The sequence below is a fragment of the Falco rusticolus genome, chromosome 1 (assembly GCF_015220075.1).
Source record: "Falco rusticolus isolate bFalRus1 chromosome 1, bFalRus1.pri, whole genome shotgun sequence".
In the NCBI taxonomy this organism is placed as follows: domain Eukaryota; kingdom Metazoa; phylum Chordata; class Aves; order Falconiformes; family Falconidae; genus Falco; species Falco rusticolus.
This window is the reverse complement of record NC_051187.1, coordinates 34,843,658-34,986,697: the sequence shown is the minus strand read 5'-3', so window position 1 is coordinate 34,986,697 and position 143,040 is coordinate 34,843,658. Positions and strand designations below refer to the sequence as shown.

Sequence of the window (143,040 nt, the reverse complement as noted above, 5' to 3'; positions counted from 1 at the left end):
TTTTTTTTTTTTTACTTTTCTATAGGTAATCACCACTGTATGTACTATATCAATCTAGTATCACCAGACCAGAGTTGCAAAGGAAGGAGGCAGGGGGCAGAGGGAGAAATAAAAAAGCTGCCAGCATTGGGCTGCAGCTCAGCCAATGCTTGATTGCAGGTATAAACATTACATGCTGCATCAGCAAAGCTGTAGAGAGTGAGCCATAAACCTCCCAGGAGGGGCTTTACAGGGAAGGCTGACAATGCAAGTTCAGAGTCAGTGTGTTATTTGGAGACATCCTGAGCAACTAAAAATATACATAGTAGCCTTTAGGAAGGAAAAAAAAAAGGGAAATACCTTCCTCTTTCCAGTGCAAAGGGGTGGGGAGGAAGGAAGGAAAGAAAGCATTACCAAAAAACACATAGAATATCTAGCTTGGGGAAATCCTACGTGTGAGTATGTAAGCAGGTAAGTCGCCTGTGCTGCCAGTCATAAAAGTAAGATCCTGATTCTTGAAATGACCTTAAATGTGGGAAAGAGTGTAGCTGGGGCCTTGCTCTAATCATCATTGTACTATCACCTTTAATAGCTTATCTCTGCTTGAGGAGATCCAGCACTCACATAGCAGCTATTAAAACTAAATTGCTTTCATTAATAGAATTTCCACGTTCCTTCTGTGCATGTATCTCAGTGTCCTTTATAAACAAACACTAAGCTTTACCATAAGAACTGACAGCAGAAAACATATCCCCATTTTATAAGGTGACAGATGCCAGAGACTCACGATGTTGGGGCTAGAACACGTAATCAGGAGTGCTAGCTCCTGTTTCATCATACTAAGTTCATCCCATAAGCTGCCAGTATTTTGCTGAGACCCACAGCTGAATATGTTAATGGGCAAAAAAGAGCAAAGCAGTTATGAAGTCAAGAACTTCAAAATTACTCTTAAAACTATGGCCACATTTTCAAACAATTCTCCTCTTGGCAGGACCCATTTGGAAAAACTATTAGCAATGGGAAGTTCTGCAAGCAGCCTGTGCGTCTCCAAACCTGCCCTATGAGATGGGCTCTATTCCTGATTTGGCATGGGACTAGAAATATTCTGTAACAGAAGGAACAACTGGCAGAGTGTTTATTGCTGCTAGTGATGAAGCAGCCAGAGGAAACCCACCTTGTCTTTCAAGATTTCCTTTTAAATCTGCAGGGCTGCACCTAGGGATTTGTTTTTAACCTGTCAATGAAATGAAGCTGATCTGCAGTCACTGAAACAAACCTGGAATCTGTAAGTCTAACTGTCTATCTAACAAGATACAGATAATGAAAAACAAACTGTTAATTTTCAAAAGAGAAGTATCCATTATGATGAATGTTCTATCATTCATTAAAACAAGAACGGCAGAAGTGGGATCAGCTGGTATTAGTTATAAAGGGTTAAATTGCCTGCAGTGTCAGGTGCCCTTTAGAAAAGCATTTCTAGTTCCATCTGATTAAATAGGAGCTATGTTTTCTAACCTTCTTGCTCTAATGACAATACAGTATGAAGCTGCCCCAAGGAATCATCCTTGTAGAACTGCCCAGTGTTAAGACCTCAATCACTCTGGGAACTCAGGTCAGGGCTCAGAAAAGCTTTTTTTTTTCCTGTTACCTGAATGAGAGGTACTCTGATCAGTAAAGGCAGGGGAAGATGTCACAGGTGGCTTTTTATATTCATTGTGTGTGAATATCTCAGAATGATACTGTGAGAACAGACCTTGATTATACATAATGATCAAGTGAGACTATGTAAATTTAGACTAAATTATCTGCATTATTTTAAAAGGCCCTATGATGTAGGATGAAGGTACTGAATAACTAGGCTACAAACATAACCAGCAGAGTTAGTAATAACTGGAGTAAGTAATTCCACTGGGTGGATATTTTGCAATGCCATAACTATTACAGAAAGATGAAATGCAATCTTGATATAAAAGGTAATTTAGAATGTGGCTCGTGTTGTAACAATGCCCTGGAAATAAGTTTAGAGCAGTTCCTAGCGCCAGGAGAAGCTGCTGCCTCTGCTGTGCATGTTACAAGACGCTAAATAAATTACTCAGACTTCCAGTTTATCAGCCTTTACCATTAGGATGACATGCATCTCAAAGGCGTTTAAAGAATTAACTCCTTAATGTTTATAAAATTATTTGAGAACCCTCTCTAGATAGTGCTGTAGAAGAGCAGACGTAATACTGTAGTCATTATGGCTTTCAATAGATTTTAACTATGATAAGGAAAGCTCCTGCAGGAATGCACTGTAAGGAAACTTAATGCAGCTGTTAGTTCTGGAAGACTGATTTCCAGAACTAAGTCCAGAATGTGCAAAGAGTTGGGTTATGAATAAAAATTACCTTTTACACACATATTCAAGCTTTTACTACTGTAAAACTATGGAGCACCACATATATTTCAAGTGTAAAAGGAGTATTCATGCTCTCAAACAGCAGCGGGCCACTCCATCAATTTCCCAGGCTCAGAAATGAGGCAAAAGGAGTTCTAATAAAGCAAAAAGAAGACTAACTGGCAAGCAGGGCTGAGGAAGGACCCTGAATTTAGAGTGCAGAGGTCTTTGCAGAGCAAGACTAGGATGCCTTAGCAGAGGAAGCACATACAATAGCTAGCAAAAGGTGAGAGACCCTCAGTTTCAGAAGCAATAAATCTAATGAAGATCCAAACTGACAATCTGAATATGCATCTATTTTTGCCTTTCTCCTTCCCGCCTGTATAATTTCCTTTGGGAAGATTTCAGTTCTTGTTCACCTCTGTTGTGATTTCCTTGAAGTCTCAGCTGTTCCAGGGAAAGTAAATAGGGTTTAAAATTAATTATCAATTAAAATTAGGTTAATCAGCACCAGGCTTGTCATCTATTATCCTTGTAAGTGAGACAATCCTGTCCTCCTGCAAAACCCCTACAAGGAACAAGGCCAATAAGACCCAGCAACAAAGCTTGCTCCCTCGTGACCTTTGCTATGTTTAGGAAGAACAGCTAAAATAAACTGTAATCCTCAGCCAGGCCAAACACTGTTGAGAATAACTATATTTAACCCTTTTGATGCACTGTGTATGGAATGTGTCTGGACAGCAGAGCGGATTTATTATCCTATACTGCTTGTTGCCATGTTAGTTATAATATATTCACTGGATGTGGCCTTCCACCATTCTAGCATGGAAGGAGTTAACTTCTCCAAAGCCCTTAGCCACTACATCAGAACATGTCATATTCTGGATTTTTTGGTCCTAATGGGATATGCTGGTTTATACAATCATTTACACAGGGCCCTTGTTTCAAATGCCTTCCACATTTACTGTAGTGATCTACCTATTCACATGAACAGGACTACACCGGCAATCTGCTAGGAAGCCAGAGTCTGAATACACTTACCTGCAATTTTAAACAGTTAGAAAAGCAAGAAATCTCACCGGAGACACATGCAATCTATGAAATGTTACACTTTCCCAGACATACAGGAGATATATAGCATGCCTGAGCTCTGGCCTGTGTAAATGACTTATCTGCCTTTATATAAAAAAAAAATCTTTCAAGGAACCACTTAATTTTTACCTATCAGTTTCCATATCTATAAAGTGAGAAATTATGTAGCAAGGTTAAATATGTAAAATTAAAAAGAAAATACCTATGAATACGGGATATACCTGCATCTCAGGATTCAGATTTACACATATTCCTATTAACCAGGGGAGACGCACAGGCATGCAACAGGACGCCTTGTGTAGTGCCAGTGCTGCTTCAGAAGCATCCTTGTCTAATAATCCCTATGAGTCCCCAAAGCTTTTCTTAGAATTTTATTGCTTGCCACAGACATGGAGAAGGAGACTTCCAGAGGCACAAGTGAGAATTGAAATCCTACAGAGTTCAAAAGAGAACATGAACACTTTGTTCCCCTTTGCATGTTTAAAATCTCCCAGAATCAGTTTTGGACCTTGGACCTTTAGCACTAGATTAGAAAAGAATACTGATGTTTCTTAATCTGGGCACTGCCTGCTCTTCCTTGCATTCAAAACCATCAAACAGACAGAAGGATATGTCCCTCTTCTTTAGCATCTCTTTGACCTCTATTGGCATCTGTTTTTTTCTGTTCCTATTCTAAAACGATTCAGTAGTGAGTGTGTGCGTGCATGCACTAAACTTTACTCTCAAAATATGTATTTAAAAAAAGACAACACAAACCACAGGAACAATATGTTCCAATCTGCTTCTGCAAGTTGTTAAGGGGGAAGCTCAGCTGTTGCTGCCCTAATGGGCTTTATGCAAAGAGCTTCCTGCCAAGAACTGCCACAGAGCTCCAGCCTTTGCCTTTGCTCAGGCTTGCTGTGGGTCTTGAAATAAATGGAGTTGATCTACATGATCTGGAGAACAGCATACCAGAGGATGCAAAAGCAATAGATTCCAAGACTGGAAAACCTTGATGCTCAGCTACGCAAAAGCGGACTTGGCCCCTATTTGTGAATAGAAGATGCTACAGAGAAGCCCCGAGGATCAGAGTACCAATGGAAAGGGTACACAACAAATAGGATACACAACAGATATGGAGTCAATTAACAGGATGGGAAAGCAGCAGGTTGTCTAGATTCCTTTAATACAGTCCTTTGACCCTGATGCAAAGACAGAAAAGAAAGAAAGCAAATATTGTTATGGTGAGGCTTCATGTGAGAACCAAGCCTGTGTGAAACCTCACACAAAAACATGTTTGCCTGCTGCAATTTTTTTCTTTAATGGAAACCTGTGATGTGACATAGGAACCCATATATGACTATTGGAAAACAGCCTTGCCATTTGGCTAGATCTTGTTAAAAGAAAAATTGTATGTAAGAGAAGCCTTGGCATGATAACATAGTTATATGGTAGGAAAGAAAAGGATTAGATTTTGCAGGAATTTACAGCAAAGAAATTCTGGAGAGCCCAGAATATTAGCATCAATGGTTTCCCACAGGCAGGCTATTCAACTAACAGGTTTCAGTCTAAGACCAGTCCATGGATAAGTTTTGCCTGGGCCTCAGTGGGACACAAAGTATGTTGTTTCATGAATTTCTGCTGAAGATCCTCTATTTTTACAATTCTTCCACTGAGTAGCTGTTATCACTGCCAGTGGGCCCCACCTGGCTGTCTCACTGGAGCCAGAGCTGTACACTGCTTCTTTGTAGAGCAGGCCTGAGTAAAATTATGTGGTAACGGTTAATTTAGTATCCCTCTTCTAGGAGAACAGCAAGATATGGAAACAGGTCCATATTGGACAGTAGTCTGCTCGATATCAGCAAACAGACATTGCATTCATTATCTTTTGGGCTCCCAAAAGTGGACCTTAAAATCTTCCTTCAGAGGCAGATACATATAACCACCTTCTAAAGATCTCAGCTAACCACCACTGCTCTGGGAAACACAAGGGCTGGAAGGCAGATGTGCACTCTTGGAATCCCACTGTGACTTGGATTTCTGTATCCAGTTACTGTCTCAACAAAGACATTTGTAAAATGAAGCTGTCTTCACCCTCCCCCTTCTCTCTTGCTGCTTTACTGGTATCTATTTTTGGTTGCTTTTTTTTAAGTGCTACACTTAGAACATTTCACTGTGTTCTTTGCCACAGTGCTTGAGACCTGCACTCAGGACGCAGGCAGTGTGCACCTGACTTCTTTTACAGAAAGCTGGAATCAGAAAGGGTTCTCCTTAACTTACGAATTCCAGTCTTTTAAGTCTTAGTAAACTGAGTAAAAGCAGGGGAGAAAACCCCTGCTGATCTGGATGCTTTTATTTTGAGTGCTCTTTTGTAGATACCATATATTATATTGCTTTATTTACTCTAATCCACATAAAATGCCAACATTCCTACCCACCTATGCATGTGTACATGTACATAGAGCTACTTCCATTGGTATAATACTGAAGATTTAGACTAACAGCTGTTCCTGAACAGAAACAGTCTGTAATACTTCAGTTCCGGTACAATAGCATTTACAGTACAGACTGAATACATGTACTACTATTTTATAAGGCAAATCACACCCTTATTAAATCAGTTTTACCTACAGAAAACCTCCATGCAAACAAAGCCCAAGAAGCAGAATGGAGCTGAGGAACCCCCTGCTTGCCTGCCCCTCCGCCACCCTGGGATTTGCTGCTGGCTGTGATGAGGTGTGGGATGCCCTCTAGTGATGCAACGCTCCCATCTTTAGAAATACATTTTTGCTTCCCACGTGGCTTTTGAGGTCTCTGGACAAAACAACAGCTTGTGGCCTAAGAAAAGCAAAGCAGTTAAAAGCATTAGTGATAATACCACCACATCCTCAGCCTCGGGAAAAAGGCACTACCCACATGTCACTTCGCTGTTGCAAGTCCTGCTTTTCTGACAGGACTGTGTGGACCAGGGCTAGCAGGCTCCAGAAGCAGCCTTACATGGAGCGCCTCTGTCAGAAGCAATATTTCTGTGACTACTTAGCAGGAAAAAGGGAGACTGAGGGAAGGGTGGCCTGAGTTCTCTTAACCTTTGGTTATGGACTGTCTCCAGCAGAATGTCTTGTCTTTTTTTTTTTAAAGATTTAAAGATTTTAAAGAATTTAAGGATTTTAAAGAAGGGTCTCTATGGGCCAGAATGCAAGAACAGAAGAATTAGGTACAGTTAAGAAGGCTGAAGACAATACCACAAGAGAGAGGAAGCAGTGATCCAGTGCTTGAGTGGTCATTTGGGCACAGACTCTTAACTTCAAATCAGTCTTCAGGGAATGTATGTACACAATGCTGTAATTTCTATTTGTTTATCCATACCTCTAAATTCCATTAGACAGGTGATTGATATTTACACGCACTGAACGTAAAGGACTTGGCTCATGTTGAAACCTATTTTCCTGCTTCTCATGAACCCCATAATCAGACCCTCCACCTAAGCCTGGAAAAGCAGGAGCAATTAGGACAAGCCTCTCATCATTCTGCTAGCACAGAATGCAAGCAACATTGATATATAATGGAAAGCGAGTATGAAGCATACTCCAGAGACTTTTTGCAACATACTGACATCTGTGAGGATGCTGTTGTTTCCCAGTAGTTAAGCAGGTATTCTTCAACAGAAACCCCTAAGGATACTAAGGCACTTCCAAACTGAGCTGCTGTTGTCAGTACCAACTTTAGTAAATCCTAATTTCTTGTAATTGTTAAGGATCACAGGGTACTTGCCATACTGGAAGTGTGGCAAACCTGGCCAAATTAGAGGTAGTGTACCTGTCTTCATTTTCAGCTAAATATTTTCTTTTCAAGAGGTTTTAGAACAGCTTAGAAGTGCCAGGACCAAGGGGGGATGGAGTGTGCCCTTGTATGACTGGATCAGCTCCATCACAATTATTCGATTCCACAAGAGGTCACTAACAATCTGTGCCCTGCGCCTCTGCCAGGATGCAGCAGAGAGGGGCCGCTGTCTACTCTTTGGCACCAGAAGCATCATTATGCCAGACACAAAACAGAAGATCACTTCCTGAAAGGCGAGCTACAGCCAAGTGTCCAGCTGCACTGCCTTCAAAATGTATGAAAAACATGTAGCGTTAGAAAAGCACTGTGGAAGATGGCAATTAAAGCTCATTTTACACACTAACTAGGATTAAGTCAGTTTTAAGATACTACAGCCAAAGGAGGTATGTACGCACAGACTTTCATTGAAATAATTGTCAGAATAAATCAAAACAGGTTTTCGTTAATTTAATTCAAGGTGTAAGTAGAAAAGCCATTGCTTTTGACAGCACAGTAGAAGAAACAAATTGAACTTGCCTCCAAGTAAGATAAGTGGTAAATATTTTGATGTGCTCAAGATCCCACTGAACTAGGAGATCTGAAATCCATCAGGCAAACTCTTACATCATACAAATAATAGCAAAAAAACTTAGTGACATTCATCATTTTCTTTTAAAATGTCAAACGAGTGTGCAAGACTGATAGTCCAGCAATGCTGCTGCTGCTGTCAGCAATTCATTTAATCAATGGAGATGTTAATTCTAATAATGTCATGGACTCCACTTAATTTTGATTACATCATTGTTTTTCCTCAGTCAAAATGTGGATGGCTCAGGTTTACAAAGATGTGCTTTGTATTTGATATTATCTTTCTCCATCTTGAATCTTCTCTGCCACTTACACTTTTGCTTAGCTTATATATTATTTGGCTGGGATTTGAAAAGCTAAAGCCCCATCTGCTCTGATACTGAAGATCCAACAGGACATTTAATTTCGAATAGCTACTTGCTCAAAATTCTTGATTAAGATTCTGCCCATGGATAACATTCATAGCATGCTAGTTCCATCATCACCTTCTTTCCCCTAGACATAGGTGCATTTCAGTGACACTATCAAATATGATACACTGCTATTCTTGACACATCTTCTATGCCTGTTCTTTCAGGTCTTTCAGATCTCTACCGTTTACATAGCTTTCTTACTTTAACTCCAATAATCCAAACTAAACTACAGTGCAAGCCAATACGGAAAATAGCTCCAGACCTTGTATAATAAGAAAAAATAAATTATTTGGTATCTTAGCAGTTCAGCAGCTTATATGAAAGCAAATAAAACTGCTCCTCTTTATTTGAAGCATAGCAGGCAATTCCTTTCAGGAGACAAGTTGCAAGTTATAGCTAGTGAAATGATAACTCTTCTTTAAAGGGACAGCACCTCTTTTAGGGCCCTTCCCACCTCGCTCCACCCTCCATGAAATGGATTTTAAAACAGAAGATATAAAAATCCAATAATTTGTCTTGCTTGCATGAGCAAAATTATCCTCCAACATAAACACACAGATGTGTTAAATACAAGTTGAATGTACCAGAAGGGACGACAAAGAAACAATTTAGAATAAGAGCAAGTGGGAAAATGGGGAACTAGCAAATATAACTTAAAATAGCTCCTGTGGTGATTGCAGAGCTTGAAAACCACTTGAATACAGCCAGAATGTTTAGCACCTCTGAAGAAGCAATTTTGTGAAATCCAGGTCTGGCAGTTTTTTAATAGCAGATTGCTGAGTTTTTTAAGTATCAGACCAGTAGTAAAGAGTCTAGTTGTTTTATATAGGAGCAGATTAAGAGCATTTCCACACTTCCTGCTTTTCTTTTAAAGCCAGAAGAATGACAGCACTTTCAAAAACAGGTGCTAATGCAACAACCTTCCTAGATTTCACTTGGACTTTAAAATCTGTAACTGTTTATGTTAATATTATGTTAATAATTTCTCAGTTTTTCTGAAGACGCATAAAATTTATATGTGATTTCCCAACACACATGAATGTGTGGAAATGGTCCCAAGGCTGAAATTCTATATAATTGCCTTTGCGGCAGAGTTCATCCTTCTTAGTCAGGTACTATAACTAATATATTACATGTGTCTTATGTCTGAGTTTATCAGCACTTAATTATATCCTAGAGAACTGGATCATCTTTCCTGACAAACTACTGCTCTCTATGTTGCTGTTCTTATTAGGACATGGAACACTTGTAGCTTAACATTATATAAGCAGTAAATGCAACAGCAAATCAGCTCAGGATGGACTGCAGCCTCCTGGAAGCTAGAGCTGTGCCATCCAAATGGAGCATGAGGTCTGGTCTCTGCAGCCACCTTCAGCATTCCTTAATAACAGTGGCAGCTGGGACCTGAACCTTCAGTTCAGGTAAATGCTCAGCTAGCCAGGCAAAATTCTCCCCCCCAACTGTTAAGCTGGAAATTGTATTCACACCAATACATACACACATAGGCTCGCATGTTTAAAACACTCAGGCTTACAAAAATTAATGTAGTTTAAGGCCAGTATATATCTTTAAGTAGCTTTATCTAACCTTTTAAAATCAGACAGCTGTATCTCAGCCACTTGCCTTATACTTGATCCTAGTAACTTGCATTTGGCTAAAGCACATCTTTCCAGAAAGGCTGGTAGCTTATAGATTCATAACAAAGTGTCAGCTTTGGGATCTTGAGAATCAGTACAAGGCAACTTCATTCAAGTAACATTAATTTTTCAGCAGCTGCAACAATGCAGTTTAAAACATATGTGTTGTTTTGCACAATTATTCTGATTTGGTTTGTATAAGCTTTTCAACAGTAACTATTTCACTTCACTTTTGGCAGTTTTGTTCTATACATAGAGATAGGGTCAATCTGTTCATTACAAATGATTCAGTTTAAATTAGACACAGTAAAGCATGCAGTCCAGGGCATGACTACTTAAATTATTAATTCCTAAAAATATTTTCTCACATTCACCCTTTTTTTTAAACATTCAGTAGTTCAGTTTTTAACAATGTGATGCTACAGCTACTATGGACACCCCACTTTCCCACTTTCATAATAAACGGACCCACCTTTTCCTCAAAGAGCTGCTCCCTGTAATGCCACGTTTTCTGTGCCACTCTCTTCTGTGGAAGCAGTGGGGAGGATCTGTATGTTTGGGTTTGGATGTTGTGATTGACTGGGAAAAAAGGAAGTGGGCATTCCTCCCTTGTGTGAAATTCTCCAGGCAGGCCACATACATGCGGGAGCAGACACAGGAATATGCTTTGTCACATAAACTTCTACATAAACAGCAGCACTGAAACTTTGAATAGCTCACACAGCCTGAAAGTAGCCTAGAGAAAGCATTTCTGGGTAGTTTAATGTCTACACCAATAAAGCCATTGGCTGAGCTGGTGTTTTTAATGCTTTTGTGTGCCTTGGAACACACTTTTACTACATGCAGTAGTGTATCTTTGAAGGCAGTAAAGCTTTTGGATTGGCACAGTTATAGTGCTGGATGAATTGTAACATCCTGGAAAATCCCTTTTCAATGCCAGACTAGGACTTGGAACATATCCAAGCGTTTGCAGTAGGCACAGCAAAACAGCTTTTGGAATTTAGCCTTCGTACTATGCAGACACTTAAAACGGTATAGACATGTTCAGTAAAGCTAAGAGCACTTGAAGTCAAGCAGCATAAAATAACCCAGGACACTGGATTAACTGGTGTTAAGATTCTGTATGGGGAAATTATGTGCTTGCCTGCTGGGTGAATGAAGGAGGTGAAGATTGCTTAGAAAGCTAAGCCTTAGGTTCATAATAAACACACTTAGAGCAATATCAACTCTTCCGCAGTGCCTGGGTAGGGATTTCTGGAGGAAGACTTTTAACTAGGTGAAGTTCCAGCTGTTTGCAGGGACTAATGGTCTGAACATCACAAGTGCTAACTGATAATGAGAGCAGCTCTCATTCCACAATGTGCTACTACCTGCCTGCTAGGGAGAGAGACCTCCTTTCTGGCTGCAGGCAGCTGGCTGCTCAACAGAGAAGCTGTTTCAGCTTCAGGCTGCCAGCTGGTAGGAAACTTTCGGATGGTGCCCTGCCATCAGCTATGGCCTAGGCAGGAATCCCTATAGCAATGAACTCATTTGGGATCTTCCCCAAAATCAGTATGCCTGTAGCTAAACCTACAGATCTCCAGATCCCTAAACCACATCTGGCTAGCTATAAGTTGCTCATTTTCTTTTAGATGAAGTGCAGCTATAAAACTTCAAGCCAAGTCCCTCAATTAACTTTCCAAAGTCCACTTATTTAGAGAAATTAAAATTCATCCCATTTTATATTATATTTCTGGGTCCTGCAAATCAATGGTCAAGCTGCAGGCATTGCAAAGCAAGCTCAGTTTTTTAAGAATAGCTTATATACCTTTAAAGCAGTCTTTGCCCTAGGAATGCCTCACCCTTGCTGTCATGTATTGTGTTATATCATCATTAGCTAGCTCAATACTTTAAAAGGATATTGTCTGGCATGCTTGGGCAACACCTGCAGGTTTCATTAGTGTCTTGCATGCTATTTTTTATAAGTATTTCTGAATCTTAGTGTTTGAAGAATTGTCTTTCTAAGTGCAAAAGTATGGATTTATAACAGTGAGTCTAAATTTGTAGGACTACTACTGCCATGCTTATTGCAAGGTGAATTTAGCGATAAGAATGTGTGTTCCTGTTTAAGACTCCTTCCTGATCTTCTGATGTCACCTTTATTTGATGTTCATCTTTGCAAAATGAAACAATATTAAAGTGTATCCATGTCTTCTGCTTTTCTTTCCACCATCTACTCCTCGATAGCAATCTTTAGGCACATACCAATCACTTCTCATGGGCTCCTTTTTGTGATCTAAGGTAGTCATTACAGATCATTTTCCAAATGAACACAGAAAAATTTGCATTTCTTCTCTGATTAAACAAAGAAATGCTAGAGAGGCATGGAAATATTTCTGAGTCTGCCTCCCTAGATGGCATAGATCATAGCTGTTTGGTGATTTGAGCACTTCCCATGCTTGCAACTTTAGTATAGCTCAGTGCCTGTTACCCTGGAGCACTGGTATCACTGTTCATCTGAGATACCACCAAAAAAGAAACTGCTTTAAGCCAGGGTGGCACAAACTAAGGGAAATGAAGAAGGAACAAACTTTTACAGAGTTTTGAGAGCTCTGCTTAAATACTTATTCACAAGTAGATCACAAGTTATGAAGCCTTAGTGGTTTGTGATATTGGTACACAAATACATTTTCTGAAACATATTTCATCAGCCATAAAGTAACCTAAGAATAACACAACAGGGAAAAAAAAAAAAAAAAAAAAAAAAGGAAGTTGTTATAGAAATGGAAGGACAACTTCTGTGCTCACTAGAAATTTTATATAGTCTATGGAACATCCACTATGTTGTAAGTTTGTATTTAATGCAGAGTTAACTGGTACGCTTGCATCTTGTGCAATTCTCATGTCCCTAAAAGGCTAAAATGCCAGAGTTTCAGCAGCACGTAAGGGAAAAAGAGAAAACTAAGCATGGATGTGACAGTATGGATGAGCAACTGATAACAAATTGAGCAATGTAAACCATTTTTTTACTGTGTTCTAAGAAACTGAAAGTTCAGAGTCATCATCTCACCAGGAACAAATCTGTTTTTTGCCAGCTCCTGGGAAAGCTGCTTCTCCTATATAATTCTAGAACAGCTGTATACTACTGGGGCAGTGAGATTCTATGATCCTGTAAAGGTGATGCCCAGCAGCTGAAGCATAACATCAGCCATGTTGAATAGGAGGAAGAGACCTTGAGCTCTGCTAGTGAACCTGGGAAATCAACACAGCAAGGCAGTAAGATGCTGTCAGTAGATACATGGCTGCTTTTTATACACAAGGCAGGAACTGAAGGTCACAAATGCACACGGCAAACCTCCATTTGTTGTGATACATCCTTTTGCCCACTGGAAACTTAAATTTTTGTAGCATTTATAGCTACTTCGGTGCCAAAAGCATTAGTAATGTAAAAGATGAGATAGTAGGCAGAGCAATAATGCTCTGATACGCAGGTTGAGTAAGACAGAGGCAAACGCCAGACTTATGGGAAACTATAGGTCACAGAAGATAAAAATGAACACTTGATATGGCAATACACTATCCACCTGTTCTCTTTCACCCTGTCCCATGTACCACGCTCCTAGGCGTCCTAACTGTTTTGCTACAGTTTCTGCTCATTGGGTAGACATCTTTCTGAATTAAATATTTACACAGAATGCCCAATATTTCCTTAGAGGATATGGGAAGCTTGAAGTCCATCAGAATACTACACAGCATATGTCTAGATTATTTTGGCTTGCATGTAGTACTTGACATGTAGCCAAATGAAATTTCATCTACTGTAATAATGATTGTCCCAGTGATTTACTTATCTTAGCATGGACTTTACAAGCTCCACAGCTTTTATCCACAAATCTTGAAAGATTATGGTCTATTTTTTCCAGGTCATTAATAAAGTTGTCAATCTCAACAGCAAACCCTAGAATGCTTAATTATTGTTTTTGTTTCAGTGCAAGACAGAGTCATTCCTAACAACCATTTTCCTTATTACTACGTTTTGTGTGGAAAGCACAGATTTAACCTCCTGTTCTAAGTACTACCATATAGGTGTTATCTGCATCAAAACAGTGAAGATTCCAGACAATATGTAAATTAGTGTTAAAGAGTCATCCTCACTATTTGTTGTCATTCTGGCTCCAAGAGGTCATCTGAAGATGTGTTCACAAAAAATTACTGCTGGTCAAACTTGGAAATCATTTAATGAAAAGAAAACCATGATAAACTGGGGGTTTTATCTAGCAAGGGAGGGTTAGCATGAAATTTTCTATGGAAAGTAATACATTGAGTGGTCTGCTGTAGCATTCTTACACCAAAGTGTCTTCGTTGGCTGTGGTTAGAAATAGGATGTTTGCAATTGCTTATGTGACATAAAAAACTCTAAACAACTCTGAGTGGATGCTTAGTGTTCCCTCTGAAATTCGTAAGAGAGACCTGAACTGAATGTCTGCTGGGGTCAGTCCATGCTGCAAAGTCAGAATTATGAACCTAGTTGGCCATGGAAGAGACAACCTTCCAGACGGGCAGACTCTCCTGGCTTCATGTCACCATGCAGCCAGTTGAAAAAGTTACTTTATGGGGTTTGGGGCTTTAACTGAAAGCATTTACTTTTGAAGTAACATAAAAGAAAGCCTTCTTCAGAGTTTTTCCCCTTTCCCTCCAAGAGGATTTTGAGGTCTTGACTAGCATATACAAACAAAAGATGATTGATGAGAATATTCATCCTCTGCTGCTTGTTTCATTTACTAAGCGCTTGGGAAGCAGAGAAAAATATGTAAACCAAAACCAATTCCTACTATTTCATGTGCAAGAGAGGAAATTTTTTCTGTACAATGCTCTGATAGTCCTATAAAAATGTTGTATCTGGAAAATAACAGCAGCTCTTTGGGAAAGAGATTTGTTGTTGAGATGACGGACTTCCCAAATCCTTCCTCAGAGTTTACGATTCATATCTGTGAGCCCTTAGTCAGAAACCGAAGACATTCAGACAACTCATTACATTACTAGCAACACTACTAGCAGGATATTACCAAGATGTTTCACAGAGCACTCTTGGCCTGTTGATGGCAGAGGTTAGCACATGCTGACAGACAGTACTTCTCTTTCTTTGCTTCACTGAGAAAGTGATTCCCACTGGGAAATTCTTGATATCTGATGCCATGAAGACAACAGTAAATGGTCAATTTTTATAAGCAAAAAATTAATTTAATTCTCTTACACTCCATCATCTTAAGCTGCCCCATGCACAGGTATTCTACAACTTCTCATTCACACAGAACAACAGCACCTAAGGTACAGCTTTTGCTGATGGACAGGGTTAACTACCTCAGCAATGGGATAAAATTAAAACTTATTTATGCCAAATACTATGTCATTCTGAAAGATGCAATCCCATTTACTCTTACTGCACTGGCAGCCAAGCTCCCGCTGCCCCAGGTGGAGCAGATTAGTTTTGATGCATTCCTCCTCTCTGAATGTCATTCACTGACCATGGCTCTGCAGTCCAAAAGCTTCACTTGTAACTCCATCAAGTGTCAGAAACTATCTTATTTATTAAAACTCATTCTACATTTAAGATTGGTGATAGCTTAAAGAGTAGGGTTATATAGTTACAAGGTCAAAGAGAATCATAAAACAATACAATAGATGAGGCTGGCTGTGCTCATCTTGAATCCTGTGTCACTGGGGAGAAAGTGTCCCTCAGAAGAAAAGAGCAAAGCAAGTGCATGGAAGGCAGAATTGGAAAGACCACCACAAAACAAGCATATTCCATTTTCCCTTTAGAGGCCTCCCATCTGGAACAGTACAGGGAAGAGGAACAGTTCATATTGTTTGTGGCCCATCGCTAGCAGTAGTCTGCCATCTGCTGATCTACACAGCTGTGTTTATAGCCTTCAAGGTAAAGCAGTCATCCATCTTTTCTCACAGCCTGTTCTTATTTCAGCGTACACTAGTACATGAGAATATGAACAGCAGTGTCTACTCATCTATGCTACAGTCAAGCCAAAGCCAAAACCACAGGATATCAAAGTGCAGCTGACCATTACATTAAGATGCTTGGATCTCTGTCAAAAAGCTGTTCCATAGGCTTACAGCTTTGAATCATGACCAGAAAAAAAAAAAAAAACAAAAAAAACAGTTTATCTTAAAGTAGCTTCCTACAACCAACAGAAAGTGGTTCTTGATACAGGCCAAAAAACTGCCGCCTTTCTGAATACTGCTCAAGCTGCCAAGGAGTTCCATAATCTAGCACAGTTAACCATCTTCCTATGCAGGCAGTCCCTATATTTGTGATGCACAATTATTTACTTCCCTCTGCTCAGAGCTTGCATTCTTCCAGCAATTCTTCCTGTACATGAGTACTGACAGAGCATGTGGTAACTCCTTGCGCTGCATGTTACCAGCTGTACAATTCCATTATGCAAATGACATTGCTGATAATTAAAAGCGTTTATCAAGTAACCACAGAGGAACAGCGTTCTCCTCCATGACCAAGCTGCACTATGCATCATTGTGGGACTATATAATACATCTACCTGTTATCTCTGCTACAACTGTTTTAGTAGTTATCCAAGACACTGGTTTACAGTCAGATTTTTCTAAGATATGACTGAATTTTATAGAACGTTGACAAAATAAAGGGGTTTGGCATTTGCAATTTGGCATTTAATATTTGGAAATCAGCTTTCAAAATACAGCCTATTTCTCCCTCCTTTTCTAAAGAAATTCACTTCTGAAAGATGAAAGCTTCAGCTAGAAAAACAGAACAGCATGCCTGTCCAGGTCATATGCAGGAAAGAAGGTTCTATGGGCCCTATTGTAACATTGGTGTTTTCTCAGATCTCTTCCAAGAAAAAAAAAAATCCCACAGAAAATCATAAATCAAGATGGCTTTTGAGTATCCGCCAGCAATGTAAAGTTTAAAAGGAAGGGAGAATAGAATGAAGTACTAACACTCTGAAACTGACTTACACAAAGGAATATGATATCACAGATTTTTCACTCACAACCAGTTTCTACAAATTGCAATCAAAGGCAAAATGATGTGGAATTCATCTGAAAGGAAAAATTGGAGAGAAAACAAAAATGGGAGTGAGTTAAAAAATTTCAGAGCAAAGAAAAAGCATGTCAACAAGCACAGAAGTCCCAAGAGAGGGGAACCAGCTGAGGAGACTGAAAAACTTGTATCCCATTTGTCCATATTGCTTGTGCAGCTTGAGCAGCAACACCATTCTACCAAGTAACTTAATCTTAATACTTGAGTGTAAGAAATGTGGGAGAAAATGAGATTTACTTACATGTATAAAGACGCTTGACTAGTGCTGACAGTTGTTAATTGCCACCTCTGTCATTTTTTCCCTCCCATTAGAAAACATGGTCCTCAACAGAATTTAGTCAGAAATTATTTAATAATATTTTGAGGGAGGAGAGAGAGAGAGAAAAGGTGGCAGAAAACATTGCAGTCACTTGCAGCAGTTACAGTGTGTCTTGCTGGCAGCTTCATTTGGAGGCAAAATATAATCTCTAGTAAAAGTGATTTATCACAGTGACACATCTCAATGCACAGCTCAGCAAGAGCCACTTAATACACATGCAAAAATGACAATGAGAGGCAGAACACAGAAGAGAATACAAAAACTTGCATTCCTGATACTTTCAGAAACGACAGTCCTCCTCCATTCCCAACAAAAAAGGTAGCTTTCTCAGGAGGGTCCCAATCCAATCCTTTGTCAATTTCGCGTTACTCATTTAACTGAATCTTTTTCATTGAAAAGGGCTTATTCTCTTATGTTTGTTTTTTATTCAGGGTAAGTAAAAAAAAAAAGTATCATGTAAAACTTTGAAGAAAAAAATACCAAATATTCTAAAAGTTTAGGTTTCTAATTAAACCAAAATGGAAACATCTGGCTACCCTTTTTCCCCCTGAAATTAATACTCTTCAACTGAAACTGACTTTTTCTTTTACCATTTTCATTTCATCAAAAAGTAATTTTCTTTGGGGAAAGAAGGACAGAAAGCTTTTGATGATACATTTTTACATAAAACAAATGAATTAGTAAGTCCTTATGAACTTCCTGGCTAACACTGTATTTGTCATGATAGCACTAACAGAATTTTGGTCTGCCTGTTCTAGAAACACAAGCTCTGCTCTCCCATGTAGCAGCCAATTTTCACGAGGTGTTAGCAGAGGAGGACCAGACCCAGCTGAAGAGGTCTGACAGCATGCAGAAGGCTGAGGCACGCATACCCGCAGCTCTGCAATCCTTCACACACTATCCTCTGGTCACACAAGTCTAGTCACGCTGTTCCTGTCTAAAGACAGTAAGGGTAAGGATGTACAAGAATTACTAACTTTTCCTCTTCTCAGCACCTAGCACTTGGACAGAAAGTACAAACTTTCCTTATGACATTGTCCAGGCTCACAAAAGATGATATTCCCAGTTTAGAGGGTGGCATAGTATATATCTCCTGATTCTGTGACCTACTCAGTGCACACAGGACTGTTAAAAGAGTGCTAAAATGAACTAGAAGTGTGAGATGAAAACATACTCACAGCTCCTTTCCCCTCTGTGAAGGAGTTCATTAAAATATTTTTCAATGCAAGATGAAAACTGGCCAGATGACAACTCAGATTTAAGTCACCAGATACTGTCAAGGCTTCTTAAAGAGGAAAAAACCACAGGTGTAGCACTTAGAAGCTCAGCATCTTGCCAGCAACAAGATTCACTAGTATCCAGCTATCGGCTAAAGAATGGCTCCATTCACTCACCTGCAGCATAATCCTTACAAGGCCAGCTATTCAGCCTTGTGCCCCAAGCAAAATTCTACAAAGGAAGACAGTTTCACTTGGCATTGGTTGCTATGGGTATCAGTGCATCTTGCTTTTAAATTAGCTCAGGTGTGGTTTAAACAGTAAAAATAAAGGATGTTGTGGAATTTTAGAAAGCCTGAAGACACAGTTTTCTTCAGATATCAAATTTACAGATTTTATATTTGACAGCATTTCCTAAAAAAGAATCCCTCAGTAGGCACAAACTCTGTTACTAGTTGCATTGGGATAAAATTACAGTAATTTCACTATCTTAAAAGTTCTCCTCAATTTAAATCACCAAAAAGAGAGAGATTTATGTAGCTTGGTTCCAAATTTTCAGTTCTATCAAAAAAAGCTGCAGAAAGAATAAAAATAGCAGCAAAGCTATACAGTGAGCACTGTCTAATACTCTACAGAGTACCCTAGTATAAAACAACAGAACCAGTAATAAGCAATTGCAGAGTAGCAGAGTTTGTGGCACACAAAGCACACAGATTAAACAAGGAAACTGGTGAAGAGTCAGAAAAAGCTGTTTATCGAATACTGCACAGTAAACACCTTCAATATAGTAATACAAATTGATTTCCTCAAATAAATCGTAAGTGACCAACAGCAAAATAAAGATCAATGAAGACCTTAATGGTAAGCAACTGAAAACCACTGCAGTTGTATCTTTTGCTGCCTTGTATGCAAAAGAATTGCCCAACAGATGCAAAAGTAAACAAACCAGCAAATGATTAAACAGCTCCCTGGCTGGGCTTTGTCTGCCAAATCTCTGCCTGGAGAGGACTTTTATGTCCATGTAATGGACCCTCAAAATTATGGACTTACAAAGGAAACAGCTGCTTAACCGTAATGGCAATTACCGTGGTCAGACTGCAGAGCACCCAACCTTGAGGCTGTGGCTCAAGGCATCTGTCTCGTGCAAGACACAATGACACAGATATGGAACTGAATTAGTGTCATTGCACGGAGCTTGTAGCTGACTCAACCATATTGTCACAAGACAAGTTGAGGAACAGGATGAAGCAGTGTGTTCGGCTCACTGTGTGGCAGGCCCTCCCAGAAATGGTTAAAGGCTGGGAGTGTGCTTGATATAGGCCAGGTGGCACCATCATAAGGTGGTGTGGTGTGTCAGGAGTGACCCATTGTGGCCCAGCTCATACATCCTACAGCTTGTGGCAGATTTTAGCCCACACTGAGAGCTAGTGGGGGCCAAGTTCTTCTCCCGCCACCCTCTGAAGTTCACCCAAAAGCCACATTGAGACACCATCTTAGGCTCCAAAAGCAGAAAGGCACTCCCTAATACCTGCAGCGTTAAGGCTGAAATCATCATTATTGCACTTCTGTCATCCCAACAGCCTGTGGACCTTGAAGCAACTGTGGGTGCCCTGCTGTTCTCACTGATGAGTCCCACTGATCTCCACAGAAGGCAATGCAGGCCCATCTGCTTCAGTAGCACTGGGGTTATTTAGAGAGCAAGCAGAGTGTGTCCTGTCATAACTACAATTTGTCCTTCTTTAGCAAGCACTATAGTTGGGGCATACTTAGATAAAAACTAGTCAAGTGTCTTTCTCATGGTCATCTGGCAACTTGGGAGTGGTCAAGCCTGGAAAGCACAAAATCCTGACTCTCATTTTTCTGTTCTAGCTACCAGAAAAAACCTGCTTCGCACAGGTGCTATTTTCCATATTTATCTTGATTGCCTATATAACTATAAATAGTTAACAAATACAACACTCCCTACATTCTTCTTATGCTGAAGTTATCCAACAGATGGAGGTCGAGACCCCCATTAGCACAGATCCTGCCCTAAGTGGTAGAAGCCACCAAATGGCAATGGACAAGTGCTCTGGCTTGCACAGAAGTTATCATTCTGATACATACATAGCTGAGATAAAAATCACCAACTATTTATTCACCAGCTGACAAAAGGTACCACTTGCTAACAATATCTGCCCTATACTTCCATACTGGCACAACCAGTTTTGATTGTTAACTGCACAGCACCACCTATGAAGGGCACCCACAGTGTGCAGAAACGTTTATCTATAAACTGTTTGTTCCCGTTAAAAGAGTATTCAGGCTGTAAAAGTTGCTATAATACTCATGTGTACAATAGGCTGCTTTTAAACGTGTCATCTGCCAAATACATTTTCTGACAGAAAGTGATTCCTGATATGATACTAGATAATTTCTGCATGAATGAAGTTAAGCATGGCTTGTAAGAGACCAGGACAGCAGTATTTCAAGAAGCAAACAGATTAGAGACAAGTGACAAGGCTGATCTCTGCAGCTGCAGTTAACTGTCTTTTCTTCAGTCTCTCCTGAACAGGTCTAAGAAGGGCTACGTTTTCCTCCTGCTGATGAAGGCTGATTAGCAGTCAGGTGGGGAGAGGCTCTGGGGATGGCATGACACATTAATTAAATCACTTCTACCAGCTAAGTGATGACACTTTGATTTATAGCAGAGCTCATTCAACTAGACACTGGCATTTCCTGGGCACCTTGATGAGGAAAAAGCCAAGCTGGGAAGCAGGTGGGAAAAGAGGGGATGTGCACGTAAAGGAAAAAGAACAAACTGTGAAGTAAATACCTGTAGCTGATAGAGACTATTTTCAAAACAGTGCTTACAGGAGTGGTAGGAATAGGCATGAAACATGAGCTGAAAATCATTTCATTCACATTGCTTATATAAACAGTATTTCATTTTGTCTGCATCTATAAGAAAAGCTGCCTTAGGACAGAGGCTTGTAAAAATACCTTAAATTAAACATAATATGAATTACTTCATAAGGCACATTTCAACCTGACATACTGAGTTTGTGACAATAGACATGAGTCAGTGCTATCTTCAGGCGCAACTGCAGCAATCTCAGAAAGCAGAAATCTCCAGAAGGCAGAGCAGGACAGCAGTCCAGGGGGCAGTTTTAGATGCTATGCCCCAGCCTGCTCCTGCTGCATCATATGACAAGACTGGTATCTCCTAAACACTGCGTTTCAATTTCTCCCTCTGCCCAAGGGCAATAACGTTATTTCACCAACCTTTGTAAAGGGTTACCTTTATCCAACTTCATCTACTTTGTTTAGGATTTTGACATTTGAAAAGGCTAACTTAAACAGTCTTCCTATTAGAAAGCTTTTCTTTTGGTGACAAGTCTACATATTCTTCCTTGTGAACTCTGTGGTCGAAATCACAAAGCTGCACAAGGGAAAAAGAATTCTACACCCCAGAATCCAAAATAGATCAAAGCAACTATCATTACAGTAATATTTCACTCCCTCTTCTGAGTCAACCACACTTTGGTAATCCTTGGATCACTTTTTTCTTTGAAAGCCTAAAGCAAGCATTTTAGAATACTTAGGGTCTAAATCATTCCACTTACTGTACAGGACAGTGGCATTTTTTAGTAAGACATATCTTTATATTCTTGAACACAAAGGAGGTTAGTTTGCTCACAACATTGTGAGATGAACTTTTTTAATTTTTTTAACCTTTTTTTACAAAAGCTCTTTGAAATATATGCACAACTGTAGCAAGAATCATTTTGGACCTCTTAAACTACCCCTGGCTCACTCTAGTTTCATACATGAAGCGGTAACATTTAAGGAAAATATCAAACAATAAGGTTGACTCAGAGGATGTATTCCTTTTAGTCAGTATTACTATCCTTCTAGTTAACCTGTGTTGTTACAGCAGACAGTGGCCTCACACAGAACTGAGGCCACATCATGGTAACCGCTTGTAAGAAGATTTAATAAAAAGAGAATTCTTACTCTCTAACCTTTCACTAACAACCAAACCCCCGTCTCCCCACCCCACCTCCCGCCCCCAACCACCTCTCACTGATATGGCTTCCCTAGCAGTGACCGGCAACAAAATAACTGCTTTTACTGTAAATCCAAATTCTGAAGAGTAAAAGATCTCTTGAGTCTCTTTGCTTGGCACATGCACCATGTACATTTGTTTTATCTCATTAACTTTGCTTATCTGAATTATATTTCTTTTTTCAGCTCATAGCCTTTCTGTGTCTTCTGTAAACAATTTCCACCTCTCTCTCAACGTTTCCTCTCATTTATAGGTGTGATTACTGCTACACTTGATAATATCTTGCGCTTTCCTAGCATACCCCCTAGGACTTTCAAGTGCTTTATGGCTGATTTATTGTGAGAGTCAAACATGAGAAACCCTTTCCAGAAGCAGCAGCAACACAGAAATTTGGGTCATAAGGGAACACTGTAGCAGACTGGTACATAGATCAGTGTTTAACCAACATCATTTGTCCCTGTTAATATTGTATAATATATTTGGATTATTTTTTTTAATTTTTTTTTTTTTTGCATCATCAGCTCTTAATAACAAAAGACTTTATTTAGCAGTGAATTTGGTAGGTGGCTAGGTGGGGGCGGGGAAAAAAACTAGCTTGCTTTTACATAGATCCACATGCATCTCCTTTTGATCATTAGAATAAATTTCCAGAGGTGAGCAGAGGTTTAGCTGCACGACTCTCATTAATGTTAACTTTATTTCAGTAATGAGGTGAAAGTACAATCACTGGAGCTAATATAATCAGTGATGAGACAAAAGTCTGCTGCCATAAACACTGCTGAAGAAGATGACATTGACAATACTGATAGGTAAGGAAAAATAGGTATCAGTAGGAAAATGATGCAGTGAGGGTAAAGACCTTGCCTTTAGGTATAGTAGTAAAACTTAAAAACTGACAGAACTGTTGCACTGATGTGAATGTACTGACACTGACCAGAGGACTGTCTGGCAAGATACTGAGCATGCCAGTTCTCAGCTTTGCTAGTTCCTAGCAAAAACAGAAGAAGCAGGAGGCTAACAGTCCTGTGCCCCTAAAAGTCATTTACGAAAGATAATGAGGATTAATGTAGTAGCAAAAAAGGAATGTTGAGATAAAAGAAAACAGCAGGTGTCGAAAATCAACAGCTATTGGTGACAGCCCCAGAAGACAATCCCAGTAATATATTGCACAAGAAAGACCTTATATAATGAAAAGTGTGAGAGCCATCGTGCCACTGCACTCCATTACTTTAGCTAATAGAATGATCTGAACAGAACAAGGCTGGGAAGAATTTTATAGTAATTAGCAAACCTGTTAATGCCCATTTTTCTTCTGCACAACACATGAACAAAAGAAAAGCAGCCACAGCTATTAAGGGAAACTGACAGCAAGGAAAAATGGGAAGAGAGACAATGAGTTGGGTACCTCTGCAGAAATAAAAATAATAATTACATTTTTTATTACAAAAAAGTATATGAGGATTTTTAGCTTAGCACTAAAAAAATACACTGCAATACTCTACTAAATACATGGCATGTAATCATCCACATCCAAGTACTGCTAGTAGAGAAGGAACAGAGGAAACGTAATGTATACACCCACTCTATATAATTCTTGCAACATTCAGTACCTCCATAAGCAGCTCAGTATGACTTTATCCAGATACCACAAACAGAGGTGGTTTTTTAAATCATGTGGAACTAATCCACTGCAAGCTGTTTGTACTGAATCCATTATTTTAACCTTATAGCTATAAAAACCAGTGTATTTATAATGACATGAACAAGACGTGCCCTTTTCACTTGATTTCAATATCTTACTGACCCTTCGAAGACTGGAGCAGAATTGCTCAGTGAATCTAGGTGGTAAGCCCTCTTACTTTTTGGATTAAGACAAAGGATATTTGGTTTTGCCATCCTGGCTTGCTGCATTGTCCTAGTCATTGTTATTGCAGATATCCAACCATAACAAGAACAGCCCTGATCAATATGTCTTTGTTGTGTAGACCTGAATTAACTACATCTCACTTCCCTTTGACAGCGACACAGATCACATGCAGCTGCTGCTTCCACTATGAGAAACACGAATTCTGGAAAGCATATTCATTATCTGGCTGTTAAAAGCAACAGAGCATGCAAGCCTCACCCTGCCTGGGTTACCTGAGAAATCAACACCTCCGTTTGATTAAGTGACTGCCAGCTAGTCACCTTCTCACTCTAACCTTGATGTGGCAGGACTGTGACAAGTGCATATAGTGTAACATCACAAAATGTTTCACTGATGCTCACAAATAGATAGCTTAATTTGTTTTAATAGCCTCGTCCCTTGCAGCATTTCCACTGCAAACTGTGGTTTTGAGGACAGAATATATCAGCTCTTTATAGGGAACCTACCTGAAAGCCAGCTGGCAGGAAGCCAGGGAGAATCCCAATGAGGTTCAAAGCCCTCAGTCTTTACCCAACTTACAGCACTTAATAAATTCCAATGGCATTCCACCCCCATTACCAAATTTTTTTTTAGTTGTAGGACTTGGGATCAGAAGAGTTGACTTTATAGAAGTTACAGCTCCTTCACAGATCTTCTGTAGCTGAGTATTACTTGTGTACCAAAAAGACCCTAAATGAATTTCCATTTTATATAGAGGCAACTAAGTCCTTATAGGGTGAATTTGGATTTTTATTTCACTCATCTTGCAGAAATAACAGGGCTGTCTGTTGCCAACTCCCACAATGTTTTCATGGGTCTCATACTATTTGTTGCTTTTCTTCCAGTTGCAGCTGCTAGAGTAAGGTGGCCACATAGAAACCTCAGTTTTTACACAAGAAAGAAAAAAAAAATCTCTACAGCTGTAGAGAGGAACTCGGAACTTTGAAACTTCATTAGTCCATCTTCAGATGATAAACAAGCACAGTTCTGATTTTTAAATTTATTAAGGTGTTAGAAGTGGACCTGACTTGTGATTGCTGAACACTTAGAGTTAGAATTCTCAGCATTCAACACCGCTGCTAGGGTTCATGTAGCATCAATAAATCATCTCACTTCCAACTGGCAAAGCCTTTATAGATAGGAATATGTATGACAGAGGTAGAAACCAGCTTGAATTTACAAACTAGCAGGGCAGGAACACTGAGAACTAGTCTTCCCATGTGTCACTAAGCAAAGGAAGAGATCACTGTTCATATCTTTTTTTTAGTTACTTTTCAGCACAGGGCTGGGTTTCTATACAGCAAAATGAAGGTTCACGAGCACAACTCATGTGGGATCATTTTGACATAACAAACTTTCAAGTAACTACTAAAAAAAAGTTTAACTGATGCTGGTGCTATTTTGGTATTACAACAAATTCTAAATATAAACTTTTCACAAGGGAAGACTGAGAACAGATAGCACCCCTTTCTTTTTCATACGCCATCTTTCTCCTGCAAGCCTTCTCTGTGGTTGGCAGCAAGCTAGGATATTGTAATTAGGACAAATGCTTTCTTCGGCATCCCAGAGGTTTTCAGTAACTTTCAAAGAGATTTACTTTTTCAGCAACAAGAGTTCTAAATGTATGATTATCAAAGCAAAACTCATATATTTGAGATGCATCTGACTAGTGGTATCCAGGTCCAAGATCTGAGTTCTTCGTGACAAATGCAGTGTAAATGGGAAAATTCATACTCTGCTTCCTAACCCAACTGACAGCACAGGTGCCAAGAAACACTGGTTTTCTCTCCAGAAACTTTGGATTTGTATGCCTTTTAACACACACTGCAACCGTGATAGTACGAAATTTTGCATAAATACTCAAAGCAAAGGTGGACTGAGACACTGGAATGCTATAGCTAGCACCAGATTAAAGTGGGAGTGAAGAGAGATTAAAAAGGGGAGAAAGGAGCAGAGACATGCCCTCTTACCTCAAAAGCAAGGGGGAGCGTTACACTACCTCTCCCTACTTTAAAAAGCAACACTTCCTCTAGGAAGAAGAACTCCCACTATCCTATTTCAATCTTCATTAACTGCAGCTGAGAGATCCAAGGCAAAGCAGGGGAAGGGACAAAAGACATAAGGGCTTGAGAAAGGGGGTGGGTGGATGGGACCAGAGCAGTCAGGGAGCTGAGAAGAAAATTAAAAGCAGGTTTAGGGGTGGCAGGAGGTTAAAAAGCAGAACCACACGTTCTGTGGCGAGAGGCTGGAAAAAGGACAACATGGCTCCGAGGGGCTGAACTGCTCTGCTGTCCCACACCTCACACAGCAAGCAGCCACAGCCTCTAAGTACCAGGGAGTACCAGAGACACAATAGGGTAGCAGTGAGGTTAAGACTAAATTACACATTAAAATATGGCCTTGTGTGTAAAAAAAAAACAAAACGAAACAAAAAAAAAAAAACCAACCATACCACAGCAGGCTTATTTGGCTGTAGTCAGTCAGGAGAAGCTTCTAAGCAGGTATCAACAAAACTACTGCTGAAACAAAGCAGCACCTCACCGATGGGCCTCACCACAACACCTCACGGGCCAAGCCATTGCCTTACCTCGTTTTTCCCTGTCAGAGCCACCACAACTGGGGAGAGGACGCTCCAGCCGAAGGCCACGGACTGGACACCATTATGGAGCTCCACGAACAGCAGGAGAGCAATCTGAGAGTGACGAAACCCCGTCCTGTCCGAAAGCCTTGTCCCAGGGCCTGGTTCGTCACCACAGTGGTCGCCTCAGCTCTGGGCTTCCCTCGCCTCAGGCAGCTAATGGCGAAGGGCGGGAGGGGGAGAGGGGGTGCAGCGTGAGGGTAAAAAAGGCGGGAAATGGGGCAGAGCCGGCCGGCAGGCGGCGCAAGGGCTCACCCTGCCCCTGACCAGCCCCCTCAGCAAGCCCGGGCCCTGGAGAAACCCGGCCTTGACAGCAGAGCCGCCCCTTCCCCCCTCTGCAGCCCCGCGCTGATGACCCTTTGTCACACTGCGTTGCCACAGCACAGCCCCCCTGCGGCATAAGGAGAGTCACCATGATGGAGCAGCACACAGCAGCAGTTGGGCTAATCTCTCCCGTTTCTCCCCCTGCTGTGAGGCTCAGGGGTTTGTAATTATTATTTCAGTACAACAGTTGCCAATCAACTTGCCCCAGTCCCATGGCTATTTTCACACAGCACCCGTAACTGCTGAACAGGTTGAAAACCCAGGCAGCCCTCAGAGGTAAGTTTAGCTTGTGGGTTTGGGTGGCTAGGCCAAAGGTGCAGGAGTAATTCCAACCCGACACTCCGTGTATTTTCCCAGAGCAGCGTAAAGAATTGCCTTCTGTACTTGCAGGTTTGACTGCCTTTTGATGGCAAAATTCAGCTCCAAGGGCCATCTGCCAGCTTGGCGAGGCAGGGAGGAGAGCAGCTCTTATCCAAATGCTGTGGTAACCTCTGCTGGCTTCTCCTCGCTGTTACACCGCTCCGGACACGCTACTGGAAGCATGCTTGTGGGCTGACACGGGATGTTGAGCAGACAAAAAGACACCAGAAGAGGTATATCACATTTGCTTACTCATACTTCTGTATGCATTTGCTACTACAGAGGATTGTGGGGTTTTTTTATTTAATGTGTATTTTTACGGCATCAGCGATTTAGATAAATTAGGACACCCATTCAGCCACGTGTGAACACGTTTATTTCCTCAGACTGCAGAACTTTTATTACTAAGCAGGTCTGTAACTGTAGTTTGCAACTAATCTACATTTTTCAGTTTGTAGATTGGCTACAGCATACCCAGTGTCATCTTACACAGCTGATAGATGCATTTTTATGCATACCATAACATCAATAGCTTAAGCTGCTACTTTTTTTGTTGTTAAAATAAACGTTACACCTGTGACATACCCAACCTTATCCCGTTTCTTCAAATGGCAATATTTCATATCTGTGTAAAACAGGTATTATTCATACCAACAGGTCCATTAAAGGGTCCAGGTGAGGCAAGGTGAGAAGTCATAGGAATTACAACTATAGAACTTTTTTTGCTCTGAGAGTTTAAAATCTGAACAATTTTTGTGCAAGACAAGAACAGAATGCAGACAATTGACATATGTTTCCCATTCACCTTGATTCCTAGTATTGTGCCTTACTCTGTAGTTGCATGCAGAGACAGAAAACATACATGATAAATGAGAACTGGATTTTATTAGAAGCTTCCTTTAAATTGGTAAGAAATTATGTGCTAGCCCTCATTTCAACTATTAACAGCAGAAACAGATTAATTGTATTCTATGGAAAAAATACGATTTGCCTCCCAATCCATTTGCAACTATAGCTTGTGTTCTTCTATTCCCTTAATGGAAATACATACTAGAAAAGCTTCTATGAGGCAAGCTGTTAGCCAGAATTAATTTCTTAATTTTCTCTACTCTGCAACTTCCTGTTATTTCACCATAGGCGAAACAGCAGACCACAGCAACAAACATGCTTCAATGTTAAGGCATCCTGAGAATTCTTGCTTAAGACCTATACTTTTAGTCTACTAGGAATCATGATTTCTAATAAAAATTTGTGGCCCTATGACTGCCGCAAAAATGAAAAACATGTAGACAATATGCATGTTGCTACAAGTCAGACCTTATTTCACCAAAAATATTAGATAGACCTGCCTGTTTAATTAGACATGGATCAAAAAATGAAGGACTAAGTACTTTCCCATCATTCCCTGCAGGTTTTGAAGTTGGCATTTTTCCTCCCTCTGCATATAGTTTAGTTAGTTGTTTGCCTCGGGTTGTAAAGAAATGCAGAGGGCTGTTATTAAAGCACCAATAATTTGCTGAACTCCATCTTTTGTGGAACTTGCTGAGTTAGAAAATTCCTTTTCACCTCCTCCCCCACCTCTCCTTGACTATAATAACTGAAGAACAAATATCACATTATGGTGCTAGGTAAAAGGATCTGGTGTGTTTGCAGTTTAAGTGACTAGCACAAGACAGAACAAATCCTAAAGCTCAAGCCTGTCCAGCTAAATGACAAGGGAAGTAAAAAAAGCATTTGCTTTTTAAAGGCATTACCAGAACAAAGACTCATGTTTAGGATTTGCTGTGCTTAGTGCTTTTTATTCAGAAATTGAGTCCTAATATAGTTTGTTAGAAAGCTCTGCAAGTGATTAGAGCCTGAACACACACAGGGGAGAGTGAAGAATTGCCACTACAACGAGATTCTGAGAATGCGGAAAGCATGACCCCAACTCATCAACTGTTTAGTGTTGGCCTCAATCCCAAAATGTGCTTTTGCCTTTCCAAACTCCAGCCCATCACAATAAGAATTTTTATCCAGCTCTCCATGTACCATCCCAATGGAGCAGTACGTCAGGTTCTTTCAAGGCCAGTGGCTCAAGTTTAAATTCAAAGACAGCAGCTAATGTTTTGCCCTTCCACCATAGATTACTGTTTCCAAATCAGTACAACTAAATACTATACCTGTTCCTCATTGTCAACTGCTACCATTTTTCACTAGCATTAATATTCTTGTAAACTACAGGAATCAAGGAGCACAGACCTATTCAATTATCCCTATCATTGACCTCAGTGCAGATAAGCAGAGCTCCATCAAGTGCTCTCATTAAATCTGCTGCCAAACACAAGTCAACAACTCCAGTCTCTTAGCTGACAAATAGAAAGGAGGTATCAGGCAGCCACCAACAACCACAGAATCACCAGGATTTTTTTGCGAGAGGGACAGACGTCACTTAAACTACACAGAAGTATTACCAGGAAGCATAGACTTAACATTTCTTACTGTATCTCCACCACATGAAGCAATCATTTGCATTTCTATTCCCTGCTCATTTCACTTTTGCTAAGGGCCCAGATCTTTCTGCACACCATTGAGAAAAGCATAGTCTTTCCCTCAGCTGAAATGAAACAGATTTCCCGTTTGCCTCTACTTGCTTGCCTTTATTACACATATTCAAGTTAACGTCCCTCTCTGCTGCACTGCATTCTTCAAACTTATTTTGGTACAGTTGCCTTGTAGTTCAAGGAAAGACATGAGAACAGGCGGTGTTTTGGAACACAGATATATTTTTAATGATTTGACATATAGCATAGACACTAGTTGACCAGCTCAACAACCAGGGAGGAAGGATGCAGTTTCTGTCCCATTGAATGGACAATGGTCACAATGCACTTCTGATCACATCCTGTTTTTCTAGGAGAGAAAGAGGCCAGGAATTCCTGCTAATGTTGTCCAAATTAGGTTGGTTCTTTAGCTTTCTTAAGAGTTACTGCTCCAAGCAGTGGTATCACCTGCTACAGGAATTAATACCACGTTGGAAAAGTAAGCAAAAGCGAGCCACCGGTATCTTGATCTCACCAGTCATGCTGCAAAAACATGAAGTGCTGGAATACATCTCAGCAGGAATGATATAATAGACCGACCTGATGGCTTTCCCTGAAGAAAACAGTTATGAAGTGCTGGAACAGGGGTGAAGAACCTGTTTAACACCAAAAAGAGAAGTAACCTCTGCTACCCTCTGAAGACAGGATTTCACACTGCATCTTCACACTGTATCATGTGTGCTGCAGCAAGTTGCCATAGGATGGCAGCAAAGGGGTGACAGATTTTCAGCTGGATAAACTGCTAATGCTAAAGCTTTTAAGCTTTTGGAAAAACAAGATTTTCAAGAGAATCTGCTGACGGAACCATTATCTCACTTGATGACTTCTGGGAAAGAACAATGAAAACAACGCAAGTGGATTTTATCAGATGGCTGGTAACACTACTTCTTTATATCATATGTAATTGCAATAGCATTCTACAGACCTTTTGCACCAGGATACTCCAGCAATGTGCTGCTGCTTTTTTTTTTTTTAAAGCCTTGGTAGACTGTTTTATTTTAGTCAGAGAATAGGAAGTATCAGTGTAAACAAGCATACACACAGTCAAAATCACAGGGGAGATGGGATAGGGTAAAGACAAGAGAAACAGGCTCTGCATATAGAAAAGAACAGCCCAATTGTCTAGCACTTGGACTTTGCCCGGTGATATGCAGGGGGAGCACAAATTTAGTCAGCATTTAACAGGTTCTCTACCCATCTTTTCTGTGTTGTGTGGCCTTAAGAGGGAAACAATTTAAATTGCAGCTTCAGAGAGCTAGGAAAAATTGTAGAACCAACCCTGCTCCAGTGCCATTCTGATCAGACCAAAATTCCAGAGTAGCAAGTATTATCAAACAGCAAATCAAAAACATCATGACTGTTCAAGCGAACTCATGCAACACAGTTGTCCTCAGAGGAGGGCTTGTGCCATGTTCTGACATTCTAATTACTTTATGCACAAGGACATCATTAAACTGAAATCCTAGAACAACTCCACCCATTTGCCTCCTGCACAACCAGGAGTGAAGTACATTTGAATTACCAAGGCCTGAAGAAGTTCAAGCAAACAAATCTTCAGTGCTCCCTGTCAGAAAATGGACTAGCAGAGAGCTGTTTACAGAACTAAGACTCCTCTTCGAGGAAACTGTTGCAGAGTAACAAGGAAAGAGTTTACAGACAATAAACATCCCATCCTAGGCAGATCCCTGCTTTTCTCTAATGCTATGGGACTTTGACGAAATAACAACTCCATTGGAGTTCTGAATGCTTTAAACTCACTAAGAGGAACATAAGCACTATAGTGACAAATCTCAACACAATTCCTTTAGACTAAGGAGGAAGAAAACCAACCAATTTTAGTCAGGACCTAAAATATCCTTTCTACCTGACACAAAAAAACCTAGGGACTGAAAGACATCAACAACTAGCTATGCAAAGCATCAATACTTTCAGCTAGTAATCCATATAAAATGAATAAATAATTCATAATTACATATGTAGCGTACACCATGCATCTCAAGAAGTGCTCCAGAGATAAGCACAACAGGCACGCTTTACTCTCTAAATGCAAAAATTATTACTGTCACTCTGGAAAGCGTCTGGACTGCAGACACACAGCTGAACCTCCAAGTACAGCTGCAAAGCTACATTAGATATTTTTCTTATGATGTTTTTAGCCTGGATTGACTCCATACATCCTAAAGTTTGGAGGAAGCATTCAAAGAATGTACTAGTACTCTAAAGCAGGTGCATAATAAACTGAAGAAAGCAAGATTCAATCCCAGAGAACTTAAGTCCCTCGCTTACACTGTACACCTCTGGGTTTGTCCCCAGAAACAACATAAACGTTTACACTGAGGCTCTTGTAAAGCAACAGCTGTTGTCTTGCTCTTTTGGATTCTAGTCTCCAGTTCCTTCCCTTTGTTGCTTAGATCATGCAGCTTTCAAACAGGCAGAAGCTCTGGGGGATATTCGCCGTAGCAGTATTTTGCAATTGGATCTCTATAGGTGTTTTCATGCTGCACACTCTGTCAGGAAGAGGAGGAGAAGCTTTAACAATAAACACATATTGAAACAATACATCCCTTCACTTAGGGCCGAAACCCAGAGCATTTGTACATATGCAAAAGGTTTCTCAAATTCTTCTACGCATTAGAATATCATCTGGAGACAAACACCACCACACTCCCAACATATAAAAGACAGTTACTATATTAAAGCACTTTGATATTCAACTGTACTCAGAACCTCCTTTTCAGGGGACTACCCAAGTTGGTGGGAACAGATTCAATACAAAAAAATAATATTACATATGCTTAGGTAGTATCATCAAGTGTCCTAAGCAAGCAACGCATAATAAAATTGCCACTTGAGATTTGTGCATGTTTCTTGATAAGGCCAGGGCTCAGACACTATGAGTAAAAAAAACCAAACAAACCACCAACAACCAACTTTGAAGACATTGGGAAATATGTCCTTTGTCTGTAGTCCACCCCATTGCTATATTAAATACTCAAGCTGCATGACATCTCCAAGGACTTTCTAAGAGAGCCAATGTTTGCTTAGGTCAAAACTTCTAATAAAAATCACATGGGTAACACAAGTTCACCTCTGGTCTTAAAAATAAAAAAACTACAACATACTTTTTGAGTTACAATGCAGATGATTGTCAGTATATAGAAGTCTAAAACTGTACCATAAAGTAAACCATTCTGAAGCTACTGGGAACAACTCTCACTGTTCTCATCCTTATGAGACATTCCTCAGAACCCAACAGAGAACTTCACCAGTCACTGACCTTAGCTAGTCTCTTTTTAGTTCAGTACCCCTTTTCTAAAAAGCATCTACAACTCACCCTGCTCTAAATATGCACTTTGCCCTTCACTGACTGATGTTATTACTTCATCTTACAAATCAGAGGACTGCCTTCAAATTAGCTCTCAGCCACAGCTTGAGAATTTATGAAAATGCCCACATGCATGCAAGCACAACAGACAAGCCATTCATAGGACCAAGCCCCATTTTCCAAAGGCACTTTTTGGATATTTTTCCATTTTCAAGCCCTGGACATGCACTTGTGTCTTACCTGTGATGAAGTCCTACATTTTGCCAGACACAACTCAAAGTGATCTTCCACTGCCATGAAGAGGTTTTGGAAAGCAATAGCTGCCCGGTTCAAGAAACGTTCCAGAAGATGTTGCTAAAGTGTTTAGCAAAAGAGATGACAAAACAAACAAACAAAACAAAAAACCAAAAACCACACACACAGTAGTTCAACAAGAACTAGTCAAAGCCCACCTTAACATACACAGCTCAAGTATCAGAGGAATAGTAAGCAACTCCACTTAGAATTTCTAGCAAGCACTGAAAGGTTAACACATCACGAACCCCAGCAGTAAGAAGATAATCTAGAGAACTAATAGAACACAGGGAAGTGCTAATTGCAAAACTGATGCTGGCTGGAATAGCTTTTGGGCAATCATTTCCCTTCAGCAAATGGAATTCCACTGAAGCTGAAACATTCTGCAAGGTTCCCAATATTTCCTCTTAAAGTTGGGAAGGATGGATTTCTTTTTTAAAGCTTTATTTATAGCTTGTCACATAGTCCTTGCAGGCTTTCCTCATCCTTCCAAGAAAAGGAACTGTCCCCTTTAAGGAAAAAGCTCCTCACAACAAGTACTTTTAGCCACAGAGAAACCTGAGCAGCTGAGAACATCTGAAAAGCAGGAGAAAGTCTATGCACCTTGCTGGGCTGCAGGCAACAGGAGACACAGTACTCGTACACACTGCAGCAGCCATTGGGAAGGCAGCTGTCACAGCTGTACAGCTTTGTGCTGGCCACGTTGACATTACAACAGCCATTTACCAGTAGGTCCTTCCTCTCACAGATGTAGCCTGAAAAAACAAAACCAGTAGTAACAACTGGCAAGATGTACTCCTTTGTATGTTCTATAGAAATCTACAGTAACACATTACTTAACAACAGGTTTATCAGGTAGTAGATTATGACCCCACTCAAATTGACAAGTCCTAACTAGCAATTCTTTGAAATAACACTTGGACATAGAGCTGTTTCACAACAGCCTGGTGTTATCTGCACAATTATTAAGTACCTACTCTAATATGCCGCATACAGTATGAGTATTTAAATGCAGAATATTTAAGTTCTGATTTCCTTTTGGCATAATTCACTGTTGTGATTGGAAGGGGAAAGGTGATTGGCGATGACTGTACTGGAAAAAATACAACATATGTTCTTTCAACTGGTCTATCTCTGGATAACTTTCTTTACAGTTCAATACGAAGATATATAGATCTATCCATGCAGGATAGCTGTCATAGTTGAGTGGAATCCTTAATAGTATAGAACCACAGTATATGTCCTTATGGAAACTGTACTACTACAGTGTTAGACTGAAAGATATCTGATTTTAGAGACCTTAGTGAATCAGCAGTAAGCGTAATTCAGAAAGTGCTAAATACTGATGCAAATCACAGAAGATGTGGGGGGGTTTCTACGGCCTTGATCTCTAGTCAAGAGAGGTTCAGTACCTGAGCAACAAGCACACTGGGGGAGCATGTGTGCAGGGCAGAAAAGGTTCCATACACTTAAAACAATTGGTTAATATTCTTGGGTTTACAAGGGCCAGATGAGCTTGTTAACAGTGACTGAGCACTAATTATACCTGTCCTCAGCTGCCTCCATACAAGGTCAGTCAGGTTTCCCTGATTACATTCCCTAATATACCTGACAGTAGGAATATGCTGCAGGGAGATACAAACAGCTCTGCAAGCAACCACTCTAAATTGAGCAGAACTCAATGTCTGGGTTCTGCTCAAAGGTAAACCAGAGTTCTTTGAACCTACGGTGGCCCTGGAAACAGCACAGCTGCACTCATAAGGTACTGTGCCTGAGCTGTGCACACAGTCAAGTCAGCAGTGTCTGCAGCCACAGCAAAATTAATTGTCTGAGGATGAAATACCAACAGCTGAGGTTGTGCAGTAAGAATGCCTTAATAAGGAGCAGTTGTTACTTGGAAGTGCCATCAATGACCAGACAGGCAAAGCAGCATTCAGCACTGCAATATGCAGAATAAGTTCTTAGTATCAGGTATACCCAGTTCATCTGTAATGAGGAGCTTCCCCTGCACAGAATTCCTGCACTGGTTACTCAGCTGACTGCTGTTTCCCGAACTGAACTTCACCTTCCACATGATCGGCTGCTCGTGCTCTTGCACTTGGAGAAGATTCCGGTCTCTCACTGTCCTCTCTTCCTGCAAGGCAAGACAGTAATGCAACCAAATACAAATGCCTTCTGCCTTTCCAATCCATGTGCTTCTCCCACAATTAAAACACCTAGTAGTTGTAAATTCCACAGCACAGGAAACTCAAGTGTCAATGGAACAAGCAACATAATACTTGCAGTGGCTTACTTTTTGCTGGACACAGCATAAAAGCAACACAGTCCTGTAAAACTGTGTTGGTGTTTGGGGGTGTGGGATTTCGCCAAAGGATCAGCTAACACAGCTCAACTGGGTTACTACAACTACAGAAGCAGCATCGATTATATTAAATAACCATAGGTGCACACATTTCACTTTTCCAAGTTCTTTGTTAGTGGAAAGTTCACAGGAGATATTGTGTTGTTAGCTCAATTTACTAGAGATATTACAACAGAATAATCGAGTCCCTCCAAGATTAGCTTTTCCCCCCTCAAGGTCTGGTTCAAACCATTATCGCTGTCAAACACTGTCCCAGACATTACTTTTTTAACCCCCTGTTTTAATTTGACAATTACGATGTAAGTTTTACGGCAACATATCCCAGGAGCTCAGGGTCAGCGCTTGAAGACCAGAAGTCACCCCGGGATTCGGGATGTTTTAACCCACCCCGCGCCGTGGGGGGCCCGGGCCCGCACCTCCCCCAGCGGGCCGGGGGCTCGGGGGACACTGACCTGCTTGAAGGTGCTGGTGAGGAAGTAGACGAGGGAGAGCCCAAAGACGACGCCGAGGACCCAGCGCTTCCTCAGCAGCCGCCGCCACAGCACCGCTCCCCAGGGCACCATGGCGGCGCGGCCCCGGGGCCGCGGGCTGGGCCCTCAGCCCCCCACCGCCGCGCTCGCCCGCCGCAGGGAGGGAGAGGAACGGCGGGGGCAACGCTGCCCCAGGGCCGGCATCACCGGCTGCGGCGAAGGGAGGGAAGGAGCCTCGGCGCAGCCGCCCTGGGCACTGCCGGTGGACCCGGCCTCCCGCAGCGAGCGCGGCCCAGCCGCTTCCGCCGGCCGCGGGGCGGGGGAGGCGGAAGCCGCGGCGGTGCGTGCGGCGCGGGGGGCGGTGCCGGTACCGTGGCCCGCACGGTAAGTACGGGGCGCGCCGGCCTGCGGGCCCGGCCTGCTGCTCCTGCACCCGGGCGGCTGCCGCCCGCGCTGGGGCGCTTGGCCACGTATTCCAGCGGGAATCTCCTTCCCCGACCTAACTGGGGAAACAAGGCCTCACCCATGTCTCTCTGTGTGTATACATATGTATGTATGTATATATTTGTATATACGTGTGTTTATCTATATGTATATATTTATTTATTACACTCGTGTGTGTGTAATGGAGCACAGCCCAGCAGGTGCCCGGGAATGCCTGTGCACTGCAGGTGCCATTCCCAGGGGAAAATGGCCTTGTTGAATCCTGTGCTAGCGTAGGGGTTGAAGCACCAAGGGTTCACGCTCCTCTGTGTCTTCCTCAAGGAGGTGGAGAGGTGAAATTCACTGTGCTACAGTGAAAATTACTCTGTGCATGTGCTTCTTACAGATACGCCTGTTTGAGCACTGTGATGCAGGTGCTCTACAAATCATCCGGCTTGAAGGAATTGTCATGAGTCTGAAATTTGGACCGTCTTGGATTACCTGAAGGACTCCATGTGTAAGATGTCTGCGCCATCTTGAGCTTACCTCTCTTCAACTGTGGCAGCTTGCATCTCTGATTAAGCCTGTTGTTCAGGTACCGTTAAAAAAATGTCCAAGTGTTGCAAAATGAAAACCCCTAATCCAGAAAAGGCAGGACCAGTCAGTGTTGAAGCTGTGTGCCTTTTGGAGCAAAGTCCATTTAAATTCTATCTGATCTTAAATCTTTAGCGCTCTGGGCAGAACAGGGGATTAAATCTCATGAAGTTCTGTGTCCTCAGTTCTTAGCATGCATGTCACTGTCTCCTTCATGGCTGATGCCAAAAGAGAAAGTGTCTCCACATAGAACTGCATGTCATTTTGGAACATGATTTCACCCCACACTACAATCTAGTAGACTTCTAATGGTCTAGAAGAGAGCAAAGGATTTTCCAGTATCAGAGTTATCTCCACACTGACTCTAGCTCAGCTTGTGGCATCGGAAGATGGACAGATTTCTTTATAAGCAGTGACCCCAAAGCTGTTCACAGGTAGGACAGCTCTCCCTGCGTGGGTCAGCCTGTCTTGGCCTTTTCATATCTTAATTACTGTTTAGGCTTAAAGTAGGGTAACATTATATATTAAGTTGACAGAGATACTGTCAGGTTAGGATTAAACAACATTTACTGCAGGGAAAGCATAAAAGATTCCTGAAGTACTAAATGTTGTTATTACAAATGCAGCTTTAAAAATTCTGGGGAAACCCCCATAACTTTAATATGTATTTTTTACTGTATAAAACTTGCAGATCCTTATAAAATTAATTTTGGCCCTGAAAACACAATGCAAACTGAAATGTGTAGCTAGAAATAAAAAACTGCAGGGAGTTACAAGATCAAAATTTGTACTTAAGAAAATGTTGGTAACTCAGGGTATCAGAAAACTCAGAATTACATTTCTGGTACTCATGATGGCTTCCTGCATCCAGTCCATAAACTGTGTTAAAAGCTGTTTTTTTCCTGCCATATGTGATTATGCCAAATTTTATTTACATAGATATGTCTGTATTTATATTTCAAGGGAGTGTCCAAAGTTGGCATCTCATATTAAAACCTCTGTGTTCTCTCAGTGTTGTCTCAGCCTGGCTGGTGGGGTTCTTCAAGAGTGGATGTTACAAACCAAGAGTCTGTCTCTGGTTTTTTTAAATGATAACTTTTTTTTTTTGTTACCTCGTTACAAATTTGATACCCTTACCTGTGTGATTTAACTGAAACACCCTTTCTTCTTTCACTGTTTCATAACTTTCAGGGCTGGGCAAACTACATGTATTTTTATTGCAATGTATGTGGTAAACACAACTGTTCATGTATTGTGAACTGTATGATTTTGGACTTTATTAAGGGATAAAAATTGAATTTAATGCAATTTCTCACGGGCTGTTGGGTCACTGAAAGTAAAGAATATGAATGAAAAAGTGAAAATATAGGGGGGAAAAAAATTCTGTATTTTCTACTTCTCAGCTTCCATACCTCTGCTTACAGACAGCTAGGAAATGTTCTCGGAGCCATTGTGCCTTTACAGAATACAGATATAGGGCTACATATCTATTTACATATACTCATGCAGTATGAAATGTTATAAATAATGTTAAACTTTTGATACTCAAAAGTATTTAGAGCCTTTTACATTTTATTCAGTAGCTATGCTGGTCTAGGGCTGAGTAGGATCAGACTTTAGTATTAAAAGGATGTCTCTCTAAATCTTTTATGAAATGCCTGTGACAACCTGGACAAACCACTTGTAAAAGTAGCCTATTCCTCAGGTTTTGTATAACTAATGTAACAGTAAGCAGTATAAGACTATTTGCCAAGTACTCTGTGCTGTGCCTTGATGATGATGAAGGTTGTGTTCTTCTTTGGTTTTGAATTAAGCATTCTTAAAAAGTGTAGTGTGTTTGAGGTTGTTCCCTTAAAATTAGACGCTTGAAAGCAGAGTAGATAGATAGATAAATAAATAGATAGCTTATCTCCTTGTTCTAGAAAAAGTTCCTGAAGTTAATACAATTTCAATGTCTTTTCATTTCCCACACCAAACCTTACTTTATTTGTGCTGACAATTCTGGAATGAGTGGAGTAGAAACATGAGATCTTTTGCATATGTGTGTATTATTTGTGACCATTGTGCAGAGTTTGCTAATGACATTTATGTGGGTTAAAAGGAATGGGTTGCTTATTTAAAAGAATATTGTGATGGCTTGATTGTATTTTTTCATAAGGGATGTTTAGACATTTTCTTTTTTTCCTCCCTCTCAGTTTTGCTTTACAAAGCGAGTTTCTTCAGAAGAAGAAGAAGAAGGGATTTCATTTCCAAAGAGCGTATGTCGAATCACATGTCACTCTGAGAGCTAATCTCTTAGTTGTCCTCAAGTTCTTTATCAGAACATGTCATCACACAGCTGTACACTCCTTGTGACTGCCACAGACTGCAAAAGGGGATCTGACTAGTTCCTGCCCTGCTTGGAGACCTGTGTATGTGTGCTTCCATTTGCCAGTTTCTTCGCAAGTGTACTAAGAAAAAAATGCAAGCTTGAGGTGCTTTTTCAGAGAAGCAAATGATTTATGCCAGCCATGTCACCAGCTGAATGGGTTTCACTACCCTCTGACTCTGTGGGCCTTTGTTAGTAGTCTCACCGGGATTTGTTGACCTACAACGTTAATGTTGAGCGTGTTGTGTTTTAAGGTTTTGAGGAAAATGCAGAGACGGCATAGCAGCAACACTGATAACATTCCTCCTGAAAGGTAAATATTTTCCCTTCTTTTTTCCTCTGTTTTCCTCTTCAGAGGTCTATGTTATGATTTAAGTGTATTGTGCGTTTTAGAAGCTGAAAGATCAAGACTGAGAAAGGCATATACTTCCTGTGCATGTAGTGTGGCCAGACTTTCTGCTCAAGTTTAGAGGGTTTACGGAGATTTACTTTTCTCCTTCATGTCAGTTACTGACTGCTGCCAACTACAGTGTTTCACGTTGCATGATCCAGTATGGCACATATGGAGACAGTTGGCTTAGCCCAGGCAGGATGTTTCTGAGCTCTTGAAGAGCGATTCATGGCACAGTCCTGTGGGGATCCTGAGCACCACCAATCTGAAAGGATCAGTCTGTATGAACAGAGGCTATTTATACTTCCGTCATTAGGTTTTTACAAAGTCTGCTGGTCTGAAGCTCCCAACTACTATGACTTAGTATTCTGTAAAGAGTTTGGGTGAGCCTTTACATCATTCCAGAATCTGTATGTAGCTTCATGTATGTGAATACCTCAATTCATTTCTGTAATTATAACATCAGCAAGGGAGACTTGCCACTGTTGTTGTTCTGCTACTAAATATTCCCTTGTGCTTTCCCAGAGCTAGAGCTTGACATTTATTTTTTTTTTCTAAAGAAGAAACTAATCTAATTACTCTAAGACAAGGATGGAACTAACGAATTTCATTGCTCTGGCTGAGCTCAGATTGTAAGCGAAACATCATTACTAAGTATTTCATAGTGGTTTTGCAAGTAGAGGTGAAGCTTGATGTCATGACCACTTTTAGCATGGTACCTTTCTTAATTTCAGGGGAAAAGAAAGCCATCTTCAACTTTTTTTTGCATGATGCTGCCCAAGCCTCAGTGCAGTCTGTAGATTTTATATCAGCAAGCAAGGCTGGGGCTTGAGTGGCACATAAGATGTTGTATGGGCCCTCTCATCTGTAGCGTAGAGCTCTCTGAGTCTGTATAACCTTGTAAGGCACTTCAGGATCTATTTGAATGGTTGAAAATTATTCAAGATAGGTGTCTATTATTGAGTGCAAAAGATAAGCAGAGTAATGTCAGTTTTTATAGATGCTTCTGGTTTTTAACAGGGTAAATACATGTTGTCAGTAACATAGGCTGAAAGTTTTTTTAACTGTAGAATGAAACACTGTTGCCACTGGTCTTCACTTCTGTTAACTGCAGAAGACTCACGATTTCATCCTTGTTTATTTGTTTTTAAATATGTCCCCGATTAATTCCTTCCTGCTGAAAGCATAGTTATGTATCCTGGTAGTATTGTTCCAAACAATAGTTGTGTCATTATCTGTAACACTGGGTTCCATCCAGTTTGTCTGTTATGTTCCAGACATAAGGACCGTCACATGTCCCTGTCTTGTGTATACATCCCTGAACTGTAATGTTAGGTGTAAAATCCAAGGTCTGATTGACAAATATTTTTATCCAAAAAGAGGTGTGCAATGTCTTGTTGACTTGATTCCTTGGTGGAGCCTGTGGAGAGACACTGGGAATGAGGTGTAGCTATAAAAAGCCTTATTAGGAGTTTACTTAGTGGGTAGGTATGCCCAGAGAGGTTTGAAGCTGTCTCAAGAGTGAGATGAAAGGCAGTGCTCTGTGCTCTGTAAGATGCCTGGGGAGGCTTTTGAACCCATGGGAGAGAGAGGGTTAAGGGCCCTGTATGTGCCTGCATGTGCTCTCTCAGCTTGTGACCACTATTTCTAAAGTTAGAGATCTCCAAGGATTAAAATCAAGAGAGACCGAAGCTCTGCAACATGCCTTATTTCAGGGCTTTGCCTCTTGCTAAGCTTTATTTATTCTTTACTCTCTTTTTGCAAGTTAGAGAGGTATTTGCTGTTTGCCAACCGTTTACTGCCTAATGATTGTTCTACTTGTTACCTGTATTGTTCCCTGTCATCTAAACTTTGAGTTTATTTCAGTACCACAGTATTGAGTTCAGGTGAAGAAAGCCTATTTTCTTTTGGTATTAGGATAAGGATATTTAAGACTTTCTTTTTGGAATCTGGCTATAATCCAGCAAGCCCAGGAAAGAATCAGTGCCAGATCTAATTCTGTCCAGTGCCCAGTAATTTTGGTACATCCATGTCCAATTTGCTGAAATACAAAAATAAAACAATTTATCTTGACCCATGAGCACATCCTTCACTTATAATATCTGTTGGGTCAGGGACACACAAGCAGCTCTCAGCGCTTCTCTTCTCCAGCTGACTTTGTCTCTTGTTGGTGTTATTCATCCGTGGTCAAGTAGTAATCATCCCTTAATAAAGAGAGAAGATTCTGGGGGTAGGTCATTTCTTTGAGCTAGCTTGATTAATTTGTTTGTATATAATGTGACCTGTCTTGGTTGTGCTGTGTCAAGTTACACGGGGTTTTGTATGCTTGTCTTTGAATATTACAACCATTATAGATGTTGAATTTGCTATTGGATGTGTTATTTCTTTGGGTCCTCCAAAAGTAAAGGGTGTGTTTGGGAACTCTGTTCCTTAGATGAAGGAACTGGTGCATTTTGGCCAGTTCTTTAAAAGTATTCTGATCTTATCTTAGAAGTCTGGTTACTGGCCTCTAGTTCTGCAGCTGTGACTTTCCAGCAGCCAATAGTGGGAAAAGCATCTGTCATCTGGAGACCTACAAATTCTGGTAGTGTGTGAGGAGCTGTTAAATGACTACAGTCAAGATTAGGCTAGAAGACCGAAAAGTTCTGTAGCACTTCTTTTTGTTTAATCGCTTTGCTCTAATCTCTGCTGCAGAAACCGGAGCCAAACAGTCAGTTCTGAAACTAGCGTGGATGAAAGTGGAGTTTTTGAAAGTCTGAAGGCTGAAGCTTCCTCACCACAACAGCTGTTCTCAGGCCTGGCAGGTATCCCGTCGGGCACCATCACAGCCACGCCGTTCCAGTCAGGTTTGGTTCTGGGCTCTTCAGCAGGAGGTGGGGAAGTTTTCATTCAGATGCCAGCCCCAAGGGAGGAAGGGACCAGTCGGACAGAAGGAGCCCCGTTTCACCACCGGCAATCATCCCATCATTTCCACCATGGCCATCACCGGGGCTCATCTCTACTGCACATGGCAGGAGGGGACCGCCACGGGCATGCTGAGGAAGGCAGTGATGAACAAGCTGGAACTCCAGCCCCAGCTCTTTCAGAATTAAAAGCTGTCATTGGTTGGCTGCAGAAGGGACTTCCCTTCATCTTGATCCTCCTGGCTAAAGTTTGTTTCCAGCACAAGCTTGGTAAGCATCTATCTTTTTTTGGATTGTAAGTGTATTAGAGAGTGGTTAGGAAGCTTTATCATGCTGTGGTGTCTGATACATTTATCTGCGTGACAGTGTCTAGAGGTGGTCTAGCATGAAGGGAACACATTCAAATGTGTGGGATAATGCATCTGATAAATTCACCCTACTTTCAGTCCAAGCTGTTTTCATCTGTGTCAGTCCCATCTGTTTCCTGTCCTGACCTATGGGAGACCACTTCTGTTCCTTTTCCTAATCTCTCCTTGATATTCCTGTACAGGTTGAGGATGTTACCGAGGCTTCTCCCTCAGCCTTCTCTCCAGGAGAGATGGGGGGAGCTTACATTAGTCACTAGCAAAGGCTTCTGTGTAATGCAGAAGGGTTCAGAGGGATAAGGCTGTAGTACAGCTGGAAGGATGGTAGTTCTGAAATCAAGCCAAACAGCAACAGCAGTTACATCTTGTAGTCAAGATATTAAAAGTTCCCTAAAGAATACCTCCATCCAGGTTTCTTGATGGTACCTAAGCATTTCAGCCCCTCAGTGATTATGTAAAATCTGTTCATCTCATCCTCCTCTTACTAAGAAATCATGTGTGGTATGCCTGAGGATCTTCAGTCATTCTGGGAGTACTATGCTGAGTTTATCATCACAGGGAAGCCAATAATGCTTGGGTTTAGTCCACTTACAGCTCTGCCAGTATTCCCAAAACCAGGTATTGATTCATGTCCGCAACATCTTGCTCTTTTGACCTGATACCCTATATGGTTTTGATTGCGTACCCTGTCCTCCATGAGCTGCTGAACTGCTGTTGTAATACTGTCACCTAGCTGAATTTTGTTTGCACAATGCAGCCACAACTTGCAGCACTCTGCTGTCCTGCAGCACAGAACCTGACATTAGGACAGAGTGTCGGTATTGGGCTGGGTGGCAAGTGCTCACTGCAGTAGTTTCATTTTCATGCAGATTGGATTTCAACTTTATATGAGTCCAGACTGCCCTGTTTTAGTTGCCTATATATTTTAATTCCCAGTGCATCCAGAGTATCACCCAGTAAATTTTTTTCTAAACTTGAGATGCTGACATCAAATGGCTTAGGACTGAAGATCCTCCTGCTCAGCCCTACATGCTTTGACAGTGTCTTTCCCTGCAGGGATTGCTGTGTGCATTGGTATGGCCAGCACATTTGCATACGCCAACTCAACACTCAGAGAACAGGTTGCTCTGAAGGTGAGTACGGCATCTTACTCACTTACGTTCCCAAGCAACATCCCCCTTTCTATACAAAACAATGTCTACGCCAAACCGTGTTTTGCAGTGTAGGGCTGAATGCCGTTATATGCATGCAGATTGTCAGAATAAGAATGCCGTGCCGTAATCCTCACTTCCTTTTCTTACTTCTCCCCATTGATGCTCTCCCACAGTTTTTATCCTGCTTTATTGTGAAAGTGTGGCATAATAAAACGAAGAGAGGAAAGGTCAGGGATACTGTAATCTGCTTCTGACTCTGCCATTGACTGGCAGTGCATCTTCAAGCACTTCTCTGCAACTTAGTTTCCCATTATGTACAATGGAACCTATTTATTTCACTAGTTAATAATGAGATTTAATTTATTAGTGTTTATTGATGTTTTGGGATGTTCAGCTGAAGGATTTTGTAGATGTATCACTTGTTAGTATCTTTATAATGCTCTGTTAATAATACGCTTAGAATATAAAGAAACCAGCAGATCTTTTCAGGTCTTATGATCTTCAGTGTCAGCAGAATACTTCAACAGCACTAAAAGCACAAGACTAGAATTGCTTTTTTGTAAAAATTACATGGGTGGCACAAGTGTATACTTACATCTACCAGCAGCAGTGGAATAAAAGTGATACAATACTGAATGAATAGATAAATTGCACAATCATGTAATACATTGCTGTTGCCTTGCACTTTGTACCTCTGTCTTTCCAGCAGTGTGCCCCTTAATCTGCCTGCTTTAAATCTCAACCTAACGTCCCTGGCTGTTGAATAGCTACAGAGAGCCATTTTGTTAATAAATCAGCTCACAAGAAAAATGCTGGGTTTTTCACTCCCAGGAGTAAAATTTACTCTCCAAAATTATACAAGGCCAAGACCCAGGACAAGATCTTATGCCATCCAGCTTCTGTCTATAATGTTCCATGTCTTTTGAAAGGCAAAATTTGCATGTCTTTTGACCTTTAATTACTTCTTCAGTCAAAAATGCATGTTCTAGAACCTCCGTGCATTCAGATAACCCATCACTACATGCAGCACATATGAATGTTATGTTATATTTGATTTAGCTAAGCCTTCTTCTAAGTGACTTTGGATCTATTTGTAAAACACCCCTTTGATGAAGTGTCATTCCAAACAGGTGACAGTGCAGAATTATAGGACAATATATGGAACTGACTTTTTTTTTTTAATCGCTTGTTGAACTGCATTTTAAATATCAGGAGAATTTAAACATCCTAAGATCCCAACTTTGAAAATTGTGTTCTTCAAGTAAGGCTGTCATTTTCACCAGCAGTTTTCGATTAATTTCTCTAAAGTTACTTTATTTGAAAAGGTTAGCTGGGTGAGAGCCATTTCTGCTTGTGTTCATATGTCTTCACCTAGCAGCCTATTTCTGAGTCTGTCCTATGTAAATAAACTAATTACTGAACACTTGGTTGCATATTTGTGTCCCCTGAGATGGTCTTGCATTTTTCAGCAGTCAAAGGCTCAGCGCAACCCTTGGGACCTTGAATTTATCTTCTCTGCTTCTTTTTCTTGCTCAGGAGAAGAGATCAGTGTTGGTTGTCTTCTGGATTCTGGCCTTCCTCACTGGAAACACCTTGTACTTGCTTTACACATTCAGCTCTCAGCAGCTGTACAACAGGTGGGTAAAATTTCCATTGTACATGATAGAAGCAGGTGATAATTGCCAGGGAGGAAAAGAGGGAAGCCCACTTTTCCCCACACTTTGGGAGGAAGTGTGCATACCTAAGGTATTTGCTATCTTTGTGATACCTTTCAATGGAGGAAAAGAATATGTGCATTGCTTCTACCAGTGGACTATGCTCCTGTCAATAAATTACAATAACCAGGGTTTAAATGGGCCAGGGTTAGTGAATCAGGCCAGTGATGATATACTACAGTGTTACTGCTTGAAACATGTACACTTGCAATTTTCTTATATATTGAAGCAGAGTGGATACCTTCTTATAGTGGAGCTTCTGAATTTCCATTTTGACTGCTGTGGCTGAACATGAAGAGCAGGTGTTGGAAACAGATACAAAATTGACCTACTGATTTTCCTCTTCCTATAATGTTTTCTTTTCTCTTCAGTCAATCAAGCTTTGAGTCCATTACAGGAGATAAAATGGAGATGAAATAGTAGTGTTTTATTTCAGTGTCCTCAGGGCTTGGAGGCATTTGGATCTGAGGTAATTAAGATAGCCTCCAATTTCAAATTCTGACTAAAGCGGTTCTCAAATACAGAAAAGTTAGTACGCGTGGATTTGGTTCAGTACTATATCTGCTTATTATAAAGCAGGGATTAAATGACAGGAAGCAAATGCAGAACTTAAGCAAGGAGATGTTAGTAGAATAAATAGGAAGAAATGGAGCTATACCAAACCTAGTTACTTGAGAAAGTAGTTTTGATATTAGTAGCTAAAACCATACAAATTGTTTTCCCAATGAAAATTTTATTTGTCCCACTGAAGGGGACTTAGAACTTCAGACTGAAAATACAATGTGTGTAACATGCATCAGTTGGGTTATGGCTAGATGGCTCTTGGGTATGTTTTTTCTGTCTTTTATTTCACTGCTTTCTTGCTTCTTCCTGCCAATACTATCTATGCAGTGGAAGAGTCAAGGTCTACCCACAACCCTGGTATCATTTGGAATTAGCCTGATGTATTTGGGTTTGATCATTGGACAGCTGTGTATGAAAATGCTTCTAGAAAGGGGGAGAGATGAGAAGTCTTGTATGTGTGGGTTCAAATGTGAGATGGGAAACCATGGGATACTCTGTGTAGGGCTTGTGGGAAGGAATGGAAGATAAGAAACAGGTATGGCAGAAAGATGTGAAAGCATTAATAAATTTGTTTGCATCTCAGAGCAACAGTGTCTCTTAAGTGTCTCTTAAGAAGGATAAGCTTAGAAGCATGAATAGGACTAATTTAAAATAAAGGATAGATCATCTAAAATAAAGGGGTTTTGGCAAACCGGGGCCATCCTACACAGTTTAGGGTGTGGTTTATTAACAGCGAGTAGACTGGGCAACAGCTTAACTGAAGAGCCTTATTCCTGCGAGTATTGCAGTGGTACCTGCTGTCATGCTTGGGCTACTGTATCTATTGCTTGCTGTGTGGGGACTGGTGACTGTTCACAAGGCAGGCCTGTAAAATTAGAAATAGCTGGTTTGGTTTTCTTCCTTTCTGGCTTATTTTTCGTTTCCTGATTTATTTACTTTTTGCCTGTTTCTAGTGCATGAATAGTAGTAAAGTATCTGATTCTGTTTCTGTTTTTAGGGTGTAATTTTACCTGTTGTGCTGTGCCAATGTTGTGAGTATTTTAAATTCATGTTCAGGCTTTTAATTCTGGGTTGGTTATTTTACTTTTGCTTCTTTTTTTGTTGTTTCTTTTTGTTAAGTTTTTGCTTTCTACCATGAGGCTTTAGTAGCTAAATATCCTGAAGACAAATCCTGATTTTGCAGTCTGAGTAGGGTCCAGTCTTCATTGCTGCTCACATCAGTAGCTCCTGCCCATTGCTATATGAAGTTCTGCTGTCCTGGACTCCCCTTCTTTAAAGGGCAAATGTTCAGCCCAGTCAATGACATTTAAGGGGCACTAAGTTTTTGGATCTTTGTTTTAGGTAAGAGTTGCTAATTAACACAGCCCAGCTCTTGTTCTGCTTCAGACAGTGGCAAGCCACTGTCAGAGCATGACACACCTGAAGTTCTGACCTTCCTGACTTGTCTAATACAGTACTTTCTTTGTCACCAGTTTGTTTCACATGCACAAGTAGCTTTAGAAACTGCTGCCCCTGCAATAGTTCTACCCTGTGGCAAGCCAGCCTCAGAAAACATAGTGGTCTTGACTTGGCCATGACTTCCCCAAGGAATCGTAATTACTGCTCACTTGGACTTCAAAGGATAAGCTTTTTCAATCAGATCTGATAAAGCAAGCCTGTGAACTAAAGGCACTGTCATTAGACCAAAGGCTCTTTTACAGTGTGGATTGCAGGTTACGGAAATCGCAGTCTTCCAAAAGAGATTTTGTATATGGTAGGGTCCTGTTTTCTGATGGTGGGCAAACCTGCTGACCTCAGTAGAAATGGGCAAGAACAGACAGATTGGAGAGTCTCAGAGGAACCATGGGACTAATTTGCATGTCTGATTCCTATGACCCTTGAGAACTTCACCAAAGTTCAATGGAGTTTCTAGGCTTTCTCTAGTCAGCAACGGATACAGCTGGTATCAAGAAGCTTAAGTGAGGTTCTTCTCATTGGTATGTGATCCTTGGTGTCATGCCTTTCAGCCTTATATTTCTGAAACCCAACCTTGAGAGGCTGGACTTCTTCGACCTGATGTGGATTGTAGGGATTGCAGACTTTGTGCTGAAGTACCTCACCATTGCATTGAAATGCCTAATTGTTGCCTTGCCTAAGATCATCCTAGCCATCAAGTCAAAGGTAAGAGCCTCTCTTCTTGATCTAGAGATGTTTGTCTTTGATAATCTGATACCTTTACAACATGTTTGCAGCATGAAATATGGGTAGAAGTATAGGAAATCATAAAAATCTGATAAAAGGCTGGCTGAAAGTCACCTGGGTAGTGAGGTTTTTTGGGTTTTGAGCCATCACAGGCCTGAGCAAGGGTTTGGTAAGACCATCAGGTCAAGTCCAAAAAGAGAGGGATAAGCATTGCTTGAGGACTAGGTACTAGCAGTAAGATAACTGCTTTCCTGGTTGATTTTGTTCTAAGTCTTGTTTTTTGAGTAATCTCTGTAAATAGATATTTCTGAAGCAGAAATGTCTTCATTTAATGGAAAGAAATTGCAAGTATTTCTCTCTTTGGAGTTTCACTTGGGTCAAAGTAATAATAGTATTAAATTGAAGCTACTGCTACCACAAAAGGCAGCACCAGTTCTAACCATGGGTGAAGATTTTGACTAAATGGTTAACATACTTAAACGTTGATGAAATCATATGTATACTGGGCCTAACTTTTGAAACTTTCTCACTAGATTCTCTTGAAATACCTTTTTATATTTTCTTTTTTACTTTTACAAGTCTGTCATGCTGCCTCTTCCTCCACTTACTAGTGTCTACGTTTCAGTGGCAAATGTAGCAATGTGTATTATTTGCATTTGGTAAAGAAACTTTCTGGCATCTGTTGGGATGAAAGGTACTATATAGTTGCAAGATACTGCTGAAAGTCTCAGGCAGGGCACTTAAGGGGATCTCTAAACTGAGGATAGTTTTGCTTAGAAATGACATGGGTGACAGGGGAGTTGGGCAGTTTTTTCCTGCACAGCAGGGCTATTTGAGATGGTTATTAATTTATTTTTGGCAATTGTCCAGCTTTTTTTTTCCTTCTTCTATTATTATTATTGTATTTTGGGAGATTAATGTGCTAGGTCAGAGCATAATCCAGCCTGGGGAGGGAGGGAAAAGTGATGTGAATAGTCTTTCCAAGATAAATTGCAGTGTTGGAAAAGGTTCACAGCCTTTGCTTGCTTGTCTGAGAGCTATCCCAAGTACTCATTAATCCTTGTCGGGAGAGAAGAAAGAGAAGGGGTCTTTATTTGCAGCTACAGTGGGAGGCTGGTAAGATCACATCTGTCAAGGGCCTATAATGACTCAGAGCACAGATGCTTCATTTTTAATACCTTTTTCTGGATAGCAATATTTCTCACTTTTTTAAACTCCCTTTTTGTCTTAGGGTGTTGTTGATAGTCTCACTGTCCCTTGACATCTGAGGCTGCTGTTACCTACCACTATGGATCTGGATTTATTTTTATCCCCCACTCTACACTGCATCCGTTAAGCCAACCAGGGATAAGATCTGGTGTAACAAATTAAGCAAGATCAAACCGGGATGGGATAGCTCCAAGAGAACTGCAGGATGCTGTAGAAAGTGTAATTGGTAACCACATAGCTGAGCTCTTTCCCTGAGCTTGATGACCCAGCTTACTTCTACAGGCCAGCACAGTGCTACATGTCTTAATTTTGCAGATAAGTTTTTGGGTTTTAAAAAAAATATAAGCTGTTCCTGATTTAGAACAGTTCCATTGACCAAATTCTTACCAAGTTATTTGCTCTCTGCTTGTCTTAATACTTGCCAAAAAGAAAGTTACTCTCTTCCTCCCTATATGCTTGTAGTAGTGTTTCTGCTTGAAGCCTAGCTTGTAGTTTATGAACTTCTGGACGGTTGTTGATGGTAGCAGGTAGGAAGCTGCTGGAAAAATATAAACTCAGAGTAGAGCTAGAAGACTTTTTCAGGATATATATAGACTGAGAATTTTTCTGCCTATATAACTAGTCAGAACAGCAGTCTTTAGCTCTCCATGATACAGGACCTGAAGTGGAGATTGCTTCACTGTCAGGGATGAGTTCAGCACAGCTGTGAATGGGATAGAGGTATTTAATCTTGAGCTTCCTTGCAGTATCTTCTTGCTGGCAGTCAGTAATAGATTATAAAACTTGCCCATGGATGGGATATCAGGAACTTTGATCATTCTGCACTCAACCTCTGAGCAGGCTCTTCAGATTTTCTTCATTTTGGAAATTCAAAGGCACTTCCAAGGCTAGTCTGGCTTTTTACATGGCTCCTTGAGATTCTAGTCTTCTCTAAATACTATGTTGTTTACACTGATGCATAGCCTTTCTAGTACAAGGCATCTCCTCTGAATGTCCTTCTTTTAAGACTTACCTCTCCATATCATTTGATTGGAGCAAGATCAGATGATTGTGGGTTTTTTTTACACAGTCTTCATCTCTCCTTAGTCTTCTCTGTAAACTGAAGAATACCATTTTTAAGTCTTTTCTCAGAGATCATTCATTCCAGATCTTATTATTCTCTTCTAGGCTGTCTTCAGTTCCCTGTTTACCAGACTATTTCTCCAGTTTGTCAAGATTAATTTGGATTATAATCCTTTCTGGCATGTTTACAGCCTTTCCCGGTTTAGTGTCAAGTGGATATTTGATAAGCCTACTCTGTACATCAAGATCATTAATGAAAATAGTGAATGGTACAAAACTGCTTACCTTGGATGCATCTTTTCATTTTGGTAGTAAACACATTAAAAATTTGGGCTAGAGCACTCAGTTCTCCCAATGTGAAGTACCTGGGTCATGTATTCCTAGGATGACCCCATCACAGGAAGGGCAGTATTTGGTTTAAGATGATGTCAAGAACCATGTTGGATTTATAGCATCAGTTCATGATTTAACTGAGAAAAAGAAAACAAGAATTAAAAGGCAGAAAAAGTTGTTTGTCTTTGCAATCAGAATACAGAGGCAGTAAACATGGTCGTGAGTGCTTGAAATGTGAAGCATGTGGACTTGCCAGGATACAACTAGCCACAGTACTCCAAGCTTGAATAATGCAGAAGTGGAACATCTCTGCAAGAAACCCCTCCAAAGAATGAGGGAAAACTGAAAATTTGACAAAATGATCCCACACTTTCCCAGGTTACAAACCAGCCCAGAAAACAAAGGTGCCAAGAGAGGCTGTGAGACTACAATCAGGCTGGAAGGCAGGGAAAGGAGAGCTTGTAAATAGGAGAGAAGCAGAAAAAAAGGAAGAGAACCTCAACATCAGACTCCAGTCTTACACCTCAGTAATTAGGGGGAGTTTGTGGGAGAAGGAGCATACCTGTAGCTAAAGATGTCCCTTCCTCCCCCATGAGCTGTGATGGGCACATCAAGCTTAGTACAAGTTTTAATAGCAGCTGGGCTCATAATTTCTTTGGAAGGGGGGCTTGGCTCCCACCCTGCATGCTGAAGGCTCTCCATTTAAAAAGGCAGATAAGATCATTTGGTTCAATATAAAATGAATTAAAGTAAATTAAACTGCAGGAGCCATGTGGCCTGCCGAGGCCTTCATTGTTGTACACACATAAATGGCAGCTTTTCATTTTCACTGCTAAGGAATGACAGCTTGAGGGGGGTGGAATTAAAAATCAGGAAATAAATAATAAAAAGACACAGTTGCCAAATATTTCGTTCAGGAAATCCCAGGTGCCTGCAAGTCTCCCATCCCCTCCTCATGCTGTTGTCAGCAATCTAAGCTGGTATCCTGGAGCATGGACTAAAGCATTTGGGGGAGGGGGGAAGAAAGAAAACCAAACCAAGGAATCGTAACAAACTGGTATCCCAGGTTCTTTTAGAGAGAGAGAGATACTTACCTCTATAGGGGAGAAAGATACGAAGGACACTTTTTTGCCAACAGTCTTAATGACTGGTGTATAAGAAAGGCCCTAAGTAAGAATTTTCTTTGCATGCTCAGTACAGATGTGCAGCCAAGTTACCAGGGGCTGCATTTCCAGAAGACTGAAAATTGAAAAGGGAAACTAACATTTGTTTGTTGAAAACATAGCATTGAAACAATTGAGTAAATACTTGTCAGTTTTGTTTGAAAGCTGGATCTAGACATTGCAAATGAGCTTTTTGTGGCAAGACTGGCATTACCTGTGAAGTTTTTGCTTTATGCTGTTTAAATGGTGTCAGTGGCAAGTGTACAAATACTAGTCCACACTAGCACTGCGGTGTCCTTGCTGCAGCTTTGATAATATTTGCTTGGTGGGGTTTTTTGTTGATTTTTTTTTTTTTTTGGTGCTTTTATGGTAGTGGTTAGTTGGGCTTTTTTTATTTTGTTGGTTTTTTTTAAATATTATCCCATCAAACCTGGTTGGAGAAAACTTGACCTGTGTGTGGCAGCCATTCTTTACATAGTTTTGCACTTGGACTTTGGACCAGGTACCTTTTTTCAGGTGCATACCACGTTTCCTAGTATAGATGTTTGCAGCTCTGCCATGTACACTGGCACATTAAGCTTCCCATATTCCTTCTGAAGCTGCACCTTGGACATAAAAATATTAGAATATCTTTTGCACAAAGTAGTTATGATTTGGATCATTCAACTGAAGCAAATTATCTAAAGGTGACATGTTACAGTGTCAGCTGATCTGTGTATTTTGTGAGTTTGAAGCCAGTAAGACTTGATTTTGAGTAGCCCTAATGGTCTTCCATGTTCAATGGAGCACAGACATGTCCATGGTTGCTCTGGTTGTCATGCCACTGCCTGTTTCTGTGCGCAGCCATGTATAATTAAACAGTTATTTTAAGGAAAACAAGCACTTCCCTTATGATTAAATTTGTTCTGCACCCTGCTTCCATCTTGTGTGATACTATGGTCCAAAATCCTGGTTCCCAGCCTCACTGGGCAGGCTGACCCTTGCTCTATCCCGTGATTAGTTGCACAAATGACTTGCATGTGCAGATATTTTATGCTGCTTGAGCAGCAAGCTCCTTCTTGCACTAGTCATTCATGTAGAACAACCCATGGCATAAAACAATGTCCATCCTTCTGCACTGGGGGAAAGGGGGCAAGTTGGAACAGTTTGCTCCTGCCAAAGCATTTTCTCTAAGCCACAGCCTCATCCAGAAGGCTCACATTAGGAGAGAAGGTGCTAGAGGGAAGTTTTATTAATTGTGATGGTAACGGCAGCAGCCTTCTAATGTCCCTGCAGCCTCTCTTTCATCAGGGGGCCAGATATTTATCAATCATTTAACATGAAGTTTGTGTGCATTTCTTTTTGTCCTGAGAAAAACAAGGTCTCTTGGAGCATTTGAGCCCTCTAGATGCTGATCAAAAAACCATGGAAGCATTAAAACAAGTCCTGGGAGCAAACGTATAGACGATGTTACCAAAAAAATCTGGGTAAAGATCTTCCCATTCCTTGTCTGTGTGATAAGCAAGCTAATCCTAGTGTTTCTCTAATAGTGTGGCTAAAGTGGTGTTTTCAGATAGGTGGTAGCCTATCCTTCATTACCCTTGCCTTGAGGATCTTTGATACTGTTTGGGGGAACTCATTCAGATTCACTCTTCTCGGACAACAATCTGAGCTTTGATCCTCTAGAGTCACAGGAGCTATGTGATGGTTCTGCAAAGGCTTTTCCCTATTGCAGCCTGGAACACATGTGATGTTCCAGAGTCAGCAGTGCAGGATTTACTGCTTTAAAAGACTAACTAAACCATAAGACTAGGTGCTGAGGAACTGGGACTCTTTTCTGTCCCTCTCTTTAACACACTTTGAAAGTCACTGCTACTAAGCTTCAAAGGCATCATTGCTTTTAAGTGCCTTTCAAGTTTCAACTTTCCAGTTTAAGATATCCAAGATGTGTCTTTCAGAAATGCTGTTCACTGACAAAAGAAATATCTCATTTTCCCCTCTAGTCCCACCTTGGAATTACTCCTCATTATTCTTGCATGGATTTTCACCAGCGTCCTCTGTGCCACAATCCTGTTTATGCTCCTACCCAACACTCTTATATTGGCAATATGACCAGAAATCTCAGCAGAGCCTGCTCTCCTCTGATCCAAATTGCCAGCAGGTCTCAAAAGTTTTTTCTAGCATCTTCCTGTTTCAGAATATGTCCTAATGCTGCTGGCAACAGAATAAGTGAGACTTGGAACTTCCCTTGAGTGCTAATCACAACTTACAGTTGCCTCATTGCAACTTCTCTCAGTTCTCTTACATCCCATTTTAATTCCACTGTGTAAAACCTTTATATGCCTTTCTGTTTCCTTCTGTGGAAGCACACATGCACACTTATACAAAACCTTATGTCAAAAGAAACTACAAAGTCAATGCTTGGTTAGGCTATGTGAGAATTAGCATTGCTTCTGCAGCTGTAATATTCCTGTTTTGGTGTGTATATATTGTGATTCAATTTTTAATTATATGATTCCATGTTATTTTTCTGTAAGACTTCTTCCATCCATCACCAGCGTATACTGTGCCCCACAAATGAAGCAAGGCGAGGTATTGAAAGAAGCTGTTGTAGAACCTGGGAAGTGCATAAAGAACAAAGAGACCATTGTGTGAAGAATGTTCTACAGGTTTAAGTTAAATACTACACTGGAGAATTAAATCCCATCCTTCATTTTGCCAAATAATTCCTATGTGATTCTAGAAAAGTCATGTGCAGCTGCAAACTGAAGCCAGCAGTTTAGCTTTTAATGGTAATGTGATCTATAAAATTAAGTGTTTTTAAAGAGTCTAATCCCAGTCATTTCACCTTGGTCATCAAAGCCACCTTACCTTCACCTTAGTCTTTCTGTGTCTCAAGTTTCCATTTAGAAAAAGCAGAGAATAGCTGTCCCTTATGTCAGCCAGCAATGTGAAAATAAGGGGCTTTTTAAAGTGTTTTTATTTTAGTGGTGATGTCATAAAGAGACTGAAGGGGTTTTAGTAATTTTCTGGGCAGAGCTCAATTAACATGAAGTGATAGGATGCAGAACTGCCATCAAGTAATGAGGATATAACAAAATGCTAAAAAGTTACATGCTCAATGAGTACCACCCACCCTCTGTGAAAAAATAGTGTATGTTCACATTATTACAGACTGTATCATACTGCATGTACAGAAGGAAGACTGCAATTGTATGAAAATCTTGAATTCTGTGCTTTCAAAATAAGTGCTTGATTTAAAGTAAAAAATGGTCTCTCTGCATGTTGAAAGAGGTAGAGGAAAATGGAGGGTTGTATATGAGTCATTGACAAAGCATTCTGGAAGAAGAAAAATATCAAAATTTCACCATGTGGTATCACAAGGCTCATCAGCAGAGTTGCTGTAATTAGATCCACAGCACAGTCCTTTGCCGCTTTTGCTAATGAGGTGTTTGATAACAGTAGTAGTAGACCGTCAGTTTTTACAGTAACTGACCCTACAGAGGAAGCAGCGTAAACAGGGTACTAACTTTTTAATCAGGCTTAACTACAACCTGTTGCAAGGGCTTGATGAAAGCAGAGCAGAGACTCTTTTTTTCTGGTAGCTGATTCTACCCTAACCAGGAGCCATAATTTCAGGTAATATCCTATATAACCTCTGCAGTCCAGCAAGGTAGATATGCTTGCTCCGGAGGGCTGGCTTCTGCACAGCCCAGTCATGTACTGGGGCTGGCTTACAGGCTCATCAGCTTTCGCTGATCTTAGAAAGCTGTCGATCCCTATAGAGCATATTCATAAAAAGGTTCCCAGATCTACATCAGGTTTTTATGAAATAGGAAGAGACACCTAAGAGACACAGGCCTTGCTTTATTTCAGGCTGTTGTTCCCAGTAAGATGCACAGGAAAAATGATTGCATTTGTGCTTAACATAAAACACAGTTCTTCCTAATCTTGATGAGACATAGCTGCAATACTTTAGCTGAAGTTTTCAGAAAAAATATCGCTTCAGACAAAGATTAGGCTTTGAAAGGTATAACAAAGCTGAAAAGCAGAAGACAGGTATGTTGAGTGTGCTTACAAGTGATAGGTGCTGTCTGCAGTAAGTTACTGCTATCAGAAGGCTAAATTTTAGTGCTGAAATTGTAGGGAACAATCCTTATTTTCTAAGATTCTGGCTCAGAAGGAAGACCCCCACTTCTGCAGCCCTTAATCAAATTTCTTATTTTATAGGCACTTTTCCTAGTTTAAAAAACAGCTGGTGTGTTGTACTGAGATGCCTGACAAAACTTACATTTCTGTAAGCATTTACTGTAGCGCTAGTTCTCTTCTAAATGATGCTCAGCTGTCCTTGTATTGCTTTCCTCCTCCCAGCTGTAATCACTCTAAGCTCATCAACAGGGCTCTCTTAAATGGTCAAGTGGGTGGTGTTAGTGGGCTGGATGAAGAGATGCATCCATTTAAAACTTAACTTCACTCTTGTGGGGGTGTTAACAAGTATCTAGCTGCTAAGAAATCCTAATACCCTGCAGTTACCATTGAAAAAAGAAGATTTACATTAGATAAAGGAGTACTGAAAGATTTGTAAACGATTGAGATACTGTGGTTAGAAAATTGAGATTTGTCACTTGCTGCATGTTCATTTTAGAGCCACTCTGCCACTTCCAATTTCACAACCTGTCTGGACCGCTAGAGCTGTTTGGGACCCATCTTTCCTTATGTCTTGCTGTGGGCTCTAGTGTTTTAGTGCCTCAAAAGCATCTGTTGTAGAAGAATTTCAGCTCTGATGTCCCAAATGCTGGATCCAGAAGTTTCATCTGATGCAATGAGAAAGCAAGCAATGACCTGTCCCAGCTCAGCCTGCTAGGGAAGCAAGGCTAAATAAAAGAAGATGAGCAGGAGCCTGGTGGGAGGAACAAGTCGAGGAAAAGCAAACAGTTTGCTGCCCTTAGCTTGCTGGTAGCTTTCATCAGAGCTGGCTGAGGAGGGGGAGGCAGAGAAGGGAAGGAAGTGACAGCATAGTCATTAGCAGACTGCGACCCTCTGTCACGGGGGCTCCTGAAATAAATGATGATTGTATTGAAGCATGAGGCAGGATAGAGACCTCTGTGCTAATTTAATAAATTGCTTGCATTTAGGACCCCAGATTGTTGCTGTTACATTTTTGCTATGTGATGCCACCTGGGATTAACAAGGAGGAGGGAATGGGGGGAGAGGAAGAAAGCAGCCCAGGTCTGTTAGCAACTGCTGGTGTGACCTCACTCCTTGTCCCAGGGGGGATATGAGATCATGAGAATGCCAGAGCTCTCTGAAGGATTCGATTTGTTCGGTACGGCAGGATGGCCTGCCGAGTGATCTCATCTCTGAGACCCTAGGGAAGGGCACTAGCTGCTGCTAGCCTCATGGACTGCAGAGGACTTAATCCCCACTCCAAATCTCACCAATTAACGATTGACCTGTGATGACATCACTGATGACAAAGCTAACTGGGACAGCACAGCAAAATTCCAGGGGAATTTCCCTGTCTCCATGATCTTATCAAATAAAAGAATTTTGACACGTGTAAAACAAATCTTTCAGTCCAGATAATGTTATTGCAGATTAAGCATAGCTCTGGGCTCACAGCTTGCCCTGACCTAGTGCCCTGTCACCACTTCTCCCTTCCAAACAGGGCAGGACAGAACACAAACGGGTCCTCGTTAAGAAGGGAGCTAAATTAGATAGCTGCTTTTAGCCAGCTTCCCTAGTCTCAGGTGCTTTAAAGTAGAAATTATGTGGTAAGAAAAATCCATTTCAGTTGTTGGACTCCATGGTTGTAGTAAGCCAGGAGAGTTTGTTACCTTGCAGGTGTCCTTCAATGAAGGAAAACTTTCTCATTGGAATAAACACCAGAATGGCAAGGGCAGCTTTGGTGAAGGTTTACAAAGGATGTTGCCCATTCTTTGAGTCTCTTTTGAGAGAGAAGTGTTTCAACCAGCATGCTTCCCCCCTTCCCTTCCTTAGCCTCCTCAGGAAGGTTTGGTATCTTTGAGTTTCAAATGCCTTGAGGGTTTTCTTTTATTTTTCCAGCACCAGTCTTTTTATCTGTACTGTACAAGAGCCAACACACACCTGAGTGGAAGGAGGGGGATACTGTCAAATAGATAATTAATTTGATTCTTTGGGATGATCTAGAAAGTTGTCAGGAAGACCAATGTCACCTTACATTTAATCCCTGTACCTTCAGAAGGGGTATAAAATCAGAGACCTACCTTGCATTCCTTTTCTCATTATTAATAGTATCCACAATTTACATCATATTAACCCCAGTAAGCCTTAACCGCTGCTGCTAGTGTCCTGTAGCATTCTCCAGATATGCAACAAGGTGTAATCTATAACCTGCTCTAAAAGTTCAAGATTCAGAAGTGTAGAATACCTGGATAAGTGACAGAGCATGAGGAACACTATGAAGCAAAGCGATAATTATGCTTTCAAGGTACCAAGGTAAATGGCTGCAAAGAAAGCTGTGTCTCATGAATATTGGTCTTTGCACCATTTAACAGAGTGCGCAGGTGGACAGTGAACACAAGCCCTATAAGCTTCATGCCCTGCACCCATTAAGTCCTCTTCTTTTGATGTCCTGACAGTAATCATGTATTGCTTGTTTGGTTGTTCTACAGGGAAAGTTCTATCTGGTTATTGAGGAGCTGAGCCAGCTGTTCCGCTCCCTTGTGCCCATCCAGCTATGGTATAAATACATCATGGGAGATGATCCATCCAGCAGCTACTTCCTAGGTGGCATCCTGATCATCCTGTATAGTCTTTGCAAGGCAAGTACCACCTCATTCAGTAACCTCTAATGGAGCTGTAGCAACAGCAGAGGAAGAAGCACAGCTGAAGGGAACAAATACACTTTTTGATTGTTGCTATCACTACCCAGGAAGGGAAGCTGCAGCAGCTGGGGACACCATGTGCTTTAGTTGCCAGAAGCATTTTGCTTCACCAGTATGTTGCATTAATGAGCTAGGGGAAGATCTGTGACTACTCATGTAGTGTTGCATCAGGCTTATGAGGTCATTGCTGCTTTTTAATACCTTTCTGTAAGGGCTAGAGGAGAATTGGAGTGGAGTCTTGGGGGACCAGTACTGGGAAGAGATGTTAGCTGCCTCCAGACTTCTAGATGCAGCACTGAAAGGAAGGTTGCAGACAGCAGAGTGTTTCTCTCAGCCTTCTTCTGTCTTTCAAGGCAGGGTAGGTACTCTGTCACTCACAGTACTGAGTGCAGCAGGTGGAAAGAAGGTCATCCAAGTCCTGCCTAGATAAAACAGGTTAGTTCTGGCCCTATCCTAGGTCCTGGTCTGGCTGATACAAGTCCAGGTTCTCAGTGGTAGAGACAGGAATAATTAATGTTTACTCAAAAATAAGAGTGTTAAGAGCACAAAGTCTACCTGTACAATTGTAAATTAATATCTATGACTTAATTAGAAGAGTCCCGAGTCTGAGATCTAGAAATAGTTGAACTTCTAATAGTGTGTATTGAACCCTGCCTAGGGGCAGAGCAGTAGCTGAAGTAAACAATGATCCACCCATGTTATCCATCCCTCCAAGGAAGGCCAAGCAAGTCAAGCTTGCTGCAGCCCTGATACCTGTCTCTACCTAGGAGAAAGGGGCTATGGCTTTGCAGAAGCAGACTGAAAAACAGGGAAGAGAATATATCCGAGCTGAAAACAGCTGAAAGGGGCTAATGGATTGCTGAGCAATGCTAAACTATAGCTCTTATGTGACACGTGGCTGCAGTTGCAGCTCTATGTTATATAGAAATGGGGCAATACAAGCCCTGCTGTCAAGGAATTTACTCTTTTTCAAGCAAGATAGGCAGAGGAGGTCACGGGAAGTGAAATGACTTGGTCACAGCAGGTCTGTCATCAAGCCAGAAATAGAGCAAACGGTGCCAGGTTAGAAGGCATATGAGACCAGTATAGTTCCCTGCACACCCATCCATTCTCTCAGCTGTATGTTTCCTGCTCTTTGCTGTGGGAGAGAATTGTTGCCCCTTTCAGAGACATCATTGTCTGGATCTGCTCTAGACAACAGTATCCAACCCTTCCACGCCCTTCTGGCTTTGGAGGTCAGGTATACAGATCACTATTACAAGGACAGATTTCAAGTGATCTTTCTAGTATCCCTTCTTACAAAAGTTACTGAACACCTGGAAAAGGGATGCTCACTTGCAGTTCCACATGCCATTTCTTACATCTGGACAAGTCCTCAGAGCATGGGGAAGCAGTGGGGCTGTCTGCTCCTTGGAGGAAGGGGAGCCAAGCACAAAAACACAGCTAGCAGTGCCCAGCCCTGCAGCACCCAAACAAGGCAAGCAGGGCGAGTCTGGAGGCAGTAGCCAGGTTCAAAGAGTCCAGATCCTCAGGTGGCAAGGCAGGTCCAAGATAAAGCCAGAACATCAATCCACAGGTCACAATCAAGTCTCATGAAGGCAGCCAGGGCCAAACACAGCCTAACAGTTGCAGAGTATAGCCATAGTGAGACAGGCTCAAGGCAAGAGTAGGAGGTCACTCCATGCACCGGGGTATCTGTATCAGTGGGATCTATAGCTAGGCACAAGTATGGCTGTGACCAAACTGGAAACCAGCAATTGTATAGCACAGCTCAGAAACAAGAGGCCTCCACAGCTGAGTATAAATAGAGTTCCTGGGCCCATGGGCACGGATTGTGGGTAGAGACCTCAGGTGAGGCTCATCAGGACCATGAAGGCCTATTAATGTACTTGGAGCCCTGACATACAGCTGCAAGCAGTTCTTTCTGGGTTAACTTGACATTTCTGTACTATGAAGTTTAGTATCTTTATAGGTAGTGTTGTGATGATGATCTAGATTGGAAAAGCAAGCATGTTCTGAAAAGTTCTGTTTATCTGTTATTTAGAAGTTCCATGAGAAGAGGACCGCTATTTACTGACCTTGAGTATAACTTAGGACCAGGACTGGGGCATACTTTTGTGAAAGTACCTTGGCTCCAGCCTGTACCTTCAACATACATGTTTCTTTCTTTAATTCATCTAGTTCATCAGAGGTGTAAATGGAGGGACAGGCCAGCTGAAGGGTGATAGGCTCAGGAACATGTCCCAGGTCATTGTGTGGCAACTGCTTACTATCTCATATGTGTCCAGGTTAGGATTAGACCTCTGCATGGTAGAGACTTTGTACGGAAGTGGGAGCACACTCTTTCAGTACAGTTCATGAAATACTAGGTGTGTGCATCCCATTTACGATCACAAGAGCTGCAGGTCTAATTCCTTGTGTGAGACACTGAAAATATACCCAAAGGAGTCCACATTAGCAAAGCCACAAACCACATTAGAAAAACCACAGAAGCCAATTTGGCACTCAGGCCTTCTGTGCTCCTGGAAAAAATCCAGGGCTCAGCTAGGGCTGCATCCCCTTTCTCTACACAAAGGGCAGGCTCCACTTTCAGAAGGTTGTATGTAGTGCAGCTGATGGGAGCCATCTTGCTGTCTCTGGACTTCATAAACATGAACCTCTGATTTTGGCAAAGAAATCCCAGATTTTCATCAATAAGGGCATCCAGGTCCTATTTTTTTCCCTATCCTGAACAGAAGCACTCACTGTCTGTGAACCCAGTTGTTGCAATCATATTGCTAGAAAGATGACTGATGCAACATAGACTTCAGTGCATGGGGTCACAAATGGATGTTAGTCTACTGAAACATATATCTTTTGGGGGTACAGGAAACTCCAGAGGAAGTGAAATTGAAGGGGGGAAATCGACACAGTGGGAGGAGACATCAAAGCCAGAGCAAATGCATTACAAGTTACACTATAAGCAAAGCAACCAGGGAAAGCTGTGAATTGGACTGTGGAAAAGAGCTGATCTCTATCCTTATGAGAAGATAAAAAGTCTGTAGTAGTCGGCAACTTCAAGTGCTAGTTGCTGACTGGAAGCATTACTGGAAGGACCCTGGGAGCCTTTTTACGTGCTGACTGGAAGCATTATTGGTGCCTTCATTTGATTCCACATCTATTGCACGATGATCTCATTGGCATTCCCTGCAGTGAGCCCACTTAATCATGCTAACCAAAAAAAAAAAAAAAGAAAGCCAACTCCAGGCATTCTGATGCCTTTGTACCAATTGTCCACTGCAGTTCTGCATATTCCGCATCACATCTTGCCCTGCCCTCCTAGCTGCTTCTCACTTAGATGGGTTAGAAATGGAAAGGTCCTGTTATGTCATCTGGCCCTTCTCCCAGCTAATGCAGGGCTGTTCTTTGCACAATCATTTCTTCATATCTTGTCTAGTTCATAGTGTTTTTTTTACCTGTGTTCTGCCAGAAAATAGGGAAGGTGAACCAAATTAGGTTTTCAAGCTGTTTTCTCTTTTATTAGTAGTACTCTGTCTTCACTTTAAGAATGCTGAGTGTCTCCTCTCTTGCTCAGTCCCTTGATATTTGTAGGCAGTTTATCATCTTTTCCCCCCACTTTTGTATTCTGCTCAGCCAAGCTGTAAATATTTATGTCTTTTAGCCTCTTTTCAGAAATCATTTTCTGCAGGCTCATATTCTGCCCTTCTCTGAACTGCTTTTAGTCTTTAATGAGGAGCCCAGAATGAGTGCTGCTCACCAGATGCAGTTACATCATGATTGCTGGGCAATAGGGAGAAGCGGGGAAGAAAAGGACCTGGTGTTGCCCCTGCTGTTGGCCATTTTTGGGCATCTGCAAAGTACCAAGTGCTGAAAACTCACTCCCTTCGTGGCATGTGAAGTTCCTCACTCTTCAGACAGATGGGAGCAACCTGGCCGCAGTCCTGCTTCTGAGTCCTCAGGCCGTTCTTCTCAGTAGCATTTAATCACTGAACTCTGTTAAATCACTCTCTGCAGCAGGACAGGCAATTCCCACTCCTTCTTTCATAATACCGTCTGGGCTCTGAAGTGTGAAGCTGTGTGACAGAGCCATACAGACCCGGAAATCCCCCTTTTCCCCAGAGGCTGAGGAAACCTGTTTTCTGCCTCTCCCATGTGAAAAGACTGCCCTTCCCCCTTTCTCAAGCTGGCCACAGTGTTTTCTAACCTCACTTCTGATGATCTCATGCACTCGGTTCTCAGGATGGGAATGGGTCCATTTTAGCCCTTTCCAACGTAGTGGGGCTGGGGAATTACCCTACCACAACCCCTTGATGTCTGCTCCTCTTTCTGTCCTGTAAAGTCCCTGGTTTGCAGTCCATTGTTACTAGAGCTTTTTTGGCTGCCCTTTTCCACTGTCAATTCACATTTATTACATATTTCATGATCTCCATGAAATCTTTTTTGGCACAATTGTTACGTAGGATCCTTGTTCCCTCCAACTATCCATTTGGAGACACCGTTTCCTCAGTTTCTGGCACATGCATACACACACACACACACACATTTTGTGAAAAATATGTAAAATGGAGTGTCTTTCTTGCAGTCTTTTGATATCTGTGGTCGTGTGGGAAGTGTCCGGAAGGCACTGAAGGTCCTTTGCACCCCACAGGTAAGTAGCCATACATATTACAGCAGTTTCATAGGTGGAATCTTGTTACTATTGAATGATGGAGTTGGAAGTTCCTCAGTGTATCAGGATCACAGAATAAAATGTGTTGTCCCATGGCTGGGCAAGCTGGTGTCCCTTGTCAGGGATGTTAGGAACCTTTTCTGATGTCTGCCCTGTCCCAGCTATGGTAAGAGATTGTTGCTAGTCTGGCTTGTTTTGTCTGATTGGAAGCCCTGTGTAATATGCACTAATCCATTGAGGCCAAAACAGCAAGAAGCTGACAAAACTTTGTAGTACAGAGTGTGAAAAGACTTTAAATAGAAGTATGTAGTGCCTGATGTGCAGTGACATTGAAAGACACCCTACAGTGCACAGAAATTATCCCAGATACAGCATTATACAGTACTGATAGTTAGATCTGTTGCAATGAAATACTGTGACTTATATTGTAAAATGATAAAATCAATGACTGTAGAGGAAAGGAACATATCATCATAGAAGTCTGTTAGAGCTTGCCTTGCTTATTCTGTGGGCTTGGGCGGGTCATTTTTCCTCAGCATGTTTCCATTTCCCCTATTACTCTTATAATAGGAGAAGCAACATTTACCTTCCACATATTTAAAAAGAAAACTGGGAAGCCTGTGGGTGCTGCTGCTGTTATTCTTTCTTCTATTGCCTAAGTTGCTAATAATAATACCTCCCACTATCTAAACACCTCTTCAAATGATGCTGAATTAATCCTTTCAGCTCCCTGTTGAGCTCATTAAATTTCATTATCATTGCTCCACAAGTGGAGGCACTAAAAGATGGAGTCAGCTCGAGGGGAAAACAAAACAGAGAACACAGCTCCAGACTCCCTCTGTTCTGTGTGCAGGTGCCCAAATCTCCCTTCCCCATACACAGTGACATAATACTACTGTCCTTCCCAGGCCGTGCAGGGAATCTGGGTGTGAAAAAGTGTATGCATGCTTAGCCACAAACTAGAGTGTCTTCAAACCTTTGACACTGGGGTTTTTTTTCCATCTCTACTTAACAGACGTATGGTGTTCGTGCTACCAGCCAGCAGTGCAGTGAGGCAGGTGACATCTGTGCCATTTGCCAAGCAGAATTCAGGGAACCTTTGATCCTTATGTGCCAGGTAAGACCACGCCAGATTCCCCCACTGGCATTCATTTGGTTAACTTCTGCAGCTGGGAAGAGGCACAGTTAGCCTAGGTACTTCTAAAATCCTTTGCTGGGTCTTGATCTAGGTCCTAGTGGATATTTATGGCTTTCTTCCAGATAGTCAGTGATTCATGATAGCTGAGCCACCCTTCAGGGGCTGATCACAGCTATTAAGATGGAAAAGACCAGCCCTGTAGTTCAGGGACTGCCAGCTGGCAGTCCAGATCTTGAATCTAGAATGCGAGACATTTTTATCTGACCCCTGGGGAGACTGGCTAGTCAATAGGCCAACCAAATCACGAGCAAGTGCTGTGAGAGGGGCATGGGTCCAGAATGAGCCTGACAGGGTGCGTGAAGACTGGTGCAGCACCATGTAATCATGGTCTGGCCTCTGAACACCTGGCCAGGAATAAAAGTAGTTCTGCATGTCAGAGTTGGTCACCACTGCCAGTCACTGGGAATTGTCCTGTTTCTCATTTGGCAAACACTGGCAAAACCTAGAGCTTAAGAACAGCATGCTCCGAGCAGTGCGGTAGATCCTAACATGCCACACTGCCATGGGTTCTGTTGCTATATCTATCAGAGGCCAGCTGAAGGCATTGCCTTGTAGCAAGGCTGGTGATGCTGCATCAAGATTTTCTCTTTAGTTGCTTGTAGCTTGGGTCAAGCTTTGTCTGTTGTGGTTGAAATCCTGGAGACTGTCTCTGGCTGATATGCGGGTGTGTGCAGGAAAACCTTAGGCAGAATAATTGTGGGAATTGGTGGGATATATAATCTCTTGTGATATCAAAATAAAGCTCGAGAGCCTTTTTTTGGAGAGCCTTAACATTCCCGTGCTTTGTAACAGGGTTATCAAATTAAATCAAGTATGTCACCTACGCATCAAAAGTGCCTTTTACTATGCCTGTGAACATCTGTGCAGGTACTACCAAGCTGTAAGCCCCAGAGAAGCTATCTTTGTATATGCTGATCAGAGTTGAGATTTTTATGAGTAACATTTCTGCTGACTCCACATGTGCTGAGGACATCTCAGCTTCTTAGGGCTTCTAATATTCCCTTCTTGCCCTATTCCTGTTCTTCAATTCTGGGGCTAGATGGTGGTGTGTGCTGGGCAGCCGTCCTTCCTCATCTCTGTTTGTACCCAAGGCAGGCTGGAGGGAGAATCCTGTCGTGGCTCAGCATAGAAACAAGAGGAGAAGATAAGGGGTGAAAAGTGACATTTACAGAGAAGGGGAAACTGGGACACTGAAGCTAGTGACTAGGACTGGGTGATGTGAGCAGAAAAAAGCAAATGAAGTTAAAAGTACGGGGAAGAAAGGGGGTTGTCTGAGCAAAGTAAGGAATTTTAAAATAACCCAGGGAATTGAGGATGGAAACATGGTAGAGAAAACCCTCTCAAGTACTTTGTTAGCCCAAATGTTGTAGGCCTTTTTAATGTTTCTTTCTATTGCTATATTAAGAGACAGAGTAATATATCATTAGCCTTGTCAAACTGATATACTAGTGATGCTGGGATATTTCATATCACATAAGTACTGCTAATCAGCTGCATTCTCCACCTGAACTTGAATCGTGACTTGCTCCCATGGCTGTCCTATTGAGTGTGCACGCTTGGTGGCAAGATGAGACCTCCTTCCCTCATCAGGATGATGCCCTTTTCTCTCCACAGCATGTGTTTTGTGAAGAATGCCTCTGCCTCTGGTTTGACAGAGAGAAGACCTGTCCTCTTTGTCGTTCTGTCACAGTAGAAACCCTGCGTTGCTGGAAAGATGGCACCACCTCTGCTCATTTCCAGGTGTATTAAAACCAATACATGCTGACAAATGGATTAACACATGCAGAGAGAAGAAAAAGCTGGAAAATCTGGTGATCCCATGCCCCTATTTAGTTGCCTGTGGATTTGTTGTCTTAGTCTTTCTTCCAGCGCTATTTCTGCAGGAGCCAACAGAACAATTGTTAGTAGCCAAAAACTTTATCCTCAAAGGCAAGAAAGATGTGTTTTGTATTATGGCAAACTCCATGGCTAAGCTACAGCCAAGATTTTTTCTTGAACTTACATAGTTATAAACTGCTTGAGATGTTTCCTTTTTTTCTGTCATTTTAGAATAGATAAATACTGCATGTATAAGGCAAGTGTACCATGAATTGCATGTGTATAACCTGATACACTGGAAAAAAGCTGTTTTCCTCTGGCTCAGACCACTCGTGAGATTTTTCACATTAAATGGCCCTAGCTTCCCTGAATCGGTAACATCATAGAATTACGTTGTTGCTGTTATACTACCTTGGAGAACTCTCCCAAAACAGTGCTTCAGAACCTCGTGCCTGCAGTTTATTTGCGGCTGGAGCAATGTCATCTCCCAGCAGCCGTTTTTTTTTGCAATTGATTCCACAAATTGCACGTGTTGTCATCTTAATAAAATCTCTAGAACCTGGGAAAGACCATGATAGTGAAGCTGGAAATGACACTTGCTTTTCTTGGGAACGTTTTTCCTCTTTAACTTTCATGACCAGACTTTCTGATTTTCTAGCATATGGGGAAAACAGTGGGAGGCAGGGAGAGATTAAAGTCAGGTTTGGTTTGTCTAGGTGAAAAGTCAAGAGCATCTCACAGATTCGGGTACCTCTGCAATATGCTCCTCAGTGCAGCCACTCGAGGCAAGGCTTACTGGCTTCAAAAACCAGTGCCACTCAGCATCCAGTACCTGCCTGCGTCCAAAACCAGAAGAAATGTGCTCGCTCAGCACTGAGCCCAGACAGCACTGCTGATAACAGAAACGGTGGGGCATCAGCATACAGGGCCTCCTGGAGAGCCTGGGTTTAGTGAGATTTAACAGCTTGAGGGCAGAATTGCACAGAAGCAGCTGCATTGCTTGAAGAGCCAGCCTGGTTTATACACAAAATGGAAAATCCACCTGTGATGGTGGAGGCTTTATTGTAACACTTCTGCTTCCAAAAAATCCCTTCCAGGAGACACCTTATATGTTTAACAGGAGAATTAACACACTTCATATTGCCACAATTTCCATCTCTGCTGAGGGTGCTGCAGAGGCACTTGCATGCAAATGGAGTTGCTGTTTGTTCTCTGGAGCTTTTTCTTTCACTAAACAACGTCCGCTTTTTGCTGTGCACCCAGAGAAAGTGCCTCATTAGGCAACTGTGGCATCTTCCATGCTCATTACTATGGAAATGGCCGTAAGGTTACAATCCCACTTGAGTGGATAATCAGGAAGAACTGTACCTGGGGGAAATGAGCCTATGTGTATGTACTGACTGCCGCCTTCCCCTCCTGCTGTGAAACTCCACAGGGAGAAGAATTAAAGCAAACAGGAGCTAATGGTAACAAGATTAAGGCTCAACATTTCTTTGGAAATAATAGTTCAGTATGGCTAGAGGAGAAATGATGAGAGGCAGAGCCTGAGCAGGGAAGATAGTCCAAATCTGGCTGGAGAGGGACAGGGAAGTACAGGAGGAAAATCTTTACTTTCCAGAACAAAGTGACTTGCTTCTTGTCAAATGGATCCCATGAAAGTGGAGAACTAAGCCAAGGAATCCAGTGGCTATCTCCAATGGGAATAGCCATTTTGGGATGGGGGAAGGCAGTTCAGTAAGGAAGGAAGCAAGGTTTTCAGTGGGCATAAAAATGTTGTATGTGCTAAAAATAGTCTGGTATATTCTCCAGGAAAAGGGAAAATTACTGATTCTGTGGGCAGGCAATTTATGAAGGGTTTCAGTATCAGTTTTCAGGGCAATGCCAATTGATTAAAAGGTTAGTTGTATCTGCTTTCAGAATGTTTGAAAAGCCACTCCTGATTGTTTTTCTAAATGCTCCTGGAAAATACCTATGGAGAAGTATATGAAAAGGTCAACATGAGCCTAACACTACAGCTAGCATTAAGATACACTGTTTCACAATTATTTCTTTTTTAATTTGGTTATAAGGAAGGAAGGCAATCAAAGGGAAAGTATGGGGAGTATTTGTTATGTTCTTATAGTCCTTTTCTTTTTTTTTCTTTATCAAAAGTTCTTTACGAGTTGGCAGCGTGACGTGCTACTCAGATCCCTCAGTGACAAAATGCAGCACTGCGATCCATACGCGAAGGCCTTCGCTGCAGGCACAGCCTTTTATCTGAGAGGGCATGGGTGCCTCGGATTTGGTGGGCCATCCTGTGCCACACTTCTCTGTTATTGCTAATTAGTGCTAAATAGAAGGTGAAATTTTATGCTGTGGATATTTATTCTACTGGAAGCATAACAAAGATCATCTTCAGTCCTGCAAGAGAAAGAATTTACTACAGGCTGCTATTATACAGCCGTTGAATTAAAACATCCTTCAGTCCCTATTCTTCTGGCCTGGATGCTGTGGAAGAAACAGCTCGGTGCTGCGAGCCATCTGTCCCACCCATCCTCCTCGGGTATGGTACAGTGATGGCTTTGTGAGGCAGGACAGTGCTACCCTCTCCTAGAACATGACATTTGGGCCAGAAAACATGCAGGGGAAAAATTCCAGTTCTAATGACAACTGATGAGAAACTTCTGTGGGTTTCCATGGGAAAACAGCTAGGGTTGTGCAAAGAAATTATTCTTTCGAATTTCAGAAAGGAAATAAAAACCGGAGCCTTTTTTCACCATTGAACAGTTATTTTTCTTTTTTTTAATAAAGTCATTATAAATATGTACAAAGAGTCTCAGCATATGAAATTCCTTTTACAAAAGAGAGAAGCCACATCCAACCATAAACAGGAGCCTTCATGAACTCATATCAGCAGTGAGCATATGCTTTGCTCTTGCTTTGGTGAGGGTGGAAACTTGCACAGCGACTCTGCAAGAGTTTACATCCAAATAGTACTAAATCAGTAATGTGCAAGGAATTGTGTGTTCACTGCATTTCATCTGTTTTATTCTGTTAGCAATGCATCTGGGAGCAGACTGGAAAATTTAGTCCTAAGGACTAAAGGTGATGGGAAGATTTTTTCTTGTGATAAACTGTGAATTGATTGGAAAGGTTATGCCGTGAATACCCATGAAAACTAAATCCCATTGTAGTTGGTTTTGCTCTCTACTTAGGTGGCATCTGTAACTAATAATGGATGTAACTAAAAATGGCAGTTCAATACCCAGATGCTTTCAGTGAATATTTATCAAGCTCCAAAGTAACTTTCTGTAAATATTAAAAAAAACTTGTGAAATTCAAGTACTCAAGTATTCATGTAGAGTGAACACTGACAAAGTCTCATTGGAGTTACATGAAAATTCACTCTTGTATTCAAATCTTGTCAGAAAAAAATATTCACTTGTGTTGTATTTTGTAGTTTTTAAGTTTCTCTTGCAGATGGGGAATGGAAATTCTGCAGCTTTAACTGGAACAGTCAGCTTTTTCCCGCAACTGCTAAGGGCAGAGCTGTTGTTTGGAAGACCTGAGTGGGGGAGTGTGTTTGGGTATGTGCTGATGGCGATTCCTGTTACGCAGATGGCGCGTGGTTCAAGCCAGCAGGATTGGCAGAGGGAAGAAGCACAGGAGTGTCTTACGCTGGGAACAGGGATATATACCTGTACTCGGGGCAAAGATAGCTTTTGGAATGAAAGGGCTTGTGCATTCAGCCCAGGACAGAATTAGGAGAACCAGCATGCGAGAATTCCTCTCTTCTGTTCAGACTAGCTGATATACTAGTGTTTTCCTAAGGAAGTTCAAGTCCCATGTTACTCAGACTTCCCTAGGCTTCTGGAGTTTGAATGAACACAGCCCGTGTCTCCTGACCTTCAGCTCAGCACACAGCAACCAGTGGCTTGCAAAGTGTTACACAAGAATGAGGCTGATTTGGAAGCTCGGATTCAAAATTGAATTTGCTGCAAGCAAAGCCGCTCTAAGAAAAGTTGTGGAGATATTGTTCACCTGTTGTGGTGGTAGAATATAGCCAGGAGGTTTTGACATGGACAAAACCTGTGGGTCCAGGATTTAATTTGGAGCCACAGATAGTTTATTACATATATCTCAGACTTCTGTCAAGATCACGGGCAGATGTTTTAAAACCATTTGTAGGAAAATTAAAATTAAATATTAAACCAGACGTACTATTCTGTCCGCATAATGAACCACTTTGTACATGGTAGCGCAGTTTTTCAGAAGGGAAATACCTCCTTCTGTCTTGCCTCCCCATTCTCCTGTGTCCTGTGTCCTCACCACCTCCAAGTGAGATTCTCCTCTGCCTGCTCAACCTACGAGATTACAGCAATAGCAGCATTTAACCAAACTGTTTCATCTTAGGAGGCAGCAGGGAAAAGTGCCTGATTCCAAGGGGTACATGGACATAGAAATGACACCACTTTACCCAAATGTGTTCATAATAAATTCCATTAGAAAGGATTGCTTCTGCTTTTGCAGTGCATTTAAGACCCTTATAATTTTAGCGTGGTATAGAGACAAAGCAAATTCACAAATCAGATTAAACTGATTTAACAAGAGTTTCTGATTTAAGTAAATTGCTTTAGTAATGGGCTTAGCTAAATTAGGGCAATTTCTGCATGCCTACATGCTCTAAAACAGAAGTATGGTGGGTTTCTCATTCCTCATCACTGACAACTCATTGATTTTGGTGATTTGCTGTATGTTATTATTGGGTGATGCCTCTCCTGGGCACATGGAAGTGTATGACAGCAGGGTTGTTCCCATTCTGTATTTTTTTACGTACTGAAAATAAATTGAAGAGAGAAGAGGAAGGAATCTGGAATTAACGGGCTAAATTCTGTCCTGGGTGTAACCAGCTGTCTCCATGCAGGCAGCGGTGCTATCCTAGAATTAGTTAAGTCAAAGGACTTATTTTAACAGGCAGGAGGAGAGAAGCTGATTAGTAGTCCACACTAGGCTGTTTTTTTACTTGAAATATGAAGTTCCAATATGTGATGGGAGCTATCTTGGTGGAGTGCTGCTTTAAAAATTAATAAAGACTTTCCTCACAGCCACATTATGCGGCGTTCTATATAGACTATGATCTCATAACCTCCTCCTCTGGCTTGCACACGCACCGTCTGCTGAAACCTAAGATGAGGTCTTTTTTTTTTCATTTAGAGAGCACTCCCCAGTCTTCACAGAGTCGCAACTGCGAAGCTAATCAAAATCAATGACTTCTTGGCTGCTGTGAAAAAGAAAAAGAGGAGCAAGAGAGAGGAACTGTGCTGGTTTCTTACCCGTTAGTACGGTACGGAAACCGCCCACCGTCTCACACAGCTGTTGTAATACAGTACAAACAGCACTAGGGGAGTATACAGCATGTTTTACCAATACAAACATCAACCAGGGTTAAATCAGGTATTTTAAAAACGATAAAAACACCCCTTGTCAAAAATGGAGGCATTCAAGAATAGCAATTATACCAGAAAATGTAAGGCTTTGACAAATACATATCCTCTAGTCAGTAATTCGATTTATGTACAGTGAATGCTGGCTATAAAGCGCTGGCAAGCTGCTGCTCCAGCAAAGCTTGCTTGACCCAGCAACTAATAGATGAAAGTCTCCAAAACTTAACCCTCGGTTCACACTAACCATCCAGTTTAGAACTACAGAAGTGAAGTAAATCAGGACTAAAGCAGGATTTGGGGTACTGGACCTGCTGTTGTTTACACTTGGGAAACACGATTGATTTGGTTGTTGTTTCATGAGAATACCAATGGACAGCATGTGTCTTCTAACATTTTTGCTGAATATTAGGAACCACCAAGGAGGAGACTGGTCCCCTGGGAGTTCTTTTTGGTTTTTTTTTGACAGAAAAGCCTGTCCCTGGAGCGTTAGGACTGAGGGAGATCAACCAATTGCTTTGCTGCTGCGGTTGAACCCTGATTTAAGGGGCTTACTCTATGGTAAGGACAGAACTTTCTTCCCTTTTCCTTTGCTGTGCTGTTTCAGGGGAAATGCCTCTTTGGGAAAAAAATGCTACGAGAAGTCTCAGGGCTGCAGACCCAAATAGCCGGTGTGGCAGGAGAACCGATGGCAGTGCAAACTGCATGCACCCAAGATGCAAGGGAAGATGGGAATAATGCCTATTCCAGGTGAGGAGTTTATTAAACATTCAGAACTCGGGAGCTAATAATTGCTAAAGGGGAGGAGTATGCGGGAGAGCCCTCTCTCTTGCACCGAGAAATGTAAGCCAGCTCCTATGCCGGACGGCTTGTCACAAGCCTGCCTCTGTGTATGTGGGGTGCACACACAGGGTGGGGCAAGGTAGCGTAGGGGTGGAGGGAAGACCTGCGGACTGCGTGTCTTGTGTAGCAAAGTTACGCATCCAGTCCTCCTGATCAATTATTTTCTGTTCAAATTTGACTTGTGCAATACCATACGCACAATTTCACTTCCTCATGTGAGCAATTTGTAGAAAGTTGTATTTTTAAGGCTATGCCTGATCCAGCAGTCACTAATCCAGCACTTGCAACACTGCTGAAACCAGCTGAGGCTCCTCCTTTTGACAGAAGAATTCTTACTTATTTCAGTAAGAGACTGAGCCAGGAAGGAGTACAAGATGCCGAGTTATTATTAAGCATCAGACCAAAAATTGTAGGAAAATTGTTTTATCGGTCCCTGTGGTTCTGAGACCATCCAAACTCTTATCAACAGACAAACTACACTTAGCTACATGACCCCTCCCAACACTGCACATAATATAAAGTAGGGCAAGGTTCTTCATTAGGAACAATTTGCTCTTTCAGCATAGCCCTTTCTGCTGTTTGTGAATTGACTTGGATCAATAATACCCATGAATATGTGTGCAGGGGCCCAAAACACATTGGTGAATATTTGATAAAGGGAGAATTTTGCTTTTAGATTGCTTAGAAACATTTCTCCTGCAGTAATGAAAAATGAAAGGTTTGACTGGGACACAGTGGCCACTCGGCTTGTTCCCTGACCGGGTGAGGGTGAGGAAGTATTTTAAAAAGACAAGGAGCCAAACTTCCTTTGGAAATCTGGTTCTTAACATTCCCCCCTTGGTGGGGTATCGATTTTCTGGTGCAAATATCTGAAGCTGGGAAAAATGTTTCTAAAAAACTGTGCATAATAATTACTGTAAAGAGCATCCGGAAGGTATCCTAAATCTGACAGGTAGTTTTGGCTGCAAGGAAAAAAGTGCTCAGTACTAGACTGAAAAAAGCCCTTTGACTTCGAAGGACAAGTTCTGTTGTCCCCCAGTCCATTGGTTAGCCTAGATACAGTTCTCTTCCCTGGTTCATAGGATTTGAGACTGCTTAAATCACCATCTAGGAGAATGCCCAGCTCCGGAGCTGTAGGAATTTCTGCACTCGCAGACTTTGACATGTACACTGCAGTGAAAAGAGCTGGTGTGTCTTTGCCGCCTCAGGGAACGCTGCTTCCCAAGCTCCGAACCATCAAAACAAAAAGAACTGCCCCAAAGAAAATTAGTTTTAGAAAGTTCTGGGCTAGATTATTTGTTTTGTCTTAATTTATGCAGAGATTGAAGGAAAGAAAAAAAATAGCACCTTCTCAAGAAGTATTAATTTTGTCATCTTGTGTATAAATATTAATAACCAAAATAGATTTTTCCTTGTCCCATGTTTCAGAACATCCTCTTGGGGAAACTGTAGCACCACAGAGAGGCAGTTTAGCCCCAGACAAATATTAAATGTAGCACCAGAGAAACTAAAGTCGTAAGAAAAGCTTATCTCACCTGGTGCTATAGCGCTTAATATATACACACACAAACTGTCTGTTGTCCAAGCTGCTAAGCACCTGTTCCCCCCCACCACGGCTAGGGCATGCCCATTTGGCAGCAAGTTTGGTCTCTCAAGATACTACTTAACTCTGGATGTATACATTATTTTTCATCCCGCTGCATTGAAAGGAATGTTTATGTTGCCATAAACAAGGTGCAGTGGAGAAAATGCTAGCATTACAGCAAGGACATCGCTAATCTTTTGACTCAGACTGCAGGAGCATGAATGCTCAGACCACCATCATCTACAAGGAATGTTGCTTACGTTCTCAACAAGGCATGCACATTTTAACGTATGCATACAGGAGGGTTTACATTCTTCTATATATAAGCATGTATGTGTCTCTGTTTTGCTGCTGGGCCCTTGAACAGCTCCTTCTGTGCAAATCCTTCTTCACATTGCCCAAAGCACTTCCAACATCTTCCACTTCTTTCTTTATCTCCACTCTTCACAGCTGCTGCTCAGGCTCTGGATTCCCTGTAGGAAAAGGGGAAACAATTTTCTCCAAGGGCACAGGGTTTTCTCCAGCCTAAGAAAGCAAAAGAATTGTGTTTGGTTTTAATTATATTGATGCATTGGTTACAATAAAAGCTTCTTTTAAATTTATGCTTGAACCCTCCTGCTAAATTTACTGACAAGAAGAGGTATATAATTTATGGGGAGGATGGTTTTGTGGTTCAGCACAGGAGATTACGCCTTTATCCCTGTGCTACCGCAGGATTTCTGGCGAGCTCTCATTTTGCAAGGCTCGTTCTTTTGGGTGCTCCATCTTCATTTACACCATGTTAACAAAAATGTTAAACTTTTGGAGAAGCCATTAATTTTGTTACAGGTATGCAATGGGGCGCATTGAGGATCACAGGAGACTGGAAGAACTCACTCATTCCTGGTACTGCTACTGATTACATTTGTGGCCTTGGGCAAACCACTCCTTTCAGTTGCTACTGTAAAATGAGGGCAGTAATAACTTATTTGCCTCACAGGTGGGCTGCAAGCCTTAATTAATAAAGTGCTCAGAGAAAGGCACCTATCTAAGTGCAAATTAGCAGGAGATGTGCCCGAGGGGCATCTACTATGAAATTCCCATTTCCCGCATTTATACCTAGGTTTGTTGATACCAGCATTTGCTGGGATAGATCCCATCTTTCAGACTGTGTTGTCTAGTTCGCAGAGACTGTGACAATGAGCGATCTTATAAAAACCTCAGTGGAGAAATCTCTGCTGGCCTTCTGGATGAGGTGATTTCACCGGGGTGGGAGAAAGGAGGGGGGAGTAGCTGACTATGCAACTGCATCAGCTATGAAGTCAGAGTGTAATTAGGGCTGGCAAACAGCTTGTGAGCAGATTCTGATCTGCATTACTCTGATGTAAACCCAGAATTGCTTCCCTTCCTTCTGTAGCACTACCCTGTTCGTGCCAGCGTGAAGGTTATCACAGTCCAGTGGCACTGCCTCTGAGACGAAACCTCCACTGTGAGAAAAGCAGGCAAATTCTGGTGCTGCAACCAACTCTGAGTAACCTAGAACGTCTCTGGTTCAGCCTCAAAAGGTGCAACTGTATCTGCTTTATCGCAGTTACTGTCAGCTGCTCAAGCTGCTGCTGTGCACAGGATGTGGCAATTACAATCTCTCCTTCCCTCAGTCTACAGTCTTGTTTTCTAGTTTTGAGGAATCTGGAGCAACAGTGCAAATAGCTTGGAGGACTTAATGCCAGAATGAATCATCCAGACTTGAAGCACGTTTTCATTTGTCTTGCTGTGATCAAGGCTACTAGCTAGCCACGCAGTTTCTGTGGCTTCTGTATCTGCATGCACACAGACTTTCACAGATGCACCCACTCTCTGGAAGTACTGGAGGTATTTTCAAAGGTTTTTTGCAGAGCGACTTAGTGTTTTGGCAGAGGGAAAATAGGAAAGGTGTTCACTACTTGAGAGAGTACGAACATAATACCGGCTACACAAAGACAACAGAGCACAGACTGTCAGTAATCAGCTGTCAATAAGTAGCCCGGAGGTTGAAATGCACCCCCCCGCTCAGCCTCCTGGCCTGCCTGCACAGGAGACAGACCTCCCCGCAGCCCCCACTCCTACACGGGCCTCCTGGCATCTCAGCACCACTGCACACTCAGGTCTAGGCCAGCGCCAAGCACAGGCAGACAGACAGCGCCACGGGTTTCTCTAGACTTGTGAAACACCACGAGGAGGAGATTCTGGGCATCTGCACTTCTCACACAAGATGGCTTTACAGAGAGGTCTTCAAAATCAACCACATGGGCGCTGTTGGGGAGAGAAGGCAGGGCACAGCCTGAACGGCATGTAGGGTACTGAGAAACGGGCTGGCAATATGGAGGGAGAGCCTGCGATGTGGTTGCTCACACTCAAAGAGGTGAGATATTTACACAAGTTACACTCGAATAAAGACTTCAGGAGCTGATTAAAGGATTTCCTCCAAAGCAGAAACATTTAATGCTTATTTATTATTTCTCCTGTAGCAGTACTTCCGATCGCCAGCTATGAACCCTTGTCCTACTGTGCCATCTATGGCCTGCAACAGGTCATCCTCGGTGTCATTATATTTTACAAACTGTCTCTCTGTGTCGCTTAACGTATAGAAAATCTATAAAAACCTGTAAAAGTTGATAAATCCTGGAATGTCTTGAACTCTGAGTGATAAATCTGCTCTGGGGCAGGCAAAGAGCTCAGCACAATGTTCATGCATCTCACGAGCCCTACCCTATTCTAACAGCTTAAATGGTTCTTAAGTTTTGCATCAGTCTCGTGCTGGCCTTCTGCATAAAGGTGAATTTCATGGAAAGAATAAAAGAGAACCCCAGAATCCTGGCCTTCAGCCCATCTTTCAATAAAACAATTTTGAATATCCTAGGCTGTGTTAAAGCCGTTTCTGGGTGCATATTGGCTGCATTGCCAGTATCTGACTCATTAATGGAATATACTTTGAGCCAAATTCTGATCTCATTTACAGCACTGTAAATCCAGGGCAACCCAATTGACTTCAGTGGAGTTACTCCAAATTTCCCACAATAGGCACTCAGCAGATAGATCAAAATTTGGTAATTTGGGTCTGAAAAACGCTGAGGAAAGCCAAACAACATCCCATTTGTAATACTGGGGTGGATAGTAAGTTGGAAAGAGTGCCAGCATATTCCCTCTGTAGAGCCGCTGAAAAATGGTTTATTTTACGTGCCATTCGTACAACGTTGAAACTTCGGGGAGAGGGGATTGTCCACTATTATCAAGATTTTTCATTCACTTATTAAAAAAAAAAAGGTAGTTATAGCTGAGTTCCTATATGAAAAATGTGGTGTCTATTGAAAACATGGATTGAAGTGATGAAAAAAAAAATCACTTGCTTTGGAATTTTTCATGGAAACCAACATTCCCTTTGGTGATGTATCCCTTTCTTCCTTGTCATTGAGGGAGATGCAGATTTTGCTCAGGAAGTTGCTCTTACCCATTGAACCTATTAAGCCATAAGGTTGTGAGATGACAAATGATGTTGGCTGATATTTGCAAAACCATCTCAGCCAGCCTCGACACATCCCATCGCTTTTAATAGATAAGGCATCTTGACTTGAGCTCTCCAGCCTTAAATCCTACAGTTTTATCACGTCGCTTGCTAGGCTGGTGTTTACCAACAAAAGGAAAGCTGCTCTTCCCTGGGATACTAAGTAGGATGAACATGAAATGACTCAGGTAGGGGGGTCCCTAGTCTCATCTCAGCATTTCTTTGACTAATCTTTATTCAGAGACAGGACGCAAAGCCATGCTCGGGTGCCACCTGCATAAAGCCATAGGAGAATCTGAGCTCATGTCCCCTAAAGCACTTGGCAAAAGGAGTCCTGCTCACGGCTAACGTGTCAGCATGTAACTTCTTGATTTAAATGGATTACACAGGCGATTCAGCTGGCACACATTCCACTCCTAATAAACAAAATAACAGTTATTGATATATTTAAAGAAAAAAAAATTTCAAGTGCTTGGATTGCTAAGGGAAAGCTCGAGGCAGGGACAAAACAAGGCACCGTCACTTCCTCACGAAGCAGCAGGTTAATGAGAAAACAAGGGCTGGGCAACAGCCCTGTCAAATTCCCAAGCAGCCTGCATCCATGTACACTCACACTTCATTAGCATCTCTGTGGGAGATGAAAGGGTAACTTGGAAGACCAAAAAACAATTAGCAGGGGGGTCAAGAGGTAAGATGAAAGAAGAGCAGAACCTACTAGGGAAGAACTCGGAAGAACGGTGTGTCCCGAATATCTTAGCACAGGAAGATCAAGGAACCAGACACAGTAAAGAAATATGTTGGGGCTCCAATCTTTCCAGAAAGTGGCCTGCTTGGACATAGCCTACCTGCAGAAAGAGGTGTTTCTGGACTGCTGTTTATTTTTTAAAACTCTGCTGCTTGTTTATTATTAAAGTTAACGTTGAAGGTTTTCCTTGTGCAATTTAACTGTGAAACTGGGGCAAGGGTGGTGGGGACCTTTGGCATTTTTGAGTAGGATGCCTGCCACCAGGAAGAGCAGACTCCTCCTTCCTTAGTTATCCAGGAGGATAAACAACAGTGTTTGCCTCTTTGTGTCAGGGATGCATACAGGGTGCAACATGCTGAATGTTTATCCTCATGCAAAACTGCAACTCACTGCTGAGCTAGTCAGCTTAGCCCTGTGCTAGCTGTACTGCCTCTGGTCCTTAATTTTCTTTGCACTCCTGCACAGCTCAGTGTGACATCTCCAGAAATCTTATCAACCCAATTTTAATACAGATAATTAACTGCACTGAGGCTTTGGACAGAGTGGCTCTGCATGAACCTTGCAGCAAACAGTGGGGGAAATTACTGGCAACACAGTGGGCACAGAACCAGGCTGGCGAAGCTGGCAGGGACAAGTAGGGTTTGATTTTAATACACTGCCACTTCTGAACTAATAGAGCGAAATACAAGTGACACTGTATGCCAAACTGGCACATGACAACTATACTTCACGCCCTGGTTGGATATTTCAAGGTGATGTCAGATTATATATTATAAAACTGCCATTTGTAACGCATTCATCCCCAGATCCCAAGCATGGTCCACAGATACAAGTTGGTCACATGCAGCGGTCCTAATCCTGCTTTCACTGCCATCACCTAGGGGCTGAGAGAGCAGGCGAAGTTCCCTGGTACACAGGATTATTCCCTGAGCTGCATTGTTGTGTAAAGCCACAAGGACCTGAGGGAACAACTACCAACTTTCTTCCTCAGAAGTAGTACATACGCTCACAGCAGCCGATGCAAAATGCTACTACCGCTTGAAAAGAGCAGGAGGGGAACTTGAGTAGTAAGCCAGGCCGAAACTGACCTTTTCCTCTATTCCTTCTGCAACCACCAGATCACAAGACAAATGCTGACTTTGCAGCACATTTATTAAGTGTACAAGTTACTCTCCTCTTATGAGCTGTTCTATGAAATCCCAAGTTCACAAGTGCTCAGAGCCTGGACTTTCCATCTTGTTGCAGAACAATGTTATTATCACTGCAGAGCGTCTCTGAGGATGGCAGGTAGACAGCTTTTGTTCATAAATACTCTGCTGAGTTAATAAAACACTGCTGTCTTACCACATCTCCAAGACTAACCCAGCTCACTGCACTATCACTTGGGCTCTGAGACACTGCAGATAATCAGGTACCTCAACTGGTGCGAGCAAATTATTATTCAGGATGAATAGAAAAGATTCTTAATGGCAAAAATAACCCAGAAAGTAATTATTCTGGGGTTGCACTGTATTTTCATCTGCAGCTTGGTCACTTGTGCCTCAGAAGCTTGCCAGGAGTCAGACAGGCCAGCCTGCTGCACATCGAGGCAACAAGGAGACTGTTCCTAGCTTGTTATTCTCCCACATCTGGCCTCTTTATCCCTGAAACTGCTTCACATCACACACAAGGATCTTCTTTTCAGAGACTTACATTTGTATTTGTGTCCATGAAGCCCCTGAGCATTTGGAGGCAGCTCAGCATGTCCTGTCTGTGGCAGCCTTTGAAGCTGTGAGGAAGGACTGTGCATGCTGAAGGAGCTCGCCTCAGCTGTGTTGAGGATAATGCTTTCCTCTTCTACAGTGTCTTTATCAAAGCAATTTATAAGCAACTGGTTATTGTTGGGCCTGAAGTGCAGAAAGCAGGATGGAGGTGAGGGCTCCACAGAGTCAACAGCAGAAGAGATGGGAATCAAATTTAATATCTGCCTAAGCAAAGCTATGCAAATCTTCACAAAAACTAAAAATCCAAACAGCTTTGGCCTCACGGGATTGCCAGGAAGCCTGGGCTGAACGTGTGCACAGATCCACGGGGCCAGCGAACAGTCTCTCTCTGTCAGCCCTTCTCACCTGCCACCTTCTCTGTGCAGGATGAAGTCCCAGACTGGGCAGGCAGGAAATTCCCCAGCGTGTTAAGAAAGAAAAGGACACTTGAGACACTACATAAGGGAGATCACTGCAGTTCCCCCTTGGATTTTGACTTTTTTTGAGCTCAGAGAGGCAAGCAAGAAAACAGGTGGGTTTTCTTCCAAACACTGCAATCAAACTTGCCACAAACTGACAGGAAGGGTAAGAAGATCTGTAAGCTCTGCTCCTGACCACAGTCCCACAGCAATAACCGCTTCCCCACACCACTCACACTACCCTCTGCCAGGGCTTTGCTGGGCACAGCTCTGCAGGCACCATCCCAGAGCCTCATACCTCTGAGCTGGTGATTTTATAGAAATTGAGGCTTTGATTCATCAAAAAAGCAGGTTTGTTCTGCTTTTGTTTTCAAAGAAACCTTTCCAAAGGTAACCAGCTGAACCTCCTGACAGATGCACCAGTTGCAGCTCAGAGAGACAAACAACAATGCTCCCCCCCCCCCACCTATGTGTACACACACACATGCAGTGCAAACACACAGACCTGCTGGAAAACCTTATTTTTAAACTCTCGTGATAACCATACTTCTTCTCCACACTATACATATTTAATGGAATTTCATGCACCTAAAAAGCATGCGAGACATTTTGCAATGCAAGACCTGATACCTGACAGCCAAGGTCTGGCCCAAGAGTTCCAAAGAGCCCTGTTAAGCTGAAATTGTGCAAGGTCGGTGCACTATCAGTGACATCTTTCAACTGACTTTAAGCTCTCTTCTAAACCCTGTCCGAGCTAGCGGGATACGAGTGCATGCTGAAAGTTAGACAGGCACTTAAAAGTCTTCCCTGAACACAGACAAACACCAGGGGACATGCATAGGTATCATTTAAAGCACCCAAAATAGCAGCCCTTGCCCCTCATGTCTGTGGGGAGAAATTCATGTCCCAAAGAGCACTTCAGAGTACCCAAAATCCCTGATCTGACCCCACATATGCTCAGTATCCCTGCATGCTCCCAAAGCTGAAGGTGCAGAGCTGTCCCACCAGCCCAGGAGGTGTCACCACGCTGACAACAAGGGTTGCGGGCCCAGGTATATCCCATTTCCCCACTGCTGGTTTGCTCGGTGTCTCTGGAGCACAGTAGGGGCTCTGAGAACCAGCAGTAACGGGGCTTGGATGCTTTTCCCTGGCTGGTGGCTTGGGACTCCCCTTGGGAAAAGCCTCCGGCACTGGGTAAGGAATTATCCAAAACACAGAACCAGGCACAGCCAGCCAAAGCCCCAGCCTGCCCTGCCAGATGGTCCTGTGGGGAAATCCCACCACCCAGGGACCTTAGTGATGGGTGCCCACAGCACCTATGGGTCTAAAGCTTGCCAGGGGATGGCAGGACACGGGGGAAGTTCCTCCACTCACAAGAGGGCTGGAGAAGGCTTGGCAGGCATGGGTGTGTGGGGCAAGCATCCTCCACCTCCCAGGGCCGGCAGTCAGGGCAACGCTGGACCTGCTGCAACCCTTGTGGGCCACCCCATGCTGCTGCCGCTGGCCCACGGGGACGGTAGGCTTGCTCAGTGTGGGCATGGAGCTTAAAGTGCCCCCTGAGAGTACGGATGACTTGGGTGAAGGAGAGGCACAGGGCTGGAAGCCCTGAAAGTTTGGAGAAGGGGAAAGGGGGCGTTTGGGGAGTCCTGGGAAAGGGGAAAGGAGAAGGAGAGAGGGTAGAGGAAAGGAGAGGGAGAGGAGAGGGAGAGGAGGAGAGGAGAAGGAGAGGGGAGAAGGAGAGGGGAGGAGAGGGGAGAAGGAGAGGGGAGGAGAGGGGAGAAGGAGAGGAGGAGAGAGGGGAGAGGAGAGGAGAAGAGAGGAGAGGAGGAGAGGAGGAGAGGAGCGGGGAAAGGTGATGTAGCTGCCAGCCCGGCGGTACCGGCAGACCGGGGCTCCGTGCGCTGCCGCCATCACCCGCCGCAGCCCGGCGAGTACCGCGGACAGCGCGCTCCGCCGTGCCGGGCCCCGCTGCCGGCCCCGGGTGCCGCGCCGAGCCCCCCCGGCCGCCCCGCCGCCCCCGGCCCCGCCGCCGCGCCCGCTCCCCGTGCCCCGGCGCGGTGCCGACCTGTTGCGCGTCCCGCCTGCTCCCCGCTCCGGCCAGCGCCCCTCTCGCCTAGAGGCTCCTCCTGCGGCTCAGCCAGGCCAGCGCGGCCGCGGGCGTGAGGGCGCACAGCAGGCACAGCACGGCGGCCAGGCGGCGGCCGGCCCAGGGGCCGCGGCCCCGAGCCTTGCGCCGCGCCGCCCGCTGCTCCAGCTCATCGCCCAGGCGGCGCAGGCGGGCGGCGACCAGGCGGGCGGCGGCCGAGGGCCGTGCGGCGCGGCCGGGGCTGCAGGGGCAGGGCGCGGGGGGGCCGCCGTGCAGCGCGCAGGGGCACATGGCTGCGCCGCCGCTCGCCGCCGAGTGCCGCGGCGTGTGCGGGCGGGCGGGCCGGGGCGGCGGCGGGCGGGGGACGGGGGGGTTACATCATCCCCCGCGGGGCGGCGCTCGGCCGCGGGGAGCGGGCGGGGGGGGCGGGCGGGGAAGGGGGCAGTTGGGGGGGGAGCAGCGGGCGGGGGTGGGGGGGACAGTTGGGGGGGGGGCGCGGAGGGTGGATGGGGGGACGCGGGGGGGCGGAGGGAACCGTGTGTGTGTGTGGTGGGACGTTCCGGTGTCTAGGGGTCGTGTGGGAGTTTGGTGGGACAGCACGGGGATGGAGGGACAGTGTGGGGACGCAGCTGACGGTGTGGGGACGAAGGGGCAGCATGGGGCTGCAGGTGACAGCATAGGGCTGCAGGGACAGCGTGGGGCTGCAGGTCACGGCGTGGGGCTGCAGGTGACATAGTGGGGCTGCAGGGGACTGCGGGGATGGAGGGGCAGTGTGGGGCTGCAGGGACAGTGTGGGGCTGCAGGTCACGGCGTGGGGCTGCAGGTGACATCGTGGGGCTGCAGGGGACTGCGGGGATGGAGGGGGCTGCGGGGATGGAGGGGCAGTGTGGGGCTGCAGGGACAGTGTGGGGCTGCAGGTGACATAGTGGGGCTGCAGGTGACATAGTGGGGCTGCAGGGGACTGCGGGGATGGAGGGGGCTGCGGGGATGGAGGGGCAGTGTGGGGCTGCAGGGACAGTGTGGGGCTGCAGGTCACGGCATGGGGTTGCAGGTGACATCGTGGGGCTGCAGGGGACTGCGGGGATGGAGGGACAGTGTGGGGCTGCAGGGACAGCGTGGGGCTGCAGGTCACATCGTGGGGCTGCAGGGGACTGCGGGGATGGAGGGACAGTGTGGGGCTGCAGGGACAGTGTGGGGCTGCAGGTGACAGCGTGGGGCTGCAGGTCACGGCATGGGGCTGCAGGGACAGCGTGGGGCTGCAGGGACAGTGTGGGGCTGCAGGTGACAGCGTGGGGCTGCAGGGGACAGCGTGGAGATGGAGGGGGGCAGTGAGGGGATTACGTAGAGCTGGAGGGGATTTCATCACCCAAAGCGTTACAGATTCTGATCACATTTCGAGTGGCCGAGGCAGCAGTGCACAGCCCCCAGGCACTGACCCAGCGGCATGCAGCGCCTCCCCAGCCGCCAGCGCACAGGAGCAGGGCTGGGACCCCCAGGCAGGGCTCCCCATCACGCATCAACCCTGGGACAGCAGCAGGGACTCCCTGCAGCTCCCTGTGGGGCAGGAATCACCCCAAAGTGGCCTTTTTCCCTTCTGCCAGGCAGGGAGGCTGCTGCCGCCTCCTTGGCAAATCACCCTGGTATTGCATGGGGGTCTAGGGGGACCCTCCTGGGGCTTGTCATCTTCCCAACCCATCTAGCCTCCCTGGAGCAGCCCCACATCCTGCTACAGGGGCAGCTCCTGCTCTGCCATCCCTCCTCTGGCAGGGCTCACCACGGGCAGTGTGTGCACCCCAGGGAAATCCTCCTTTAAGTCCAAATGATTTTGTTGAGAAAACAAGTCTTTTGTAAGGTTCCTACATACAGGAGGTCCTCCCCAAATGAGGTGGTTTGGATTTTTGCTGGAATCCAAAATGCCTGTTTGCATTCATTAAATTGTTTTATAAACTGCATGGACAGCAACAAGCTGTGAAGGATCAAAACCAGCAATTGGCCGCTGGAAGATGCTGCATGGCAGCGTCTGGAGACAGATGCAAGGGTGCAGGTACACTGCCACAAGCTGCTACTGAGAGCAAGGGCCACGTGTTTTAGCATGTTCACCAGTGCCCAGCGAGGACCAGCTATGTCTCGCTTACCTGTTTCATTTCCCCCAGCGCTCCACAGAAGTTGTGTTGAGGACTTGAATACTTGCAGCCTTCCCACTCCTCTGGGCAGCTGGACTGGCTGAAGCAATAGTAGCTCCGCAGCCATGTTTCAGCGGTCGGGTTTAGCCATCGTTTGAAACACAGCCTTGGAGCAACATGGTGGGTTGATACTGGAAAGGTGCGGCGCAAACATCGTGTCCTCCCCAAAGTGCCATGATGGTGGCAGCTCTCAGGCCCACAGTCTCTGGTGACGTCACTCTCAGGTGACCCCTGCCCACACACTTTGGTTTAGACTTGGCCAACAAAATGGGTGGAAGAAATGGCCTGGATGGGGCCCATCACGCTCCTCTGTGCCTCCTCCACAGGCAGCTGCCTCCTTGGGAGCCGCTTTCCCCCGCGGGGCCACACGGCCGGCCGTGGCTTGGAGGCACCGAGGCTTCACAGCACAGCCCAGGCCCAGGCTGCCCACCCGGGCCCCTGCCCTCGCCCCGGCCCTCGCTCAGCCACCAGCAGCTCTCCGAGGCGGCTGGGCTGCAAGGCCGAGCCGTGACCGGTGGGCCCCACGGCCTCTATCCCGCCCCTCGAGCGCTCGACGCCCGCAGGCCGCCCCGACACCGACGCCAGCCTCAGGGCCACAAAATGGCGGCCGGCGGCCCCGTCAGCCGGCCCCGGCCCGCCCCGGCGGCCGTAGGAACCTTCGCGCGGCGGAACGCGCGGGCGCGGGGGGCGGTTTCCGGGCCGGGCCGGCGGGAGGTTGGGCCGGGCCCGGCCCCGCCGCCATGGCCGAGGGCTCGGCGGAGCTGGAGCTGTTCCGCCGCCGCTGGCGGGAGGAGCTGGCGGGGGGCGCGAAGCGGCGGCGGCAGGAGGCGGCGGCGGAACCCGAGAGGCACCGCAGCGCGGAGCCGGGCGAGCCGAGCTACCTGGCGCTGGCCCGAGGCCTGCTGGACGGCGGCACCCCGGCCTGCCGCAGCCCGTCGCCCGCCCGCCCCGCCGAGGAGCCCGCGGAGGACGGAGGCGGAGGCGGCGACGGCGACGACCTGCTGGGGCAGCTCATCCGGGACCTGGTAGGGCTGCGCGGCGCCGGGGCCGCTCCCGGCCGGCACCCCCCGCCTGGGGCGGCCCCGGGGCTGGGCCCCGGTGCGGAGCGGGCCCTCGGCGGGGCGGGGGGGGGCGCGTCTCGCCTTCCCGGGGCTTGTTTCTTAGCTGCTGAGTTTTTTGGGGCGGTCTAATCGTCGCCCCCACCTCCCAATTTACTTTTCTTACGAGACGGTGCCTTTTCCCTTACAAAAGGGCCTGTCCCTGGCTGAGGCAGCAGCCCTAACTGCGGCTGTCCTGCCTTGCCACACAGCAGCTTAACAGAACAGCGATTAAGTCTTTAATTGAAGGAGTTAATTCGGAAATAGCCTTAAATACAGTTCTGAACCAGATAAAAGTTATTTTGGTAAACCCTCTAAATGCAATAGAGGTTTTATTTACAGCGTAAGAAAACTAGGGGGGAAACCTATTTTCTTGCTTCTCGCTACCCTAACTGTGACTAATTACTCTTTGCTTAAAAAAAAAATTAAAAGGAACAGATTAAATTTCTGTCTGCAAGGCACAAATTAATCCATTTACGGAATTAGTGCTCCATTAGCACATGGGAGCCCGGATCTGTCTCGGAGGGAATGGTAGTGTTTGAGTTTTGGATTCGTTCCAGTCGACTTTTAGACAGGCTGGTGCTGACTTAACGTTACCGCTCCGTCCGCAGCGGTGAGCATTGTGCTAGAGACCAGCTGCCCGAATCTTCGGGATGTAGGAAGGGAAGACCTTGATCTGCCTCTTAACGTTATGATAGCATTAAAACGGAATTGGTCTGAGCTGTTGCACTTGCAGTTTGAATATACTCTTGTGTGTTAGTTTAAAAAAAAAACAAACACCTGCATAGCTGTGTTTTCTTTTTTTTTCTCCCTCATTTTCCTGAGAGAGCTGTCGGTCTGGAGCATTGTGCTTGTGCTGGGCTGTAGGCAGTCTGTCCTTCTGATGGTACCTTTGGGTCCATGCAGCCAGACTAGGTTCTGCTGGTTGGATGTGAGTCAACTCCAATTTGGAAGCAGTATATTCATAGTGGTGCTGTGCCTGAGCTCATAAGCCTAGAGCTAATAAGCCTTGCCGAATGGCTCATCTTATTTGTTTGGGCAACGCGTTGCTTGAAAATGGTTATATGGCTCCTGGATCAGAGCTGGTTCACATCTGGCCAGCTTGGGGTCTGTCTGCGTGTGGCGGTGGAGATGTGCTCTCAGAGTTCCTTTTATATTTTTCTTTGGTGCCCCTTTTGGAAACAGATGCAATCTAAATCGTATGAAAGCAAACAGTCTTGCAAATCCATAGCAGGGAGTGGAGCCAGAGATCCTCATGCAAAGAGAAAGGAAAAGGAGCTGTTGGTGCAGGAAAATTGTGGACAGGGAGAGAGGGGAGCGGGAACGTTGTGTGCAGGTCCTAGTTTAAGTAACTTTAGATTGAGTGTGAGGTCCTGCTGTTTATAAAAAAACATTGCATTTTATCTAAAAAGACCTAATGGGAACATTGCCCATATTTGTGCTGACTAAACACTTAGCTAGCGTAGAACACCTTTTGCATTAAAAATTTCCACGCAACCGTATTATGCAATGGTTTTCCTGTGTAAGTGGACTTCAAACTTAGCGTTGCCTATTTTTACTACTTTGTCGGTACTGCAAAAGGTCCAGGTTTAAATGAGCAAGGAGTAATTTTAGAGAGACCTACAAAGAAACAAAGGTCTTGGGGCTAGAGAAGTGCTAAGAGGCAGGGGATGATCCTGATTTGGGAGCTGCCTGACTTTCTGGTGGCAAGCGGTGGGGATAGGTTTTAACTGGGCACCTGATTTTGTGTGTGGAGATTGATGGAGGGTGATCAGGCATTCAGGAGCAATGTGGGATGGTACCAGAAACCAGGAGAAAACACTAAAGAGTGAAACTTCAAAACGGGTGACATAGAAATGGTCAGAATGGGCTGATTTTACGCTCTCTCTGTTATATACTATAGAAATTTGGAATGTGCAGACAGAAATGAGGGAGAGGACAAATCTCAATGCAGTAACTTAATGCAGGAAGAAGATTTAATAATTATGTAGTTAAAGCAAACAAATAGAATCTAGGAAAAATGTATGTGCTGCATTTAGCTGTTAGATTAAAATGATAGATTCTTTGGTTTTAATTTTTTTACTGAGATAACTTAATCAGCTAAAGCAGCAACTCTTTCAGCACATTTCATATTAAAAAGACATTTGTATCTTACTAGTGAAAGACAGAAAACAACTGTAATGTCATCTCCATTCAGTTTTATATCAAAATGTTTGTTCGTTTTCCATCATCTGTGTTTGAATCTTGTAAGTGAAATTAATAATGGGCATATGTCGTCAAAGTGCTTACTTGTTTGGTCTATTTGATGCTGAAACCTTAGATAACCTTTTTTACTAGAACTCCTGTCTTGCCTTTCTCTGCTGTCTGACTGTAGATAAGCCTTACAGTTCTCCTCAATTTGCTTTTTAGCTCCACTTAGCCTTCTAATATTCTTTACCTGATATGACTTGGAAGAGTAAAGAGTAGCTTGGGTACCTTCATGCCAGCATGGTCTGCCTGATGTTACGGGAAGGAGAGGCAGAATTACTTCTGCCTTTCCTATGGAACTGTGATGGCACTGAAGATACAATGTCCTTTCTTTGTGGTACAGTAACTTTTGCTACTAACTAGCTATGCATCAAAGAAGCCTAACAAATTATTTTCTCTTTTTTCTTCCTTTCAGAATGAAATAAATGAGGTTCCCTTCTTTGATATCCAGCTGCCTTACGAACTGGCACTGAAGATATTTCAGTACCTAAGCAAGACTGAATTGGGAAGGTGTGCTCAGGTAAGCACTGCTGACAGTTTCCTTCTCTGATACAACACAAAATTGGCAGAAATATTCAATAAACAGTCGAGCACCTTGATGCAGGGAAAATGTGTGGCAGCCCTAGTAACTCAGCTGATTGTGCTTTTACTTTTGGAAATAACTTCCAGAGCTGAATATTGAAAAAATAGTAGTGAGCTGGATTTATAGCTTGCTGTTGAGTAGAGTTAAATAAAACTTCTGTGGCTTGGACAAAAGCAAAGCCTTAAAATTTAAAATAAATACTGTGAAGATCTTTTGCGTCAAGTGAATATATTTAGAAACAAGCGAGTGTCTTGCTACAATATTTAGAACTCAGAGTTCTGTGATGCTAAGGACTTGGAAACAAAGCTGCTCCTCCCACTTGTCAGTGTCAGACTTGAACCATAGAAGTTGGAGTAGTAACTTCTTGTCTGTAGTAATTTCATGTAAGGCTAAATTCTTAGATGACACTGATTTCCTTCCTCCCTCCGCACTGCCTTGCAGGGGGTTTATATTTTTCTTCGGTGATACTTCAAGATAATGCTTTCGCCAGGCTGTACTCGGAGATGGTCCATAATTTATGTGTAGTTGTAAACTGCCTGTTTCTTCAAGTAGCTTTACTAACTTAAACACTCACACCCCCCTGGCTATACTTAGGATTGTTCAGCCCACACTATTGAGCCTATCTCCTTTCTTCACACATGAAATGATGAGCCTTCTCTCTGAATGAGTCTTCAAAGCAAACTTAATTGGCGAGTGCTGATTACCATGTGAAATATTGTGGTTATTCATTGCCAGCTTCTCCCATGGCCACTACTTAGTGTTTCAGGCTGGTGTTCATTGAACTGTTATGTACAAAGCACATCTTGCAGCTTCAGAAAAATCCAACTAAAATCATGCTTTGTGTTACACTCGAACCATGCCCTGGGCTGTTTGTAAAAGAAAGAAATGTTAACATGTAAAAATTGAAAAGTGACAGGAAGGGTATAGCTTCGTGGTGGATGGCAAACCAGTCACAAGTATTATCCAAATGGCCCTGAATGCATTGAAATGAAATTAGGCTTTTAATGTTCAGTATGAGCAAGTCATAGTGTTAAAGAGTTACAGGTGGCTATTGCTTAAATCTTTTACTTGCTAATGCCTTTTAGGAATAAGGACTATTAGAAGAAAAATAATTCCTCTCGCAGGGCTTCTGTTGCAGAAGAAAAAACTCTCTAGGTGTATTTTTTGGTGCTACCCAGCAGACTCTGAAGCTTTCAGATATGCTCAAGTTTCTGTCATTTGAGGTAGAGATACGCGATCAGTAAAGGCCACATTCCATGAAATGGAACAGGGTTGCGTTTTTTTAAGTGGAGTACTTTAAGGTTATTCTTTCTGTTTCTCTTCCTCCCCTTCCCCAGCATGATCAGTTTACCTCATGACATAGTAAAAAGATTGGCTGATGAAGGGCTGCTCCTTTTCTCTGTGCTTGGACTGCACTTGATTACTCTCTCTCTCTCTCATTTTGGTTTTTAACTTGAACCTGTTCTTGTGAGATGTGTTTTAACACTGAGAAAATTTTCCACATTTCTCATTTGCCTTTTCAGACAGAGTTGGTCAGTCCTATGTGCAGCTGACAAGTAGCTGAGCAAATGCCCAGTGTTTTACAAGGCTTTCTGAATTAGATTAATATCCAATGCTTTTAGTGCAGAGCTGGCTTCTTTTTAAGTGTTCAAATAAAAAGCAAAGCAATAAAAATAAATACCATTTTCATTTTTCTCCTGGTGATTTTGTTTTTGAAGGAGGGGGGGAGCCCTCTTCTGTTAAATGGAAAGCCCTGCTGCTTTACAGTGTTATCGTAGAAAGGTGGTGGTTTTTTTTATTAAGGCGTCTTGGGATTTCAGTGAAATTGGGCCAGTTAGTGGAATTGGCATCATGAACTATGTGAGTGCCTTTGGAGAAAACCTGTTTTCTTAGTTCTTTATGCCAAATTGGTAACCAGCTAACAGTAAAGTAGCCTGACTGCAGAGCCTCTTTGAGATTTAATCACACCACAGACTGCTCTGGAAAACTTTAATTTCACCCTGATATTTCCCCCTCCCCCTCTTCCCCACTGCTTTTCTTTGATTTTTGGAATTAGTACTATAAAACACAAACTATCTGTTTGGCACTTGAAATACAAAAGCCATATGTAGCATGTAAATTAACGGTGTCATTAGTTCCTGAGCTGTGGTGGGTTCGCAGTAGCTGTGTGATAGTCAGTAGCATCCAGCAGACCAGTCCCTGCTGATAACCCATGTTACTCTATCAACAGAACAGTCCAGGGTAATGGTAAAATTTTCCCTCTGCTTTATGCCAGCCCTGTGAGCATCTTGTGGTTCTGTTCTGACCATTGGAACAACAAAAAAAAAAAGCTATGTTATGAGCGACTCTCTTGTGACTTCTGTGATGAGCAGCTTTGAGAACAGTCAGTCCTTCCTCCTGGTTGTGATATAGGGGGAAAAGAAAAACAATCACTCGGGACACCACGAGTATGACAAATTGAAATGCATCAGAAGTTCTTGTGTTATTTGGGGTTGATACTGCCGATACTGGCAATTAACTTCACTCGTGGCCTGAGGACCTGGCCCTTAAACTGTGCCTTTGTGATAAGGTGATGTGTCTCATCTATGAACTTCTCCACATACTTAGAGTAGTTCCTGCTTTCTAGTAATACCAGAGACTGCATAAATTGCATTTTGTGGCGTGAAATACTTCTTGACAGTATGTACTGAATTTTGGCAGTGCTAAGGCAGTTTTATTTATGAACAGATCAGTGGGAAATTGCCTTGAACTGTTAGCATTTTCATCTGAGAAAAGGTTTAGAAATGTTTACCAACACAACAATTGTGTATGTATCTAGGACAAGGGAGACTGTTTCTAGGAATTTAAGAATGAATTGTCTTGCATAAGTCAACAATTTCAGATGCTTGCCTCTAGAGCTTCTGGAACTGTCACACTGTTAGGTTTTTAGTGTTTATACATTTAAAAAAAGAAAATCTCATGTAGTTTTTGAGCATACTTTTGCATCAAGGTTGTATATGAGTAAGAGCAATCATCCATTCTTCTCACAGTTTAAAGAGAGAGCAGATGAATAGATGGATAAGGATGTCCTGAGCTCAGAATGAAACTTAAATAATGGATGGACCACTCGGTGAATAAGAAACTGACTGGATGGTCACAGTAAAAGAGTTGCAGTCAATGGCTCAATGACCCAAGCAGACACCAGTGATGAGTGGCATTCCTCCGGCGTCGTCACTGGGACCAGTGCTTTTTAACATCTTTGTCAGCAACATGAATGCTAGGACTGAGTGCACCCTCAGTTTGCCAGTGACACCAAGCTGTGTGGTGCAGTTGACACGCTGGAGGGAAGGGATGCCATCCAGAAGGATCTTGACAGGCTTGAGAGGTGGGGCCATGTGAACCTCATGAAGTTCAACAAGCCCAAGTGCAAGGTCCCTCACCTGAGTCGGGGCAATGCCAAGCACAAATACAGGCTGGGAGGGGAATGGATTGAGAGCAGCCCTGAGCAGAAGAAGGGCCTAGGGCTGTTGGTTGATGAGAAGGTCACCGTGACTCAGCACTGTGTGCTTGCAGCCCAGAAGGCCAGCTGTATCTTCAGCCACATCACCAACAGGTTGGGGGAGGGGATTCTCCCCCTCTGCTCCGCTCTGATGAGACCCCCTTGCAGCACTGCTTCTAGCTCTGGAAGAGGAGGGACACAAAGATGATCGAGGGCTGGAGCACCTCTCCTGTGAGGGCAGGCTGAGAGCTGGGGTTGTTCAGCCTGGAGAAGAGAAGGCTCCAGGGAGACCTTAGAGCATCTTCCAGTACCTAAAGGGGCCGACAGGAAAGCTGGAGAGGGGTTTTTTGCATGGGATGTAGAGATGGGACAAGGAGAAATGGATTTAAACTGAAAGAGGGCAAATTTAGATAGATATAAGCAAGAAATTCTTCCCTGTGAGGGTGGTGAGGCGCTGGCCCAGGTTGCCCAGGGCGGCTGTGGGTGCCCCATCCCTGGGGGTGCTCAGGGCCAGGCTGGACGGGGCTTGGAGCAACCTGGTCTGGTGGAAGGTGTCCCTGCCTGGGGCAGGGGGGTGGGACTAGGTGATCTTTAAGAAGGTCCCTTCCAACCCGAACTGTTCTATGGTTCTCTGATTATCGCAGAGAATTGAAAAGCCTCCATCTCATTGGCTTTGGATTAAATACTATTTGGCACTGCATGTTGTACTGAACTGAAAAGTCCATGTATTTCTAACCGAGGCCCTTGGCTTCAGAGAATGAACCATGACCATGTCTAGGGAAGAAAATAAACCTAATGAAACAAAGACAATTATCAGATGGAGAGGGATGAATAAACCTTCATTGGGATTTCAGCCATCTGATTTAGATGGGATTAGAAGAAATTTAGGATTTGATTCAAGAGGTGGGGGACTTTAGGGTTGGTGGGGTTTTTTTTTGGGGGGGGGAATTCCCTAAAGGCACAACCAATGTCAGCAAAACCCTTTGAAGTCCTTCAGAACATTGTTACTTGCTGAGCTGTTAGATACAAAACTGTTCCTGTGTGGAGCTCGGGGGAAACCCAAGTTTCTTTGCTGAGAACAGTTGAGAACTGTAGTAAAAAGATAATAGGAAAACTCAAGACAAATTTAAATTGGGAACTCTAAATCTATAAAGAAGTCTGTAAGATGTTGTTGTTGATCATTGTTGGAGTTTCTATGTAGTGTAGATTTGGAAATAATTACATTCATAGTTTAATAAGAGCTTTGCATGTCTCAGCTACTCTCCAACAAGCAGAATGTATGGGTGCGTATAAATAAAGTCGTAATCCTCTGGCTTTTGGGGCCTCACCTGAAACTCTTAAGTCAAGCAGATCTAATAAAGCTGACTTCAAGCCAATGGCTGGTTTTAATGCGGCAGCTCACAGTGGTGCTGTAAAGTAAAATGCTTGAGACTCTTTTATTAGCGATTTCTTGCAGCTGAGGCTTGCTCAGTGGGGCTTTTACAAGGGATTGTCATGCTAGTTTTGGTGCATTAAGAAAAGGCTGCATTAGGGACCCTTTGGAAATTCATGCTTGTAAAGCAGCAGGATTCGATGTAATTTGATTTAAAAAAATCATAATAGGATAGGATCTTTATTCCCCTTGCATGTTTGTTCCTGAAAGTTGAAAAGGCAGTCTAAATTTTATGTAGTCGTCCCCCACCCCCTTTTTTTTTTTACTGTCTTTATAAAATGCTTTTAAGACCTTGAAACTAGAAAGGTCTGTACAACTTTGTTTTGGCAAACTCCAAAGGTGTGTGGTTTTCTGTGAGGATTTTTTTTTCCAAGCAAGGCAGAAGTTGGCATGGTTTGACTTTGTTTACTTTTTTTTGTATGTTAGCCTGTCCCCTCGGTGTCAGCAGAGATGTGCTGCTGTGCCGGGATGGGGGCAGAGGTGCCGTTATTGTCGGCTGGGCTTGGCCGGGGTGCTCAACTTCTGCAGAACAGCGGGGTTTTTGTGTGTCAGCAAAAGGTTTTTTTTTTTTTTTTTGTTTGAGCAATAATATATGGGTTTATATTACTTTAAAACCAAATCGAGAGCAAATTCCCCACTAAACTGTAACGGTTTGAAGCTTGAATTGGTTTTTGTTTTTTTTTTATGCTTTTGAACTTCCTGAGTGTATCCCTGTAGGGACAGGAGCATTAAGCACTGCTTTTTTTATTACAGGGTGATGTTTAACACTAGAGAAGACTCGGTGCTGTTCCTGTCATTTGTGAGGCATTGTGATTGCCCTATCCAGGTTGTTTTCTTTGTCAGATGATGGAAGGGGATTATGCATGTCTGCTAGTTTGAATTGGGGTCTCTTGGTGACTTGACTAGAATATTAGCTCTGCTGGACTTGGATATTCCTGTCTGAGAGCTCCTCTTGTATAGAGGTATCAAATCTTAAAAACATATGCAGCTTACTCTGTCCACCACCCTTTTTTCATCTTAAACTTTTTTTTCTTTTCCCTGGGGGAAAAAGGTCATGAGGTATGTCTTACGACCCAGTTCTTGATTCCTAGTGAGATGTTGGTTTTTGAGAGCAGTAATTGATACATGTGTTCTTTCCAGCAAGGCAACACAACATAAACAAGATGAAAACCTTATGAAGCTTCTAGCCAAGGGGACATCTATGCTGTTCACTGCAGAGCATGCTGTCCCACTGTTTGGCGTCTACGTAATATGCAGGGAGGTTTGGGAACATGTGTGTGGGATCTTTTTGCACTTACTGTGACCCAAGGAGATCTGTAAGATGCAGTGTTGAGTTGGTGGGTGCTTTTTGGACCTTAGCTACTATCTCCATGTGGTGTTGTGGGTGTTTTGGTTGGGCTGACTAGTCGCTCTTGGCGGGATGCTGCATTTAATACAGCGGGCTAAGGCATGCTTTTCCAAGGCATCACATGTAAAATTTTACAGATCAGATTACAAACTCTTGAGATTACTTGATTTATTTAAGGCAGTGGCTGTTGTTTTCTAACCTCCCTGTAAGCTCACTGCACGCTTTGTTGCTCCAATGGCTTGTGTTCTCCTTGGACTTTTTGCAAATCTGCACTAGCCGAAAGGATGTCATACTTTCAGTATTCTTCATGATACATAGTTTTGTGAAGCATCGCTTTGTCTTTGAAAGCTGTGGTTTTAAGAAGTCTGAAGCAAGGTGTGTATGGAAATGATAAAATACAAAGGAGATTAATCTTGTAAAATGGAGAACAAGTAATAGTTCATCCTTCATCTCCCTGTGCTGTGTCCTATCTGTGTGTAAACGTGGAATGAATGGCAAGTAAACACGGAGAGATGGCCCTGTGGGTTTGTATCAATGGGAGACCTAGATTCTTGGTGTAATCTTGGGACTGAAATGGACATCAGATGCTTAATTCTAAGTTGCTAAAAATGATGTCAGGCTGAGAAGGTTTTTTTAATCTTTTGGAAACTGTACAATTGATTGCTGCTTTCACTCGTGGCAGTTTTCATTGGTTACATCTGTTTTTTTAAATTAAGAATTACAGAGAACAAATGCTACTTAAGTTGGCTCTTACCTCTTGAATCTTTAATTCTAAGCCCACAATTGATTGTGATGAAGCTGTTCTCTCTGAAATGGACAGCAACTTGAGGCTACTTGAAAAACTTAATAATTCATTCCTATTTATGCATACTGTAATACAATAGGTTATAAATCACTAATGTCATACACCTAATCAGACATTGTCAGTAGGACTTTAGAGATATGATGGTGTGATCTGAGAGGTTTTCTTAGCTACAAATATGAAAATCATATTGTTGTGCTAAACTTACAATGCTTTCTTAATTGTTTCCTTGCTGCTTTTCCCTTCAAAACTTTTAATGCACTGATGTTTCAGGTTGACAGCATGGCCACTAAATGATGGTGTTCACGTTTTATGGAGTCGAAACTCAGTTATTTTCAAAAGAATCCACGAAACCAAGTATTTTGTTAAAGGTTTGGGGGTTTTATACTCTCAGTAGTATAAAGGGTGAACAAATGTATTTGTTAAGATCAGAATTTAGTCTCAGTGCAGGCCTATACTGATTTATATGTGTATATTTCAGATGTTATTGAAAACATTTTATATGAAATCTATTTTTTACTTTTACGATATATATATCTCATATTCTCTCATATATATATATATAAATTTTATTTCTAGGTCAGCAGGACATGGAAAGTACTTGCAGAAGATGAAGTGTTGTGGTACCGGTTGTGCCAACAGGAAGGATACCTATTAGATACGAGCATCTCTGATCATTCCTGTTGGAAGCTCGCCCTCAAGAACTGCCGTGCCAGAGAGCGCACTTTGAAAACCAACTGGAAGGTAAAAGAGAATTTCTTTAATGGGATCCAGATGCTGTAGAAAAAATGGGAACCTGGTTCAAGCAAGTGGTAGTGAAAAGCTGGTCTTTTATACTGCAGCTTCTTTTTGCTGTTTAAAAGGGAAAAGCTGCTGAAGGATTTATGAGACATAGCCCTAGCTGTAATACCTTCCCCCCGCCCCCCCCCCCCCCACTCCCCCAGTCACTGACTTTTGGTAGTGAGTCTTTCTGTTTGCTGTGCATTGACTGGTGCAAGAAAGATGTTTATACTTCAACCGTCCCGTGATAATGAGAATCAGCCTTTAAGATGAAGGCTCCTTCCCCTGCTCATTACATATCCTAGCTAAGAGAGAGCTATAATTTTGTTGTTGTTGTGATAGTTGTTTCTCCACCTAAAGATTATGAATGATAATAAAGAGCAATAGCTTCTTTCTCCTTCATTCCCATCTGTAAAAATTCCAGACGGCAAGCATAAAATGGTTGTGTCTTCTCTCTCAGCTGCACTACAACTTGTCAGTAGCAAAAGCAAAGCTTGGGAGTTTTCCATGAAGCACCAAATTAACATGGTTGATTAACGTATTGCAGTACCAACACTATGTCTCATCTTCCTGTGCAGAACCGCATCGGTGCTGTGAGCCAGCTGCGATATGAGCTGGGAAAAATTCTTTGTGATGTACATACTTGCGATGGAGTTGTTATTGCTGGGTGAGTATGAGGTTGTGTAATGCTCACTGTTTGAAATCTCACGTATGGCTTTGTAACAAATTCAAAAGAAGCACCTGTTTGAGGCAACAAGAACGACTTTTTTTCTGACTGCAGTTCTTTTGTGGGTGAGGTAGACTGTCCTTAAAGTGACTGATAATGATGGTTATCTACAAGTCGTTTCAGCAGTGCAGATTTTTATGGTACTATTCCAAAAACGCTCTGATGTATGTGTAGTCCCTGTAAAGACTATAGTGCTTCCTGATGAACTGTACCTATGGTTTTTCTGCAGAAGCACCCAGAATGTATTAAATACAGTACATATCTGCTGAAAAATGTTTTTATTTTCCATAAAAACCTCTTAATCACAAAGATATTTTTGTGTGCTGTGGCAAGGTAACTTTAGAGGACTGTTACTTTTCTCCATTGTTATTTAAAAGTTCAGGGGAAAAAAAACCCACCCAAAAAGTAGAGAAACTCAAACTTCTCTTTTTCTAATACAAAGCTTGGTCAGGACTCCCCAGTTCCTCCAGTATCTCTTGATTCTTTTGGTGAGTTTGCATCAGCTGGCATGCTGAAGGGAGTTGGTGCCATTAAATAATTTAGGTTCCTGAAAACAGGTGAGCAGGTAAGAGACCACAGAGGGAAAAGCTACACATGTGTATCTGTTAGGAAAAACAATATTATGGGTATTACTTGTCAGTTATTTCCCTTCTCTGAGAAGATGAATTTTAGTAATGAAGTCTTCTTATGAAGCTATGAACATATATTTGATAAAACAACAGGGGGAAATCAGAGTTCAGCTGTTTGTCTTTATCTGGTTTGTAAATGAAATGTTTAGAAGATTAGAACACCAAAGTTATATTTCTTTCTTTGCTGTTTACTGCTTGCCCTTCGCTCTGCTTTGGTAGCTCAAGATCTCTGAAAACATCTCTTAAATTGCTGCACGTAGAACACTGTTCTTGCCCAAAAGAAGATGAGTTTGGTTTTCTGCCAGTGATGATTGAAGTCTGCAAGACAGTGGCACACTTGCACCTTCCAGTAATATCTCATGATAAATATCAAAAAAGACAGACTTAAAGATAAAACTAAAACTTCTAAGGACATGAGCAAATTGTGCAGGGAAATACTTGGTTTGTTATGTGCATTTGCTAAGTATATATGATAAGTAGATTGGGGAATTTGTTGGGGTTTTGTTGGTTTGCGTTTTTTTAATCTATACACAATACTCCCCTTTCGTAGCTTATAGTATTGTACTTAATGGCATTGTGCTTTCAAATTTGTCATAAAAGTGTAATGAATCTGGTGATCAATAGCTAGCTGCTGCATTCTTTCGGTACTGAAGAAGTAATTTAATAGCTGAGGTTAACAAAAGTCAATTTTCTTCTCGGTATAAATATCAATTATCTGTTACATTTAATGATTATATCTCCAGTTTCACAAACACTTACGTCCTTGGCTTTACATGTGAATAATCATAGATTACAGCAAGACTTGCCATGTGTGTAAAGCAAACCTGATATGTGACTTTGCAAGACTTGAAGTGGGTGATGATCTTAATGCTCATTTTGTGGGTGGCATTTCTTGGGTTTTCTAAGCAGTGGCTTGTGGCATCTTTGACCTTTCTTCTATAGTCAGGTTGCTATACTGCAGAAAAATAGGGCCATTCAGTTTTTAGCAGTTTTTTTGATGATAGAATCATTTAGGTTGGAAAAGACCCTTCATCAGCTTGGTTGCCCTTTGGACATGCTCCAGCACCTCAATGTCTGTCTTGTAGTGAAGGGCCAAAAACTGAAGACAGTATTTGAGGTGCAGCCTCATCAGTGTCCAGCACAGGGGATGGAAATTCTCCTTAGCCCTCCTTTTGTTGCTAATGTATTTATAGAAGCGTGATTTTTTTTTTTTTTTATTGTCTTTTGCGGCAGTAGCCAGATTAAGTTCTGGTTGGGCTTTGGCTCTTCTAATTTTCTCCCTTGATGTCTGACTTTGGGGAGCAGCTGCAGCACTCTGGCTCAGCTCAGTCGGGCCAGCCAGGCATTACGCTCTGTCTTTATAGCTGGAAACTGTGACAGCGTATAGCAGCTGCTCCCTGGTTTCAGGACATTCAACTTGGGATCTTGGAAGATCAGAGAATGGTTATAAAAATTAAAGAAAGATTTGGAGAGAGGGGTTCTCCAGCAGGAATGCTGGGGCTGTTGTGTCTTTGCAATCTTGGAGTAAGCCTGGGAACAACCTTACTTGATTTGGACTTGTGCTGTGATAGACCTCATCTTGCGTTTTTCACTATGCTGCTTCGAGTATAGTGCTGGAAAGTAGATTAATTTTCTTTAGAGTTGCTGTAAAGCTTTTTTAATCTTTCTGAAATGGAATTTGTACAGGTTGTGAGCAGAGTGACTTAAAACAGCAGTTACAAGCGTGATACACAGAGGTGTAGTTTGCCTGAAGTGGTTCGGGGGAGGATCTCTTTGTTAACTTTGTGTAAGGAAGCAAAGACAAACTCTACAAGGTTAGCTCTCCCTGAGAGGAATGTACCTATTTCATGCACTCTCCTGTTTTTTCCATGCTGCTGCCAAAGCTCAAGCCAGAAGATGGCAGAATATCAAGGACTGATTTAAGTGCAACCTGAGCTGCGAGTTGAAGGTGGCTGCTAGCAGCTCCTCTTTCTCAGAGCGCTTTGCATTTACGGGCTGACATCAGATAATTCAATCTGGCCTGCATGCAGAGCATCTTGTGTTTATCATTAAAATTTCATCCCAGCAGTTACGATGCTTGTTTTCTGGGTCAGACCTTGAATCCCTTTTCATTTGAGACAGCGGTGTTTGTGGTTACCTCACTCCCAATCAATGTTGTATTTGCCAGCCTTTCTACAGTTACATGTCTCAAAAGATCTTCTTAAAGGGTTGTTGTCCTCCCCCCTTCCATATTCAATTCAAATGTAGTTTTGTCTTTAAGTCAGTGTTTACTTAAAGCAATTATATAGCTGCTTGCTTGGCTTTTATAGATTACTACTGGTCATTAGGTTGACTGCACCTAATGCTGTCGTATGTTTGGTTTCAGTACAGAATGCCTGGCTTTCTTCATCTTCTGTTAATAAAATCTTATTTTATTTTATTTATTTTTTTTTTAAGCAAGCACATGTTCAAACTAAAATTGCTACTTTTTTTTTTTTTTCCTTGGTGGTGTTGACAGCCACACTGATGGGAATTTGTAGTGAGAGGTTAGGTCCTCCTGGAGATACCGATCTCGGAGCATGCATCTGGTCCTTGTTTGAACTGTGTTGTCATTACACAGTGGATCCTGTGGTGTAACATGTCTGTAGCGTGTTGTGAGACTGTTCTGTTGTCTGACTGGCTCTATGTGAATACTTATGTGTGGCTGTCCTTGAACCGTGGGAAGGCTTGCCTTGTGTTGGTGGTGGTGATCTCTTCTCACGACTTGCCCCATAAAACCAGAGTCTGCCGTGACATTTTATGGTGCATTGCGTTAACACGTAGGCTTGCAGAAAGGGCGCTGTGGCTTTACTGCTGCTGTTTGTAGCTCTGAAAGCTTCTCAAATGAAAAGAAACAGAAGAGATCCAGAGTCAGACCACCCTTCCAAAGACCCAGAAATATAAAGGTATCTGCTTTTCCTTTCTTCGGTTTTGCTTGACTGAAGGAGGTGGTAGACTGTGAGCGAAGAGCTTGTGTAAACAGAGATGTAAGGGCATGCCTCTGCTTTGCCACGGGGATGGAGCCAGCAGGTGCTCCATGGAGTCCCTGCCCCTCTTATAGACCAGGCTGGAAATCAGCCCCTGCTTCTTTTCTTTACGTTTTAACTTCAGACGCTCTCTTCCTTCCTCCAGTAAGTACTGGCATCTTTCCTGGAGATTTTATTTTCTTGAGTTAGGGCTGGTGAGATTCATCTGCTCCGAGTGCCTTGATAAATCAACAGCTTAACGCTTCCTCCCCTGTCAGGGTGGAGCACACCTGGCACGCATGGTGTTTCTACAAGTGATGCTTGATAAAGGCAATGAGAAGCAAAAGAACTTCTTTCTAAATATCCGCTGTGGTTAGGGGAATTGTCTGTTTTGGAGCTAGTGATATGTTTTGATTCTATCGTACTGAGAAACTAAATGCACCGAAATAATTTTCATACAGTTGCCTTCTTTCTGAAGGAGTCTTACAGGAGTTACAATTTTAACACTCCAGCACTTTCAAGCAATTTGGGCCTTTCAGTTTAAGTCATTACGAGCAACATACGTACAGACATACAGGTAGCTGCTACTATATGGTAGGTTTCTTTGTTCTCTATCATCACCTCCCACTCTGCTTTCCTCTTGCTCAAAGGTGACCTGCAAATGACTTTTTCAGAAAAATGGGCTTGCCGCTCTTTAGCTTCATAATGATGTGTGAGACTAGCCCGAAAGGCTTGAAAACACTTTTCTGCACTTTTTAAAACTTCATGTCAACTCTCATCTAATTTGGTTTTTTTTGCTATAGGGCTTGTGGGCTATTCTCAAGGTATTTATTAGCTCTTGCATCTCAATTCAGTGTGCAGACCTGAGGAAACCAAAATATTAATTAGTAATGAAAATGAATAAAAGTTAACAAACTGAAGTCTTAAACAGCCTGAATAAACCCCTGCCTTATTTAACTGCTTAAATGTCACTTGTATAATGGCACAACTTTGATAGGTTTCTCCCTCCCCTCCCAGTGACTGAGAGCCTGGACGTAAAACAAAGCAGTAAGGCAGAAGGTAGAAATACTTGCCTTTTTCCTTCAATCTTCTCCAAACCTTTTGTGTTCTCTTCACTCATTTGCATCATTGTTAAGAAGCAGTAAGTGTCAGACCTTCTTTTTTTCAAGCGAGTCACCTTTAGTAGGATTGAAAACAGGATGACATCATGAGTTCAGAGGGGTCGGATGACAAACTACGGGAGTTAGGTAAGGTTGCGTTAAGTGACAAACACGTTGGTTTCTCTGTCATCTTTTGAAAAAGAGCCTCTCAGGTGAAACCAATAGTGGAAGCTTGATACTGACTCTCTGTGAAAGATGCTTTTCCAGCCTGCCTGACCATTAAGCTATTGGTTTACCTATAGGTTTTGCTGGATGCAGAGATGTGCAGTGTGTGTAGCGATGCCCAGTATCCTGAAGTCACAGTCATTATTTTAGAGCTTGTAAAGCCTGGTTTTCTACTGAGGCCAGACAAACCCATCCTTCCTTCTAGTAAACTTCCTGAACGTTTTAAGTTTTACTGTTTTTTCACAACCTACCAGCCTCTGGGCTGTTGCCATCAGTGCTTTAGAGTTCAGGTGATACTTTTCCTCTCTGCTGTTGGCAGTGTGTTCCTTCCAACATGTAAATATATCCATTTACATCACCTTCCAATGGTGTTTTCTCAACGGTATCTGAAATGGGAGCCATTGCTTAATTTGTTGCATTATATGTTTGTCCTTTGTGAAATAATAGGGCTGATGGAGCAAATCTTTCCCAAATTGCATCATAATTCCTCTTGAAAAGGATAATTTTTTTTTCTGCTGTCACGTCAGTAGCCTGAGGCACTACCCCCAGTTAATAAGTTTCCTTGGTCAGAGCAGCTGGTGTAATTAATGGGCCTGAGCTGATGCAAGCCACTGGAACCTTGATCGAAATGATAGGAGATTCTTGGCCTTAAAAAAGAAATTACTAGAGACAGTTTGGCTTTTTTTAACTTCTGCTTTTGTAAGTGTTCATTAAAATGTTTTCCCTGCCCTATACCCCTTTGGCTTGTTTCTGTTCCCTTGGTATGACATTTGCATGCACTTAAAATTAATAAGAAGGTGAAGCTTGCAGAAGTACTTGGGATGGTGAAATATTAGTTTTGCTACAGGTAACAACAATAAGCTGCAGAAGAACTGCATGCTATTTCCAGCAGCTTAACTCGCTTTCTAGAGCTATGGTTTCCTCAACAAGGCCTTAAGAATGGTGGGACAAGCTCTCTGCATGCAGTTTCGGTGAGCGGGCCCCAGATGGATGTGGGTTGATGAATTGGAAAGTTGAGTTCCCAGCAGAAGAGATTTGGAACTGATCACAGGGATGCTCAGAATGTCTGTCCTACTTGTTAAATCTTACAGTGTTTCCAGGTCTGTTTTGGTACGAGTTAGTCATTTTTCATATAGCTGCAGTCATATATTGAGTAACCCAAAATAAAGTTTGCATGAAATCAGGGACATTCCTTTTCTACTTCACGTTCTTCTACCAGTGTTTGGGTGGTTTCAAATGCTGGTTTGGGTTCACTCCCATCTGGTTTCTTTCTTGTATTTTATGGTGTAGCTTTCTGCCACACTCTGTAATAGCAGAAAAATTTATCTTTCCTGTTCCATTTGTATTTAATTTTTTTGTCATTGTCTTCTATTTTTATTCCTTTCTGCCATACAAAGTAGTTCCTTATTCCGTTGCTGCTAGTTGACTGTTTTTCCTGAATCCTTCCCTTGAGGAATCCCTTAGCCAGGCTACCTGTCAGTTATATATGTAGTGGCAAAATCAGTGGCTCTAAATAACTGTAAATGAGAACACAGGCAGGCTGGGGAACTTTTACCTCTTTCATCCGAGGCATCTCACACTGTGTTGAATGTATTTAAGCAGTCCATCGTTATCCCTCACTTCAGAGAAGTGTTGTGGGTCTTAATGTTTAGCATAAAAGAAGGTAACAGAGTCCATTTGATTTCAGTGTTGCGTGTTGCAATTGAGGTATCTTCCAACTTCCAGTGTTTTTGATGAAGAGGTGTTTTGAAACAGACCATTGTGTATTACCACTGTCTTCCTTGAGCCTTATAGAGAAGATGAAGCTTGGGAGCAATTTGAACCAACTTCCAAAGGCGTTTGGATTTGGGTTTGCATGTTTAATTGGACCTTATTCATAAGCCAGCTGAGGGGGTCACTGAGTAGATACCTTAATTAACCACATGAAGGACTGGTTAGTTGCCTTTGGTGGAATAAGGATGAAAGGTACAAGGTGCTTGTTGCAGCAAGACAATGCAAAATACTCATTATTTTACTTGCTTATCAACAGGCATCCGTTTCAACAGAGCTATAGCTGGAGACTGTTACTTGAGCAAAATTCCTGTTGACTTCAATAAAATGCATTGACATTGTAAGGACTTCATAATAAGATCTTTTGAGTATTAACAGATGGTCACTGACTGCCTGAAACAAAGTTGTTGGGTTTTTTTGTTTTGTTTTGTTGATCACCACAGGTATCTGGAAACTGAACAGACTTTGCCTTCTGGAAATCAAACCTGACCGTGAAACAAAGGTTTTTCTTCCTCTTTCGTTTTTGTTTTCTTGCTACAAATCCTTTAGAGAAAAGGGGGAAAATGTAAACTGATTTCTGAAGTGTCTTACGACACTTTGGTGTTCAGACCAACTTGGTGTAGTAAGGTTTACCCTGGAGTGGTGTGCTTGAGGTAGCTGGCAGAACGGACTGACACCAGCATCCTATTTCAACAGCAACCCAGCGACAGCCTAGTTGGCCTGCTTGTTCGAAGTAAAATTCTGCAGTGCCAGCAGTGAGCAAACTACGAAGGAAAGCAGTTTGTCTTTGCTGCTGCCATGGACTGAATGAGTACTCTCGACTGTTTTGAAAATATTCCTGTTAACAGTTTTTCTTTTGTGTATTTGTCAGTTTATATATTAGTTGCAGTTGTACTTTGCACAAACACTAATTAGACAGCCATCAACACTCAGGGCCAAAGGCTTACTAACAATGCAACTGTGATAGCAGTGTCTTAATTGGTTGAGTATAATTGTCATTAGGCAACGATAAAGACATCTGGGGCTCTGGAGAGAGATCAGCCTCCCCCTCCTCCTCTTCCCCAAATTTGTTCTGCCTATTGCTATCCAACACGGTTGAGCTTTTTCAGATGAGATTCTGTGTTTTGACCAGTTTCCTGATGTTTTTCTCCTTATGAAATCGTCTGCCTCTTCAGCACCACTTCATTAGAGCGGTGCCCAGCCTCCATCTCTGCTTCCTTCCACATGTGTTCCGCACTTCACCACCTGCTTCCCAGCTACAGTGGGACATCAGCAGCTTTTAACCCCCAGCTCCTCCTCCTTCAGTCTTCTTCTTTCACTCATGTGAGAGGGCACTGGGAAATTGTTCATCTCATTATGACAGTACTGCCAATAAAAAGTAGTTTAAAAGCTCTTGATTAGTGAGTAGGTATTTTTATTATAGTGTGTTTGTAGATGCCATATGAATTTAATTTTTTTCAGCTTCTCTACACCATATGCATTCCACGTATTGTTGCTCTGTCGCAGCAAGTTTTTTTTAATGCTTATCTGTAAAGCTGAAGCTGAATTTGCAGACTGATTTTTGCAGATGTACACATATCTGCCCAGAATTATAGAACTGGCTTGTCAAGGAGAAGTATAGTTTGAAAAATACAGCTCTTGTCTTTCTCCTGCTGCTATTTATGAGTATACACTGAAATGTGCAGCAGAACAAGAGCAAAGTAGAACCTAAGTCCATCAGAAAAGTGGAGTTACTTGGGTCGAGGGTCTCTGTTGAGGACTAGGAGGAGGATGACTGTGGCTGGTGAACAAGGAGGGAAGCGTGCAGACCCAGAGCTGGGAGCCAGGCACTGTGTGGATAAAACACCTCGGAAGGTATTGATTGGGGCAAGGGAGTATCTGGAGAGAGGAAAACTAGGGGTTGTAAGCAACAGTCTTTTTCTTGTTGCTCCCTGTTGTGCTCAGGAAAGCAAGACTTTGAACAGCCTTACTAAATGAAGTAAATCAGGTATGGTCTCTAATGGGTTTTTGGGGTTTGGGTTTTTATTTTCTTTGAACTTGAAAACTCAGAATTTGTAGGGCTTGTGGTGGCTTCTTGTGGGTTTTTTGTTGTTTGGTTGGGGTTTTTTTTCTGGGGGTGTGTGTTGGGGTTTTTTTTGCGCAAGTAGGTTATATCAGATGTTGGAGTATTTACCTGCCACTGCAGTAATTGTCTCATTACACTCACTGAGGGAAGGAAAAGCAGCAGTTTAATGCTGTTGGTATTATAGCAAATAGAACATATTCATTGTTGTATTAAATAGGAGGGGGTTTTTTTTTGTTTGTTTGGGGTTGTTTTTTTTTTCTTTTCTTTCACTCCAGCAGAAAGCTTTCTGGGCCTTTCATAGCCACCTTGGTACAAAAATCAGTAACTGAATTGAGTCTGGAGGACTGTGCCTGTTCTGGGGCAGAAGATTTAAATCTGGGGTTCTTTCACTCAGTAGCTGGTAATCCAAACTAAGTTGTCATGGTGAAGTGTAAAAGTTGTGTGGTAGGAAATGAATAGAAATACTGATATTATCTAGAAATAGTTCGTGTAAAGTGCAGCGTGTTCTTCTCTTCAGCCATCTATATAGATATGGCAGATTTGCCAATTATCTGCAATAAAGCAGCCTTTTTATTTTTTTACAGCAAGGCAATGCTTTAATAGCTTAAAAGCCTTTTGTTGTGGTTACAAATTGAAAGTGTGTTGCTCTTTACAACAGCATTAAAAGCAGGGAGTTGAACCATTAAATTTTTTAGTTCTGAATTGGATTCATCTGTGTTTGAAAGTCTTCCAGTTCAGTTCTGGTACAGGCCCAGTGTGTGCTGGAAATGGGCATGTGGTGGCGATAGCCAACGGAGCATGTTGTCAGCTGAGGAGATGGTTTATATCTCCCATTTCCCCATGCTGGTTCCCTGCCCAAACCTAGACCTCCACTTATGTTTCCAGCATGGTCTTGTAACATCTCTCCAAATCCTTTATGGTGTTGCTGAGTGAGAAACGGGAGTAGGAGGGGGATGGGAGGGATGGGGCAAAGATGCCTTACTGCCTTCCTCCTCCTGCTGAACCTAAAACACTTGTATCTTGCAGTGCCCTGGTGGGATTTCTGGATCAGCCACACATGAAGGTAGGGTTTGGTGGGCGCTTGCAGGGTTCTCCTGGCACGTCTAGTGCCGTTCGCTGTCACGACAGAACTGGGATAAGCACTGTGGCCAGGATGGTCTTACGGATTGTTTGGTACTATCTGAGCCCACTGGAGCCTGCCTGAGGTACATATAACAAGCTGTTGTGTTCAACAGGTCCTTGCTAGGGGCGGGAGAGCACCACAGCTTCGTGGTATAGAAGCGAAAGCTCTTCAGCACGTGCCTATTCATCATGGGAGAGAAAGGGAGTGAAGATGAGGAGGCTGCAGGGTGGTCTGGTGCAGAGCCTGCCAAGCAGAGACAGTTCCTGCATTTAACAGGTCCCAGTACACGCACATCAGAATTTGAGTCAAATTTATGTCAAACTGACAGTCACAAAGGTTTGGTGGTTCTGTTCCAGTTTGAGCTTAGCTGTAGAGGTCATTCAGGTTCTTCAAGAACAAAGAATGGTTCAAACTTTCTTTTGATTTGGTTGAATTCTGAGATAAAATTAATTTAAGCACTTACTGTGGTATTGTGATGTTGGGTCTTTAATTCCAAGATTGTGGTCCATGTTATTTTTTAAGGATGGTAGCATGTCTTGAGCCCTGGATCAGTTGTGTTGCATGCTGTATAGAAAATCCAGAAGCAGCGTGCTCAGGGAATTAGCCAGCCTTGTGTCTCTTCTCTATTTCTGTTGTTCTGTTTTCTCCATCTATTAGTCTTTCTTTTTACATTCCTAGACTGGACTGTGTGAGAGCAAGTATGTATATACACTAGGAGGAGATACTGTTCTTCCTTCCTTGCTTATATGGGGATGAAAATGAGTATCTTGTCACTTAGTTCTGTCAGTTCTACCAGTATTTTATGTTTCCCTCGAAACTCACTATTCAGGGTCACTTAGTGGCAACAGAATTTTTTCTTCCTCTTTGTAACCCACTACTCTTTACAGTTAGAAGCTTGAAAACATGACCCAAACTAACATAAAGGGAAACAAAAAGCAGCTCAAAATTAAAATGTTATCTGTGTGTCTTGTTGAAGAGGACTGCAGCAGATCTGTGCGATTACCTGTCCTATTGTGTTTTATCTCCAAGTTTGAAAATGTATCCGAAATGAGCGTTTTTCAGTTTTGTAAACCAAAGATACTTGTTGTGAGCTAATCTGGACTGCTTGTTCAACCCAACATGAAACATTTTGCTTTGGGGAAACCTCTTTGTTCATCTGCTCTTTTTAAATAGCGCTGCTGTAAATTGGAAATGAAAGCAACATTTGTAAGGGGATTTGGGCCTCGTTTGCAGAAGTAGGAAAAGGGAGAAGTGCTATCCCACCCTATTCTCTCATTTTCTCCTGTCTTACCCTGTAAAGCACTGAAGAGGAAGCCAGGTGACAAGGACACAGTTATCCTCTTCCCGATTCAGTGCAGAGAATTAATGTGCATCTCTTTCTGCTTGACAGATTTCACCGCCCCCTCAGGCACTTTAATTAGTTGTATAAAGTGGAACATTTTCACCCAGAGATGTTGGCAGTAATCTGCTCTGGAGTACCTGTAACCCTGTATGTGGTATTTCCCCAAGGAACTGGGTAACCGGAGTTGAAGTCCACCATCTTCTAGATCTTTATTAAGCACTTTCCTTCACCTTCCTGGTAAATTAACTATTTTCTTACTTTCCTCAAAACGTAGGTCAGCAAGATTTTGAACTGGAGACCTTTGAAGCTTATAGGAATCATTCTTTTGAAACACTTTTCCCCAAAATGTTGGGATGTAGCAGCAAAGCTGACAGCAGTAAGCACCCATTATTTTCCAACAGAATCCAAGTCTCAACTATGGCAGAGAAAGACATCTGAGAGCGATCGTGTTAATTATCACAGTTCTGTTAAAATTCAAATAATTATTGAACTGTTCCAAATAGCTGTTGAACTATGACTGGTCAAAGAACACAGAGAGGAGCTTTGCCTCTACTTTGCCTGCACTGGTTTTTACCTTTAATGTTGTGTTCCACAGCAGAGATGGCGCAGGACATCTGTGTTGCTTGCTGTGTAGCAGCCTTCATTCATTTAGATACAGTCAGTATTATCTGGGAAGTTTAGTTCTTTTTTTTTTTTTTTTTTTTTTTTAATTTTCTTATTGGAAAACCCTTGTTGAACTGTCGTTTTTCTGATGTTTCAGTGAGAGAGCCTTCTCCAAAGAAGGCGGCACTGCCTTAATTCTAAAGGCAACACTTAATTGTATTAATTAGTCTTCAGAGATGTAGGCAAATCTGATCCGTTGATGAGGCATTAAGAAGTTTCTATAAAAAGTAGTAGATTGGATGGGTTTATACATATGAGTGCTTGTACTTACGTACATAAATGCTCTGATTAAACAGTCTTTCTTTGGCACAACCACAGTCACAAATTTTTAAAGACTGAAAAGAAACGGTTTGAAGTTTTGCCATGACGTAATTTAGACTCGTTGCTGATTACCTTTTTTTCACTTGAGCCTGACTCTCCTTGCATTCTAGTTGTAAAACTCATATCGATAGTTGGTAACCTATGGTAGCTCAGTCGTGTTGTTCTTGTACCTCCAATTTACACCTGCCTGTCTTAGTAGTCTTGATGCTACATTCAGTAAATGGGAATAAAATGAGGGAAATTAATGGGCTTGTACACAGAGTGTGTAAACAGGAGGAGAGTCGGTCTAGGAGCTGTAAATGGTGTTGGGTTTTTAAGATGCTTCTTGTTTGTTCCTCCCTTCTCCTGCAGCTACCTCTTTTCAGATGCTCTGGGATGAATAATAGCTTTCTTTTCCAGATACACATCAGGAGAAGTGAGGTTGTGGGACACTCGCACCTGGGACTACACAGCCCCCATCCTGGAACCAATGCACGGTCCTGGTGATGCTGGACCTCAGCCACATGTCTCCTTTGTGAGGATAAACAGCTCTCTGGCTGTAGCAGCTTATGAGGATGGTAAGTAACCACAACTCTCCTCCCTATTTAAAAAAAAAAAAAAAAAAAAAAGAGGCTTTACGAAAATGAAGCAGCTGTGCTCAGCTTTTTGTGTTTCTGTAATCCTGTATATAAACACACACATGCACACACTTGCTTTTATGTGAGAAAGTTGGCCAATAACCGTAAATGCATTGGGAGGCATTGGAACATAGCACCCATTAAAACTGATGTTTAATTCCTACTGGAACTGCTACACAAAGCTTGAGTGCCAGGCTGTAGTCCAGCCAAACTATCTTAAGCAAATAACTTGTTTTGCTATAAAAATATTAAATATTCTTCCACCAGCCTTCTCCTCTGTCCAAAACTCCCTTGGGGTGCTGTGAAGCTTTGTTATGGGAATACTGGTAAACTTGCATGTCTGATTAATCTGCGTCCTGTCTTGCTCTTGGCATAGTGTGTGGATGCACATTTTCTTAACTGAAGTACTGGTTTGCAGTGGTGGGTTATTATATACTTTGATATCGAGAAATGAAAACTGTGACCTAATATGTAATGAAAACCTAATAAAATACTGGTTATATGCATTGTTTTAAATATACTTAGATGTTTATGTAATGGACAGCAAGAGCCAGAGACCAACTGTATATCTACTGGACATGGGAACAGCAATTAAAAAAAGTCAGGTTTGAACAGTGCTAGCCGATTGGGATCCTAGGCTGAGTTGCTCAGGCAGAACTTAACTCCTGTCATCTTTCTTTAAAATGTATGTTTTGACACTTTAAAATCTTTCCTCAGGTATGAATAGAGCGATTTTAAAGTTAGGGAGTTCTGTCCACCTACTATCTTTGATCCTGGCAATTCTGCGTGTGAAAACAAAACAGAAAATGGATAATCCAAACAAAATCTCTAATCCATGTACTTTATTTTAGAAGTAAAATAAATGGGGTTAGGGTGAAAAGAGCTGTTTTAAGATGATCAGCATCCTTAGCGGTTTCTCTAGCATGGATCATGCTAGAATGGTCTTCTGTGGCTAAAAATTGTCGATAGGCAACATTTTCTGACAACAGCAAGTCTGGTATTGCAGAATACTCATTAATATTATTTACTTGAGCCATAGGAAATTATAGCACTAAGTGTTGGCTTTTTGTCCAGTGTGCCAAACAATGACTAGCAGAGGGTCTTTTGTTTGTTTTCTAGTCTCCCACTGACTAATCTAATAATATGTCTAGGTTTTTTTTCCTGTCATATTCCTTGTCGTCAGTCCTGTGTGTGCTGTGACTAAACTGGTTTGCATAAAGCTCAGTGTCTTTTATTCTTTTGGGTAGAAATTTTAATGGGCTCTGTGATATGGCAGTTACTGTGATTTGAGAAGCCTGGTCAGAATAGATTAGTTTCGATGTGAATAGGGAATTACAAAGACTGATTTTTCGAAATGTTTACTAACTGGAATCTGAAAGCATATATTTAGGTTTGGTGGAAAGCATTATTTTAAACTTGGGGAGGGAGAAGGAAGACTTTGAAGATAATGTGTTTGATCGTTCTTTGTTGTACTTTTCCAGCTCCCTTTTCTCTTTGTTTGTAAGTTTGACTAACACAGAGAAACCATCTGCTAGTGTTGGAGGTGGTGCTGTCAGGCAAAGAGTCTAGACTTCTCTGTCGAATCCCTGGCTAGCAGACTCGTTCAGATAACATCAGTTTCTCCCAGTTCAACAGAGCTCACGCAGCGATGTCCTTGGCATCCGATCACAGGGAAGAACTAACAGGCAGATTCTGCTCGCACCGCGCCTGCCTTGCAGCACTGTTTTGCTGGTTCGGTAGTAGCAAATGCTTCCCAAGGCATATGAAATAATAGCAAGGAGAAAGATTTGTCTTACTGGGATGCCTGCATCCAAAGTGAAGTGTGACTCCACGATGGCACGAAAGAAAAACTGAATTGTGGCTTCTGCTGAATGTTTCTGATGGTGTCAGCCTCTGAGAAGCAAGCTGCAAGGAGAGGTAAACGAGAGAAAAATGTATGGGGAGAAAATGAAGTTCCCTCTGCCCATGCCAATACTCAGTGGGGGCACTGTATGTACACCTGGGGCAACGGGACTTGGCAACTTGATCCACAGTTGTGATTTTTGAATTCCAACCCACTGGCCTCATATTTCTTCTGCCTTGTTTCCTATTGTCAGCACTGGCAGTCCTCCAGTTTGATTTTACCACTAATTGTGTTGCACGTTACCGAACTGAAATGAATCAAATCAAAATGCTTTTCCTGGAGCATTAGATAAAGCAGGCGAGGGTTCTGGGTAATGAGCAGATGCTGCTAATGCAGGGACAGTAGAGGCCTTGCCAGGACTCCATCTGCTCCATGCTTGCCTGACTTTGGCTGCGAGCCACAGCTTTTGGGAAACAGCAGTCTACTTTTAGCCATCACTCTCCCCCCCCACCCCACCCTCAGGAGTCTCATAGTTTGACTTGAAAACAATGTGCTGCAACAAGAGAACATACTTTTTTTCTTTTATTGGTTTTTGTTTTGTTTTTTTCTTTTTAAAGGCCGTGTTTCGTACTCATGTAGGCATGGCGGGCAGATGCTGCGCTGCTGCCCTTCACGGTAATACTTGGAGATCCGTTGGGAGGAGTTAGTGGGACTTCACAAGTTGCAGAGTAGCAACACGGAGCAAAGGAAGGTGGTTTCTGCCGGGACCAGAAGTGCTTTTGCTTGTTGGCAGGCCCCAGGAAGGGAATTTTGGCAGTGTTGCTTTCTGGGAATCTGATGTCTTGTCCGTTCTGATGCCCTTAAAGCTGCCTGTGGGTATTGTCCCTTCTGTACCCTCTTTGTAAAGGCAGAAATGGAGTAATGTTTGGTGCCTTCCCCTGAGTGCCGGGACATGCTGTAAGATAGCAAGAGCAGGGAAACAGGCTGGCTCAAATAAGAAGAAAACCACATGTAGCAGGTGGAGGTGTATTTATTCCTATCAGATACGTGCAGGTGGCTGTGGATGCAAAACTCTTGGTTTGGGGAAACGGCGCGTGATTTCACATGATGGGCCCGGAAGTCTGGCTCTTGAGTCTGCAACTTGGGAATGAAATACAGACTTTCTCATCTGTACCTTCTCTGAGGGACTGCATGGGGGGGTGTCATTGGGAAATCTCTGTAGGAAGCGCGGTGGAGATAAAACCTGACAACATTTGGTGGAAACTGGTGTGATAATGATAATGTAAAGGGACAAATCTTATGGCTGAGGTCAAGTCTCTCGCTGTTTAGTAGAGTAAGTAGCTTGCTGGGCCCGCTGAAAGTTGAGACACAGCATAGCAATGAAAGTAAAATACAAAATTTTAGTTGATGAGCACCAAGCATCTACTAAGGTTAAATCGGCTGTGTGTTGGTTGTCCTTCCAACTAGAAATATTTTTGGGAGAAACTCAAAATTCAAGATAAGTTTTGAGACTTCAGGCTGATGCTTGTTTCCACCCACATATTTTGTCTACTGTTTGTACTTCATAGAAGTGTGATGTGTGAAAATTACAAGGAAATAAATTAATATTCCCAGCTTGGAAGAAAAAAAAAAGAAAAATGTGTAAGAACTGTTTTCAAAAGGTGAAAAAGAATTTTGTGTGAATCAAGAAAGAATTAACAAGCAAGACTGCGACTCACAAACAGGAAAAACATCATGTAGATGATGTGAATTAAGCAGCTTCTGGCCATTGTGTTAGGAGACTGAAGTGAATGAGCACAAAACCCATGAGCACGTCCACATTCCCTGCTCTAGCATATACAAAATTCTGTCTTTGCTTTCCTGCCCACCCACCCCGCCAATACTTCACATGTCGATTGCTGTACATCTTTTCTAAAGCTGACAGCAACCGCTAGCTGTATCGCCTTAGCATGGAAGGGCTGATGTAATGGGTCCGTAGGATCTTCTGCACCAAACCACAGCCCTCCCTCCGCTTAGCCCGAGGGTTTGCTCCTAGCAGGTAGCCCGAGCAGGCAGCTGTTCTCTGCTGTGGCTAGCTCTTAACCTGGCAAACACAGCCAGCGTAATATTTACAAATGTGATTTAACATTTTTTGCCTCTGTTTATGCTTCCTTTCCCTGTAACAGGATTAGAGATGTCAGAGGAAAAGAGAGACCTTTTTTGTGTGTGTGTGTGGCAAAAATGTTGCCTTTTATACCAGAGGGAAAGCTAGGTGAAAACAAGATGTACAAAGCGGCTGCTTTTGCAGGACGTCTTTTGTGCTTCCAGCTGCAAAGAAGGGAATATACTAGAGGAGAATTTACTAGGCACTGTTAATGGAGAACAGCTCCCAGCTATTCACCTTTGATAGAGCAAGAGAGGTGGAAGACTGGCTGATGCTTACTAAAACTGGAGTACGGTCAGGATCAGCAGTGCACTGTGTAAGGCACAGTAGTCTCATAGTTAAATGTTTTATCCAAATACCTTCCAATCTAGAGTGAATTGCAATAAATGGACCTTTCATCAGACTGCATTTCAACAATATATTGGGTTAGAAGTTACAAACCTGAGTTCTTTGTACAGTCTGGGCCAAAGTGATAAACAAGGTGACTGGTACGGTGATTGTAATGTCAAGTGTCACAATTATACTCATTTCCTTGAGCCAAGATTAAATATAAGCAAGCTGTAAAGTCTAAATCGGTTTGAGGAGTTATTGTTAGAGTTCAATTGGAATAATCGCCATTGTGGTGCAGATTTTAGCATGCTGTGAAAGTATTGCTTATAATTCTGATTTAATGACTCTAACACTTTTAAGATTACAGTATTAAAAAAAAAATACTCTGTAAGCTTGCAACCTCAACTTCACCTTAGCAAAGATATTGCTTTGGAAATGAAGTACTGGTCGCTGCTGGAGGCAGGAAGATAAACTGTGTAAAGTAGTGATCTCATCAGCACTGGTAAATCTTACACCTAATTTTTTTTATGTTGCCATGCTAATAACTTTAACTGTAATGGTGGCTTTTTATTTTTTTGCTCTTACACAAACATGATTGACTGTTGCAAAGGCTTGCATGCTAATAAATACATTTTTCTGTTTCTGCAATGAAATATAGAATACAGAATGTTCTTGAGTAGCACTTTAAGACCTAGTAGTAGCTTTGCCTGTTGATAAATACAGTGGAGTGTTTTCTTTTTCTGTGAAACTTGAAAATGTTTTCCTGCCGTCATGCACGAATGCATACACCTGTTTTGACAATGGTGGATTTCCACAGAAGGTCCTTGCACGCAGTGGTTGAAGCGTCTAACTGGTAGCAAGTAACAGATGGTGGAGGGTGTACATACACAATCATACAGTCTTTTGAAGGAAGGGGGAATCAAGGGGGACAAGCAGTATTTTTGCAAGCAAATAGTTGTTCATCCTAATGACGGAAAATGGTATTTCTTTTGCTCATCGCATTCCTTTTCAGTTCTCCTTTTTACTCCTTATATTGTGCTCCTTCATTAAACAGATGTTAACTTGTGACCTTACAAATCACTTGTTTTTCTGATAAAACTTTTAGATATTTTGGACAGATGGAACAGCTGGTTAAAAAAGGAAAATCCAAACACCTGTCTTGAACTGATTGTACTTTCACATGAGCCATTTTTGCTGTCTTCTCTTTTTATAATGTTTGAGATGCAGCAATAATAGTGGCTTTGTTGCCCAAAATCAGAGCAGAACTCTGAATTCTGGGTTTTCCAGTTTGCTTGTGAGGTCAGAAGAGAGGGTACTTTGACTTGAATATTTTTTGATATTTTGCAGAACTCCCGTACATTAATACACTCTATTGAAAACAGTGACGTGCTCATCACAGAGATGTGTAAACAAAAGATTTCACTGAAAGCAAATTGGCTTCCTTGTTCCCCTTCACAAAAGTGATCTTTAATTGGGATAAATGTTCTGCAAAACAAAGTTGAAAATACTCCTGCCGGGAGGAGCTTGGCAGCAGTTTTCATCGTCTGATGAAAAAGTCCGGTGCTAACATCCACGATCTGATATCACTACAGTCTTTTCTCACTGATGTATGTTTGTTTGTTTCTTTGCTTGTTTAAATTAGCTGTCCTGGAGATGAGACTTCAGCCATTCCCTTTGTTCCCGTTGGGAGCCAAGGACTGGCTGCGAAGGAACAGAAGTGCCACCGCTGAGCCCTGGTGCGGGGCAGGCCAGGCGGCACAGGGAATTGTAGCTGTGCTGTCCATTTGTATTTGTTAACTTGTTTGAAGCCTAAGTGTGTGTGATGCAAGCTAGCATTCTGTTTTTCAAAACCAGTTCAGCAGTTATTTACCTTTCAAGCAATTAACATAATTACCATTATGCTAAGAAGTAATTTTGGGAAGTTCTGCTCTGAGCCCTTATGACTCCATCGGGACAGTTTTACTCGGGACTTATCTTTTTGATGGAAGCCTAATTGCAGTTTTGGCTTTGTGTAAACAAACAGAGGCGGCTAATTGTTTAGGCAAATAGCAGATTAATTTAAATATTCATCCCTAATAAAACAAAAATGGTCCCCATTATGGTACTCATTCCCATGGCGAGGAATATAAATATTCAGTGGGAGTGCCATTAGGCGGGGATCTTAAGGATTATCTGCATTATTTCACATTGGTAGCACTTTCCAGATACCAAATAATCTTTACAAAAGCAAACATAAATCAATTTAAACTCATTTAGATACCATTTCACTATGTGCAGTTTCATTACCACACTCTTGCTTCACCTCCTTTGGGACATTGGAGGAGTGTTTGCAAACTGGCATTGGTGCCCGTCCACAGCTGTCTGTCAGAGCTTTTATGTCTCCTTTTGAAGGAATAGCTACCATTAATCATTTCATCATTAATGGCCATGCTCAAGTAGAAGGCAGGCTTCTCCAGCCCTGTCTATCACATCTGAAGATTGCTTCTCCGTTAATTCAGTGCAAAGGTGGCCCAGAAGTCTCCGATTCTGTCTGGCCCTTCTGTTCTGTAATACACTCCTGATTGCTTCAGGTTGCTTTTATTCAGATTATTGCTTTAATGTACCGGGCTTTTAAACAGCGTATCGGTGATCTATGCTGGGAAAAAACACAATGACATATACATTGCCTTTAGACTGATACTCCTCTATTCTTCAGGATTTGTGTTCTTTAGCTTTTTGAACTCTTCTACGTTTTCAGTTTTTCTAGAGCATCAGGATTAGAAACTCTGCTGCCGGGTGTAAACTGTTAAGAATGGTGTTAAAATCCCTGACCTATTGCTGCCTGGGCAGAGCTTCACATTCTTCGCTTTAAAACTTGTGTAACTTGTGTGTGCAGCAGTGTGACTGAAATTTGAATGTGGGCTCTTCCTCGCTCTGTTTTGTGGTAATTGAAGGCAAGTATATAGTAGAACAAGAATTTAGGTATCTAAGTCTGATCTTCTCCAAACGTGGAAATGTAAGAGAAGTCAAGCGGCCTTCCTCAAGGTAGACACCAATGTTATCTGAAAGTCAAAAATTAGGAATTACTTAGAGAGAGCAATAGAGCCTGTAATGCTAGAGCGTGTAATTTTGGAAAGTTACCTCTGAAGCAGTTACGTGGTGCTATGCAGCGTCCTGAAGTTCTGGTTTCCTGCCTTACCGTCTCTTTCCTGTATATTAACTTTTTCCATTACAATGCTTTTAAGCTTACATCTGTAAATGATCTTGTACAGTTTTGTTAAATTCGAAGATAACGCATAGTGATTACATTATTTTTTTTGTGTACAGGAACAGTTAGCGTTTGGAACCTGATGTTCGGCCGGGAGCCAATCCATCATTACCAGCACAATCAGAGGATACAGGCTTTAGCTCTTGGTTCAGAGGGTGCAACGGTAGCGACGGCATCTGGCTTCGAGGTCAAAGTGGAAAGCCCTGATGACAGAGGATTTTGGCAAACTACGGAAACATTTGAAATCCAGAAATTGGTGAGTCTCCAGGCTACTCAGCTTGATTCCAGAAGCTCCTGATCCACTAATTATTTTTGGTACAGTTAAGAGGGATCTTACAAAAATCTTACAAGAGTGTTGCCTGAACTAGATAACAGCATTATCAGCTAAAGGCTGTGATTTTGAAGCAGGTTAACGGATGAGCCTTTAAACACTAAAGAGCAAGGGTGCAATGCTGGCTTAAGCTACAAGTGAAAATGAATAGAAGTCCATATGGTGCAGGAGGTTGCCTGTTTTTAATTATTTTTTTGTCAACATTAAACTAAGTTGGCTCATTTTGTAAATCAGTTTTCTCGTGTAGAATTGGAGCTAAAACTCAAGGTCTCATTCCAGATCAACACTATCTGATTAATTCTGAGGCAGGATATTGCAAACGAGCTAATAGTATCACTTGTGAAGCTGTAACTAGTTGTGCAGCTTCTTTAGGTCGCACCTTCTGTCACTGAAGTTTTGAGACTATTCTAATTAAAAGTTAAATCCTGCCCCATTCTCTGAAGTTTTATTACATCTCAGAGTATCAACATTTTTTTGAAAGGGGAAGGAAGTATGTTGGAATAAATTGAGTTTTTTCAGCTTCTCTCCTATTGTAGGAAGCTGACTCCGCAGCTGATGGGTAAGAAGTTGTGATTTAAACCGCTCCTGATTAGTCCCCCATTTCAAAGCTAAGTCAGTCTTACAGTATTTAAATTAAAAAAAATCCCCAAACATTTTAAGAGACTTTTGCAGTAAAAATACTAGAACACCACCACACACTCCATTGTGGTTGGATCCATCTTACTCTTGCATCTTGCTTGCGATGAAATGTCAGTTTGCCACATGTGACGGAGGCGCTCAGGACAACACATGCTCTTCTAGGGGTGGGTTAGGAGTTAGCTGTGCTGTTAAGGAGTTAAGCCCTTCCCGGGGTGAGACTTTTCAGCAGCATTTTAACCATTTACTGAAATGGGAAGAGCAATGTCGTTCTGGTCTTGTGACAGAAGATAGGGGGGCTGATACCTGGGCTGTCCTAGAGTCATGCGATGACTTCCCTGTAAATTTAAGGCATATATACGTGATTGCAGGGTAAGCATCAGCTCTTCCGTGTTAGTTGCGTGAATGTGTTGCCTCTTCTCGAGCACAGTATTCACATTCTAACTCTGTGTGCTTTAGCCTTACGGCTTTCTGTCCTTCATTTGAATGAGTCCGTTAAGTCTTGCTCCTTTCTTTGATGTGACGTTTTGGTGTGTTCCATTATAATGTGTTCTGATTAGGTTTTTAAGTGGGCTCATTTTAAAGACAGTGAACTAGATTTCATCGTAGGAGCGAAGCTTGCAGAAGTTCAGTAATAAAATGGATACTCGGTCTTTGGCTGAAATTAATCCATAATGGGGATGATTCAAGATAGCCGATGACCACACATTAGCAGTCCGTTCATTTTAACGTGTGGCAGTAGTGCTGTAAAAGAATTTTTGGCTGTAATAAAAATAAAATGTCTGCTTTTTTTAGGTCAACTTCCTTAATCTGGTTCCAGATGTTATGGGGAGTCCAGTGACAGTAGCAGCTGCAGAAGACGTTGTCTATCTCCTGAAAGCAGAAGATCCTGGCAAAATTCTCCATTCTGTCTATGGTCAGCCCATCACATGTCTCGATGTGTCCGCTCATGAAGCGGTTTTTGGGGTCAAAACCTTTGGCTGGCTATTGAATGAGCCCAACCAGGTATTTAATATTTTTATTGTGTAAGATTTTTATATTTACATAATTAAAGGAAAAAAGTTCATGCTGCTGACCATTTCCTTCCCTGCTATTCAGCTTTTGACAGTAGAGGGAAAATATTCTTTTAATGCATCATCTGATGCTTCTATTATTGTTCTGGAGGGCTGAAGGAAGGGTTTATTGTTCAACTAACTGGGTTCACTCTAAAGAAGTTGCATTCCTGCTCCTCAGCGAGTCCCGGCTCATTCAGCTGTATGCTGCATCAGAGGCCCTCTAGGGGGAACTAGTCTCAAAAAAACCAACAAAAACAAAACAAAAAAAAAACCCACCCAAAAACCCCAATAAACCACCCCTGCCCCCAGAAGCCAAAACACCCCTCAGCCTTTCTGGTGAGGGCATCCTGGGTGGTATGTCAAGCCTTGTACATGTAAACGTGGTCTTAGGAGGATGCTGCTTTTTTTTTATGAGCGCTTGAGTATTTGAACTAAGCTACTTAAAATTTGGTGAGGATGGTGTGACTGTTGTATTAAAGGAAGCAAAATGATAATCATAGGTTTGAAGCCCCCTGTGACACAGGGTGCTGCTTTTATCAGCACATCTTGGCAGTGGCAGGGTAGATCAAAACCAGACCGTTTTTGTAACCCTGCTGAAGACTCATGGCTGAAGCATGCTTCTAATGCAGCTTTTCTCAAACTTCTCTGTGGGAGAGGCTCTTTTGGGCTTGCAGATTCAAATAAGTAACGTAAGTAATTGTACGGGGCAGGGGGGGCTCAGAATCCTACCTGAGATCCCAGTAGCTGGTGGCAGCAGCCTGCTCCTGGACGCGGCCCCACTCCAGAGCAGGGACCAAGCTGCAGAAAGCAGTTTGCAGGTGCCTTGAGAAGAGTTTCTGTCCCTTTCCTGCATCTTGCCTAACTCTTCCACTCCCTGATTTCATTCCATTTTTTGTGGTTCTACTTCAGGCATGTGATGGGCTATCAACAGTGAGGGAAGGAGAGTGCTTCAGGCAGGTGGAGAAAGAAGCAGGAGGTGAACACCCAGATGGAAGGAGCTTGGTCTGCAGTGTAAAAATGCAGCATTTTCTTTGGCAAGCAACTAGAACAGGAAAGCTTTATTTAGGATTACCTCTGTGTTAGGAATAAATGGGTCCAGCTGCATCTAATTTCCCCTTAAAATTCACGTTCACTAGGGAAATGCTGAGGCCACCATAAATACCTCTAGGGTTGAGAGATGCTGCGAGGCCATGCTGTCTTTATTAATTCCTTTGCTGTCCTAATCCAATTCTTTTCCCTACAGAGGTGGGGAGGTTAGAAGGTAAAATTGCCTCATTCAGGGGCATTACATCGGTGATCGCCTTTGTGCCTCATGAAGGAATAGAGAAATCTACTTAGGCCCCCGAGCGTCGCTCTGTAAAGCTGGACATATTTCCTAATTTAGTTCTGAACTATTTGGCATTTGATGGCAGATTGCATTAAGCAGTGCATCAGCGCGCATCCTAATCAGGGAGATGGGACTGAAGTCGTCCAGACGGCTGGGGTGTGTTTGACAAGGACGCTTGCTTGGCATTGCCGCACCAGCTGACATCACGCCGGAAATTAATTACTAATGTCTATTATGATAATTATGCGCCTTGCGCAGACGTGAAGGGACGTTGCGTTGGCTGATTACGCTGGTCACAAGTTGACAATCTGTCTTTAGGAGAGCTTTTGGTCTCGGAAATGTAATGATGAAGAATTCCAGCCCTGTTTGCTGCTGGTGGTGTTGCTGTAGTGGGAAAGCTGTGTTTCTTCTCAGTTTGGGGTGGTCTTTGTTTTTCCTGAGGGATATTTTTTTTTTCCTTAGTGTAAGCTCACAATCGTAATGATACTGCCTAGTAACCTGATTTCTGATGAAAATATAGTTAGGGAAGCCATCTCTTTCCCCCCTCTCTGTTTTTTTTTTTAATCTTTGTCTAATTTTAACCAACTTTGACAGCAGAGTAGAGATCTGAGGCATAAATTTTGTAGGGACTTTTATGTTGGAGAGGAGAAAAGCATCAGATTTGTGGCATAGACTTGCCTACTGCCGGATGACAGACATCCGTGCAGGAGAGAGTGGAGAATATAAATGCTTAATCTGTGAGAAGTTCAACTTTCACTTTATTAAGCATCAGACAACCCAAGTATGGTGCTGCTTTTTGAAAGTTCGTCTGTTTAGTGCTCCTGGAGCTCTTGGTTTTATATTAAATTACAAGAAATTTCTTTAGTAAGAGTTATTTCAGCTTATATATGCGAAGGTTATTAACTCAACGTGGAATGTACTATTTTCCTGAAATTCCAGATTCTTGAAATACCGAGATCTGTGTTCCTATCTGGCCTCACACGTGGCTAATATTATCAACCAGATAATGAACCACAGGGAAAATCCTTACCCTGGCTTTGCCTTTCAACCTGAGGTGGTGCTCATGACATCCAGCGGACACGCCGTGGAGGATGGTGTCTAGGAAATAACGTATTACCCTGTGTCACGCTGTTTGGAGACCTGTGATCTTGATGCGGCAGCAGCATCACAAGGTCTTGGCATTCGTGTTTGAATTTGGGGTTTGAGCACTGCACGTAAAATTAAATGCACATATTTAAAGTAGAGCTGGCTTTGGTCGCCTTCATGACAGGGCATAAACCTTTTAAACAGGTAGCACTATAACTGCCAGGATTAACATCATCTGATTTCTGATGCAATTACCTCGCTGATTGTAGGATCTGACTGAAGCTTTCCTTATAGTTTCTATATTCATAAGCTTCCCTGAATGGACCATCTGCTGCCAAGTAAGTCTGGTCTCCTGTAGCTCAGGTGAGCTCTCTCCTGCTTGTGGACTGTTTTTATGAAATGTATAGGTGCTTTATTATCTTGAGGGGGAGGGGAAAGGACAACTTTCTCCTGTATTTAGTTGAATTTTTTTTTAACATATTCAACAGTTCTTGGTGATAGAAGATAATCAGCATGGGAGGATTTGGAGTTTTTTCCCGCCAAAGACGCTTCATATAGGATACAGAATTTTATTTTGAAGTCATGCAGCTGAAGAACTCTCCGTTACATGCGCTAGAAAGCGCAGTTCAGCGTGCGCCTGTGGTTTTGGTTGTTCTGTGCACAAACTTGAACCTTATTTCAGAACAGGTAGAGGGGAAGAGAGGAGTGAAGGGAGAACAGTAATGACTTCAGAGCCTCCAACCTAGAAGGCTAGGTATTTTGAGATCAGATGCCTTGGGAGTTGTTTGTTACGCTGTCACTTTTTCATCTGTTTTGAGCTGGTGATTGGCTTTTACTTGATGAACGACATTCAACATCACCTGTCTCTCCTCATCAGCAATTGAAATACTGCCTAGTTTTGCTCCTGAATTTAATATTTTCCATGGAGGTCTTCAACTGCTTGCTAATGTAAGTGTATCCAGTAGAACTAACCACTTGAAGTGGATGCTATGAACTAATAGTAAGTGAAAAACAAATTATAAATAATCCTTTAAATCGAATTTCATACTTTACAGTCTCTCTTGGATGATGTATTTAGGTCATAGCTGCTTTATATAAGCTGTTACATCTTTCTTGCGCCTTATTTTAACTAAATTCTTCTTCTTTGTTAACTGGCAAGCTTGCGTTGTCATTTCTGGTGTCATAATGTCTCCAGTTCTCGTGGCGTTCCAAAGACTTCAGATTTTTATCATCTTGTGTGTGCATTAGTTTTGTTAGCCACTGTGGCCCCTGTAAATAGTCCAGTTTTCAATAAACTGCTCTTTATGAACTCTTGTTTTCATACCAGTAGAAGGGCAGGTCTTACTGGTGACTTTGAACACGTGGGACTTGCCCAAACGTTTCTCTTTGGGGAGCTGTAGGACTGTAGAGTGTGAGCAGGTCTGTGAAGGTGAAAGGTGTTTTAAATAACCTTTCTTTTTATAAACTCTTTGGTACCATGTAGGAAAGATAGAACTCTTTCTGAGGGTCTGTCTTCTGAACTGCGTAACTTTTTGTAAGTCAGGCGCTGCTTGAAACCACAGTCCAGCAGAGAGACCAGAAGTTCTCCTTGCCTAAATGTTGCATGGTGTGTCGATTAACCCATCTCGCTGAAAGGTAACAACCATAATTCTTGGGGTTTTTTCTGGTTTTGTTAATGACCGGAAATACTTTAGCCAATACAAAAGGGTTTTTTAGGGTTTTTTTAACTTGCAAATGTCAATGACATGCTGCTTTTTTCCTTCTCCCCCCCCCCCCCCCCCCCAATTTGTACATTAATGTGAATACCTCAAAATCAGCACAGCTGCTTAGGTAAGTGTCTCAGGTTTTGAAAATATAGCTGCTAGGATGTGCCAAGAGTATTCAAGGTGATAATCTATGAAAACAAGAGAATACATTAATACATTCAGTTTTCAAGAATTACCTTGCCTGCCTTTTTCACTGTCCTGCCCTTAGGTTAGGGAAAATGTGTTTCTGGGCTAGGGCTTGTTTTTTAGTGAGTGGGTAAACATCACGATCCTTTCATCTCTGGGTACCTGAACTCTTTACATCAGTCTTCAGCCACAAGTCAAATGAGTCTGGTGACCTCATGCCAGGTTCTAGCAGACATCTGTCCACATCCCAAGCCCATCCAGGCTGGCAGAGTCCCGGAGGCTGGCAGCCCGGGCTCGGGCAGTGTCCAGAGCTGGAACAGCAAGGGTTGCAGGTGCGTTGGCAGAATCGCATTGCCGAAGCTTGTGCGCTGCCTGCGTGCGTAGTGCTTGGCTCTAGTGCTTGCTACCAGCTTGGAGTCTTACTTTTTAACTCCAGTCAGGTGAAAACTTGAAAGGAAAAACCAACTGCACTTGTCTTTGCCATCATGTGTAATTTTTACAGAAGGTGTAGATATTTGAAGGACCGGGCAGTGTGCATGGCTGGCTTTTTTTGCTGCTGGATTTGCCGCAAGCTATTTAGACTGTTATTTTTGCAGTCGTCTGTGTGGGTCTTTAAGCATCGCTTCAGGCTGCTTGGTGCAGCATGCGAAATAAGAGTTCCCATTTGCCAGCATAAAGTCACCTTTAGGATGGCATGAAAGTCAATTTTCCACATGCTCAGAGAAATGGTTGTGTTACCAGCTTTACACAATGACTTATATCTGGCAAGAACTTGCAAAATAGTCTCTCTGGCTGATTGTCAAAAATTACATCATATTGGAGTAAACTGCTTTTAAATCAAACATCCATTATTCATGTATATTAACTGCTTTTTTTATTTATTTTTTTTTACTGGCTGTTTCGTGTATGATTTACTCTTTTTCTTTCTCTCTGACTGTCTGTCTGTCTCCCTCAGCTGCTCCTTTTAAATCTTAGCTCATCTTTAAATTTATGGAGCCAGAACACTTATCTCTGTGTACGAGTATCAATATGCTGACCTTGCATTTGTTAATAGTCAAATTTTTGTTGTTGTTGTTGTAGCAGTGTTATGTGCCATATTTACAGTAGGCAATTCAATACATTTGCACCGGCAACTGTGCCCCTGAGGCTTGTAAACTTTGAAAATATTCTTTTTTCCACATCCCTTTAGAAATAAAATTCGAACTTGCAGCAGTGTGTACCATATGCTGTACTTAATTTGATGACTTCTGCCGCAAATGCATGTGAAACAGCCTTACTGCTTTTGTAGATACACTTTGAATTGAGTGGGTTTGACCTGAGCAAAAAACAGATCCTTTTTGTTTATGATGGACTGGAAATTTCACAAGCCTTTCTTTTGTTGGCAGTATTTGTGTGTATTCAAGCAATGCTGGGTTTTTTTAAGTTGGGAGAGGGATGGGCAGAAGGAAAGGGGGAAGAAACATAATCTGGAAATACATGCAAATTCTGTTTCCAGTCTTGCTGCTTGTTCCTCTGCCTCTTTGAGCAACTCAGTTGGGTTTTTTGTAATTTTGATCCTCTGTCTCTTAAAGTGACAGTTAGAAACCTCAATCCTAGACAGCTCTTTCTGAGAAAGTGGTTCTTCAATGTGTCCTGTGTGTTATTCGGTAAGGAAAAGGATGTAGGTTTTGAGTGTGGTTGTACAGTATACTTTTGGCTAGTATTTATGATACTCTGTTCAATACTTCATCTAAATAAGGATGAAATATACTGTATATACAGAGCGCTTTGCCCAGATCTGAGAGACTCATTTTTTTTAGTAGCCGTAGGATGCGGTAACTTTTGACAAGAAGCAGAAATGTGATTGCAGAGGGAAGCTAGCAATTTCACAAAGCAGTTGTCTGCTGGCTTTCAGCCAGGACAGTGGGTTGAACACCCCTGCTCTTGTTGAAAGTACCACAGGCTCTTTGATAACAAGTGCTTGGGGATTTGTTGTTTTAATGTTCCATCCAAAAAAGACATCTCCAACAACACAGGATCCCAAAACACCTGCTGGGGTATTGGACGTGCATGGAAGAGTTCCATCAACAGCAGTTCCTTCAATGCCTTGGTTTTTCTTGGAAGTATCTCAGCCAGAGTACATCGACCATGCTTGACCTCACTTAGCTGCAAGATGTAACAAAGCTCACAGCTTAGCTGTTCTGGCTACAGAGACTTTTAATTCTGTTATGAATTAATTTAGTCGTCTTTCTTGAGTTCTTGGACAGCATTTAAAGAGTTCCCCGTACCCGCTGCTCTGCAGTTCCGTGAAATACAGTAACTTTTCCTTTCTTCCTCTGCCTCATCGCGTGAATTTGCCAGCATCTCAGCACATCTATCTGAGCACAGTGACCATGGGTTGAGACTTGCCCAACTCACACAGTAAAGAGGGAAATTAGTCTAATGCACTGCCTTAACAAAAGGGAGAGTATGAGCATGAATAATTAATACCACTAGTCTGTGGCAATCGGATAAAATGAAGTCCCATTTGCTCAGCCTTATTAAAAGAGAGAGAGAGAGAGGGAGAGATGGTAAAGGTCGTTAAGGGACTTGTAACACGGGAAGAATCGCCTCTGAGATGGATAATGTGTTTTCTAATCTCTGTGGTCTTTAACTAAACATAATGGTAAAGGTACTCTGGCTATTTCTGGCTTGCTGAATTATTAAGCATTCTGGGAGATTGCTTGGCTCCTCTCCAATAACTTCGTCTTTTCATTTGAACAATGTTAATAGGTAACACTTTTTATTTTGTGTGTTGGATCCCGATACATCTGCACAGAGTATTTAATGCTTTTCCCTCCCTTGTGTCGCCAAAGTCCCACTGGGGGAAGGGGTGCTCATTAGTGTGTTATCCCAGGGTACTTCATTTCACACCCAAATGCTCTTGCTTCACTTACCTTCAGTTGGGTACCTATTAGGTCACTGGTCTTGGGTGTCCATTATAGGATTATAAATATCTTTAAAAGGGTAATCCCTTTGCAGTGTGCATTATAGGATTATAAACCTCCTAAAGATCTTATGCTTTATCTGCCCTTTAACATACAGACCCTTATTTCAAGTCCCTATTGACCAGGTATTTTCATTCTTTCTCCTTGGCCTTTGTAAAGAAAATCCTTCTTGCTTTGGGATATTATAGGAGAGCTCATCAGAAGTGTTCTGGCAACTTCAAAATTGTCACAATGCTTTTAAAAAACCTGTCTTTACAAAATTATTATTCAGTCTTTAAAAAGCATTCTGAGTTCTTTTTGTTTCTTTACCTATCAGTTTGTCAGGATAAGATTTTGAAATTAATTTGCAGACTATAAAGTTGTTCAGGACAGGAGCTGAATTTAAAGGTAGGCAAAATCTGAATACCAAGAAATACAAAGAGAATCTTTCTTCCAGTGATGGGCCTAACTGGCTAGAAATACACATGTGCATTATAAATTAAAAAAAAAAAAAAACCAAACAACCTAGCAATCTTTAAAAGAATGGAGACTAATCTGAGAAGAGAAGGAACTGGAGCGGGTAGGAGAAGATAGTAAGACAAAAGCTTTTCTCCCAGTTTTGTTGTTCTGAATTTTTTATTTATTTATTTATTTTACAGCTTCTCTTTCTTAGACGCAGACACTTTAAACTAGTGACCATCTACAAGTTATGTGAAGAGAGAAAAATGTTTTTTCAGCTGGTGCTGCCTACATATGAGGATTGCCCCCGGCCTAAAACTGAGACTAAGAGCAGGAGAGTATGTAGTATTTGCTCCGCTGTAAAGCAGGGGAATGTTTAAATGCTATGTGGGCTCAGTTTTTCATTACAGCCTTTCATAGCCATAGTTGAATGTTCAAGTATGTATCATATGTTTATAGGGTAGATGGGAGCTATGGTCATTTAGATAAATTAATAGTTTATGGATGTTCACTTTAAGTATTAGCCCCAGGGGACTTTTGAAAAAGCAGCATTTGGCCCTCTCCTCTCCAGAGTTTTAACATACAGCTGGGAAGGGCTGGTTCAGAGGCTCAACTGGGAGCTGGAATATGTTGCTGTTGACCCAATCAGTTATTGTTCTGAAGTTGAATTCAGCAGTTTATTGACTTTGTCTTTTGTTCAAAACTTTCCAAGGAGAAACTTGGTTGCCAGGCACAGATATTAATTTCCTTTGCCTTGAAGACTGTGCAAAATACCTTTGCCAGAATGTCGTTATCTCCGGGTTTGGTTAGTGAGCTGTTGGAAGCTGTGCTGCAAACGAGAACAGGCTGTAAATTGGTCTTTACCTTGAAGACTAACATTTTAATACGGTTTGTAGCAACTTTTTTTGTAGATATGGAAGTTTAAATTCGTTTTTTGGCAACTTTTATGTCTGAGGTCTCCATGCAAAGGTAGAGTCTTCCTTGCTTTGCAGAGCTTGGGTAAAATTGCTTTGGTTTGGGGGGTCTAAAGGATGAAGAATTACATGCTTAAGATGGGTATTTGAGGCAGATAGCTTCACAAAGACAAATCTGGGAAAGGGAACTAGCTGGGAGAATATAAATAGTGTAAGCAATTGAGGAAGTTGGGTATGAATGTGCTGATTCTAATAGGGAGCTGGTAATACGTAGAAATAAAACTGTGCCTGCTCTTCATTTGGGAGAAATAGCAGGTGGAGGAAACCTGCAAATTCTCTGCCTTTCTTTGCAGTATTCCTAGAGACTTTGAAAGCTTCACTTTTGTTGCCTAGAGGCATCCATCACAAAATGATCCCCTCCTGCTCTCTTAATTCGACCTTTCAGATGCTTCCTAAAATTGCACAGATAGAAAGTAAAAGGCCAGGCAGGCAGCATCACTGTCGCTGTTCTGGCAAATGCTGAAATAATATGTACAGACAGTGCACTATTTATTAAGCTGTATGTGGGTATAATCAGAAAAGTAGAAGTTAAGAATATTGATGTGATGTTGACATAGCCGTGCTGATGTTGCCATGGAAGCCATGCTTTTTTCCTGACATTTTAACTACCGTTACTGTTCATGGTGGTAGGTTTCTTTTAAATTAAAGGAGCATCACCATGAAACATAATAATGTTTATGAAGTTCTGTAAGACCAGGTACTGTTGCTGAGCTCCACTGGGCTTTGACCAGTACGTTTTTCTGTTTCTAAATATACTTGTTCTCCTAAATGGAAAGGCCCATACAGATAAATCTCATCTGGCCCCACAGGGAGGACGGTGAACGTGGTTAAACTGATGGCTGCATGAAGGGTGAACAAGCAGGAGACGCTCGGACCTCTCCTCCAGTCTCTGGTTGAATCATCTTGGATGTTGCTTGAAATCAGCGTTGGTCTTGTTCCTTTCCCATCTGAACTGCTGCTTCAGATGTTATTATTTCTTTTAAACTGTTTCTGCTGCACGATCTGTACAAAAGCTATTGATCGGCAGGGCCAGTCGGGGTTCACTTTGGGTTTTGCTCTATTTGATTGAATCTTTTTGCACAGTCCATCTGTCTAAACCTTCTAAATATTGATTCTGTTTACTTGCACTGTTGTTTCAAATACTAAAATTGCTAGTGAAACTATTTGGTTTTCCCTGTAAGCCTTAAAAATTTGATCTGGAGCAAATCGGTATGGCTGGCTTTGCCAGCCATACCTGTCTTGATGCTGGTTGGCAAAAGCCTTGTATCCCTGCTGCTGGATGGATTCCGTTGTGAAACTTGATTTCCTTATTTCTGAGGATGTTGTTGCCCTTTTTAATAGGGGTAGATTGGTATTTTTGTTGTGTTAGCATATTGAGAAAAGTGTCCTGCAAACCGTCTCTGATGGTAATAACTGCTCTGCCTTATGCTGCAGCAAAATGTAGTTGTTGTGCTCAGGCTACATTTAGCCAGTGTTTTTTCTCTTTCTGCCAGATTCTTCTTTACAATCTGGAAACAAGTCAGTGTCTGAAGAAGATGGGCAACTCAATAGGTGACTTTACGTGTGTCAACCTCCAGAACAGTCCTCCAAACATGCTTGTTACGGGCAATAAAGACAGAAGGTAGGTACTGCCACGAGCTGTAGCCCATCTCAAATTAGCTTCCTTCCTGTCCTGCTGTCCTACATCTGGACCTGTTAGAATTTGTTTCTTCTCTAATGTTTTAAATGCAGCCTGCGTGAACTTCAGGAACAAAATATTAGGTAATAGTTGGATGTGGCTGCCAGTTTGCTTTGTTTCAGAAAGCTCCATGGGAAGACTTTCTTTTTAAGCCATTTGGTGGACGCAGTTGGTGTACAGCCCAGCGAGACCACTTGGAATATCTTCCCCTTCCCCACCACCACCCGCAAAATTAGTTTGGCATTTAAAAGCTCACTTTCTGATATTAAAAAAATAACCTAAGGGATGAATCATGTAGGATGAGATGGGTCCGTCTGCCAAATGATGTCAAGAGTGTATTTCGGAACACTGTGATGTCCCTCAGGTGACAAAAAAAAGAGACTTTCATATGAACAGATTCCAGCTTCTATTTAGCTGATTAGCAGCTTTCTCTTTAACTCCTTGGCTTGGGGAGTAGGATTTTCCCAGAGCAATATCTGGTGCCAGGAATGGACGCACTGGGAACAGTCAGTGCGAAAGGATTAAAGTGCTTAAAAAGACCCTTTGAGTCCAATTTTTAGATTTTCTTTTTTTGGCTAGTTATTTGTGGGGTCCGATCCAGTGCACCAAAGGAGATGTGGGGTGGCGAGGAGCCAGTCTCTAATGGCTCCCTCTTCCTTCCCTCCTCCTTTCCGCGCTGGGCATCAGGCTGCAGGTGGTGGTCTGGTGTGGTGGTGGGTATCAGATTGTAAGGCGGATACTTCCCTTTGCCAAATCCCAGACCTCTGTCCCACCAGTGCAGCAGCTTGCAAAAATGATTATTTTGTCAAACAGCTTTTTTTTTTCTTTTTCAGTGAATAGGCAGTGCAAGCAAACCTCACACTTTCTCAGCAAAGAGGATAAAGGAAATATCTGAAGTTTGACACGTGTAATTGAATCCTTGAGAGTTTCTTTTCCTCTAAAAGCAGATAATTGATTTTCCAGAGCACCCCAGTAAAACTACCTCCAATTTTGATCTCTTGCACAATGATGTGAGAGCAGATAACGTTGGTATCCCTTAAGTGAGATTGAAACTTACTCGCTTTATACTAAAGTAAATGTCTGCACCCAGGCACCCTGCATTCAGAAAACTTTTCAGTTTTTCAGCTCAAGCATTGACTGATTTCAAGAGGCTGGCCATCACTAAAATAGTGAGAAGTTAGGAATCAATAGTTCAGCAAATAAGTTTGGCATCCAGGAGGCAAGACCATGTGTATGGTCTTGAAGGGCATTAAGAGGTGCTGGGCATCCACAGGTGGAATGTGCCATGAACTTCCATAGGCCTATTTCGGAGCAAGTGATTAAATAGGGATCTTGCCATGGGAGTTCCAGTGGGAAAACTTACTGCTTGAATTAAATATAATAATTTCACAGTTTTACTAGTATATGCTATTTTAATCAAAGCCATGATTTTGAAAAGTAACACTTGTGAAATGTTTCTGGTAGGACTTAGAAAATCTGTCTTTCCATCAAAAAAATACTCCTGAGGTGTTGCTGATTGATTTGATTGCTTAGCTGTGCTCCACACGGGCAAGGGAGCTGATAACAGGGAGCATGTGCTGATGCACTGCACAACAGCACCCTTTTTCTTGGTGGAACCTAAGGCAGTGAATAGGATTGGGAAAGCAAAGATAGCAAGCCCAGTGGATACCATCACTGGAGGGTGTGGATCAAAACATGTATTGCACGCTCTCCTAAAGGCAAGTGAGTTTACTTTTAAGGTAGTCTAACAGGAGAGTCAAAGCCTGCTCACGAGAACACCTTCCTTACAGCTCCCTTGAACTCAGGTGAATCTGATGCGCTCCCACTGAGCCCAGCTGTTGAGGCAGGAGATGGCAGCCCATGCCAGGTCTACATTAGAGCATCACATTAGGTTTGCAAAATGCTTTTCCATTATTTCCCCCCCCACCACCAAGCACATCTAAACAACTCAAATATGCCTCTGATTCCTCCAAAGGTGTGCCAGAATAGACACCTGCCTGAAACCTGGGCCTTTGTTAGTGAAATAACCAGGACACAATCAGATCTTCGTTTCCAACTGTGCTTACCAAACAGAAGAAGCTTTGATTGCCATGCAGAACATATGCAGTAAGACAGGGAAAGCACTGGATGTGAACACTTCCAAAATACCCCATCCTTACCCAAAGCACGGCTCTAATATGTAGCCAAAGCTTCTCTCTGCTGGAGTTGGAGAAAGCAAGAAGTCCTTTTCACCACCAGCAACTGTTGTGATGGGGTTTTCCTAAGGGTGACTGCAGAGCTACACAAAGCGTGCTTCTAGCTCTGTTCCAGCATGTTTTTCTACATGTCAGAAAGATGTTGCTCTGTTGGGGTTTTGGACTGTCCTGTTGCCTTTTATTTCGGTTGTTATTTGTAAAATCATATGATGCAATCTCCATTTGAGAAAGGAAAAGGAAAGACTTGCAATACCATTAGGATCATAGCAGGGGTAGGGAATAAAGTACAGTTAATGTGTTGGAACGAGTGTGTTTTGGCTTTTTCTGGAATTAATGTGTACCTGATGGTTTCATTCTTGATAGTCATCAGCTGGGAGGAACTTTCTCTGGCTTCTTTTCAAATCTGAGATCAGTATTTTCGCTTCACTTCTGTTTTCACTCATTGCATATTTTTTTGAAGTCGCTTTTGTGCTTTGCTTTATCTCTTAATCTTGGTCTATAAGGATCAAAAAACCATACTCTGTTGTGATAATGTGCTGGGTTCAAAACTTAACACCATTAGCTTTAACTGGCTTTGTGGACTTGTTGCAGTGGTTGAAATCCTACGCTCTTTTTCTACGGTTCCTCTAGCCGAGTCTTCGATATGTTTCTTTTCAAAATGCCTTGTCTGAGTGATCAATAATTTCTGAAAACCAGATGTACCTAAAAGCTGCCCACAGTCAGCAGTTACGTTTTTACAATCGGAAGACATCCTGATTGCTGGTGGACAGCTTTGCTGCAATATTGGTGATCAACTCTAAGCATATAAACCTATAATTCCCTTGACTTGTCTTTTGAATTGCCACACATTGAGTCTGTTCCGAAATATTTGTAATAATAATCCTTTCCTTGACCCTCATAGTAATACTACCCCTTGGCCACAGCAGACGTGGGTCAGGTACCAAGGGGTTTTAGCAGTATGCCCAAAACATGGTATTTTATGCCTCATGGCACTGGTAACATCTTGAGAGGCACAGATAGGGGAGCTTTCTCCAAATTTCACTTAAATTTTGTATCACCAAGCACTTGTAAAGAGACAGAAGGGTCCTCTATGGTGGAAGAAGTCTGCCTTAAAATATCTTTGGTAATAGAATTCAAGAGTAAAAATGCAGTGGTGAAAAGTGTCAGCTGTATTGGATTTCTGACCCTGTAGTGGCCATGGGACTACTGTCTTTGTAGATGTATTTTCATAACCCCAAAAGCAGTTGTGTTCTTGGAACCCACAGACTGCAGATCCACAGCTGGTTTGATCTCTGTTCCTTATTTGCTTTCGTTTAGGGTCAGGGTATTTGATCTCCGCAAAGGTGAATCTTTGTGCTCCCTCTATGCCCACCAGTTAGGAGTGTCAGCGGTCCAGATGGATGACTGGAAGATCGTCAGTGGGGGAGAAGAGGGCTTGGTCTGTGTGTGGGACCAACGGATGGGCACGAAGCTCTGGGAAATGCACGCAAGGTGATTTTTTTGTCTGCTTGGGTTCCTGTTGCAAGGGCGTTTATCAGATCCGCCTGACGGGAAGAATGTGGGCATGGGATGATCCAGGACCAAAATGATAACATACCCATCTCTAAAGCTTCTGAGAGTTCTGTTTTCATGTGATTTAGGAACAGATTGCCTCCCCACCTGGAGTCTTGTGCTGGTTTGGGGTTTTTTTTGCGTGTGCCCTTTAGCTGTTCTAGGCTTTTTACTCATTAGTTAAAAAGAGTGCTTCGGTAGATGTAAGGGAGCATGGAAATGTTTTGCCTGGATTTTCTATGAAGTTCAGTAAGTGTCTTCTCCCTGCCCCATCCCCAACCAGTACTGACATTATTAAATCTTGGATTTAAAATCCTGGACTCCTGACTTGTTTTCAGAATGATGGGTTCTGACACTCTGTCTGCTATATCCTTACACAATACGTGTGCTTCTGTTCACCTCATTCACACATTCCTTTGGCTGTAAAGATGAAAGCCAAGCTGGTATTTAAACTCATGTGAATGTTAAAATACCAGTTTCTATTGAAAGCACAAGAAGTACAGTACTGAAAGTACAAGCAGAGGTCAAGTATCTTGGAGTTGACGGAAGGCTGTTAGTTGCTACAGCCAAATTACGATCCCCTGATCAAGGCACAATTCCCAGGGAGTTAGCTTTGTCTGAATGAAGACCTCAAGGATTTAGCCCCTTGTAAGTCTGAGTGATACCCTTAATAAAATGAACAGATAAATCCTGATTTTTTAATATATTTTTTTAATACATCTTCCCCAAAGAGGAGCTAGATGAGGTATTTACAGTCAGAGAAGTTAAAGTTGGAGTTGTCATTGATTAATAGCAGGTATCTCCTTCTCTTTTGACCCTGTGAATTACAAAGCCCATCGTGATGTGGCTGATGCATTAAGGACAATATTGCATTGATTGTCTCCTGGAGCGGCACTAATGAGCGTGTCAAGAAGGAGAGCAGGCAGTGCAGATCTGAGCTTTGGGGGTATGCTAAAAGTGAAACCATTAGATTAAACATTTTAAAGACTGTTTGATCTATATAGGAATCAGAAGGGCTCACTTCAATCAGAAAGGCCTTTGTAGATAAGAAGGTGTGTGTGGTGTTATCCGTGCCTGCAGCCCAGCGTCATGAATGGAAAGCAAGGGCAGAAGCTAAGGGAGATGACAGGAGACACATTAAGATGGCTCATCTCCACAACCTTAATCTGAGAAGATAAGTTACTCCTACCTGAGCAGTAAATGCTGTTACAGTGGTTCAGGGTTAGTTTATTCGCCAGCGGGAGGAAGACGAATGAAGACCAGACCTCTTAGCTTGTGCCATATAGTGGATTTCTAAATCAGCCATAGCTCAGTGTTCAGGGGTGTGGGGGATTCCCATTTGGGGAAGCATCCTGCTTTTCCTAGGAGTGTGCCGCTGCAGTCCTTAAAGCAGCAAAGCCAGCAGGCAGCCCGGCTCACTTGCAGCTTGTGTGCTGCCGAGCATCTGTACCGTTTTCTGGGTTCCACGTGTGTTCTGGTAGCAGCCCACTAGATGGGGATAAAAGCTGCGCTCAGCTGCTCCAGACAGGGGGGGAAGAGCCAAAGGTGCAGGCTCCCCATCTCTGGCCACAGAGAGGGCGCTGATTTAAATGAATTATTATTTAATCTAGTGAGATTCCTTTACTGCAGTTGGATTTTAGAAGCCCAGTGCAGGTGACATCTCACCCAGTGCTGTGGGGTTTATTTTTCAGACATCCAGTCCGCCACGTATGGTTTAATTCTCATAGTCTCATCACTGCAAACATCCCTGATGAGAAAACTCCCCGAGGCGCCAGCATCACGGACGACGACCTTACTGTGCACCGCAAGTGAGTAAGCCAGCTCTGAAGGGTAGGATTTTGGCACTGTGAAAATCTGCTATATTGTATATTTTTAAATGGGACACTGGGCACCTGAGCAATGATCCTAAGCAGTAATAGAGAATAGCATCTAAAAAATAAAACTAAAAAAAAAAAAAAAAAAAGGCTTTCAAAACCATTGATGAATTGGCTCTTTATTTACTTCTGAGCACAAAAAATATGCTTTTGTTTTTCAGCAGGGGAATATAAAGGCCACTGCAGCCAGACAGGGAATGCAGCTCTTCCCTTGCTCTAAATATTAGTAATGATGTCTCCTCCTAAAGGAAAACTACTGGTATTTAAACTCCAGGTTTTGGTATTTGCATCTCGGGTGGCTGTTAGCATGTCTCATTGAACTATCAAACCACAGTGTATTTATCTTCCCCCTTCCTGAACAGATCAGAAATGTTTCAGCAGATGACAGTCATGTCTCTGCAGGACTGAAGTGAATGATTCACCATTCGTTCCCAGGGCTTGCTGGGGTCCCTGGAAGGAGGCAGGAGGGTGTTTTGTCTGTTAAAATTGCACAGACAGCCCTGGTGCAGAAGGGATGGGGGGTTGTATTCAGCTTCTGAAGCACCGAATTTTGATCCTTTAGGCAATCTCTAACTTCGTTCGTTTTTCCCCATTTAAATGTATAATTAAGGTAAAATGGTGCATCCTGGTTGTGTTTTGTACAGGCATCGAGGAATCATTTATGCCTATGAGTTCTCAGTGGACCAGCTGGCTGTAGAAAGCATCCTTCCTATCTGCCGCTCTTCCTACGACGAACTGAGTGGTTACAACTACAACATTGGCCTTGCAGTTCCCTACGATAACATTTAGGTAACTCGCTTTCCTTGGCTTCTGTGGTCCAGCCCTCTGCCAGGTACATGGCCAAAGGCAAAAAGGAGATCCACGTGGAACAAGTGTCAAAAAGATGGCTGCAGGCACGTCAAATGGACAGAGCATTTGCCGAAAACTTGGAGATATAAAGCAGAACAGAGAGTACAGCTGCCCTTGAGCGTGTCGCTAAAATATGTTGCTGCGCGGATGTTCAAAGGTCCACTGTGGTGGAACGGAGAGTCTGAAGAGTGAAAGGGAACGCCAGTGTAAACAAAAATGTTCCTTCTTGCTGCTTGTGGGAACAACGCTGCTGATCCCAGCTTGACAGAGGACGCGGTCAGGAAGCGAGAGCCCCAAGTGGCAACCGCTGAAGTGGTGGGAGGCTGGGAGCACACTGAGGAGTTCATGTGTATCCTGAGGGGGGCGGGGGGTGGGAAACAACTCACCAAGAATTTGGAAAAAGCATCTTGCTGAGCCTTGTTTGAAATTTTTTTTCCTTGTAATGAGCTGCTCATTCTGCTTTTCCTTGGAGTGCATCAGAATGTGTCTAGGAACAAAACCATGCACAAAAAGTTGTGGTGGTTGGGAGAGGGGGACTGTGATGGAGAGAGAGAGAGGGAGAGGGGATGGTTGGCCTTGGCTGGATGCTTGGAATCTCAGCAGGCCACATGCATCAAAATTATTTTAAAATAAATTATTTTTTTAAGTCTCTAAAATTCTGGATTAAATGTTTTCTAATTGTATATGTTCATATGTGGGGTTTTTGTTCATAAGTCTCTTAGGGTGAACTAACCCCTGTGCGCTGGAACAAAAGGCTGTCATGTCTTGGGTTAGCTGTTGGGTATGTTCTTTGCTGGATCCTTCCCCTCCACAGACCTGGAGGATTTCCCTGAGATGGATGGCACTTGAGTTTCCAGCACTGCCCTCGCTTCCGAGCTGGGAATCGATCATGTTGGTGTAGTGAAACAGAAAGGATGACCTGGCCGCAGTCCTTCTGCACAGGTAATTAGTACTAATGCTGTGACGAAGGGTAAGATGTGGTACCTCAGGTGTAAATGAGGAGTAAGGCTTTGTCTTAAACCCAGGTTGCGCTGACATAGGTACAACAGTTTGGTGAACGAGCTCAAGTCCTGCATGGGTATGTTTTACTATTCTACGGTTGTGATTTGCCCTTATAAACTTACAAAGCTATGTAAACTAAGTTTAAATGGAGGTTAAGTTTTAACTTAACACCTTTCTGTTAGCGTAATGGAATCAATTTAAAAGTACAGTGCTGGGGAGGGGTGCAGAAAGTGTGCCCAAACCGGGGGGGGGGGAGGGGGAGAGGGATGGGCTGGACTGTCACTTCAACCCTTAAGCAGTCACCGAGGCAGCCCCTGGAGAGCTTTGTGCTGCCCACCTCCTGCCTGGAGAGATGGATTTCACAGCTCTTTGTTGTCTTTGGCTTGGGGGTGGTCTTCCATCACCCCTAGGCCAACTTCCACATGTGTTTTGATTTTTAACAGCTTTTTCCTTGTGATGGACTGGTACAAGAAGTGCAAGGGGCAAAGTCATTCTGTCTGACCAATAAAATTTTATCTTTCATAAAGCTTTGATCTTTCATGAAGTTGGGGCTTTTTTTTTTGTTTGTTTTGGGGGTTTTTTTCCTTCTTCTGCCCTTCTGGGAAGCCAGGTCCCTCCCTTCATTCCTGGAAGAGCAAGAAGTGTCACACATACAGTTTGGATAAAAGCTCGGCTCAAACCTGTCAAATAAATAATCGTTTCTGTAGCGCAAATGATTTTGTGGGTTGATCCAGGCCTGTGACTTCTGCTGTGGCTGAGCAGAAGGGAGCTTCCGCAGTCATTGTTCTCTTCCCCTCTGTGCCATGACCTGCTGCCCCGGCTCACTTAACGCACCCTTGGCTAGTTCCTACTCAGTCTCTCCTTATCTTGCCTCGTTATCTCAGGGCAGCTTTGTTCTTTCTTCATCTCCCTGCTGCAAGCAGCAGATAAGTTTGTCTTGTGCTCGCCTGTGTTGAGCCCTTCTCCTGCGGTCCACCTCTGCACTCTGCCTCTCCTGCACTGCCTGTGGCGCGGCTGCTTCCGTATTGCTCCTTGACCATGGCACTCACAGAGCTGCTAGAAAACAAATGCTTTGTGGCACCTGCATTTGACTTAATAGGTTCACTGGGGACCAAACATCAACCCATCCAGATACTGGAAGGCTGGCATCACCTTGGAAAAAGAAATTCTCTGTCCCCACAGTCACCGTTTTGTTGGCTCACAGTCTGCAGGCAGCTCCTTTGGGTGGATTGGAGGGTGGTCCTTTTGGTTTGTTTTTCCAATCACTGGAATTCATTTAGGAAGGTTGCACAACAGCAGAAGAGTGTGTATGTGTTTAACTAGCATTCATAATGCAAATGAGGGCACTTAGGCTGTTGGAGAGTATCCATGTTGGGAGTTTAATTTTTGTTCTGAAAAGGGATGTTGTCCTACTTCACTGGTAAGTCATTAATGCTGTGCTGAAGTGGGTGCTGGAGCACAGCAAGTGCAGTCGTGGCTGTTTACGTCTTTGCCAGGGCTAGGTGACATTTAAATGGAGCCTCTTCCCTGATAACTTCAAGAATGGAGTCACCATCCAAGCTTCACCAGAGAGAGATGCCACCTTTGGATTTCCCAGCTGGGAGCTTCCTAGGACTTAGTGCTACCAGTTTGTGATAGGCAGGGGCAAAGGTGGACTCTTGGCAGACCCCCGTGGCATCCCAGAGGCAAAGGGTATTGCTCAAGGAGGGGACATCTTTTCTGAGGTGGGTGGTGCCCAGTGGTGGGGTCCGGGTTGAGGAGCTGCAGTCAGGACATGTTGGACCGGTGGTGTGGGTCGAGCAGGCAGAGCCCAACAGAAGGTCTGAAGGTGAGGGCTCACGCTGTGTGAGAGCGTGGTGCAGCGTGCCAGGCTGGTGCCCATCGGGTGGGCTGGGTAGCTGCAGATTGCTGAAGGATCCGAAAGCGTCTGGGGAGGAGGTAGTTTGGGGTGAAGAACCTCGAGAATGACCCCTGGTTTCTGTTGCGGACAGTGTTCTCTAGCAAAAGAAAGAGGATTGTCTCTTCACATTGTCTTCGTGTGAAGGATCCCTGGGCGTAAGTTCCATCCCTGCTCTTCTCCAGAGAGAAGACATGATCAAAGGAGGAGGCTGTCTCTGTATCGCCGCCTCCAGCTGCTGCTAGGCTCCGGAGCTCTGCCTTCAGGGACAATGACGGGTGCTGCACAGCAAAACGGGCCTGATGCAAAGGACGTGGTAGGACACACTTGGCTGTAGTACCGTACTGGAAAAAACCCAGCTGTCCCTCCTTGCATCTGGGGTCCAAGCCACTGGTGAAGACTCCAAGAAGGTGCTCTGTTTCATGTCCCTGGCCACCTTGGCAGTGGGAGAAGGGCCATTCCAGCGTTTTGTGCGCTGCCATCCCTCTCCATGCTGTGGGGCAGTGGGAGGAGGAACAGTGGGTGCTCTGTGCAGCGAGGGGCTGAGGGGTCTCCAGCTGCTCTCTCCTTCCTGCAGCTCAGCTCCGCAGAGCAGCACTCCCCGCTCCTGCCCGGGGGCCTTTCCTGCTCTCGGGTCCCTATCCAGAGACGTAGGTGCCTCTGCCATTCCCCATCCCGGTTGCATGTGCTATTGGTGAGCTGTGGTGGTGCAAAAATCACTTCTTTACACCCCTCTGCCCCCTCTTTTTCTTCCAGCAACATTTGGACACTCTCTTCTCCCTTCCATGGATGGTTCTAACCCCTTTAGCTATATATTGGCCAGTGCTGGTGTCCTCCCAGTGCCTACCAGTCACTCATACCTCCAAGACCAGCCCCTGCTGCTGAAGGGAAGATGGGGCCGCAGTGCTGGAGACCCCATAAGCAGATGACATACCGATGGATTAAGCAGTAGAAACTAGTGGGGCAAGTGCCTGTTCCAGATCAGGATTTGTGCCATTAGCAGATTTCTGGCCAGAAATCTGGACCTTCAGCCTCTGGGCCAAATGCATCTCCGTGGAAGGCAGCTGCTGGCTTCCCTGGTGGGGCAGTTCCTGTGTCAGCTCCTGTGTCACCTCTGCATCGGGGGGTGCCACTCGAAGGAAGGGTGAGCGCCTCAGAATTTAGCTTACAAATACCCACTGCAACCAGCTGCCCCAGCTCCATCACTGGGTGCTCCTGTGCTGCCCTCCTGCACCTCCCACCCTTCCCGGGCAGGTTTCCCTCTCTCCTGCCTTTCCTGAACTCTGCTGTGGCTGAGAGAGGGGTGGGGGTGGTGAGATGGGACAAACTACCCCTTCCCTCTGTGCCAGACCAAGACCTGCTGGGGGCACCTGCCCTGCAGTGACAGGGGCTACTTGGTCCTGCTCCCGCAGAGCCACAGCTCGCTGCTCTCTCCCAGACACTGCTCAGCCTGTATCAGCCTTCCCCGTTTTCTGACACGCAGCAAACAGCTTCAATTTTCCAATTACCCTCTGCTGACCACCGCTGCGGTCTGCAACAGAGCTTGGTGCCACATCACAGGCCTCAGCATCTTGGCAGCTCTTGCTCTGCCCCGTAACAGAACTATTATCCTTATCAAACGCTCTGGGCTTTGCAGGATTTTGCCGTGGTCTGCAGCAGAAGCATTGCCCTTGCCAGATTTCCTAACTCTCTGCCAGTTTTTCCTGCCCTTTACAGAATTATTATCCTACATCTCTCTGGGTTTTGCCATGCATAAAATCAACACAGCATTACGATGCCCTGGCTCTCTGCTAGCCATCAGGGTGATGCTCCTGCCCACCTGGAGGAAGTGTTACTGTGGGCAGGGCTGCGTGCAGCCTTGGGGCTCCTGGCCTTTATCACCAGCCCTTTGCTGGGATGAGGAGTGAGCTTATTTTCCCCAGTCCCTCCCGTCCCACTCACCCTTTCATCCACTCTGTGCAGCCCTCCCTCCTACTCTCATCTTCATCCCTTTTCCCACAGAGAAGACAAACACAAGCAAAGGCCAAAAAACCCTGCTGCAGCCAATTTGTTTTGGGTCCTGCCTCCACATCCCTGCAATTCCTATGCTCT

At 42.8% G+C, this 143,040-nt stretch overlaps 4 protein-coding genes across 11 annotated transcripts; 2 read left to right on the top strand and 2 right to left on the bottom strand.

Moving 5' to 3' along the window:
* Window positions 1–28,126: 28,126 nt before the first annotated feature.
* SPRING1 (SREBF pathway regulator in golgi 1) lies at window positions 28,127–37,085 on the bottom strand. Its single transcript, XM_037387229.1, has 5 exons — window positions 36,784–37,085; window positions 35,947–36,103; window positions 34,573–34,724; window positions 33,916–34,029; window positions 28,127–32,857 (listed from the first exon to the last, which is right to left on the bottom strand). Exons 1-5 carry the CDS (start codon window positions 36,892–36,894, stop codon window positions 32,774–32,776), a joined length of 618 nt encoding a protein of 205 aa, XP_037243126.1. The 5' UTR covers window positions 36,895–37,085; the 3' UTR covers window positions 28,127–32,773.
* Window positions 37,086–37,127: 42 nt separating this feature from the next.
* RNFT2 (ring finger protein, transmembrane 2) lies at window positions 37,128–70,517 on the top strand. 6 transcript variants are annotated; one of them, XM_037386860.1, is made up of 11 exons: window positions 37,128–37,185; window positions 37,631–37,819; window positions 40,014–40,499; window positions 43,272–43,750; window positions 44,902–44,978; window positions 46,536–46,636; window positions 49,285–49,438; window positions 59,862–60,011; window positions 64,657–64,722; window positions 65,759–65,860; window positions 67,556–70,517. In XM_037386860.1, the coding sequence occupies exons 3-11, from the start codon at window positions 40,417–40,419 to the stop codon at window positions 67,688–67,690; spliced, it is 1,347 nt and encodes a 448-aa protein (XP_037242757.1). In that variant the 5' UTR covers window positions 37,128–37,185; window positions 37,631–37,819; window positions 40,014–40,416; the 3' UTR covers window positions 67,691–70,517. The 6 variants fall into 6 exon arrangements, with proteins under 6 accessions (XP_037242757.1, XP_037243008.1, XP_037242913.1 ...); XM_037386940.1 differs by lacking the exon at window positions 37,128–37,185 and adding an exon at window positions 37,186–37,350 and having other exon boundaries at window positions 40,441–40,499; XM_037386689.1 differs by lacking the exon at window positions 37,128–37,185 and adding an exon at window positions 37,187–37,350.
* Window positions 69,892–84,410, bottom strand: HRK (harakiri, BCL2 interacting protein). Of its 2 annotated transcripts, none has more exons than XM_037387348.1 (2): window positions 84,099–84,410; window positions 69,892–76,132 (listed from the first exon to the last, which is right to left on the bottom strand). In XM_037387348.1, the coding sequence occupies exon 1, from the start codon at window positions 84,408–84,410 to the stop codon at window positions 84,147–84,149; it is 264 nt and encodes an 87-aa protein (XP_037243245.1). In that variant the 3' UTR covers window positions 69,892–76,132; window positions 84,099–84,146. The 2 variants fall into 2 exon arrangements, with proteins under 2 accessions (XP_037243245.1, XP_037243290.1); XM_037387393.1 differs by having other exon boundaries at window positions 69,892–76,080.
* A 2,595-nt stretch (window positions 84,411–87,005) lies between these two features.
* On the top strand, window positions 87,006–139,593 carry FBXW8 (F-box and WD repeat domain containing 8). Of its 2 annotated transcripts, XM_037386471.1 has the most exons (11): window positions 87,006–87,327; window positions 90,062–90,166; window positions 97,869–98,033; window positions 98,648–98,736; window positions 111,418–111,575; window positions 119,258–119,454; window positions 120,961–121,170; window positions 131,397–131,524; window positions 135,094–135,267; window positions 137,019–137,135; window positions 137,846–139,593. In XM_037386471.1, the coding sequence occupies exons 1-11, from the start codon at window positions 87,043–87,045 to the stop codon at window positions 137,988–137,990; spliced, it is 1,773 nt and encodes a 590-aa protein (XP_037242368.1). In that variant the 5' UTR covers window positions 87,006–87,042; the 3' UTR covers window positions 137,991–139,593. The 2 variants fall into 2 exon arrangements, with proteins under 2 accessions (XP_037242368.1, XP_037242460.1); XM_037386563.1 differs by lacking the exon at window positions 120,961–121,170.
* Window positions 139,594–143,040: the final 3,447 nt, after the last annotated feature.

Bases quoted from the DNA above. Each gene is read 5' to 3' on its own strand.
- RNFT2 (XM_037386860.1), top strand. From the start codon at position 40,417: ATGTTGAGCGTGTTGTGTTTTAAGGTTTTGAGGAAAATGCAGAGACGG. The intron at 44,979-46,535 runs GTGAGTACGGCA...TTTCTTGCTCAG, and splicing joins GAGAACAGGTTGCTCTGAAG to GAGAAGAGATCAGTGTTGGT. The intron at 65,861-67,555 runs GTAAGACCACGC...TTCTCTCCACAG, and splicing joins CTTTGATCCTTATGTGCCAG to CATGTGTTTTGTGAAGAATG.
- HRK (XM_037387348.1), bottom strand. From the start codon at position 84,410: ATGTGCCCCTGCGCGCTGCACGGCGGCCCCCCCGCGCCCTGCCCCTGC.
- FBXW8 (XM_037386471.1), top strand. From the start codon at position 87,043: ATGGCCGAGGGCTCGGCGGAGCTGGAGCTGTTCCGCCGCCGCTGGCGG. The intron at 119,455-120,960 runs GTGAGTCTCCAG...TGCTTTTTTTAG, and splicing joins CATTTGAAATCCAGAAATTG to GTCAACTTCCTTAATCTGGT. The intron at 131,525-135,093 runs GTAGGTACTGCC...GCTTTCGTTTAG, and splicing joins ACGGGCAATAAAGACAGAAG to GGTCAGGGTATTTGATCTCC.
- SPRING1 (XM_037387229.1), bottom strand. From the start codon at position 36,894: ATGGTGCCCTGGGGAGCGGTGCTGTGGCGGCGGCTGCTGAGGAAGCGC. The intron at 36,104-36,783 runs GTCAGTGTCCCC...CTTGCCTTGCAG, and splicing joins TCACCAGCACCTTCAAGCAG to GAAGAGAGGACAGTGAGAGA. The intron at 32,858-33,915 runs GTAAGACACAAG...TCTTCCTGACAG, and splicing joins AATGTAGGACTTCATCACAG to AGTGTGCAGCATGAAAACAC.